Source organism: Eulemur rufifrons, chromosome 23 (genome assembly GCF_041146395.1).
Source record: "Eulemur rufifrons isolate Redbay chromosome 23, OSU_ERuf_1, whole genome shotgun sequence".
NCBI classification, from domain to species: Eukaryota; Metazoa; Chordata; class Mammalia; order Primates; family Lemuridae; genus Eulemur; species Eulemur rufifrons.
The window spans coordinates 305,982-412,445 of record NC_091005.1 but is presented as its reverse complement, the minus strand read 5'-3'; the positions used below and the strand labels follow the sequence as shown (position 1 = coordinate 412,445).

The window sequence follows — 106,464 nt, the reverse complement described above, 5'->3', positions numbered from 1 at the left end:
GGCTGATGTCAGTCCCCTGACCCCCTCCCCCATCACAGGCTCTGATGTCAGCCCCCCGACCTTCTCCCCCATCACAGGCTGATGTCAGCCCCCCAACTCCCTCCCCCCATCACAGGCTCTGATTCTGATGTCAGCCCCCCGACCCCCTCCCCCCATCACAGGCTCTGATGACAGCTCCTCCTCCCCCTCCCCCATCACAGGCTCCGATGTCAGCACCCCCCAGGCCTCCCCCCCAATGCTCAGTCTCTGGACTGGCCTCCTGCCTGCAGTTGTGCCCGACACTGTCCTGCCAACTCCCTCTCCCTGAGCAGGCCCTGAGCAGTGACACCACATCACACACTCACCGCACACGGCACATGGCCGCAGTCACGGCCCACTGTCTCCAATCTTGCTCTCCACTGCATCCTGTGTGTGACCAACACTGGTCACAGAACCCGCACCCGTGAGCACCTCGGACCCCTGCATCTCAAGCCACTCCCACCGCGGTGCCCCAGCCCTGCCTGTGACACTCCTCCCCTCAAGACTGGCCCTCAAGGCGCCTGGTCTGCCCCCAGAGCCCTGTGGGCACGGTGGGCCTCGAAGCCAGAGCCAGGCTGGCGGCATCCCCGCAGGGTCAGCCCACCCACCCGAGTCCCTCATGCCACTGGGACACAAACGTCCATGGTATGGACGCAAGACCACCTCGCTCTGCCGAGAACTGTCCGGCCTCTCGGCCACCCTGCGGGTGGGTCCTGTACCTGCTCCATGTGTGAGGACAGCAGGGTCACCTGGGCCAAGCCAGCTGTCTGCCTGCGTCCAGCCCCGTTCCCACCACTGGCCCCAGCCTGGCTCCCCCAGGCTGAGCAGGAAGACGCCCACCCAAGCTGCCTGGGGGGCAGGGAAGGTGGGGGCCCTGCTGCTGGGCAGTGTGTCTGCCACTCCCAGGACACCAGCATGCAGAACGGAACGTCATTTCTGGTTCTAGGGGGACTGCTCTGAGACCCCCAGCCCGTGCACCCTGCCCCCACCCCCTCCCGCAGACCCCTCAGGAGAGAGCCTGGCTTTGGACTCGCGGCAGGTGGCGCCTCAGGACACCAGGGGGCAGCAGAGGCTCATGTGCGCGGACGCCGTGCCTGCCCACCCGTCGGCACAAGCCTTGGGGGGGTTGGGGAAGGCACCCCCCCCCCGCCCCTTCCCCCCAGCAGCACCAACGCCCTCCTGCTTGGAGCAGTCCTGTCGCTCAGGCAGAACACTCTCTGGGCACCTCGGGGAGTCTGAGCCTCCGGGCGGGAGCAGAGGTGGCCGCCCACGCCGGGGGGGTGGGGTGGGGGGGGAGCTTGACCACCGGGCTTGGGCCTGGGGCGGGGGCCACTGGGGAGAAAGGGCGGCCCCAGGCAGAATCCCAACGCAGAACTGCTCCTGCGAAGTCCCCGGAGGCGCACCCTCTGACAGCTGTCCTCCGGGCAGGGAGCAGGAGGCTCAGAGACCTCCGCTGGGACTAGAGGAGGACACCCGCGTGTGCCACCCCAGCGCCTCCCCATCTGCCGCCAGGGTCCCCTCTGAGCCCCGGCCTCCCGCGCCCCGTCGCAGCCCTGCACTTCCCGCCAGGGCGCTCCCCCTCCACCCGCTGCGGAAGGTCAGGTTCTGGGGACGTGGCTGGCCGAGCACTCTTCTCCGGGGGCTTCCTGGTCACCTGACACCTGACCCAGTGGGGAATACACATTCCAGGGTCCCCCAGACGGACCGAAGCGGGCCAGGACCTGGGAATCTGTGTTACCAAGCTCCCAGCAGGTTCTCCCCGGACCCCGGCACCTGGCCCCCGGCCTCCGCAGGTGCGGACACAGCCCTGCAAGGGAGACCCCTCCGAGATGGGGCCAGGTTGCAGCCCATCACCCAAGGCCACAACCTGACCAAACATTTTGCCACCTCAGACGTAACCGGCCTGTGCCCAGCTACCCCCCGGGGCCCCATTGCTGGGGGGCGTGGAGGGCGGGGATGGTGGGGCCCCAGGCTGTCCCTCCTGCGTGGCCTTCGCTGGCACCACGATCATTCTCCCGCAGTGGCATCCTGCAGGCGTCCCACTGACAAGGTTCTCGCAGGGAGAAGCTACGCTCCTCTGTCTTCCCCAAGTCCTTGAACAAGAAGTCAGCGGGACGCTCGCTCCGGCGCTGTGGTCCACCCTCCTCATTCCTCGGGGATGCGGTTCCATCCCCGGGTCTCGGGTCTCGCGGTGGGGTCAGCGGCTCGCCTTTCCCCTCACCTGCTAACAGAGCTCTGGCTTTAACCCACAATTTAGTGGACTGCTATGTAATTTAATTCAATATTTATTTACATTTTAGTACATTTTAACTAAATGTGGATTTTTAAATTTACCCTCCCTGGTGTTCACTGAGGTTCCTGCACCTGAGAGTTCTTTTCTTTTTTTTTTTTATTTCAGTATATTACAGGGGTACAAATGTTTAGGTTACATATATGGCCTTTGCTCCACCCAGGTCAGAGCTTCAAGCGTGTCCATCCCCCAGCAGGTGCACCACGCCCATTAGTGTGACTATGCCCACCCCCTCCTCCCCCTCCCACCTGCCCGACACCCGATGAATGTTACGACTATATGTGCACTTAAGTGTTGGTCAGTTAATACCAATTTGATGGTGAGCACATGTGGTGTTTGCTTTTCCATTCTTGGGATACTTCACTTAGTAGAATGGGTTCCAGCTCCATCCAGGGTACTACAAGGGGTGCTAGATCACCACTGTTTTTTGTGGCTGAGGAGAACTCCATGGTATACATGTACCACATTTTATTAATCCACTCATGTATTGATGGGCACTTGGGTTGTTTCCACATCTTTGCGATTGTGAATTGTGCTGCTATAAACATTCGAGTGCGGATGCCTTTTTCACAGAATGTCTTTTGTTCCTTTGGGTAGATGCCCAGTAGTGAGATTCTGAGAGTTCTTATCTTTCATCGATTCTGAGAAATCCTCAGTCATCTTGGGTGAATGGGGCCGCTCCCCCATCCCTCCCTCCGGGACTGCTCGGACTCAGCCTCCCGCCTTCTCTGCTCTGTGCCTCTCGGATCCCCTTTCAAACTGTCCCCTTCTCTCTGCTGGGTCACTTCTTCTCTTCTATTTTCTAGTCAACAAACTCCCTCTTCATCTGCGTGTTATCTGTTGTTTGGTCTGTCAGTGGATATTTCTGAGAGAATATTTTTCATTTCTAAAATTGAAAAGGCACATTTTGATGATGTTGCTGATGGTGATGATGATGGTGATAATGAAGGTGATGATGTTGCTGATAGTGATGGTGATGATGGCAGTGATGAGGATGATGGTGATAATGGACACGATGATGGTGATGGTGATCATGTTAGTGATGATGGTGATGATGATGGTGGTCATGGTGATGGTGATGATGGTGATGATGGTGATGACGGTGATGATGATGATGGTGGTGATGATGATGGTGATGTTAGTGATGACAGTGATGATGATGATGCTGATAATGGTGGTGAGGGTGACGATGGTGGTGATGATTAAAAGAATAATTAAAACCACCAAACATTAACCCCCGTGGCCTGCACTTGTGGTTTCATGCAATACGTCTGGCCAGTCTGCTCGTGCCTCGCGATGGTTGGGACTGAGCTCTCAGACTGTGCCCGGCGCAGCCCTCCCTCCCCTTGGGAGTCGAAAGGCCACATCCCAAATCACCAGCGTCTGCTCTTCCCTTAGCGTTTGTGTTGAGTATCCATGTGAGACTGTCATTGTTTTTTTTTTTAAGTTCCACTGTGCTTTTTTATATAAAAAGTGAAATTTGAAACCAGTGAAATTTGAAAATAACTAAGAAAAAGGAAACCTGTTCTCACGATCATAAACAATGCACCGCAAAACACGCCAAATCCACTTTTATGAAATGTCTCTGTGGCGGCCTGAGGGAATCTGGGTTTCCTCTCACAGCACAGGTTTGTGTTTAGGTGGCTTCTATTTCAGGGCTGCTGTCACCATCTGTCACCAAACCTCAGATCTGGAGGCTGCACGGGGTGCAGGTAAACACCACGTGCAGCGACTGGGGAACGTGGGTGCCTGATGTGCACAGTCTAAGTAATTACCGTGTTTAGCGTTTTAAGTGGCATCAAACCATTATGTTTTACATAACATCAGAAATCCTTTCCGTTTGCAGGAGAAACACTGGTCTAAATGAGCAGCCTGCTCCCAGGCTGCCCCTGGAAGTCGGCCCTGGCTGGCCCAAGCCCACACTGACGCTTTGCACAAGGGCAGCTGGTTTCTCCGGCTGCCTAGCAGCTTTAGGAGTTGGTAATGTCAGAAAATGCTAAAACTCTTATCTAAAATGCAACTGTCTGTTGGATTTTGGAACAATTCATTCATCCCCTCCGCTGACATCCTGGGAGGACCCCATGCAGCTGGGAGGGCCTGGGGCTCGGTGACTCAGCGGCTGGTGTGGGGGCGGGGGCTGGGCTGGGAGTTACAGAGTCAGGGAACTGGGGGGGAGCAAGGGCCCCACGGTGTCCACATCATGTTTTCATGTCAGTCTGAATGGACTAATAGGATTTCCTTTACGGTGGGGGTGGGGCCTGGCAGGAGGATGGCAGGAGATGGCAGGGGTGGGGGGTGAGGAGGAGGTGGCCAGGTGGTGGCCCAGGGCCTCCTGGGGGGACATTGGGGTGGACACCTCTGGTCATGGGTGGCAGATCTTGCACCAGCAGGAACCAGTGGCCACCTGCGGAGAAGGGAGAGGGTCCCCAGACCACAGTCTTTCAGACAGAGCTGACATCTATGCTGGACAACAGGCCAGAGGGGCTGCACCCGCAGCCCACGCTGAGGTGCAGCCAGATCTCTGGCTCAGGGCAGATGCGGGAGATGCAGAAGGTGCCCGCCTCCGGGGGGTTAGGTTATTTGCTCCCACTCCTCGTTCACCCACAGGCAGGTAGAGGCCTGTTGACCCCGGTGACAACCAGACAGGTCTAGAGGAGAGAAGAGAGAGGCGTGAGGTGCTCCTTCCCGGACAGGCGTGGAGGCCCCAGCCCACACCTGCGTGGCTCCGAGGAGCCCCGTGCCGTGGGCCCCACAGCCCGGCCTGCCGCTCGGACCCCGAGACGCTCTTCCAGCAGGCAGGAGTCTCGGCACCAGCCCCCACTGGCTTCTGAGTCTAATTCTCAGAACTCTGCCTTTAATGATATGTCAATCAGAACACAGCAGGAAACCAGCTGGCGTCCCCGCCCCGTCCCCTACACTGAGCACGTGGTGTCCCCACAGGACAGATGCACAGGCCAAGGAACGAGGGGGCACTGGCCACTGTGTCACAGTCTCCATCCTGAATCCAGACTGAAAACGTATCCGCCACCACTGCCAGCCGGCCCCAGCCACGCCCCTGCCCCACCGCCCGCCCACCTGCGCCAGGTGTGCTGAGCCTGAGACTTGATTCTGGGCCGGGGACACACTGACCCACACACCCTGCCTGTCATCCCTGGTGGAATACGGCATGGGGCGGGGGTGTGGATGGCTTGTACTGAGGCTGTGGGGGTCCAGGCAGGATCCCAGACCTCCCAGTGAGGCTTCGCAGGTGCCTGGAGCACAGGGGCGGCTCGCTGGTGGCTGGGACTGCACAGCCGTCCGCCGAGTTGCTCTGGAGTTTCCCGGATGTGTCCTTCACTGGCCCAGGGGCCTCTGCAGCGACACAGGCTGGGAGGCAGGTTTCCAACACTTAACCAGGAAGTGAAAGCCCCTGGGGGTCAGGCCCCCAGGCCTGCATGGCAGCCGGACTGCCGCGGTGGGCACGAATGCCGCGCGCCATCCCGGGCGCGAGACGAGGCCCAGGCAGGTCCTGCTTGGAGCAGAGACAACGCCGAGTCCCGCGGCAACTCGGCACAGCGCTGGGCCAGCCCCTGGCTCCGCGAGTCAGCGCGGCGAAACCTCAGCACCGACCCTGCGAGGGAGCTGCCCCGTGCACCCGGGTGGGCACGCCACGGATTCTAGTACACGCAGCAGATGTGGACAGACGTGGTCGGCAGGAGAACGGCTCCAGAGATGTCCACGGGGTTTTTTTGTTTGTTTACTTTTTGCTGTCCTATTAGGTCAAGAGATGTCCCTGTTTTAATCCTCAGGCCCGGGAATGTGTGCCCTCACACAGTGGAGCAGCGCCGGGGGTGCACACGGAGCTGTGGCTGGGATCAGCTGACCGCGAGGTGAGGAGAGTATGCCGGATCACCCAGGTGAGCGCTATGTAACCACGAGGTTCTCATAAGCGGAGGAGGGTGGCGGGGAGAGGGGCGGAGGGACGGGCCATGAGAGGGCCTCGCCGGCTTGTAGCTGTCACACGGAAGGGGACACAGGTGCCAAGGAACGTGGGGGCCGCAGAAGCTGAGCAGGTAGGAGAGGATCCTTCTCTGGAGCCTCCAGAAGGAGCCCGCCCCGGGGACACCCTGGTGCAGCCCTGGGCGGTCCGTGTCGACCTCTGACCCTCCGAGCGGCGGGACTCAGTGTGTTGTTTTAAGCCAAGTGAGTGGATCTGCTCCAGCAGCCGCGGGAACCTCCGCCAGCTGCACCGAACCCGGGACACAGCCCCTGAGGGGTCAGGGCCGTTGGGCGCCTGCGGCCCGGGGTGGGCGGTTCTGCCTCCCGTGGGGCTGGGGTGTGGGGGCATCACCCCACGCCAACAGTCACCGCATCAACCAAGAGTCGTTCGTAGTCCTGGCGAGCGTCCCTCCCACAGCACCGCACCTGACAGGTGAGGGAGCAGGTGGAGCCTGGGCCGTGTCACACACAGGGGCCTCCTGGAGACCCACCTGGAGCTGAACTTCCCCCCACAGCGGCTGGTGTGCCCATCGGGGTCTGGAAACGCCCTGTTCGTGAGCTTTATGGCCCAGGAACGCAGAGCTAAGTCTCGCTCACTTTGCTCCATGGGACTGTTTGAGACGCGCATCCGTGTTGTGCCCAAGGGCAGTTCATCCATGTTTGCTGCTGTGTAATATTGCACGGTCGGGTCAGACTGCAGCATGTCTATCCACGGCCCCGTTGACGAGCGCCGGGCTGCTTCCAGTCTGGGCTGTTGCGACCGAGGCTGCCCTGAGCACACTGGCTGTTGGGTATTTTCATCAGCTTGCCCGAAAGATGTGATTGTTTTAGGACCCACTGAAGTTGGGGCCACAGAGATGAGTGGAGGGGGGCTGAGGGGGAGGGAAAGCGGTGGCAGAGGGGACGGCCACAGCTGGGACTGCCTGAAAGGACAGGGAAGGCTGACTCCATGAGCTGTCCTGGCACGAGAGGCTCAGTTGTGCCCAGGGGACACAGGTCTCCCCCACTCTGGCCATCCCCTCTGCTATCGCCAGCCCACCTCCCACACCCCTGGGCCTCCACCGCCAGGCGGCCCTCCTGCAAGTTCAGCTCCAGGGACAGCTCCCGGCTGCTGTTCTGCCCTCGCGGTGCTCGATTGTCCCCCAGAGAAGCCGAGGCGCCGAGTTGACTTGGAGGAGAACAGGCTCAGGCGGCATGGGATGCAGCTCCATCTACCCCAAAGCCCTCATCACGGGGAGGTGAAAACAGAGGTCTAGAGAGGGGATGTGGTTTGCCAAAGTCACAGAGTTCACAGGAATAACAAGTGACAGCTGGGATTTATTGAGCACTGTCTGCATGCCAGGCACTGCGCTAAGTGTTTACACATGGACTCTCTCAGTCAATCCACACGGCAAGCTTTGGAACAGGACGCTGACATTTGACCCCCGACAGAGGAGAAAACTCTCTGTCAGCAGCAGGGTGGGGACTGGAGCCCCCGCCTTCAGCCCCACCCAGGGCCCTCGCTCTGTGCCACTCCCTTGCCCTCGATCTCGGTGGGTCCGTCGTTTCTCTAGGACAGGACGGCGGTGGTCAGAGTAGCATTAATGTCACCCCCTCCGACAGCGTAGAGTGCATTTGCCACCGCCACGAATTCTGCCCACAGCCACATTTCACAGGCGACACTCTCTGTCTACCCCAGAGTCCTGCAGCAAACAGGCCCGCCACCCGCAGCAGCGGAGAAACCCTCCGTGACATCTCCCTGGGTTGCATAGCTTCTGTCCACGATCAGGACAGCTCACTGGCCACTTAAATGTCCATTTGAAGTGGCAAGGCTTGCTGCTACGTCCCCACGTAGCAGCAAGCCTTGGGACATCTGGCTGTTAAAACTGATGTCGTGGAGAAGTATTTGTTGGCGTGTTTGTGATGGGCTGAGTGAAAAGGCGGACTGTCAATCACAGGAGCATATTCTCTCCTGTTTGCACAATGCACACATTTAATACTAACAGCAACCACTGATCAGGAGTTCGCTGTGTGCCCGGCGCTGGCAAAGCCCCCGGCATCTTACGTGGCCGTAACAGCTATGCTGCGTGGCAAGAACTGCTATTGTCCCCATTTTGCAGAAGAGAAAGCAGAGTCTCAGAAATGAAGTGACGCGTTCAAGGCCACACAGCTGGTAAACGGCAGAGCTGGGGTTGGAAATCTCTCCTTCTGGGAGGTTGGTGTCCTCGGCCCCAGGGTGCAGTGGCCTCTCCTGCTCCCCAGGACTCCAGAAAAGCCCAAAGGCAGGAATATACCCCCCAGGGACTGGTCTGCCTTCTCTTCTTTATCTGCAGTTGTAAATATGGGTGGACACGTGATTAGAAAGATCATGGAAAGTCCGTGTGCAAGGGCCTGCCTGCTCCTGGCATCCTTGCTGTACACGGTCCGAGGACAGGAGCGGGCACAGCAGGAGGGGCAGCTCGGCTGCACTTTCCAGGGGTGGGGTGGGGAGAGCCACAGGGAGACTTCCTAAGGTGTCAGACCCCAGGGCTTGGCAGGTGTGTGAATATCCGGCTGGGGGGCAGGTTTTCCAAATGTGTGTGGCAGATGGCATGTCCCAGGGTGTGCTCTGTGGGCCCCAGGCACCCACACATCAGTGTGGCCACACCAGCCATGAAACTGTCAAACTGCTTCCACGACAGTTTGTCTGAGCTACCTCAGCTACTCCGACCCCCCTTGGAAGCTTCTAGACCTCTCCCGTGGTCCAGGAACCAAAGAGTCATTGTCTGGGCCTACAACTGTGGCCATTCTGGTTGGTCAGTGGCCATGTGTCTGGATGTAATTACTCATCTTGAGTGTCACCTTTGGACATTTGGAGGTGACTGTGCTGATCTCCGGTCAGGGGACATGGGCAGTGCCAGGTTAGAGACAGAAGGGTGGGGAGTGCTCTGCCGACCTCAGGTGACAGGTGCATGACAGACGACGGGTGCGGACATCTAAAGTTGTGAGTGACGATTCGGAGGCAGGCTGGTTGCTTAAAAAGTCATTCCTATGTTCAGGTGGTGAACTTGTTAGCAGAGGCTGGGCCCTTGTGTGGGCGGCGATCTGTGGCCAAAGACACTACGGTCCACTCGCGGCTGCTTTGGTTCTGTCGCCGTGTAACCAGCCACCCCAAGAGGCAATGGTTAGAACAGCCACCCTGTTACTGTCCCTCACGTCTGTCGGGCTGGCTGGGCTCAGCTGTGTGGCTCTTCTCCAGTGCTGAGGGCCGGGCCACCTGGGCCTCTCGCTGTCCACGAGGCTCTGTCTCTGGCAGAGCAGTTTGGGGCTCTCCAGGCACAAGTGAGGAAGCTTCCAGGCCTTGTTAGAGCGTGGCGCCCCTCCCCTGCATTCCATGGGTTCCGGCAGTCACAGGGCCAGCCCTGCCAGAAGGGACACGAATCCCTGGGCTGGTGGCAGGCTGGGCTGGCTGCTGGCCGGGCCACTCTGGTCCACGTGGGCTCTGCGGCCAAAGCAGGGCCAAGCTCCGCACTGTGTCCCTGGGAAGAAACTCCAGGCCCACAGTAAGTCCAGACCACGAGCGGGAGCTAAGGTGACATTCACTCATTCACTCATTCCGTCACTCCCTCGCCCAGGCCAGCCCGCTGAGGCCCGTGGTGCCGAAAACAACAGAAACCCCGGCCTCAGGCCAGCGGGACGTCCCCACCCCAGGGCCTGAGAACGGCGGCAGCCAGGCGGCACCCAGAACCCGGGGCTCCGAGCGCCCCCGTATGGAGGCGGACTCCCGGTTGCGCCCGCCCCGGCCACGCCCCCGGACTGACTCCGCCCCATCTTCCCCAGTCACGCCCTGGCCCCGCCTCAGGCCCGCCCCCACCTGGCACCACCCTGCTCCTGGTCCCAGCCACGCCCTTCCCCGACCCTGCCCTCCCTTCCCCCCCTGGCCCAGCCTTGGCCCCGCCCCCGCCCTGCCTTCTCCCGCCCTGCCTTCCCCCGGCCCCGCCCACGCCCAGGCCACGCCCTATCTTCCCCAGTCCCGCCCCTGGCCGCAAACCGCCCCCAGCTCTGCCTAAGCCCCACCCGCGCCTTCGCCCCGACCCCGCCCTGTCTCCCCCGACCCCGCCCTGTCTCTCCCCCCCGACCCCGCCCCGTCTCCCCCGACCCCGCCCTGCCTCCCTCCCGGCCCCGCCCACTCCCCCGCCCCCGGCCTGGCCACACCCTGTCTTCCCCAGTCCCGCCCCCGGCCGTGACCCGCCCCCAGCCCCGCCTAAGCCCCGCCCACGCCCTGTCCACGCCTTCGCCCCGCCCCAGCCCCGCCCCCGGAGTGTCCCGTCCCGGCCCACCCTGACCCCGGCTCCGCCTTCCCTTCGGCCACGCCCCTGCTCCTGCCACGCCCCCGCTCCGACCCCGCCACGCCTCCTCCGCCACGTCCCCGGCCAGACCTGAGAGCGGCTCGGGCAGGGCTGGCCCCCTCTGGCGGCCGTTGGGGGGAACAACCACCCCCGCAATAATTTATCCACAATATCCAGCATCAGATAGAAATTTACAGGTGTCTTAGTCTGTTTTCTGTTGCTGTAACTCATACCTGTGACTGGGTAATTGATAGGACAGAGCTTCATGTCCTGCAGTTCAGGAAGCTGGGCCGTCCACTATCACAGCGCCGGCAATCGGGCGAGGGCCCCACTGTGTCATTGCGTGGCAGAGGGCGTCACATGTCAAAAGAGCAAGAGAGTGGCAGCTCGGGTCTGTCCTCCTCCCGTTGTAAATCCATCAGTCCCAGCGTGGGGACCCTGCCCTGATCTCCTTAGCTAATCCTGATTATCCCCCAGACTCCACCTCCCAATGCCATTAACATATGTGAATTTGAATATTAAGTTTCTAACACATGAAATCTGGAAGACACATTCAAGCCATAGCACAGTCATGCTTTTGTTTGTTTGTTTTAGAGACAGGGTCTCGCTCTATCACCCAGGCTGGAGTTCAGTTGTGTCACTGCAGCTCACTGCAGCCTCCAACTCCCAGGCTCAAGTGATCCTCCTGCCTTAGCCTCCCAAAGTGCTGAGATTATAGGTGTGAGCCACCACACCCAGACAAGGCTTGCCACTAAAAGGGACCAAATTAGCCAGGTATGGTGGTGCACACCTGCAGTCCCAGCTACTCGGGAGGCTGAGTCGGGAGGATCTCTTGAACCCAGGAGTTCAAGGGCACAGTGCGCCATGATGGCACCTGTGAACAGCCACTGCACTATAGCCTGGGCAACAAGGAAAGACTTCATCTCTACAAAGAAAAAATAGATAGAAAAAGGGACCGAATCACTGGAAACCAAGAGAAAGGCAATGAATAGCAACAGAGCAAAGGTGAGCCAGGTATTGGAGTTATCAGATAGGGCCTTTACAATCACCAACATGCTGCTTTCTTCATGCCACTCTCCTGCTCAAGAGTCTGCCATGGCTACCCCTTGCTCTTCAATGGGGCAGTTGCTGCCCTTTTTGGAAGCGGTTTTGCTCAGTGGAAAGTGCAGAGGAGCTGAGAAACCTGGGCTTCGGTGTGGGCTCTGTGGCTAAGCCAGGGTGTGGCCTCAGCCTCCTCTGCAAATAGGGGAATTGGAAGACATTTCTCCCTCCCACTCTGGAATCCTGGCCTGAGTGGCCAAGGGATGGGTACTTGATACAGGGTCATGGTGGGCGGTGGACTGCATAGCTGTACACTTTGTGAAAACTCGTGTAACTGTACACTTACAAGTACATGTTATCAAATGTAACACAGACCCCATTTCTTCTGGGAGCACACAGAGGAGTAGAACAGGCAGGTTACAGGCTGCATGCGTGTCCGGTGTTAGCGAAGACTCTCACACAGGTTTCTAAAGTGGTCACGCCGTTTACACCCCCAGCAGCAGCCTGTGAGGTCAGTCGAGTTGCGTCCTTGCCAAAAGTGCTCCTGGCCTTAATCTTATGTACGTACCCTGTTCTTCTGCCACTTGACTTTTGTGTTCAACATTATTTATAAACAACCACATGAATATTATATCTATATATGTATATAGTTGGAGTTCAGATATTGTCATTTTAAACAACTACAATATTATAAATATACATTACTATTATAATATTACATCTATTATTAGAATATCATAATATATTACAATCATCTATTGGTAAGTATTTGGGTCAAGTTCAGGTGTTTTTCCTTTGTTACTTCAGTTACTACTAAAAGATCTTCTACGAATAGCCTTGTCTGTGTCTCTTGGTGCCCACGGCAACAGATGCCCAGCCCAGTGGTGCTCACACGCCATCACGCACCGGAACCCCGAGGGGGGGGCTGTTAAACCACAGGGGTTTAACAGGGGCTGTTAAACCACGCCCCTCCCGGAGGTCCCGGAGCATCTTTCTGGGGCAGCCTGGAAACACGCATTCCTGCCGGATGCCCAGGCGATGCTGAAAATGGGGTCCAGGGTCCCACGGTGAGAACTCCTGTCTAGGGTAGAATTTCTGGTCACAGGACACTTTTCTCAACGAAGCCACATTATTTTGCAAAGGGACTGCGACCCAACATAGTCAGCCACATCTTTTGTTACATTCAGATTCAGCGTTTGCTGATTACAGCCATGCAAAATCCGCTGCAGTGGGTGGCGTGGTCTGTGACTGTGGTCGGTAACATCAGTGCAGGCCTGCTGTCCTCAACTGGCCAAAAGGCACCTGCCAGATGGGACCGTGTCTGTTGGCACATGGAATGTGGGGGATGGGCCAGCCAGTGTCCCCATGACCACTAGTAATGCGACCCCCAGTGACTAGGGCTGAATGAAACAGACGTTCACATCTGCCGTGTAACAACAAGCATGATGTGATCTGGACAAACGTTCAGTGCATCACACGACGCTTGGGTTTTGTGGTTCCACTGGCTGGGGTGAACCCCAGCACTGTGACTGCCCAGATTCTATTTCCCCAGCTGTAAACCGGCTTCTCAGGGCTCTTATGGGAGCCCCTGGGCACAGGGCCCACCTTGAGTGACGGCTGCAGAGATGCCGGACAGGCTTTTGTGTCGGTCACCTCACCGCCCCGTTCCTCTCTCGTGGAGGGAGGCAGCAGCGCGAACAGCCCCATTTTGCACAGCAGGAACGCTGAGGGCCGGGAGGACACTCCCTGCACCCTCACCCGGGGGCCTCTGGCTCACAGCTCGGGGGTGTGAGCCCCTGGCATTTGGATTTAGAGAGATCTGGGTTCCTTCTCAGTGCCCCCACCCCCATACACCCTCCACATGTCGCCAACCTCCCTCTAGATCTCAGCCCAGCGGTGGGACCTGCCCTGAGGGGGCACTGTGAGCACACCCAGGTGGCACCAAACCCAGCCTCGCCCCAGTGTGTTGGCAGGGCTCTGGGAGGAGGCTCTGGTGTGAGCCGGGCACAGGAGAAAGGTGGGAAGCGTGTTCCAGGCAGCTGGAATGGCCTGTGCAAAGACCTGGGGCAGAGCAAGCAGAGGGCAGGAGAGCCGGGCTGGCAGGGCCACATCATAAGGAGCACGGTGATCGTGCTCAGCAGTTTGGGTTTTGTCTGGGGGCCAGAGGGAGCTGCCAGAGGGGTCTCAAGCTGAAGTGGGGAGATCAGAACCAACCTGAGGTTTAGGAAGGAGGCTCTCTGGCTGCCTGAGGGGGCGTGGTAGGAGCAGGGAGGTGAGGGGGCTGCAGTGTTGGTCCTGGCAGGTGGCGATGGTGCCTGGGTCCAGGGTGGAGGATGGAGAAGGGGGACAATGGAGATTTATTTGGGAGGCAGACTCCTCCCACCTCTTCTCAGCTCCTGGCCTGCACCTCCCCTCCTCTCCTATCTCCTTTCAGTTTTCTCCTTTTTTTTAAAAAAAGAATATTTTTAAAAATCAGCTTTATTGAGGTAATTTACATACCGTAAAATTTACCCTTTTAAAGTGTACAGTTCAGTGGTTTTTACTGCATTCACGAAGTTGTGCGACCTTTACCTAGTTCCAGAATATGATCATCACCCCTAAAAGAGTCCGTGAACCTCTTAAGCAATCACTCTCGTTTCCTCCCGCCAGGCCGTGGCAACCAGAACCGACCCTGTGAGCCTGAGTTTGCCAACCGGGTATTTCATACAAGTGGGCCGCACGGGCCACGTGGGCAGCCTAACAAAATGCCACGTGGCTCAAACGGACACGACGTCCCCGCTGCTCCGGAGGCTGGAGGTGCCGACCAGGTGCTGACAGCGGGTCTGGCGGGGGCCCGTCCTGGTCTGCAGACGGCACCTGCGGGCCCACCTCCGGCTTCATTTAACCCAATTATCCCCTCAAGGCCCGTCTCCCAAGGCAGCCCGCCGGGCCAGCCCTCGCGTCGCACTGGGGACACGTGACTCGGCAGCTGCGACCAGGCCCCCCGGCGTGACCCCGGTGTGCAGCGCCCAGAACCTTCCCGGCTGGCCGGGGCCCCTCCGTCCTCGTCAGTTCGCGGGTCCGACGTCCCGTCCGGCCCCGGGGCGCGAGGGTCACCCCCTGGAGCGCACCCGTCACGGCCCGCGTGGACGCGAGTCCTGGCCAGGCGTCTACACTCGCAGCCCAAAGCACGGAACTCAGTCGGTCCCGGCGCCGAGCATGTGGCACCAGCACCCCGGAACGCGGCAGGGAGTCGGCCCGACAAAAACGGCTTCAAACCCCTCAGCTTTGAGACCCGCCCCAGCCGTCGCCGAGCGCAGCGCCCCTCGCTGCCTGCCCGACACCCCGCACGTGGTCCGGCGTGAGCGGGGAGCCCAGTGCGCAGGCGCGTACCCGGAGCCCCGCCCACCGAGGAAGGGCGCTCTCTGAGCCTGCGCCGAGGCGTGGCTTGGCGGGCGCGCGCCGCGGGCGCGGGGCCGCGCGGAGGCCGGAAGGAAGCGGAGCGGAGGGCGGGGCGAGCGAGGGAAGCCCGCCGGCCGCAGGACGGCCGTCGCGACCCGATGACGTCGCACAATGGCCGGCCCCCGCGGGTAGTGGAGCCCGTTTGTTCCGCCCGCGTCGCGCTTGGAGCCGGAGCCCGTAAGGAGCGGAAGGGCCGAGGGACGTCTTCTCCGCGCCGCCCCGACTCCAGCGGAGCCGTGGCCCCCTCGCTGCCCCCGCGCTGAGGTGAGCGGGGCCGGGCGGGCGGCGGGAGGCCGGGCGGGCGGCGGCGGGGAGGAGGAGGCCGCCTCGGCGGCGGCGGGAGCGAGGCCCGGGAGCCCGGCGCGCCTCCGGCCGTGCACAGCCGCGGGCCGAAGCGTGGCTCCCGGGCCCGGGAAGGGGGACGCTGAGACAGGCACGGCCCCGCGTTCCGCCCGCGCGATCCCGGCCCCCGGGCCCTCGGGCGCCCTCGGTGGCGGAGCTCCTCGCGCCCCGCGGCGGAGTTTATTTTCCTGAAGCTGTCATTTCTCTTCCGGGCCACTCGTGCGGCACATGTTCGCCGCCCGCAAAGGGGGGTGAGAGGCACGCAGGTTCGCCTCCGAGTAGGCCAGCCCCGACTGTCGATGGGCTCTTCGGGGAACTTTGAGCTCTTTGGGGACTCCTGGAACTCGCTCCCGCCGCTTCAGAGTGTGCGCGGGTTGGTCTTGCTGCCCACCCCCCGACGCGCGCCAGCGTGCTGGGAATATGTAACTTCCTTGCACTCTCTGATTAGAAGCTCAGAGGGTGCCGGGTCCCTGATGTAAGCTAACTGCCGCTCCTGTGCTGGAAGAGCCTAAGACTTAGAATATTGCTTCTACTAAAAATTAAGTTTTCCTGAATATGACCGCTGAGTTTGCTAGGCAGAGTGGTTGATCGTTTTAGATGAGATTTGTTTAGCAAACTCATTAGCAAGAGTAGATCATTCTTCAGACCATTTGAGGAAAAAAAACCGAAGAGGTTGTTTGGCATCGGAAGTACTGTTTGGGGTGTAGCAGGGCTCTCGTCCTTTCTCCTGTGAGACTCACCTCTGTCCTGTTGCTGTGGAGCGGTCCTTTCCCAGGGCTGTAGTTGAGTAACCCAGGGTGAGCCTGGACAGGGGCAGATTCCCACTTCCCAACCCTGGGAGGAGAGTCTCTGCCCGGTCATTTTACTATTTTAGCACAGTGGGAAGCGCAGCCAGGTCTGGAACCAGTCAAATGTGTCCCAAAGCCGGAACTCCTTTCCTGCTTTAGGTGGGAAATGCTCAAACATTGTAAGAAAGCTTTGTGGAATCACTCCAGAAAGCAAACAGGTAAGCTGAGGCCTTGCTCGTGTTAAAAGAGGTTTTGTGTTTTATCACAGCTACGGGTCACCTGAAGGTGAGTACTTTCTCATTGAGCAGGGTTTTTTTTTGGTGGTCCAACTTAGCCAGTTTGCGGGTAGGGTCCGTCACCAACCCTGACATCCTTTAGATACTGTGAGCCCATGAAGTTGTGAACGAGAGTTTTAGCCAGACATATCAAAGCTTAGACATTCAAATAAGGACTGGCCTGTTAAAAGTAATTGACCCAAAACGTTATGCTTGTGTTTCATGGTTGTTCCCTTGCCAAAACCTCTTTAGAACTCCTGTTTTGGTAGTAAAAATATAAACTGTATGAGAAGATCAGTCTCATTCAATAGCCACACCCCATGTTTGGCCAAAAGTTATCTTACCTGGCTTGATAATTCACCTCACTTCCCAGATGAGACTCTGATTAACTTGCAGCAGTTTCTCAAAGTGACCCACCTTGAGAGGAGGAAGATTTGCCACCACTGAGAGCACCAGGAAAGTGTTCTGCAGGCTCTGAAGGGCGCTCAGAAAGAGAAGGTCCCAAAACGCTGTGTGCTTCAGCAGTGCCACTGGAATCGGTGTGCAGCCTCCCAGAGTGACCGCTGGGAAGGGAGACAGCACCTGGTCCGTGTCTGAATTGTGCTGTCGTCTTTTACAAATTAGGCACTTAATTTAAATTCTTTTCTGGTATTGTTCATCAAGGTAGTTCATCAGGTAACAAGATTTTGTCATGTATTCAACAAGCATTTATCAAGGATTGTCTGCCAAATGCAGTAGGCAACAGAATCACAACGATGAACACTTGTTATTTCATTCCCTGGGAAAGTTCCCCATCTTGTGGATCAGAGGATTAAGGATTTAGCTCTGAATCTTGCTGAGAGTCCTCGATTACGGGGTGATTCTGTAAGAAAACCAAACTGAGCAAAATTGTAAACTTGGGAGTCATTTAGGACTTGCCCATAGGACCCTCCATTTCATTGCTAACACTTACTGGGCCACATGTGTCCCTTCCTTGCTCCTGGCGGAGAGCACACACTCAGATATGTGCCAAACTGAGTTAATTTCAAAACAGGACGCTGACGCCCGGAGAGACAGTTAACCTGGCCAGAGCAGGGCCTGGAACTCAAGCTGCCTCCTGATTCCCAGTGGTGTTCCTTCTCTTCTGTGCCACAAGGTGTGACTCAAGTTGCTTCTGATAAACAGGTAGATTCATTGGCATGTTTTTCTCCAAAAGGTGTTCACCTGTGTGTACCCTCTGACAGTAAAAAAAAAATCCCAGGAGGTCCCATGGGAAAAAAGACAATGTGACTCCTTTCCTCAGGAAACGAGCCAGAGCTTCGTAAGTGACTAGTCAGTGACTGTGTCCTAGTGTGCCTAGGGAAGCCCCTGTTCATGCCTGTTGTAATTGACTTTTGTTTATTTAGAGATGGGGTCTCACTCTGTTGTCCAGACTGGAGTGCAGTGGTGCGATCATAGCTTGCTGCAGCCTTGAAATCCTTGGCTCAAGTGACCCTCCCACCTCAGCCTCCTGAGCAGCTGGGACTACATGCACATGTCACCACGCCTAGCTAATTTTAAAAAATTTTTTTTAGAAGCAGGATCTCACTATGTTGCCCAGGCTGGTCTCAAATTCCTGGGCTCAAGTGATCCTCCCAAAGTGCTAGGATTATAGGCATGTACCACTGTGCCCAGCCTGTAATTGTTAATAGTGCCCCCTTTTAGTCTCAGAAATGTCCCAGTTTAGACAATAAATCTGGTAACTGTGCTACTAAGTGCCAGCCCTTCGGTGAGCTCAGGGAACAAAGAAGTGAGTCTGAGCACTCACACTTGGGTGCTCTGTGGGTAGCGGGGGTCTCCCAACATGGTTGTGACCCAGTGTGGTAAGTATGGATATGTAATAGAATCATGTATAATTACTGAGGTCAGAGTTCTTAATGTCAAGACCTTGGGTGGACCTTGAGAGGTTTTGAACTCCCTGAAGTGGAAGATAAGTTGGTATGTCCAGGCTCCTCTAGGGAGAGGAGCCATCCCCTTCCTCAGACTCTCAGAGCAGCCGTGATTCTCAGAAGTCCCCACTGACACGGAGAGTGAGCTGCCTTGGGTGGGCATCAGGTACTCTCGGGCCATTCTCTTGAGGCAGAAAGAGTGATTTTGCAGCCTTGGATGTTGAAGTAATTTCCTAAGTCAAACTGCAGAGGGCGAGCAGGCCCGGTGAGTACTTCTTAAAACTATTTTACATCGCAATACACCAACCTCTCAGGGTTGTAATTTTCGTCAGCATTTCCTGTGGTCTCAGTATAAAGGTGGTGTTTCTTTTGGGGGGGTTTCTTTTATTGGATTCATGTCTAATTTAAGTGTCTAATCTTTGAACGTTAGACAAGTTTAAAATCGTAAAATAAATGACTGATGTCACCAGTTGGATCTTCACATGGTCTGTCATCACTGTTTTTTAACTAGGAGTCTTTATATTAATCGATCAGACAGTAACTTGTCCATCTTTATGAAAACGTGTGTATTTGCTTCTCACAGGGCCGAGATGGGAGTATAGATGGACCAGCACAAAACTTAAAAAGGAAAAAAGAAAGATGGCAAAATCTAGTTAACAGAAATCCCCAATTTATGCATGGGGTATGTTCCAAAAAAGAATTTATAAAATCTGTTTGGAACTTGGGTCCCTGTTTCCTACAGAACAGTGGCTAACGGTAGGGGTTGGCTCCCAGACGCTCCCTCCATTCCTAGTCCAGGGCTGCGCTAGTGCGTGCACCTGGACAGCGGGTCTGCGCTGCAGCCGCCATGTGGCCCCGGTTTCCTTATCTAGAGACGGGGACCAGCACTTACTTTGAAGGCTGATGTGAGAATTCAGAATGACGTGAGGGTGTAAGTTAGGTGCCTGGCGGTAGTCTGTCCTCAGGCGGTGGCTGGCTGTTGGTTTGACTGCATTGCTTTCCTAAGGTAGTCTCATGTTAAGTGGATTCTCAGATGTCTGTGAGTGAAACAACGAATAAATCACTCCCAAGTGCTTCAGGAGTCTGGGACTGACTGTGACAACAGTGACAGGGATGTGGTGGTGATAACTGGGAGATGACGTCTACTCGTCTTCACGGTAATTCAGCGTAAGTTAAAGCGTGTCTCGCATGTTCCAGGCACATTATCAGGGGGTATCTCTTCAAGTCATTGTGACAGTCTCATAAAGTGAATACCACTGTCCCCATGTTTCGGACGAAGAAGCTGAGGTCTGGCGAGTTCACACAATGAGCGAACCCAAGGTCCTAACCCTCGGGAGCAGCAGAGCTGGGATCCAGGCTGTAATGCAGAGCCCAGACTGCTGCCCCTGTATCCCGTGAGGAAGACAGCGCACTAAAAGGCGCCTTCCTGCTGCTAAGTGGCCTGCTTCTTGCATTAGTTCAGATAATTGAAGTCAGGAACTCCTTCGTTTCCTTAGGATTTCACTTGAAGTTTGCCAAAATATAAAAAACAATTTTCTTGGGCATAATCGTGGCAATGAAACCAAAGTGCAAACCGGTTTGCACCTGGGCCCTAGAAAAAGGGCTGATCCCAGGCTCCAAGAGTCTGTGCAAAGCATTGCTTAGTGCAGGATAGTATGTTGCAAAGCAGTGGCGGTCTTGCTGTGTGTTCTGCAGAGTATCAGCAGTGTGATTTTTTAATATTTTAATAGTTTGAAGGGACATTTAGTTTTGTATAAGGGTTGATTTAAGAGATAATTTTGTTTCCAAGGTTGCTATTAGATTATAAAGTATGAGAATCTGAATTTATCAGGTTATAACACTTAGTAACCAGTTCAGCATGACCGCATCCTACTGAGTAACAGATGCTACACTTGGGCAGCTGGGGAGATGGAAAGTCCCTGCCCTTCTGTGGACAAGCTTTTAAGATATACAATGTAATAAAAACTGTACAAAGACAGATTAATATCACTAAGTACAGGTGGGAGGGCATTGCCAGTTTGCCACTCACCGCCTGACTTTGCTGTACACCCCACACACGAGAGGCCTCAGCAGGGGGCCGCTGTCCACTGTGCAGCAAGGCCCCTGCAGCTGCTTGCAGCTCGGGAACCTGTGGGGTAGCCGCCTCCAGTCCTCACTTTGCATTTCGGGACTGACTTCTCAGTGATTCCTTCTAGCGGCCCTTCCTCTGGGTACTGACCGGCAGTGTAGATAGACCGAAAAGTGAACGATTTTCCAAACTGTCTACTTTTAAGTGACTTCGAATGGATTGGTTGGTTTGTAAATGTGTATTATAGCTAATCATTTAGTTTTTATAAAGTAATGAATTTTAAGGGATTTATCCTAATGTATGTGCAATTTTAATTTCCATTAACAGCAAAAAAGAAAGATGTTTAACTGTAGGTTCAGATACCAATGTATGATACTATGCATCTTTAAACAGGTTGTCCTTTTAAAAGTATAAACTTAAAAGATATATACCTTTATCTTTAATATATGTAATTACATGAGTAATTGATATATACAAAAAATGCCAGTGTGCAATGCATGACTTGCTGCCTCTAAGCCCATAGTTATCTTGGGATGAATAAACCGTTTCCAGATCTTGCTGAGATACCAAGTGGTGTGACTGGGACATATGCTATTTGAAATAAAGAATGCTAAACAGCCTCAGAGGATGAAGACTCCAGTGAACACAGACCCCACTGCTGTTCCTGCTGCTCCACGCCCACTGGCAGGGCCCCCTGCTCCGGGCGGGTGCAGTGGGCGGGTCTGCCTCTCGCCACTGGGGTTGGCGCTCGCTCGTGCCCCACCTTGTGTGATCCCCCTTTAGGACAGAGGGGGCAGTGCTCTGTCTTGAGTTTCTGAGGTGCGAAAACAAGAAAATATTCACTGTATAATTAAATCTGGATTAGTAAAAATAGAAATAAAGTCTTCTCCAGCAACACTGTCTTTTACATAAGCACACTACTTGGATGTGTAAAGTTTTCTGCCAATGTTCTTTTCTACAACAAATCCCCGTGCGGGCTTTGGTGTGAGAGTCACTGGACACACGGACGCTGCCGCTGGGCATCGCTGGAGGCCCCGGGTCTGTGTCTGTCGCGAGCACCCGGGGAGCCCTGACGGGTGGCTGGAGGCCCTGCTCTGAGAAGTGTGCTTGGCGTCAGGAAAGGGCTCCTCACCTGGGCCCTGCCGACGGCTGGCCCGGGCATCCTTAGGATGACTCCAGGAGAATGGTCACACGTTGCCTTCAATTTTGCTATCTCCTTCCATAATGCAAATTATCCTGAATTTCAGGAGTAAATATTCTTAAGGATCACACATGTTTTTTGCAATCCATATCTTACTGCTCACTTTCTGTTACCTTGTGTGGGCTGCCCTTGAGAGGGGGAGGGGTATGCCGGGCCCCGTCTCATTCTGCCGGATCACTGAAAACAGGAGGCGCCCAACGCCCAGCTCAGTTGCGCAGAATCCGACCCTGTGCCGTGGAGCTGCGGCCTGGCTTCCCCTGCAGAGCGCTGTGTGCACCCGGAGGTCCTGCTTCTCCGCCAGGTCAGGAAGGAGTGTGGGCCAGGAAGGTCAGGAACGGGTTGACTCGCCATTCTGCTAAATGCTATGACTCTGTGTTCTTTCCTTTCCAGAACTGTGGGTACCGATGGATGTGGCCGAGAGCCCTGAACGGGATCCTCGCTCTCCAGAGGACGAAGAGCAGCCGCAGGGGCTCTCGGATGATGACATTCTGAGGGACAGTGGGTCTGAGCAGGACTTGGACGGAGCTGGGGGGAGGGCTTCTGATTTGGAGGATGAAGAAAATGCGGCCAGGGGGCCGAGCCAGGAGGACGAGGCCAACCGCTCCGACGAGGAGGACCGAGCGAGTGAGCCCAAATCCCAGGACCAGGACTCTGAGGCCAACGAGTTGAGCAGGGGCCCAGCTAGCCCCCCGGGTGAGGATGAAGGGGACGAGGGGGAGGAAGACCGGACGAGCGACCTCAGGGACGAGGCCTCCTCGGTCACGAGGGAGCTGGATGAGCACGAGCTGGACTATGATGAGGAGGTCCCCGAGGAGCCGGCTCCCGCCGCCCAGGAGGACGAGGCCGAGAAGGCTGCAGCCGAGGACGACGAGGACAAGGGTGACGGCGCTCACAGGGAGGAGGGGGCGGCTGGTGCCCAAAGCGTGGGAGAAAAGGAGCCCCTGGAGGCTACCAAGGAGAAAAAGAAGGAGGATGATGATGGAGAAATCGATGACGGGGAGATAGACGTGAGTACGGCGCAGCAGGGCGATCTGTGCCCGCCGCGCGCTGCCCGGACGGGGGAGGGAGGGACTCTGTGGGCGTGACTCAGTGCTTCACGGGTCACTCGGGACAAGGGGGTGGCAGTGCGGGGAGCAGAGGCTGCGGGCCAGTCGCCACAGCAGCTGGAAAGGAGGTGCTGAGCATCAGGAGTGAGGAACGGGCGTCGTTGGCAGCCAGCGACGGCCAGTCCCGCGCTGCCCCGTGCGTCAGGGCTGTTGGTTGGAGTGATTAAAATGCCTGGTCCCCAGTTTTTTTAGGTACCGGGTTTTGTTTTCTTTAAAGAGATAATTTCTTCCTTTGTCTTTGCTGTCTTTAAGTAATATTTGAGTTAGCCCTCAGCGAGGACCCTCATGGATTTTCAGCTCTTGTTAGGTTCTTAAGGCTGAAGAGAATAAGGTTCACTTCCAGTTGTGTCTGCTCTTTGGGCACTTTTGTCTTTTCCCTGTCGCCTGTCCCCTGCAGAGGCACCAGGTGCATCCCTGCAGACCCTGCCGAAGACTGGGGGAGACCGGGCTTCTGATGAAGCCATCACACTCCTTGTAACTTAAATTAACCTGGCCCTCAGCTTGAGGGGAAGTGTGTATGTGTGACCGTAGACCTGAGTAGGTTGGGCTTTTATGGAAGATAGTCCTGTTGAAAGAACTTTAATTATGAGTGTTTTTGGGAAAACAGCCAGAAGTCCTAGTGAGCAGTACTTTGCAGGACGGTTGAGCACAAAGGGATTGGGGGGGACAGAGCAGACCGGAAGGGTCGGGGAAGGAGGTTCTGCCTGTGGGGTGCCACTCATGCCACTCAGTGGCTGGTGTGTGGGACGTGGCAGAAACCTTTCGGCTGGGTGGTGAGATCATGAATCGAAAGTCCAGCCGCAGGTTTCCCTGGAGCACCACAGTCCCAGCGGCATCTTGGTCTGTGTGCGCCCAGTGGTGGTAAGATGTCATCTGCTCTGTCAGCTGTCCCGGCGGCGGTGCTGCTCAGTAATTCACAGGCTTTGAGATGTTGCTCCTCTGACTTTGGTTCTTTAGATCAGAACTTTGGGAGGGGGTGTGGTTACAAGATCTCTTATCTTCTCACAGCCAGATGTAGGAAGTGGGCTCCTACCTTAATAATTTTGACTAATACTATGTTATGTTTTTACGTGCGATAAGGCTGCCGTCATGGGCGCCTTGTGCTTGCTGCCGTGCTTTCGCTCCCCTCCGGAGACCCCTGCACCCCAGGGCTGCAGAGGCAAAGTGGGAGCCGTGAGACTCAGGCTGTCAAGTTCGCGGAGATTTTGGGCAGAAGTTGACATCGTTGGGTTGAGATTGCTTGCGAGTTTGGTTTTAGTGTTCTGTAGATAACAGCCCTGTGTGTGTGTGTGTGTGTGGCGGGCCCTGTGTGAGTCCACGGGGCATTCATGGCAGGGTCAGGGGTCTATGCAGGGGTCTGCAGGGCCTTGGCTGTGGCTCACCACGGGCTTTGCAGTATGGTGGGGGCGGCACCCACGGTCGTGGTCTGCTGGCTGCCCTAGAAACGGTGCACGGAATAAAAACCCGGTTTGACTTTCTTGCACTCTTGGGTGTTTCCGGTTCACCCGCCCTGCGTGTTGAGGAGATCCCCGCACAGCTTCCTCCGGCATCCAGGGAGGCCGGCTTTCTTCCCACACTGCCAGCTGTGCCCCTGACCCCGAGTCCCCTGGGAGGTCTGTGCTCTTGGACGTGGCACTGGCGTGTGACGTTTGGGTTGTGGCTGGGCACAGCAGAGTCTGTGCCTGCTGTGGGGGCAGCAGGCCTCACCAGGGCGGGCGGGCGGGCGGGCGGCCACTGTGAGCCGTGGTCTCAGCCTGCACGCAGGAGCACCTCACCTCCAGGCTGTCGGGCCACGTTCCCGAGGAGCCCCTCCGGTTTCCTCCTGCTGTCCCCTGCAGACTCTGCGTCCCATGCTCTTCTCCGTCCTTTAGCACCTGGCCTGCCATCTTGGCTGTACCCGCCACACTCTGAATTGACAGGCTCATTTGTGGGTGTGTGTCACTCCTCCTACCTGCACCTCCACAGACATGCATCTCAAGACCAGGACCTGCTTGGCTGGGTCACCGCCGCCTCCTGGGGCCTGGCGCGTCGTAGGCAGCCAGTCAGTGACTGTCGTAGCAAACAGGCGAAGCCCACTTGCTGGGGCCCCTCAAGGTGAGAGCCTTTGCGATATGAAGCGGCAGTGGGCGGGAAGGGCGATGCTGGACAGGCCATCGCGTGTAGAGGGCAGCTCAGGTGACCAGCGTCGGCCTGCACCGCGGCTGGGGAGGACCCGGCACAGCGTCAGCTTGTGCTTGCAGCGCGCCAGCTCTTGGCTGGCTTTTCCTGCTCTCGGGCCCAGTTCCAGACTTGTCTCCCTCTCTCTCTCCCTCTCTCTCTCCCTCTCTCTCTCTCTCTCACACGCTCACCCCGTGGGCTCTCCGCTCAGTCTCCACCGGGCCCTCGTCCCGCCTGTCCGTGTCTGAGAGGCCCTGCCGGCCTCCCTATGCTGTGTCCCCTCCCTGCCTCTGGGAACATTTCTCTGGTGGGGAGGGCACCCGCCTGTGGCCAGGTCCCCTTTTCTTTAAATCCTTGGAAAGCAGCGTCTCCTCTTGGTGGAAAGTGCACATTCTGGAAGGTATTTTCTCACTGCTGGCAGGCAGCCCTGGCCTTGGAGGTGAACTACCTGGATGTTTTTATGAGGAGGAAATGTGCAGTTTGGCCTGTATCCTCGAAAATGGGTGTTTGTGCCACTCCGCAGAGAGTTTCGGGTCCCTCTGCCCTGCTGCGGGCACCTCCCCTCCGCCCCGGCCCGCTGAGGGTCTGGAGAGCCGTCGCTTTGCCCTCCGCGTGGCTCGGTAGCGCTTCCTCCTCTCGCAGGGCACATCTTCCTGCTTTCCCCTCTTAGATTTTGGGACGTGGTGACAGGTGACCTGATCCTGGGGCACAGTTTCCTTGATTGGGACATCAATCTGTACAATAAGCCCGTGAAAGTATTTTGTCTAAACCACACCATTTGTGCCCACGGCCTGAGTTACCGGTGCCTGTTTTTGGTGCGCTGCCAGGACGCGCTTCAGATCCAAACGCCGCTCTGGAAGGGCCGCTCCCTGCGGTGGGGAGGAACTGTCTCCCCCGTGCTCGGCACCTGCCTGTGTGGTGGGAAGCAAGGGTGTCCCTGCCAGCCAGCCCTCCGGTCACTGGTCCTGCCTGCCCAGGGAGCCACACAGAAGAGAGCCAGGTGCTGTGTGGCCTTGTTGCCCCTCTGCCACCTCAGGAGAGGGCATGGAACCCGCCTTGCCCCACTGCTGCCTGTGGGGGTCTCTCCTTTCTTCCTCCCGCCCCTCCAGCCCGTCTTCTGTGCTCACATGTCAACTCCTGCGCACAGGTTTCCAAGTGCAGCAGAAAAATTTAAATGTATTCTAACTTTTCAAATGAGTTTTGTTTTTTTCCAAAGGAAACAAAGAAAGAGAGAATGTGTTCTCAAGTTAGATTTAAGCTTACATAAAATATGGCATTAAGATATTAGTGTCGTGAGAATAATAGTGAAGAGAAATACGATCCAAAAGACCAGAGGACAGAGATGTCCTGTCATGTTATCTGTGACCATTTCTTTAAAAAGAAGATTTTCTTGGTTCTCTTAACAATAGAACCCCCAGGGGTCTTTTCATTATAAAATACTTTTTTTTTTTTTTTTTTTTTTTTTTTGAGATAGAGTCTCACTCCGTCGCCCTGGGTAGAGTGCAATGTTGTCATCACAGCTCACTCAGCCTCCAACTCCTGGACTCACGCGATCCTCCTGCCTCAGCCTCCCGAGTAGCTGGGACTGCAGGTGCATGCCACGATGGCCAGCTAATTTTTCTATTTTTAGTAGAGATGGGATCTCGATCTTGCTCAGACTAGTCTCCCTGAGCTCAAGCCATCCTCCTGCCTCAGAGTGCTAGGACTACAGGCTTGAGCTGCCACACCTGGCCCAAAATACTTCTTAATAATCAAATATTTTCAAGGCAAAAATCATGCAAATATTTAAGCTTTAAAAGGTTAAGTCATCATGAATCCAGGGTTTGATTTCAGCATTTCTTCATCCAGCAAATAATTATTGACAGTTTACTACGAGCCAGATGCCGCCTGGTCCCAGAGACTCGGTGGTGAGTAGGCGGACACAGTCTTGCCCCACTGGGCACATGGTGCGCGGGGCAGACGCCAGCAGTGTGGTCAACACCAGCATGTTCAGGTGTAGCCGAAACACAGCGGAGGGGTTGGAGCCAGGAGGACCCGCTGGGCGGGGCATGCGGGGAAGGCCTCCCGAGGGCCTGAAAACTCAGATGAGTTGAACAGTGAGGGCAGAGGCGAGGGAGGAAGGTGCTCAGGTTGGAGTCTGAAAAGGGCACTTGCGCTGTGGAGCACAGGCCGGAGGCGCTCAGGAGGGCGTGTGAGGAGGCCAGGCGGGAGCTGGCTCCAGCAGGCTGGGCGGGACAGGCGACGTCTGGAGGAGGGTGGTGCTGCGGGAGTGGGAGGGGTCAGGCTGGCCCTGCGGGGTCACACCGGGAGAAGCTGGGTCTTCCATCCTGGGCATGCCAACCCAGTCCATGTGCCAGGGATGTCAGGAGGGCAGCTGGGCACCCACGGTGCTGGGGGTGGCTGGAGGAGGGTCCCAGCAGCAGGCTGGTGGGAGGAGGCCCTGGGGCGGTAGGCAGCTTGGGGAGAACACAGAGCAGTGGTCAGGTCTTGGCTGTTTGTTGGAATCTGTGGGTCTTTGGTCTTTGTAAAGCTCCTGGGTTACTCTAAAATTTGATGGCCAAGGTCAGGGCCAATAGTACCGGGCAGGTGGCATTTTTGGCCTGAGTGTCTAACTTTCTCCCCACCCAAGACTAAATTAGAGGAAGTTAACCTGAAGGGTAACTGTTTCCTGCCCAAAGTTGTTAATTAGGAGAAATGTAATAAAATCCTGCGTTGTAAAGTGCTTTATGGAGTACACAGGGTGTTTGTACCTAATGTTCCTCTGTGTGAGTGATGCTTAGAGCGTGTAGGTTAGCTTTGCAATCATCCCTCATTGTAAAGTTGTGGAATCTAAGATTTGGGAAATTGACAGGAATTGGTGAGGGGCCAAGACACAGTCTGAAAATATCTAAGTTCCCCACGCCCAGCTTTTTCTCTTTATGGTTTGGTGGCAGCAGTGCCAATGGGCAGCTCCCCTCCCACCTTTGCTGAGACACTGTCCTCTGTTTCAGGACGATGACCTGGAGGAAGGCGAAGTGAAAGACCCCAGCGACAGGAAGGTGAGGCCTCGTCCCACCTGCCGGTTCTTCATGAAAGGTAACTGTCCGCACCAGGGGCTTCCAGTGGCTGTGTCTGGCCATGGCTTCTCTGGGCACTCTGGTGGTCCACCCCTGCCAGGCCCTGCGCTGCTCCAGGCTGTGCTTGGGGCCAGACTGTGGCAGGTGGTGCTGGCGTTACACAGTGGCCCATTCCTTGGTCTGCCTTGGAGAGGCCAGCCTGGTCACTGTCACTTCTGGGGTTCCAGGTGCCCCCTTGCAACAGAGCCGAAACCGTATATAGACAACGGCCATCGTTTTTCCAAGTGGTCCTTTTCATAAGGCCGAATGTCCAGGCACATTGTTAGCATCCCCCCTGCCCTGGGTGACGAGGTGACCGCTTCTCTGCAAGACGTGTCAGAAGTGTGTCCTTCATTGGGAGTGGACTTCTGAGTGGCCAAGGGACAGCCTCTGGAAGCAGCAGGGCTCTTGCCCCAGTGGAGCGAGTGGTGGGAGTTAAGTAGCTGCAGCAGGCGGCACTTGGGTGCAATGCTGTTTAAAAATCTGGGCTAGCCCATTTTAAAATGCAGTGTAACCCTTAGCATGACAACAGTATGGCTTTTGTTTTGGTTTGGTTTTTTAAGTCTTGGGAGATTTGGAAACGGAAATGGGAATGTCCAATCTGTAAGGGTTTCTTTGATGTGCGGCAATAGTTTTGGCCTATTTCTTGTAATTCAGCATTTTCCTTGGACAGGTAGAAAGATGTTTTTCTTTCTCTTGACTGTGCTCGGTGACCAGCCTGCCTGTGCAGTCAAAGCTCACAAGAGCCTCCTGTACTTCTTTTCCAGATGGGCCACCATTATCCACTCTTCTTCCACCAATACCAAATTCCATACCATTCAGAGGCCAGGTTAAAGGTACAAAATATACTGTATTCACTCTCTTTAGTACCTTAAAGTCCCTGCTCCAGAGGCCAGACTTCTTTCTCCTGGATCCAGACACGGCTGTGAAGCCAGAGGGAAGGGGGGGGTCTTTGAGGGCCAGAGAGCTGTCCCGGACCGTCTTCCTTAGAGACGCAGACCGAGCCGCGGCCGTGTGCTCAGGAGAGGGCAGGCGCAGGGCGGGGAGGCCCATCTTCCGGAGAGGACAGACTCCGCGCCCGGGGTGGCCCTGCCGAGCCTGCAGTAGGGGTGGCTGGGAGAGCCTGCGAGGGCTGCAGAGAAGCCCTTACGTGACGGTTGTCACAGCCACCCTGGGAACGCAGAGAAAGTAAATTGTTACGGTTCCTACTCAAGTGTCAGTATCTGAGAAAACAAGCGTGAGCAGGAGACCTTTCTCATAATGGCATGGGAGTAAGTGACATCGGTCCCTCTCACAAGTCTCTGTATCAGAGTGTTGGAGGAAGGTCTGCACGCATGCACATGTGCATTTGCAGCCATTTCGAGTCACACTGACCCCCGCCCTGCACGGTGCTCTGTCCCTGGGGCAATGCGATTCCAAGTGTGGCTGGCCTGGCGGCACTGGCCTGACGGCTCCCATGGCAGCGGCAGCGGCAGCGGCAGTCACCACCTGTGCACAGAACCCTGGACCAGGAGCCTGAGGCTCGCACGGCTTACTGGCCCTGAGTTAACAACAGAAGCAAGAAGCAAGAAGTGAGGCCGTGGCTGGAACTGCAGATTCACGTCCTGGGAACCGCCTAGATGGCCGAGGACAGGACCACTGTCTGCACGGACGTCACTTGGAAGTGATGTCAGAGTGGGAACCTGGTGCCAGGGAGTGAGCTGGGGTTTCAGGGAGCGAGACGCTGTGGGTGGCTCCTGCAGCTGGGAGTCGGGAGCTAGAGTGAGCAGCGTCTGCAGCTCAGCTGGGCATGAGCAACAGCCGCTCCAGGAGTGCTTGTAGCAGCTTCTTTGGGGGGACAGTCTGGCTGTTCCTCAGAAGGTTAAGGGCAGAGTTACCATGTGACCCAGCAGTTCCACGGCAGGCGTGTGTCCAAGAGGGACGAGAACACGTGTCCACTGAAGAACCTGTGCACACGTGTTCACAGGATCCAAAAGGAGGAGATAACCCAGGCGTCCAAAACGGGTGACGGGTGAGTAGAACATAGTCTCCCCACGCAGCAGAGTGTCCTTCGGCCACAGAGGAGTGAAGTTCTGACACGGGCTGCACACGCAGAGGAGCCTCGACACGACACCGAGTGACGCTAGCCAGATGCGCACTCTGCGTGGTTCCCTTCACGTGTGACGTCCGGCACAGGCACGTCCCCAGCAACAGAGTAGATCAGTCGTTGCCTGGGCTGGGGGTGGGGAGTGAGAGCTGTGGAGTACAGGGTTTCCTTTTTGGGGTGATCAAGTGAATGTTCTAAGGCCGGGCGCAGTGGCTCACGCCTGTGATCCTAGCACTCTGGGAGGCCGAGGCGGGAGGATCGCTCGAGGTCAGGAGTTCAAGACCAGCCTGAGCAAGAGTGAGACCCCCGTCTCTACTAAAAATAGAAAGAAATTATCTGGCCAACTAAAATATATATAGAAAAAATTAGCCGGGCATGGTGGTGCATGCCTGTAGTCCCAGCTACCCGGGAGGCTGAGGCAGGAGGATCGCTTGAGCCCAGGAGTCTGAGGTTGCTGTGAGCTAGGCTGACGCCACGGCACTCACTCTAGCCTGGGCAACAGAGCGAGACTCTGTCTCAAAAAAAAAAAAAGTGAATGTTCTAGAGCTAGATAGTGGGAATGGTTGCACAACTTCATGAATATACTGAAAATCACTGAATTGTACACAGTAAATGGGAGTATTTTATGGTATGTGAATTGTATCTTTTTTTTTTTGTGTGTGCTTTTTGAGGAGTCTTGCTCTGTCGCCCTGGGTAGAGTACAGTGGCCTCAGCGTAGCTCACAGCAACCTCAAACTCCTGGGCTCAAGCAATCCTCCTGCCTCAGCCTCCCAAGTACCCGGGACTACAGGTGCACGCCACCACGCCCAGCTAATTTTTGTGTTTTTAATAGAGACAGGGTCTTGCTCTTGCTCAGGCTGGTCTTGAACTCCTGGCCTCAAGCAATCCTTGGCCTCCCAAAGTGCTGGCATTGCAGCCATGAGCCACTGAGCCCTGCCTGAAAATTCTTCCTTCACAAGTCCATTAGCTTTGTTTCTGTGACCGTTGTGGTCTATAGACTTATCTTCCAATTGCCTGTTAGACACGTTGATGTTTGTGTCCACTGACAGCAAAATGTGCTAGGAACACAACTTGTAAATATTTTAAAGCATCAATACTTTTTTTATGGTATTTTTTTGCCTCTCATATATCTTTTTTGAATCATCAAACACAAAGTTCTATCCACAAAGGAATAAATAGCATTTTTTAAAAATTGTGTCCTACTTTGGGTTTCTGCGTTAGCCCTCTGTGCACAAGGACCCACCTCGTCCTGTGGGCCAGACCTCATTGTCTCTGCTCCCACTTGTTTTTAAGTCGTGGTGAAATACACATACCTTTTTTTTTTTTTCTGAGATAGAGTCTCGCTCTGTTTCCTGGGCTAGAGTGCCGTGGCCTCAACCTAGCTCACAGCAACCTCAAACTCCTGGGCTTAAGTGATCCTCCTGCCTCAGCCTCCCAGGGAGCTGGGACTACAGGCATGTGCCACCATGCCCAGCTCATTTTTCTATATATATATATTTTTAGCTGTCCATATAATTTCTTTCTATTTTTAGTAGAGACGGGGTCTCGCTCTTGCTCAGGCTGGTCTCGAACTCCTGACCTCGAGCCATCCACCCGCCTCGGCCTCCCAGAGTGCTAGGATTACAGGCATGAGCCACCGCGCCCGGCCCACATACCATTTTTAAGTATACGGTTCAGTGTTATTGAATATGTTCATATTGTTGTGTAACCATCTCCAAAACTTTCTCCAACTTGGAAAACTGAACCTCTGTACCCATTAAATAGCAATTTCTCATTCTCTCGGCCCCTGCCCCTACCCCTGGCGCCTGCCATTCTCCTTTCTGTCTCTGTGCATCCTGACTGCTCTAGAGACCTCATGTAAGTGGAATCATACATTTGGCCTTCCGTGACAGCTTCTTTCACTTAGTGTAACGTCGTTGAGATGTGTCCATGCTGTAGCCTGTGTCAGAATGCTCTTCCTTTTTAAGGCCGAGTGACATTCCACTGTGTGGACAGAGTATGTCACCTTTACCTGTCACCCGGCAGTGGGTCCTGGGCTGCAGCGAACACGGGAGTGCACACGTCTCCTCAAGACCCGCTCTCAGGGCTCGCGCACGCACCCAGGAGTGGAGCCGCTGGTCACGTGGTGATTCTGTGTTTGATTTTTTGAGGAATTGCCAAGTTGTTTTCCACAGCAGTGCGCTGCTTACATTCCCGCCACAGTGCACAAGCGTCCCAGTGTCTCTGCGTCCTCACCAACACGTGTTGTTTTCTGTGTTTTTGATAGTAGCGATCCTAATGGCTGTGCGTTGGTATCTCAGTGAGGTTTCGACGTACATTTCCCTAGTGATGAGTGATGTTGAGCATCTCGCCATGTGCTCGTTGGCCATTTGTAGATCTTCTTGCAGAAATGTGTTTTGCTCATTTTTTAGTCCCTGTGTTCTCTTCAGTGTTTAAAGCAGCAGGTCTCACGGTGTGGTCTGTGGACCCCTGGGGATCCTTGAGACTCTGGCAGGGGACCCTGCAGTCTAAACTGTTTCCATAATAGTAGTAAGACTGTCCTACTAGTCGGGTATTCACCACCATGCACTCGCGTTCAAAATGCCAGTTTCGGCTGTGCACAGGGGCTCAGGCCTGTCATCCCAACACTTTGGGGGCCCAGGGGTTTGAGAGCAGCCTGCGCAACATAGTGAGATCCCATCTCTACAAATAATTTTAAAATTAGCCAGGTGTGGTGGTACACGCCTATAGTCCCAGCTACTCGGGAGGCTGAGGCAGGAGGATTACTTGAGTCCAGGAGTTCAAGGTTGCGGTGAGCTGTGATTATGCCACTGCACTCCAGCCTGGGTGACAGAGACCCTATCTCAAAAAATAGAATGCCAGTTTCACCTGATGTCTGTGATACGGTGGTAAGAGTTAGAATTTAATTAAATCTTACACTTGAGTACAGGTCTCTCAAAAAAGCCAACTATGGAAGTATAATTTACGTGCCATAAAATTCACCCATTTTAAGTGTACAATTCAGTGACTTTTAGTAAATTCACGAAATTGTGCAGCCGTCACCACAGTCCATTTGTGGAGCGTTTCCATCACCCCAGCAAGACCCTTCTCTATGGGGGCCCCTCTTATCCACAGAGGTACGTTCCAGGACCCCAGTCAGTGTCTGAAACCCCAGAGCCATGGGGAGTGCCCAGCATGTTTTCTCCTGTGCGCACACCTACGGTAAAGCCTGATTCATACATCAGGCGCAGGAAGAGATTAACAACAACGTAATAACGTACGGCAGTGACAACCGTGTACTGCAATGAAAGTGATGTGGGTGTCTCTCCTCCTTCTTCTGATGGGCGGGGTGATGAGGTGGGAGTGTGAGAGGCGAGGGGTGTGCGGTAGGCATCGTGACGTGGCGTTTGGCTGCTCTTGGCCTCTGAGGACATGTCAGAAGGAGGATCATCTGCTTTGGGTGATCCTGGACCATAGAGCCATGACCAGGAGCACAGGCCGTGCCTTGACAGTCGATCTGGTAACTGAGACGGCTATTGAATGACTAATAGCCAAGTCATACTATGCCAGTGGGTTGCCAGACAAAGGACGATTCTGTCCCAGGCAGGACAGAGTTGGATGGCGCAAGATTTCATTCTGCTGCTCCACACAGCATGTAATTTAAACCTTATGGATTATTTATGTCTGAAATTGTCCATTTAGTATTTTGGACCTCAGGTAACTAAAGCTGTGGAAAGCCCAGCAGTGGACTGGGGGTGTCGCCGTACACACCCTCACGTTCAGCAGGATGGGTGGCCTGCACTGAAGTCTGGTGGTCTTGAGGGGCTGTGCGTGCATGAAGTCTGAGCCGCAGCTGGACCACCACACTCTCTCCGGGAAACGCACGTTCACAGACCGGCAGACATGCTATGGGGATGCCAGCCTGGGCCTTGGCAGGAACGAGGTGAGCCTGCCACTTCAGTGAGAACAGCAGTTAGCAGTGTTAAATGCACACTCTCCCGTGAAGGTTCGACTTTTGGAAAATTTATGTCTGCCACTGTGAGCTCAGCAGCTTCCTACTGTGTAATGACTTTTCCACGTGACCATTGCAGGATGTTACAAAATCACACCTGGGTAAAAGATCCATTCAAAGTTCAAGAAAGACCCGTGGACTTCAGTGGACAGAGTTGAGGGAGCTGGGTGATGAGTTAGCTTCTACGTGCCATCAAAGAAGAACATCCCAGAGTGTCTGGAAAAGCTGAGACGCGCCTCCCCCTTCCAGCTACATCTCTGTGAGGCCAGATCTTCTTCGCCTACTTCCACCAAAACCTCCCATCCCGGCAAAGTGAACGCAGACGCACGTCTGAGAATCCAGCCATCTCGTTCTGTTGTCGGCATTAGATACACAACATTTATGTTTCCGTGTATTGGATTTCTTCTTATTTTCAAATAATGAAGTATCTTTAAATTATTATGAGTAGAAATAACCCATGTAAACAAGGCTCTCTGGGTTGCTAAGGCCAAAATGTTAGAGAACCACTGTTTCAAGTCTACTTTATTTACGAGGAAGCAACCCAGATATTATTTCAGTTCTTTTAGCTACTATAATGGGTATACTCCTCAAGAGTTAAAACGTCTCAGAATCTCGCTAGGTGAAACTGTGGTTTCCTGTGAGTCTCCGTCACGCATGTCTGTGAGGCAGGAGAGGAAATCCCTCGCGGGTTCTCGGTGTGACATCACAGTACAGCAGGGTGCGAGGCTCACTGAGTCTTCAGCCCGTTAGAATACAGATTGGTAGGTAGGTCTTAGGTTTGTCTCTAAGATTTGGTCATTAGATTTTTATATATTCTGCCTTCCTTTCATGAAGTATTTAAAAACCATGAAGCACTTTAAACAACTTTATCTTGACAATCCCTCGGTTTATTACCTGTTTTAAATTATTCTGACTCACATGAAAGGGGACCAAGGAATATTTAAATAAGACCATTTTGTTAGGACGTCTTTGTTTAAAGTTCTGGTGTGAAGCAAATGGTTTGTAAGGAAAATAGAGATCGTAAAATTATTTCGGCTGTTGTAGTAGGATGCATACGCAATGGCCGTGCAGCTGTATAAACATTAGCACTGCACTGCACTGATAACCAAAACAGCCGACAAATCAAATGTTTAAAAATCTGAAAGCAGTGCTGGACCTGACATGCTCACACGAGCTCACACGGGCCCTTGCTCTTGCCGACGTTCCCACGCTCCGAGGGGTGGGTTCTCCCGGGCCCTGTGCGGGATCAGGAGACGCAGCCGTCTCTGTAGCCGTCTCCTGTGTACAGTTTCCCTAGTTGCTGCTGAAGGACCCGCTGTAGCTTTTTCAACATATATTGTATCTGTTTCACTGATACAGTTTCGGTTTATTGGTATTGAGCATGCAGGTTTCCTTGCTGTAGATACATTGTTTTGCAGAAGAAAAGCAAGCTTCAAAACAGCATATAATGTGGTGGCGAGGGGGGGCGGGGAGGGAGAAGATTGATTGAGCCCAATTAAACGGTAAGTGCCTCTGGCAGAGAGCCAGGAGGCCCGGGTGGGAGGCAGGCTCGGCCATGTGCCCTTTAGAGTATGTGGACACTTTGTATTTACATGTATTCCCTTTTTAAGGTTTGTTTTGTTATGAAACATTTTATATACATAAAATAACACAGTGTTTAATCGGCATAAAGATTAATAAAACACTTGCTGACGTGCCGGCCATCTAGTTAGGGAGAAGAACAGTACCCTCCCTTTGCAGCCCTGTGTGCCAGAAAGAGCACTTAGGAATTTCGAAAGTGAAGAAACTTGTCTCGCCCGACTCCTGACAGCGTCCGTCTCTCCTTCTCTGTCCCCTCGTGGCTGGAGTCCAGGTCCGAGTAGAGTCCTCACAAAACCAGCCACGAGCCTTCGTCTCTGTGCTGCTAGAGCCACAGTCCACGCAGGTTCTGTTTGAAGTTCCATTTAGAAGCGAAGGATCAGTCCATTTTAAAACCAGAAAATCTTTATTTTTGCTTCTCTTTCCTGGAGAATTTTTTTCCATTTTTTTAATTAAACAAATGGCTGTTTTGAATTATGAAAGTAGTATGTGCTAACCAGGCAGTCAAGAAAACAAAAGATAAAATTTTTCCAGTCTCCACAATTTGGTGTATATACTTCCAGACTTTTTCTACACAGATGAAAGTTCACCTTTGAAAAGGTGAGTGGGATGCCCGCATGCCTAGCCCTTGCTGGGCCTGCGTCCCAGCCGTGCCCTCTGCAGCGGTGGCCAGGGCAAGATGGCACTCAGCAGGGACACAGCTCAGGGGGCCCAGCACCGGGGCGCGCCCTGCACGTTCCCCGGCTGGCTTGTGTCTGCTCACGTGCCACGTACCTTGCTCCTCTTTCTCCCCCGGCCACTGCCCGTGAGAAAAGATCTTCTTTGACAGTGGGCTCATAGGTGGTGTCTTGAAAATTCTGTAGATACAGAAACAGAATGGAGAATAACAAAGGTCAACTTATCCACCACCCAGATACGTATTTTAGATTTAAAAAAATGACAGAAGAGCTACGGTTTATATTGTTAATGCTTTCTTGTGCTCGCAGATTTTTTGCAGTGAGTTTTGTTACTTTGCACAAGCAGTGCTGAATACTACAGGAGTATTTTTGTGAGAGTCGAGTCGTGAAGTCAGTGGTGTTTGGGACCTTTCTTTAGATGTGCGACTGTGTGTCTTCTCTTCAACCCTCTCTGAGGCCCTGGGGCTTTGAAACCCCCGTAGAATAACATTTCCCACCCTCCTTTGACTCGTATGTGACCTCTTAAACACCTTTAAGAATTTAAAAAATTACTTTGTCACTTTTGCATTCGCAGAGAATCAATTTTGAGTATGTCTTTTTTTATAAGTTTGATCGATAATGCCATCATGTTGTATTGACTTGGTTTTAATGCAAACTCAGGTGTTCATAATGTTTAAAGGTAAAATTTGGCTTTTTCCTAAATACCAAGTGATTATTTCTGTTTAATTTACATTATGTAAGGAAAAACATGATTTTATCGAAAGACAGGCTCAAAAGGAATACCATGTTTAGGACTGAATATATATTTTTAAATGATTTAAAATCTAACTACGTGCTGACCCACTGAAGTTGTTTTTTCAGGCTACCTAGATATGCTCTGTGCGGTGTTTGCTTTTGAGCCGTGTGCACGTATCACCTAGTCCAAAAGTCTTTAAAAAGTGACTCACTCACTAATCGCATTAAAACGTAGATGTCTCACGTCCTGTGCTGAAAAGTCAAGCTGTTTTCCTCTAATAACCCTGATGTTCTGTTGCCAAAGACAGTTTTTGATTGTTACTTGTGAACAAACTGTAGAAGACCAATTTAAGTACCAGAAATGGCTTGAAGTGGCTTGCGAGGATTTTGACGAGCAAAACGCAGACTCGCGGGTGGGGAAGGTTACCCTGGCTGCGGCCCCCTGACTCGGGGCCTCGCCGCGCAGCGAGCGCAGCGACCCGAGACCCCGCAGCTGCGCCGTGGCACATCCCAGATCCCCAGCAAGGGCTGTGGCCCTCACGCAGTTAGCCTCTCGGAGACCCTTTCTGACCTGACTTTTGTTTCCTTAGGGAACTGTACGTGGGGAATGAACTGTAGGTTTATACACCCTGGAGTGAACGACAAGGGGAACTACTCCCTAATCACCAAAGCCGACCCTTTCCCGCCCAACGGTGCCCCGCCTCTCGGACCTCACCCACTGATGCCTGCCAACCCTTGGGTGCGTGAACGCCTCTTCTTCTCTGACTGCTAGCAAACCAGGCGTCTGGGCTCTGTCTGAGCCTCCAGCTGACAACAGACTGACACGCCTCACGGAGAGGGCATTTGTGCCTTGGGGGAGCTACAGAGCCACCTTTTCCAATGCTTTTCTTGTCCCCGTGTGGACGTAGTCCTGGACTGCCCAGGGGACAGGGAGGCTTGGTGAGGGGAGAGCAGGCCGCATGCGGCCAAGTTGTGTTGTAGCGGGTATTTTTACCCCCCCATTTCTTTATAGATTTGAAGTTTTACTTGCATTCTCAACTTTTCCCTTCTCATTTCTTAATAGGGTGGGCCAGTAGTTGATGAAATTTTGCCTCCACCCCCTCCAGAGCCCCCAGCAGAGAGTGCCTGGGAACGAGGACTCCGGCATGCAAAGGAGGTAACGGAATTCTGCAGAAAACCTGAGGAGGAAAGCACTTGTGGTGGTCCCCGCACAGGGCTAGCGTTTCTTGGGTCCCGAGACAGTCGTGGACAATTCAGGAAAGCCTCTGAAGACAGAGGTCTGTTTCTGTGGTTCCTTTTAAGAGGTAAAGAGTGGAGAATGACGTCTACTTGTCCTGGGGGCAGTCTAGGTCGCAGGTGAACCCTAGGAGGCCGGGGAGCCCAGTCTTCATGTGGCTTAGTCAGCATCGGGCCACACCCCGGCTGGTGCTGCCGCTTGGAGCCAGCTCCCCAGAGTCTGGTGCGGCAGCCCGTGCCGTGCCCCAGGCCCACACCCCCACCGCCCAGGCTCAGCTGTCAGGCGCCCTCCCTGCCCGCCGCCTCGCTCCAGGCCCCGTCTGGCCCCTGGTGTCGGGTTTAAGATCTGCGGACTGGAGCCTGCTGCACCTGGCCCTGCTTCCGTGGCCCCAGGTTGGCATCTCTCCTGGGAGGTGACAGTGCTCCCTCCTCGATCCTTGTGCCGCTTGTCCCTGCACTCAGTCCTCCTCAGCGGGTGCCTGTGGGGCTCCCCGTCATCTCCACGAGGGCTGGCAGGAAGGGGCGAGCTCCACCCTCCCCGCTTGAGCGTGGGGGCAGCTCTGTGCGGAGACAGGCGCAGACGCTCCCTCCCCGGAGGCACCTGGGGCCCTGTGTCCGCCCGAGCGCAGCGCTGCCCCTGCCGGTCACCGTCGCCGCAGCGCTGAGTGTTGTGACCCCGTGTTGACTTCTCTCTTCTTACAATGGTAGGTTTTAAAAAAAGCAACCATTCGAAAAGAACAGGAGCCTGACTTTGAAGAGAAAAGATTTACGGTGACCATTGGTGAAGATGAACGGGAGTTTGACAAGGAAAATGAAGTTTTCCGAGATTGGAATTCTCGGGTCCCAAGAGATATCAGAGATACCGCGTAAGGAATGGCCCTGCCTCCCCCCTCCCTCTGAAAGCCAATTAAGGTGTCCCCCGTGTGAGGCCCTGCTGCGGAGGGGGCAGCGACATGTGGGTCCCCAGGCGCACGCCGGGCCTGTGCTGTCCGCTCTCGCTGGAGCAGAAACGGCATTCCTGAGCTAACGCAGGCTTTCTTCTCGCTGTCAGCTTGTCGCGGTGTTTTGCTTCTGTGAAGGAAAGGTTTCAGCTCTGTGCCGTGGCCACGTGCCTGGGGTGTACTCATTGTGGTTCCTGTAAAGTCTGAGGGTCTTTGCAGCTGTCCCTGAGCCCCTAGGGCCCCACAAGTCTGTGTCTCTGGCTCCCCACCCCTTGTTCACTGCGATGCAGGAGCGAGGCAGCTGCGGCCTGTTCATTGCAGACACTTTCTCTGTTGTCTCCCAGACGTTGATTGCTGGTCTGTGAAAAAATTACTGAAGTAGTGCTTGGGGTTGAAGAGCGTCAGTCACATCTGTACAAATTATGTGGCTTAAAAAGGGCTGCTCCCCTCTCCCCGCTCCTGCCCCCGGGGTTCAACAGGGCTTGTGGAACTTGCCCTTGAGAGTCTGCCTGCGGAGCCAGGTGTGGGTGCGGGTCGCAGGAGCTGAATCTGAATCCAGTCGGTGACTGGGGCTGGCTCTAGCGTCATGCTTAGTCTTCTGGCGATAGTTTGTACCGTTACGTTTGCTGTTAGGAGAGTGTGGTCACTGTGCGTTCTGTCTGAAATGACAGCCAAAAGGCACAGAGGAAAGGAAGGCATGCAGCGCTTCAGGACACGGTCTGGCGACTTGGCCCTACAGGCCCCCCCAGGGCAGGCGAGCTCCCCTGGCTTTGTGCCTGCACGGGGTGGGGGAGGGAGGCCCAGCAGGTGACACCTCAGAGGTTGACGGGGTAGGAATTTAAAGATGTAGTTAAAATTTGTATGTTTTCTAATTAAATTCCATGTGGACAGGGTTGCAGTCAGGACAGTCTGGGCTCTGCCATCTGCAGGATCACGGGGACAGGCCCTGGTGCTCCAGGGACGTGGGGTTAGATGTGGACGATACCGTCCTTCCTGCCTTGGGGAGAGCCCACGTCCAGGAGCTAGTGCGTGCAGAGCCCTGTGCAGAGCGCAGGTGCGCCAAGTGTGTGCGGTGGTTTGAGTGGGGAAGGAAAGGTCTTGGAGCTTGGGGTTGGTCCCAGCGCCTACCTCTGGTTTCCCTCGCTGGGGCAGAGCTGGGCAAGTGTCCCTGGTCGGACGTGGTTCAGCGCGGCTCTGAGGTTTTGTGCCCTGGGCGTGCACGCTGTGCGCAGCAGCCGTGGTTGCAGGAACGAGAGTCTGTAGTCCTGCCCTCGTGTTTTGGTCCCAGGTGACAGGAGCTGGCTGCTGGCTCCCCCGCTTCTCTGCCGGGAGCAGGTGTCTACGCTGCAGAGCCCTCAAACTCTAAAGCCTCTGCAGATAGGGCTGAGATTTTTTCTGGTATCCGAGAGCCAGGTTTTTACTTATGTTTTATTTCTTTTTTTAATATCCTCTCTGCAGTAGAGTTAACCTGGGGGCTTTTGTGCCAGGCCCCACCCCAGGCCTGATGCGTCAGGACCTCTGGTGCAGAGTCGGGGTACGTGTGCTGTGGGAAAGCACTGGCTGTTTGTGATGGGCACTGCAGGAAGGGTCCCGCAGGACGTAGAGACCACCTGGCGATCTTAACAGAGAGCCCCTTACAGGTAGATGTGGGGACCAGGTGGCTGCAGAGGTGAGGAGGCGGCGCTGGGTGTGCGGCAGGAGCCGTGCAGGCTGGCACTGTGACAACTTGGCAGCGGGGGTGGGGGAGGGTCGGTGGGGCTGGGGCTCAGAACGGAGCGAGTCCCTGCTCACCCCGGCCTGCGGACATACCCCTTGATTCCCTGATGTTGAGTTTTGAGAGTGGCAACACTGAGTAGTTGTCACGTAGAACCTCCTTCCCGCGGGCAGGCTTCTGCTGTCTCCGGGTGGAGCTGGGAACTTCACGGTGGAATTGTGCGGTCCAAGAGCTCTTGAGGAAATTGCTGAGACACAGTATGCAGGACAAGAAAGCTGGCTTTTCTTTATCCCTCTGTGGGAATCGAGCAGTTCACCCAGCAGGACCACGTAGTGAACATGATGCTTTGCTGGTGCCTTTTCCACCGCCTGGGCACTTTGTTCAGACCCCGTGTGACTCGAGAAGCCTTGTGCGCACAAGACACTGAGAAACGTCTCTACGTAGGGCTGCTGGGGCGCTGTTCCAAGCCCAGCAGGCGTGTGATCCCGAAGCCTGCCCAGGACGTCGTCTGTGAGGAACACCGTCACAGTGGTAGCTTCTGGTTCAGTCGGGGGCAGCCCGTTAGGCAGCACGTCCAGGGCCTGGGACTGCCCTTGCCAACTCCACAGTCACACCCGCAGCCCAGCTAGTGGCCCAGAGCAGCTGTTCTGAAGGCGGGGTGCAGACTTGTTTTCTCTTGGAATGGCACGCCATGGTGGGGCTCAGAGAAACCAGAACAGTGGTTTTCAGAAGGCGCATACCTTTCTTCAGATCCTGGGTCCACCAAATGCTGGCCGAGCGCCTCCTCTGTCCAGATGCTTAACTGAGAAAATGCCAACCCTTCCTGCCACAGCAAGGTGGGGCACAGCCCCCCCACCCACAGATGGCACACGGGCCTGCTTCCCTGCCCTCATACCCCCTGCTGACTGGCACACTGCCCGGCTCGGGTAAGCATTTGCCCACCTGAGTCCCGCCTCACGTGCTATAGGAAAGGAATTGGATGTCGTTTCAGTCTGCTGTCGGATACACACGGTCTCTAAGCCCAGCGAGAACTCGTGCTTGCTGACCCGTGTGTTTATTCCAAGTGGTTTGTACCCTGTACTGGTGCCCTCAGGAAGCCCCAGGGTTTGGAGAGGAGGGTTGGGTTGCCTGGAGAGTTAGGGCCAGCTCTGCATGTGGGTGAAGCCCCCGGCCCCCTCCTCCGCACCGTGGGTCCCTGCAGCAGGCGGGTGGGGAGCACAGCCGCCCTCCACCAGGCTCCGGGTTAGGGTCAGCACGATTCTGACCTCAATCACGCAAAGGCAAGTTTCATTTCATGGACTAACATTTTATAACCCTTAGATAAAAAGTAAATGATAGTAGATGTTTTAGAACTTGCCTAGTGTTATCTTTGAGCCTCAGTTTCCTCATCTCAAATGAGATGGTTAAATGATCTCTAAGCTTCCAGCTCCAAACTTCTCATTCTTCCACGTTCTTTCCTCCTGCCACGCCTCTCCCTGGGGGCTGTGGACAGAAGCCACCTCTACCACACCCGGTGGGCATGTCCTGTGGTTCCTCCTTGGCCAGGACCTTGAGGCTTTCTCTCCAGTGAGGGGCAGGTCCACTCCACGGGCCAGTGCCAAGTGTAACACTGTCCAGATCTCTGGGGACGTGAGGCATCTGCGATGGCACATGGTGTGCACGGGCCACTGTGCCCTGCTGGTTGGGTAGTCAGTGACCGCAGAGCCCCCTGATGGCCAGGAGCCGGCTTCGCCCAGTCTAGCTTGACCACAACCCCTTTCCTAGAAGGCCCATCCACCTAAAACAGTCTGGGAAGCGTTTGTACAGACCTCGATACCATTCCATAGGATTTATTTTAAAATCAAATGAATTAAATGACTACCCTCCAAATTCGTTTTTTGAACGTTTTCCAGAATTTTCGAGGTGGTGCTGAGGAGTCAGTTGTTAGCATGGTTGCATTTCATGATGGCGTGTTGACGTGTTCCCCCAGAGGGCCCTGCTGGGCTGGCGGTTCCCGGGAGCTCTGTCGGCTGCCCATGTCTGACTCACCTGTCCTGCGACTTGGAGAAATCCTTCAGGAAGAGGCCTTTTCCATTTGGCTTAGTCACAGTTTCCCAAAAATGGACGTGCTGGTCCTGCCATCCTGCCAGAGAGCAGGGAACCCTCTGGGAAAGGGTTCTGGAGTCACACCTGATTGTGTGTAGCACCTCGGGCCTCTGCAAATATTTACTGATCGTTACGATTAAATATTACTTGGGAAGTGTGCAAGGGAGGTTGTTTGAACAGCATCGGGCAGTTTGGAATGAGCAAAGGCTGTGCCCTTTGGCAGAGCCAGATTTCGGTCGGTCTCATTGCTGAAGGCGTTGCAGTACTGAGGGCAGGCAGACGGGTGACAAGGTGGCCTGGAGGGTGTCTGCAGCCACCCAGGGCTGGGCCTCAGAATCCCGCCCAGTCCACTCAGTGGGAAAACCTGGTCTGGAGCCAAGAAATCCGCTGGAGGAAGCTCTGGGACCATCTGCCGCCGGCCTGGCATGCCCTCCCTTTCCTCTCTGCCCCCCAGCAAGGCGGAGCGGAGGTGTGGGCTCTGCCAGGGGTTCAGCAGACCCCGCGTCCCCGGGCAGGAGCCGGTGGAGGTGTGTTGCATGAGGTGGGTCCTGGCCTGGCCTTCCTCCCAGCTGATGGTCAGTTGTCCCCCCGTTGCCTTGCAAGGTGCCACCTTGGTTGTACGTGCTTGGCTCTGTATGGGCTCCTGTTGTCCCACACGGGCCGTTTGTTTCTCCCTGGGCTGCAGTGACGTTGTTTAATCATAGAGGCTTCGTAGGATGTTGTGATGTCTCAGAGGGCATTTCTCTTGTGGGGTTTTCTTGGCTGGTCTTGGTGCCCGATTTCCCATGTGAGCTTGGGTGTTGACTTGTCTGGCTCCATGAAGGAGCTCATTGGTGTTTTTACTCGGGATCGCCTTAAATTTATAAACAGTGCAGCAAGAACTCACTCGGTGATGCCGGCCCACCCAGTCCCACAGCGAGGGGCACCCCCTGCATTCACATGGGCTTTGTGCCTTCCGGGATTGGCCCTGCATGTTTCTGGTTCGATGTAATTTATTCCTAAGTACTTTTTCTTCCTTCTTGCCATTGTAAACAAGGTGCCCTCCGCTCTCTGTGTCCTAACTGGCTACTACGCGTGTGCGTGAAGGTGCTGCTTCGGAATGTGAATGTTTTGTCCTTCTGCCCCGTGGGTTACTCATTCGTGTGAATTGGCTGTATTCGCGAGTCTCCAGGGATTCGTTACAGTACCATATAATTTGCAAGTCAAGATGATTTTGTTCCTGTTTTTTCTTGTCCTCGTGCCTCTCGTGGGCCCCTCTTGTCCAGTCGAGCCGAGGTGCCTGCGCACACTGGCGCCAGTGGCCGAGACAGTGGGTCTCGCCGCCTCCTGATCTGAGGGGATGTCCCCCGTTTCTCCACTGAGTGAGATGCTGGCTTTAGTTCTAAAACATATAAATATATTTTTATGTTACGAATGAATCAATTCCTAGCTTCTTGAGTATTTTTTGTCAAGAATGGATATGGAACTTTTGTCAAAGATATTTTTGTCATCTGTGAACAGAATCCTGTGACTTTCTGGTTTATTATTATATGTGGTTTATTAGTGGGTTTCCTAACACTGACTCCCCCTTGCATTCCTGGACTAAATCCCACCCCTGGTGTGTTATTTTCTTAACGTGGCGCTGGCTTGCATCTGCTAACCTTTGACGTGATATTTTTGCATTGGGATTCCTGAGTGATCAGATTTACTGTTTATTGGCTCTTTTTTCAGACTGGAGCCTTACGCGGACCCTTATTATGACTATGAAATAGAGCGGTTTTGGCGTGGTGGACAGTATGAGAATTTCAGGGTACAATACACAGAATCAGAACCGTACCATAATTACCGAGTAAGTATGCCTAAAATGTGCAGATCTTTTCGTTCCAATCTCCCCTTCCGTTCCTGGGACTTCACACGAGCCGGTGCTGTCAGCACGTGTGCTCGCTGCAAACCCAGACAGACTGCATGTGGAGGACTCAGACCCACTGATGGCATCTGTCGTCATCTGAGCAGGGATTTTCCTGCGAGCTTTGTTCTTGCTATGGTTTTTTTGAAATCAGATTTCCCATAAGGTTACTGAGGCAAGTTTCGAGGGAGTGTGTCTTGCTCTCCTCGGCTCTTTTGTTGTGACACTGGTCATCGTCATTCTTGTTCTCACCCTGTAACTCAACTCGGTAAGCCTGACCGCGGGCCTGTCCCGCCCAGTTGGTCCGACGGAAGCCGGCTCTGTGCCGGGTCTCCTCCCTCCGAGTCAGCGAGCCCGAGTGCAGTGTGCTCAGGGACCTGTGCTGCCGACCAGGTCCTTCCTCTCCGCTCCAGGGGTTGGCAAGGCCGCCCCCGGAGCAGACCAGGCAGGAGCAGCTGAGCAGTTTGTGCTGCGGCTGCTGGGACGGGCGCGAGTGCCCAGGAGCCCACATGGGTGAGCACGTGGAGAGTAGAGGGCCCCACAGGGCCAGAACCCCCGGGTCGGTGCTCCCGGGCTCCCCTCCTGTGGAGCCACTTCCTCAGTCGTGTTTGGGCTGCAGGGTCCTGGTCCCAGGTCCTGGGCAGGGCAGCCTTGGAGGAGAAGAAACCCCTGGGAGTCACTCCCTACCACGTCCCCCCTGCTGCACCCGAGGGGCAGCCGCTGGAAGGCCGGGGGTGCACTCGGCGTTTGCCCACAGGGGGCCTGACGTCTGTCAGGTGCACTGTGATTAGACTGTTTCCGTTTCTCATGCTTTGGGTACTAGAGCAAGTGAGTACAGCAGAGCAGAGGGATCGTTCAAGCCGGTGTTGGAGGGTTGTGTTAGAAACAGGAGCGACGCCAAGTGAGCTGCTCTGTGGGCACCTGCCCCTGGGGGACAGCTCGCGCCCCTGGTCCTGCAGACAGGGCCGAGTCCAGGCGGAGGGCTGGCCCAGGCTGCACACGGAGAGCCGCCTGTCCGGTTCACACCGGGCTGTCGTTTGGGGGTTTGGGGGTTTTGCCTATTTTTTAGTGACAGGATCTCGCTCTGTAGACAGGCTGGGGTGCAGTGGTGCCTTCACAGCTCAGCTGCAGCCTCAAACCCCTGGCCTCAAGCGATCCTCTCCTCGGGCCCCCAGAGCGTTGGGATCACGCACGGGCCCACCGTGGGGCCAGAGGTCTTGACTGAGTTAGTCTAGCGGTCGTGGTTGGGAGGACTTCACGTTTAGGTTGTGTCTGGCTCTAATTTGGCACCTGCCTGTTTTTTAACGCTGTGTTTTGAGGAGAATCTCTGGAATCCAGTCAGCACTGAGAGTGCTCCCCGCGCCCTCCTCTCCCTGCCCCCGCCTGCCTCCCCACACGTGCTCCAATCATACTCCTGTGTGTTTGGCTTTTTAACAAGGAAAGGGAGCGGGAGCGCGAGAGAGAAAACAGACAGCGCGAGCGGGAGCGCGAGCGGGAGCGGGACCGAGAGCGGGAGCGCCGGCAGAGGGAGCGTGAGCGCGAGCGAGAGCGGGAGCGCGACAAGGAGCGGCAGCGGAGGAAGGAGGAGTGGGAACGCGAGCGGGCCAAGCGCGACGAGAAGGACCGGCAACACCGCGACCGCGAGCGGGAGAAGGAGCGGGACAAGGACAAGGAGAAGCCCAGGCCCCGCTCGCCACAGCCACCAAGGTAGGCCCGGCTTCCCGGCCAGGGCCCTGCTGCCCAGCGCTCGGGCCAGAGACCGTGCGGCCACGGCCAAGCCCGCGGGCCAGACCCAGAGCTCTCCCACCCTTTCTGTCCTGCACCGCGGGCGGCTCTCGCTCGTGTGGGTGCCCGGTGAGAGGGCTCACCAAACAGACTCCGATGCACTTGGATGAGTGCTGCACCCGTGTGTAGCGCGTGTTAGGTGACGCACACCGTGTGCACCACGTTACTGTCCTAAGTCAGGAGAGTTCTGGATTCCAGAGCACCTCTGGCCCTGACGCTTAGGGAAGGCCTTGGGTCCTGCAGGGGTCTGCGGTGCTGGGCAGCTGGGATGCAGGTGGAGGGGCTGGGGCTTCCTGAGCCTGTCTCTGTGTTCTCCTTCCGTGCTGGGCTCCGCTGACGCGAGGGGTGCTACTGGTGGGCACAGCAGAGACCCCCAGCAAAGGCCCAAAGACGGGCCTAGGACAGCCCTTTTTCTTTCTTCGAAACATACTCGAATGTTAGAGCAGAAGGAAGGTCCTCACTAGAGAGTCAGAGAGCTGGATAAAGGTTGGGGGGGTGTACAGCTTTATTGAGATACAATTTATTTTTGCCGTGTAACCAATTTAAAGTGACAATTCGGTGGTTTTTAGAATATTCACAGAGTTGTGTAGCCAATTGACCCAGGCCAAATTTAGAACACTTTTATCTCCCAAAAAGAAACCTTTTATCAGTTAGCAGTCACTCCCCGTTTTCTCCAGCCTCCCCCTCCCCCACCCCGTCCTCGCAGCCACTGGTCTGCTTTGTGTCACAGATACAAAATCACACGCTACGTGGCCTTTTGTGACCAGCTCCTCTTGTTGAGAGTAACGTTTCTAGGTTTTATCCATGTGGTAGTGTGTGTCAGTACTTCCTTCCTTCCCGTGGCTGCGTGGAAAGTCGCACGGGAGGCCACGTTTTGTTGGCCCATTCGTCCACCGTGGGCATTGGGGCATTCTCTCATTTTGGCTATTGTGAACATGAACGTTTTTGTGGACATAGGTTTTTGTTTTGCTTGGGTGTACACCTAGGAGTGGGGTTACTGGATCCTATGGTCACTGTTTTCACTACTTGAGGAGCTGCCAGGATGAGCCTCCTGCTTGAGGCCAGGAGTTCGAGACCATCCTGAGCAACACAGCAGAAAGACCCGTCTCTACAAACACAGTGAAATCGGCCGGGCGTGGTGGTGCTCCTGTAGTCACATCTACTGGGGAAGCTGAGGCAGGAGGATCGCTTGAGCCCAGGAGTTTGAGGCTGCAGTGATCACACCACTGCACTCCAGCCCACACAGCAGAGCCAGGGTGTCAGAGTCGTTCCTTCTCGGGAGGTTTCCCCAGACTCTCCCGAGGCCCTTGGCTGCGTCCATGTCTTCTTTGACTCGACTCATAAAAATCCAGGTTTTGCCTTCACCTGCCAGTAAAACTGGGCTCCTCGAGACCCATGGTCGTGGACAGCAGTGTGGCCAGAGCCCTGTGGGGCCACCCGGTGGAGAGGCCGCACTCCCCACGCAGCTCGGTGTGGGCCCCCCACCCTAGTCCTTAGCCCAAATGCTTTCTTCTCACACTTTCAGGAGGGCTTTGGGGCTCTGGTCTGGGAGGGCTCGCCACCACCAGAGGGTGGACGCAGGCCCCTCCTCCCCTCATCTTGTCCACGTGACTGGGCGGTGTCCTTTCTCGTGTGCGGGTGCGTTTCTGAGAGCTCTCGCCTGGCGACTGTCTGGGAGCTGCGCGCGGCTCGGTGGTTCTTAGCTGTGCAGGGGCCGGTTGGACTTTCCCTCCCCCAGATCACAGTGAATCGCCTTCTCTAAATACACTGCTGTTTTCATACTTTCCTAACACTGGGCAAAGTAATGTTCTTAAAGAACACCAAACTAAATCGCATATTTTAGGTGTATTGAATCTTTTTATGTACAGGAATCACTCCTTAAGTGATTTTGGAGTTGATGTAGTCATCTGAACAGAGAGGCTGCTGCTGACCTTGGCACTGCTCTGCCTTGTTTGGCCTTTTCAAGCCCTGTTTTGATGGAAGTCCTTCCCCTACAGTGCCCGAGTTCCCAGGTGGACTCAGCCCCGGGGCTGCATCCTCCCTGAAGCCCCCGGGCCTCACCTGGGCAGATCCCTCGGCCTAGAGGGGCCGCCCCACGCCGCCTCCAGGGCTTCGCTCACATCCCCTGCACACAAGGGTCTCTCCTCCCGCCTGTTCTCCTGCCCCCAGCGCATGCTGTCCCTGCGGTCACATCAGCGCGCACTCGCCAGCCTCTGTCCTGCTACCCACTGCAGTGTCGGGTGCCCGTCACAGAGCCCCGCCCTGAGCTGGTGCTCACTGGCATCTGGATGCCGTCGGTACGTTCTGGGTTTGGCAGCAGCCTGCGTTTTTACCTTCTATGACGCAGTCAAGTGGTGTAGGATTGACAAAATTGCAGACTGATCTTTGCAAGCAGAGCTAGCTCAGTCCGCCTTCCAGATTGACAGGGTGGCATTTTCATGCCCGTCCAGATCCTTGGTCTGTGAAGCAGAGACCCGGGCCGTGACGTCCAGGTCAGAGGTCAGTCTGCCGTGTAGCTTGGCAGGTGCGAGTCCCGTTAGTGCGTGTGCTTCAGTGGCTTAGGGGCGTAGCGACACTGGCCACAGATCTCCAGCCCCTGCTGATGTATCCTCCTCCTTTCCAAGAAAGGGGGCGTCTTCCAGGTCAGGTGTTGTGTTTCCAACTCCGGGAGGGTTTCTGTTCAGGAGGGAGTGTGCTTTCAGTGGAGGTGTGGGGGAGGCCTCGCCTGCGGCCAGCTGTGTTTCCCTGCTGTGGCCACACGTTCACGCACGGAGTGAGGCGTGTGCGGCTCCAGTGCTCCTGTGTGATGCCGGCCCTGCTTGGCCTCTCCTGGAGGGGTACGTTACGAATCCAAAACAGTTTTTTAAAGGTGGTGGCATTTATTGGCTCCGCACCAGGCAGCAGATCACAGACGCCCGGCTGTGGACCCTCAGACACTGATGGATTCTGACGTTAGTGACGGGATCAGTGAGCACTCAGACGCTCTGTGGTCTGATCTGAGCTCAGGCACCGTTCAGCAGACTGTGGACTAAATGGGTCTTCCCGAAATCACACCCAGCTTTCATCAGCAACGGCCAGAGCCAGTCTCCCGTCCTGTTTCCTACCTGGTGCACTTCCCTCCTGTTAAGCTCACATCCCCTTTCTCAGCTTCTCAGAGCACTCACTTGTGCTCCTGCGGCCACTACAGGCGCATACACACGCGCACACACGCTGCTGGCGTGCTGGCCGCAGCGCTGGGACTCTCCTGCAGCACTTGATCTGCATTCGGCCTGGCTGCCGGGTGCTCGGGAGTCTCCAGTCTTGTCCTTGATCACCCCGAGGGAGCCCTGCTGGGCCCCCTCCCAGCCCGGAGGGCAAGGGTTTCCCCAGAGCAGAGTTTCCAGCACAGAGCTCCTGCTTCCTTTTCCCTTATCAGCCAGAACTGGTGTGACCGCTCTTTCCAGAGTAGCTGGGCTCCCGGCAGCGACACACACGCGTGTGTATGACCTCCCTTGTGAATGGCCTCACCTTTGACAGGCTGGGAATTTTTAATCATCAGGTGGATACAAAGAACTTTCCTCACCTGAAATAGGAGAGTGACGTAATTCATCTAGGGAGAGGCTTTGCCTTCATGTGCTGGACGGAGCATCAGGGCGGGGTTCTGTGCAGGGCAGCGCGGCGTCTGCACGGGATGGTCGGCCTGAGCCCGGCAGTGCGCTTGCTGGCTCTGCAGCCCCACGAGCTCCTGACGCCCGAGCACTTCCACGTAGCGCACTTGGTCACCCCTCGGCTTCAGGAGGCAGGCGGGAGCCGGCACCGTCGGGTGTCCTGGGCAAGACCGAGGACCTCTCCCGGGACGGGGGGCAGGCGGGGCAGGGCGGGAAGTGCCACTCAGCCCTCATCCCTGTCCTTTGGGGAGCCCCTTCTTTGCCTTGCCCAGCCTAACACCCGTCTTTTCCGAGGCGCTGCCTCGCCCGCTCGGGTGGTCCGTGCTGAGAGGTGGTGGGCGAGCTGTCTCCTGTCGGCGTCCCCTTCAGGACTTTCTGACCAGCCGCTCTCCAGACTGGGTGCGGTTGCCGCGGTGCGGTCTTTCCTCACTCTTTCAGACGAGCACAGAACCTTCCATCCAGTTCTGCAAAATGCATGCACATAGCGAGGGGTAAATCCCTTTTGTGAAACCCCTTCTGGTCTTCACAGCCAGGCCAGTGGTGTGCTCACAGCTGAGGCGGCGAGGGCGATGTCCTCCGGCTGGCGCAGGCAGGGTGTCACTGTGCACACGCGCGTGACTGGGACCTTCCCGTAGGAACTGCCTGACCGCCCGTGAGCTGTTGGCTCAGACGGCCACGGGGACTCGTGCAGCAGGGCTGCCCGCAGGGCTGCAGCGGGAGGCCCTGGCCGGGCAGGGTTGGCCCCGGGGCGCGCCTCGCCTCAGCACTCGCTCCGCCCTGGTTCTCTGCTGTCGCTGCAGCCGCCCTGTTTTCCTGCTGGGTTCGCAGACGTGTGTCAGCACCCCGTGGGAGCCCCCAGTGCCTGCCCAGAGTTGTCTGGGTGAGCCCCTCACCTGCAGCTAGAGGTGCCCCAGGGGTCTTGGGGTCTCAGGCAGGGAATGGGCCGGCTGGCGTAGCCAGTTTCTTCAAAGAGATTTATGACTCCCCCCAAAAGGGTAAGAAACACGGTTTTAGACTCCCCTTCTGGATCAAGGGGCCGGGTAGGGTTAGGGGTGTGGTGTGCAGGAGGAGGCACTTCGGTGTAAATGCTGCTGTTCCTGTTTGTTCCATGCTAGGACTTGTCTTAGAGAGGGGGGGTGTGTCTGTGTGGCCCTCGGCCGAGCTGTGGAGAAGGGTGACAGCCCCTCGGGCCTGCTCTGGCTGATCCGTTGCACTCCACTGTCTTTTCTGCGAGAAGGCAGTGTCGGGTTTCCCTCTGGTGACTCCTGACTTCTCCAGCGCTGCCGTCCTTCCTTCAGCCCCGCGTGGCGCGGCCGCCGTGTCTGAGCAGGTTCCTCACCTCCATTTCAGCGCCGTCCCCTGATGCCTCCCGGGAGTGGGGTCCGTCCACGTCTGGGATCCGAATGTCGGGAGTCGTGATGAATTGTCCTCCACCCCCAGGGCGGGGGCTGCTCTGCTGTCCCTGCGTGTGTCAGACACGCAGCACGTCCGGACGCTCTGGGGCTGGATGTCGGCACTCTGAGGCCCTGGGCGGCAGGTTGCCCTGGGCGGCCCGCTCAGAACTTGCCAAAGTGAGACTGCCCCGGTCCTTGCAGGTCGGCTCTAGTACAGTCAATGAATTTTCTGTTACCACCGGAAAAACTTGACCTTCTGACTTCTCGTCCTGGTCTGTCCTGGGCATTGCTTACTGCCTGGCTCCGAGAAAGCCGTGGTGCCCAGGGCCCTTTCGAGGAAACGTCCAGTTTCCCCGTATCCACAGGTTCGCTTTCTGCCATTTCCGTTACCCGCAGTCAACCATGGTTTAGAAATAAGTGTGTGTAGTCCAGTAAGATACTTTGAGAGTGAGAGAGACCACATTGATGTAATTTTCACTTATACAGTATATTGTTATCAGTGTTCTATTTTATTATTAGTTAATTTCCTACTGTGCCTAATTTATAAATTAAACTTCATCACATGTACGTATGTAAATGAGAAAACATAGCGTGTGAAGGGTTTGGTGCGATCCGCCATCTCAGGCACCCGCGGGGGCTCTTAGAACGGCCCCCCAGGTCAGGGCCGTGGCTGTGCTGGGCTGTCTCTGGACTGCCCGCCCCCGAGTGCTCCAGAGGTTGCCCAACTGCTTGACGCAGCTGGGCGGATAGAAAAATAGTGGTGTTTCATGTCTTATGTTAAAACCTAGTTAGAGGCTGGGCACGGCAGCTCCTGCCTGTAATGCTGGCACTGTGAGTGGCTGAGGCAGGAGTTGGAGGTTGCTGTGAGCTGTGGTGATGCCACGGCACTCTGCCCGGGCGACAGAGTGAGACCCCTTATTTCTCATGGGGTCCTAGGTGGGAGTGGGGGTGACCTAGAGAGCAAGAGCAGTGCTGATGCCTTGGAAAGGTCTGAGAGTGTGTTTCAGCGGCGCCCTCACCACCAAAACGGTAGGAAATGTGAGGGCCGCTCGTCCGCCACTGAGACAGTACAAGTGGTTTTTTCTTCTTTCTTTCTACTCATCCAGAAATTAAAATGCAAGTGGGTGAGAATCGGTGTGTTACATTGTTAGTGGTTACGTTTCTCTGCGTTACTTGCTCAGGATTAAGTTCAAATGCATCGTCCACATCTTTAGGTTGACATGCTGTGTCTGTGACCCGCGGTGCCCTGTCTAGGGCAGGCCAGTCTCGCCCTTGGAAGGGCTGCCGTTGGCAATGGCAGCTCTCAGGGAACCGAGGTTGTCGATCTTCTGGCCCTCAGGAAAGCCCTGCTGCGGTAGAGGACACCCGGGTCAGGATCTGCGGCCCGGGCTCCTGGGGTTGTCGGGAATTCCAAGTAGAGCATGTCGCTGGGAATTGGCTCCATTTTGTCGGTTCACTGCGCTCTTGGCGTGTGCTGCAGGCCTTCTTTTGTGTGCGTAGGGGACACAGAGTTGAGAAGTGGTCCTAGGATGTACAAGTTACGTCACAGTCTGTGTGTGTCATTGTTGGTGTATATCGACAGGTCCCCAAGGGAAGGCCAGCAGCACCTGCAGCAGAGGCCGGCGGGGGAGGGGGGGAGGCTGGGGGGGGCATCACAGACGGCCGGCCGCGGTGGTCCTGGAAGGGCTTCACAGGGAGGGGGTGTCATCAGGCTCAGTGTCTGCAGCCGGCAGGAGTCCCTCCGCGCCTTGCTAGGTGTGTGAACAGGAGGGGATGCTAGGGGGTCGCCCCTGAGGTTGTGATGCTGTCAGGCACAGTGGGCCGGCGGGAAGTCCAGGGGGGCGAGGGGAGCTCACAGGCCATGGACAGGCACTCAGGACCTGCTCCGGCCTTTTCTCTTGTGGCGTGAGGGAGGCACAGACAGGCTGTGGCCCGGTGCTCGCAGGGAGCGGGAGAGAGGTTCTGTGGGGGGTTCTCGGTGCTTCCAGAACTGGGTGTGAGCAGGTGCAGCCAGGGAGACCGTCTGTGTCACCTCCCCTTTCCTCTTTGTCAGATGTTTAGCCCTGTGGATTTCAGAAAAGAACCTTCGTCGCTTTTATCTTTGACCCCAAACTTGGCAGCTGCTCAGGTCGGAGTTTCCGCACACAGATGGCAGCAAGGCCTTGCCTCTCCGGCACGCACGGTCCCCTCGGCTGGCAGCGTGAGGCGCGACCTGTGCTGCCCGGGCCCCGGCCCCGTCTGCCTGCAGAGTGTGCACGGACGGTGCAGCGGCCCTTTGCCCCTCGGAGAGTCCCCCCGGCCTGAACGAAGACGAAGACGCTGCCTGGAAGATAGGAGTGGTGTCCCGTGCTGTAGGGAAGGCCTGCAGGGTTTTCTTCTGTTTGGGCGTATTTATGCAAATCCCAGGGCTGCCCCTGCCCAGCCGTGAGTGGCATTGCTGACTGAGGTCACCTGACCTGCCTTCTTCAGTTCTCACTGGCTTCCTCCCTCCTCCTCCTCCTCCCCCCCCCCTCCGTTGTGAGGAGCCAGGCTGCACACAGCGGGAAGGTGTGGTAAACCTGCGGGTTTGTGTCTTGGTTTAGTTTTTTGTCTGCCTGGTTTTCCCAGGTCTAATTGGACGTCCTCTGGGTGGTTGTCCTTCTCTGAGAAGGGCTCTGCCCTGGGCTTCGTGGGCTGTCTTAGCAAGCCGGGGGGCAGCCCTGCCCTGTGCCGTGGCCCGGGGGCCTGGGGACTCGTGGTCAGAGCGCAGTGGAGGTGGCCGCCCGACGTAGTCTGAGGTGGTGGCCTGTGCCGGGCTCCCAGGGCGCAGCAGCTGTCGCCTGGTCATCGCGCGCAGGCCCTCGGCAACGGCCTTCCTTTCCCTCCCTGTTAGCAGATGAGAACATGTTACTAAAAACAGTTAGTGAAATTCCTGAGAGCACGTAGTAGTCAACACGTTAGAACATTTTCTTTGCAGAAATGGAAAAATTTTAAATAACATTTGAGATATTTTCTGTAATATAAAACACACTGATTTTGGAAATTTTGGAAAACTTTCTAAGGAATTAGAGGGAGCAGTAAGGAAGAGGGTTTGACTGGAGTTGCCCACAGCCGTCACCCGCCATGCCCTGCCAGCACCCCCCCGCCACCCCCAGCTTTGCTCGTTGACAGGTGGCATCTTGCTCAGCCTGTTTCCCTCACTGAATAGCAGGTGAGCATGTTTTCCAAGTGAAATTTTTTTAATGAGCTCTTTGCTGATTGTCCACTTAGTGACTCTTCCCAAGACCTCTGCCACTGAAATCGGTGACTTCAGTTGTGCGTCCACGTCTGTGCCCGCGTTTTCAGGGTGGGGGTCCCAGGTCTGGGAGATGCCACCTGGGCTCAGTGCCTTGACGTTTGGTTTCAGAAGTCTCCAGAGTGACCCAGGACTCCGAGACCTCAGACCGACTTGGTTCTTGTGCCCCCCACATGGTTTGCTGTCTCCAGATCCTAGTAATACCTGCTATTTATATGCGTATTCTAAGTATTTTCACTTTTTAAACTGAAATACATTTTAAGAGGAAACATGATAGCATTATTGTAAAGCAAACACCAGGTGGTTTGCCGCAGTGAGTCATTGTGTAATCAAGTCAGAAATGAAAAGGGTCAGCTGTGCGCAGACGGCAGTCGTGCTCTGGGGAGGCGGGCTTGGTGGCCAGGACTCCTTGTGGGACGCAGCCTGGAGCGGCCCCTTCAGAACCTGGAGGAGCCACTGGGGGCTGAGTGCCCCCTGCCGAGAGCCCACAGGCCCTTCCACAAGAGAGACTAATGACACCGTCCAGGCCTGGGGCTGGGCCTGGTGTTCACAGTGCCAGTTCATTTTGAAATTAAACATTATTAACTCCAGAAGGAGTGAGAGATTCTTGCTGGGGAGGAACGTTGACTGTCAGAGGTTGTGCGGGGCCTGCAGTGGCCCGTCTGCTGGGCGTAGGACCAGCTCAGCCCTCCTTGCTCCTCCCCCGCGCGGCAGCCAGAGCCCTGGCTCCTGCCATGGCCGTCCAGGGGGGAGGTGGCCACTGTCACTGTCTTGCTTCCTGTCTGTTTCTCTTAGGTAGAAGGGCTGCGCCCTCCTGGTGACTGTTGGCTGTTCCTTTTCCTGCTGTGCTTTTAGGATAAGAATACACCGGAAATGTAAAGATGAAAGTAGCTACCTAGTGGCCTGTGACAGGTGGAATCATCAGACAGGTTGTCACTTCCTCCCTGGATTACTTTTCCAGGGACAGCTGGATGTGCCAATAGTTCTTGGGGTTTTGGGCTGAGACAACAGGGACTTAAGCCTCGATATGGTGTGTCCTTGGGGAAGTTTAAAATGTTGGATGTTGCCCCTGTCCTGGCTTCTCAGGAGGTAGGAGGCTTGGTGTTTGCTGGCCGGTTGGTTAATTAAACAGAAGTTCTGAAAATATAAACAAGCAACTGGCCAGACATGGTGGCTTACACGTGTAATCCTAGCACTCTGGGAGGCCAAGGCGGGAGGATCACTTGAGGTCAGGAGCTCGAGACCAGCCTGAGCAAGAGTGAGACCCCATCTCTACCAAAAATAGAAAAATTAGCCGGCCGTGGTGGCCTGTGCCTATAGTCCCAGCTCCTCAGGAGGATCGCTTGAGCCCAGGGGTTGAGGCTGTAGTGAGCTATGATGACACCACTGCACTCCACCTGGGGCAACAAAGTGAGACTCTGTCTTTTAAAAAAAAAACAAAAAACAGGGAACATTGTTTCTGTGTCAGTGTGTGATTGTATGATAAAAGCGGATGTCACAGCAAAGCTCGATGTGAGCAAAATGCTGGTGGCAGAGAATCGCACTCACAGTAACAGCAGTAACTAAGACACTTCAAAAAACAGTTTTTAAAGGCAGAACCTTTTATGCGGAAAACTGTTATCCTTTACTGACATCCATAAAGGAAGACCAGGAATAAATGGCCATGCTGTTGATAAGTTTCATGACGTTGTCCCCCAGAGCCTGGTGGGCGGGGGCAGCTGTGAGCACACAGGCACCCAGGCGTCTGCAAGTCAAGTGCTGGCGACTGGAGAGCTGTGGACCCAGGTGCAGGTGCGAGTGTCGCGTGAGCGCAGCAGGTAGGTGGGAGAGCAGGGCCCGTAGCCCACCGGGCGCTCGGAAGGAATGAGGGGCACGCATTGAGGGTGGCGTCACACGCCCTGAGGGGCAAATGGCCTGGGAAAAACAGAGCAGTGGAGGGTCCAACCGCTGACATGTAAAGAGCTCGTTAGAAAATGGGCAGAGAGCGAGAGCAGAGCGCTCAGGAGATGGAGCGGCCCAGAAATGACACGGAAGCGGCGCCGGTCACAGACGCAGAGTAGAGCCTCGGGGCGCTGGTGGGCGTAGCTTCTCCGCAGCAGCTCGGGAGCCTGCTGGCACCGAGAGTGAGGAGAGTGCGGTGAGACGGGCGCGTGCGGGCAGGTGTCCTGGCTTTGTTTTCATCAGCACTTAGCAAGGACCTGCAGTGTCTGCCTGCTTTGACCCACGGGGTCCATTTCTTAGGAATTTTCCCTAAACTAAATCAGATGTCCATAAAGATTTACATATAAAAGTTCATTTTAAGGTTATGTGTGTTTTTTAAAAGGTAGAAACAACTATAGAAGTGTTTAGATTATGTAACATCGGAGAGTCGGTTACTACGCGGGCAGAAAGACCCCGTCTCGGCAGTGTGTGACGTGGAGGGAGGAACGTGCTCCCGTTGCCCGCGGCAGCCTCCAGGCAGCCCCGCTGCGCTCACGGCTGCGTGTGCGTGTGTGTGTGTGTGTGTGTGTGTGTCCCCGTCCGTCCGTCCGTCCGTCCGTCCGTCACGGAAATGAAGTAGAGCGTAAAGGAAATGCACACAGGTGCTGCACAATTGGCTGTCCTCGGAGAGTGAGGGAGCAAGCGAGTTTTATTTCCTTATTTTTATTTTGTTATGTTTTCCAAATTTTTAAGTGAACTTCCATGGTGGTTTTTTTTTTTTTTTTTTTGAGACAGAGTCTCACTCTGTTGCCCAGGCTAGAGTGAGTGCCGTGGCGTCAGCCTAGCTCACAGCAACCTCAAACTCCTGGGCTCAAGCGATCCTCCTGTCTCAGCCTCCCGAGTAGCTGGGACTACAGGCATGCGCCACCATGCCCAGCTAATTTTTCTATATATATATATATTTTTAGTTGTCCATAATTTTTTTTTTCTATTTTTAGTAGAGACGGGGTCTCGCTCATTGCTCAGGCTGGTCTCGAACTCCTGACCTTGAGCGATCCACCCGCCTCGGCCTCCCAGAGTGCTAGGATTACAGGCGTGAGCCACCGCGCCCAGCCCATGGTGTTTTAATAATTAAAAATATAGATCTTATAGGCTCTGCAGATACTTTCATATTAGGCCTTTACATTTTCAGTTTTTCTCTACTCATAATTGAAATTAAAGTACTTTGTTGTTGGTTCTGGGGCCATGAGTTTTGGGTCTCTTTAAAGGGCGTGTTGGGATTTGTGGACCGATTCAGAGGTGCAGGGTGTTCCTGGCGGGTGCTGAGCCTCCTTCCTCCCAGCCAGGGGTGCCCAGGGCTGTGCGCCCACTTGCTCACTGTCAGTCTCCTCTGCCGCGACCCTCGGGACAGGGCCAGCAGGGGCTGCGCGAGTGGGCCTGGCTTGGCCGCCCTCCCTCACTCCTGTGTCTCTTTAAACATCAGTCAGAGAACAAGGAAGACGTTTAGGGCTTGGATTTGTCAATCACAAACTTTCTTACTGCATTTGAAAACAGAAAGTGATTTTTTTCCCCTTAATTTCTTAAATATTTGTTACGCACCTACTATATGCCAGCACAAAGTAGCAGATGAGGCAGACATCATCCCTGTCCCTGCTAGAGCTGACAGTATCGTTTCTGTCTCCCTGGGAAGATTAAGTAATGACACCCCCAGAAAGTAATTATCATTCTGGTTAAGGGGAGTGAGGGGTATTCCCCTGAAAAAAAGACATTCAGATTGAGGCCGCGTGTGGAGAGAGCTCTGCTCGTCCTGTTGATGAGTCCTGTAAGGGGAACATCTGTTGCCTCTTCTCTGTGACTCCTCACTGTTCAGGTGTCCCCTAGATAAGCCCATTCCGTAATCTCACCTCCTAGCTCCTCTCACCCAGCCAGCCTTGCTGTGGAACGCAGGGTGGCCCCAGAGTTGCTAACACCTCTGTGATTGTAGCCGTCAAGTTGAGCCACCAAAGAAGGAGGCGGCTTCCACGGGGCCGCAGGTGAAGCGGGCAGATGAGTGGAAGGACCCGTGGCGCCGATCCAAGTCTCCCAAGAAGAAGCTCGGGGTGTCCGTCTCCCCTAGCCGAGCACGGAGGCGTCGGAAAGCTTCAGCCTCGTCAGCCTCCGCCTCCAACTCTTCCAGGTAACGAGGCTGGTTGTGTGCGTGGTTGTAAATGCCTCGGGAGCGCGGAGCCACGCTCTGCACCGCCTCACTGACCCCCGGCCACGTGCACCCACTGGGTCATGCGGGGACACCCTGGCCAGACTATTTCTGTTGGAGCCGTTGCCTGAGGAAAGTCAGGACTGAACAGGCACTTGTGCCCTCAGCAAAGAGCATCGCTGCCAGACAGGACTGACGCCTCGAGCCTCGGTGAGGCTTCACGCTCCTCCAGAACAAACGGTTAGCATCAGCCAGGGTGCGGCAACCCAGAGTGGGGCGCAGACACCAGTCCCGAGCCCCGCTGCTCTCGGGGAGTCGCACAGCCACGCTGGAGGGAGGGGCGGTGAGGGCTGGAGACCAGGAGGGCTGTGCAGGACCCTGGGATCCCGCCAGTCGGATTCTCTGGGGTCGGGGCAGCAGCTCGGAAACGCTCAGCGTGTGGTCTGGGTCTGGGCACACAGCAAGGGAGTGGTGGGGCTGGGCGGGACCTCACTCCCCAAAGAGGAGGGGCTGGGGACCCTGCGGTGCCCGGTGGGAGGTCAGGGTTCGTAGTGGATGCCGGTGGCAGGGGCAGCACAGACAACCTGGCTCTGTCCACTCGGCACCCGCGATGCCCAGGTCTTGGTTTCCAAAACCATTCTCCACTGAAGGGGGCTGGACTGCATCGTGTCTGTGTGTGTCAGGGGGAATGGTGTGTGTCCGTGTGTGTGAGCGCGTGCCTCTGAGTGTGTCCGTGCGTGTGAGCATGTGCCTCTGGGCATGTCCGTGCGTGTGAGCACGTGCCTCTGGGTGTGTCCGTGCGTGTGAGCACGTGCCTCTGAGTGTGTCCGTGCGTGTGAGCATGTGCCTCTGGGCATGTCCGTGCGTGTGAGCGCGTGCCTCTGGGCATGTCCGTGCGTGTGAGCACGTGCCTCTGAGTGTGTCCGTGCGTGTGAGCATGTGCCTCTGGGCATGTCCGTGCGTGTGAGCGCGTGCCTCTGGGTGTGTCCGTGCGTGTGAGCGCGTGCAGCTGTGTGGTCCAGGTCTGCGCTGGGGAGCAGCATGTCCCGTGAGGGCGGTGCCAGGTGACAGGTCCCCCTCTCATTCCCACGTCCCTCCCCCTCTGTGCTCTAGGTCGTCTTCGCGGTCTTCGTCCTACTCCGGCTCCGGCTCGTCCCGGTCTCGCTCCCGATCCTCCTCCTACAGCTCCTACTCCAGCCGGTCCTCCAGGCACAGCTCTTTCTCAGGCAGCCGGTCCAGGTACGTCCCGAGGACGGGCAGGGGCCTACGGCAGCGGCGGCGGGTGTGGGCGCCTCCGGACAGCGCTGGGGCTCTGCGCGTTTGTGCTCAGCGGCAGGTCACTGTCTGCCGGGTGCTTGTTTTCAAGACGTGTTCAGTGCGTGGCGTGTCTGATGGCAAATTCTGAAGAATGGCTTGTGGTGAGGGGATGGTGTGGCCGGACGCTCCGTGAGGTCAGAGGCTCGGCCGTGGGTCTCCCAGCTCCGGCCACGTCCTGTGGAGCCTCACCGCGCCCTGGGGGGCCCCTGGCTGAAACATACAGGCGACACACTTGGCTCAGCAGCCGGGTGCAGCTGGTGTCTGTCTTATTCAATAGCACAGATATAGAATATTTGCATCATCACAGAAGGTTCTAAAAGGTTTGAACAATTTTTTGTTATATTTTTCCCACTGAAAAGAGAATTTTAGACAAATTTTGGTTGCCATTTGTGTAGGAAAAAATAGTCACTGGTTAATGCATTCAATGGGAGCTTTTACCAGCAGGCATCTGCGCGCCACACCCGCCCTGCCCTGCACGGGAGCTTCCCGCCGGCGCAGTCCCTGCTGTCACACTCTGCCGTGGGAAGCCCCCTGCTCCCCGCTCCGCCCCCTTCTCGTCCGTCAGGACAGGGAAGGCCCAGGCCAGCGGGAGACTGAGAGGGGAGGCGTCCGTGGGCCATGTCCTGGCTGCCTCCTCTGCGGGCGTCCAGCGCCCGGCTCTGGCCAGCCGGGCCCTGTGCCTGTCCTGCCGCCGCCGCAGGGTGTGGGCGGGAGGCATCTTAACCCCAGCCGTGAACAGAGATGCACACAGACCCCACACACTCTCCCCCTGCTGCTTTCGGAAGCATTAACCCCAGATTCTTGGAGTAAAGCTGGTCACCTTCCTGGCAGGTGGTCTTATTTGGGGCGCAGCGGCGAGGGGCTGGGGCAGCAGTACAAGGCGGCTGCCGCTGCTGAGTCTGTGGAGGGAACGTGGGGCAGAGGTTGAATGGGGACCTGTTTTCCATGGCGCTGGGTCTCGTGCAGAGCAGCAGAGAGCTGTGAGGCGGGCTCAGGGTCAGCTGTGGGCACACTGGGGACAGCCCCGGGCTGTGGGGAAAGGTGAGCTCGGGCACTTAGGAGTGCCGCCTGCCAGGGGAGGAAGGACACGTCACACCCTCTGTGTGGGGCCTCATTTCAGAAACAGGCCCAGGCCGGGCGCGGTGGCCCACACCTGTAACCCCAGCACTCTGGGAGGCCGAGGCAAGAGGATCGCTTGAGGCCGGGAGTTCAAAACTAGCCCAGGCAACATCGCAAGACCTCATCTCTACAAAAAAAATCCAAAGCTTAGCCGGGTGTGGCATCTCACACCCATAGTCCCAGCTACTCGGGAGGCTGAGGCAGGACTGGAAGGTTCTAGTGAACTGTGACAGCGCCACTGCCCTCGTGCCTGGCAGCAGAAACAGGCCCCTGAGGTGTGGGAAGAAGGCTTGAGCCAGGCTGCGAAGTGTGGACATTTGGAAATGTGACGTCACAGTGATGTGGGGAGACAGTTCACTGGGACCTGTGCTCTGTGCCCAGTGGACGGTCTCAGGAGAGAGCCTGAGAAGAAAGCCTTGTGACATCGCTGTCCCCAAGGCCAGGGACGCCGCGCCAGGGCAGCTGTGATGAGCAGGGGCAGGAAACGGCAGCAGAGGCCCTGGGGTCTCGCTCCCTGCGCAGACATAAGGTGGGCACGGCCGAGTGGCCTCCCACAGAAGGCAGGGAGGGCCCAGCGTCGCAGTCGGGCACCACGGGGCCTTTGCCTGCTGTCTCCGGTTCTCAGCAGATCCCACTTGATGTCCCCTGTCCGCGTCACTGTACTCTCACCATCTGAGCACAGACTTCTCAGCCAGGTCCACCTTTCTCCGCTGCGCGGCCTCCCTTGGGTTGGCAGAGCCCAGATGACTGCTGAGCAGGGACCACCAGTGGGTCTGACCCTGTGTCCTCCCTTGAGCACACCTGTGTGGCCACTGAAGCCTGAAGGCCGGGGGTCCTTCCATCGCGGGCCTTGGGTCCTCAGGGCTGGACGGAGGCAGCGGGCCGCTCTGCCCAGAACCTCGTGCCACAGGAAGACCTTGGACCCAGGCCTGGGCTTGTGGCTGTTTGCTCTGGAGCTGAGCTGCAGTGACCCTTCAGGGACGGACGGCAGGAGGCCTGGGCTGGGAGGGGCTGCTGCTGCCGCCTTGTGCCGTTCTGCAGGAGCTGCTTGGACACAGCTTCAGGCTGGGCCTTGCTTCCTGGGCCCCCCAGGGCAGGCAGCCCAGCAGGCGGAGCGCACATGAGGCCGTGAGCAGGTGGCCGTCCCGTGCAGCTCGGGGAGTCTCGGCGTGCCTGGGCAAGAGCCCAGGCCTGTCCCGTTCCACCTGTCGGTGCTGCCTGTCTGGAAATGTTGACAATCCCACGTGACAGTTTTTCGACTGAGGGGAGATAGACCCCTGAGCCTCTCCTCTCTTACCTCACATGCAAGTCGGGAAGCTGAGATGTCAGGGACGGTGGAGCCAGAGCACCTCGGGGCACAGCCAAGCCAGCCTGGGCTCCCCACCAACCCGGCTGCCTCTCCTGGGCGCTCGTCTGCCTGCTGACGCTGGAAACATGTGTCACATCCAGCTGGAGCCCTCCACCCTCCTGCCTGGCCAGTCCTGACCCCACGGCTCCCACCTTCCAACCATTGGGCCCCTCGGGTCCCCGCTCAGCCCAGAGCCTAACCCACCCCATCTGCCCGTGGGCGCGTGAGCCGCGTTCGTGCCCTGGCTGCCAAGAGCAGCATCTCCCCTCCCTCGTGCCCCCCGCCTCCCGGGGCCCCCCCAGGAGTGCTGGCTGCCCCCTCAGCTCTCTGTTCTGTTGTGGGCATGTGTTTTTAGCAAGTGACAGAACAGTCTGAAACCGAGTTAGGCGAGTAGCAGCTCGTGGTGGCGGTGTCTGAGGATCTGGGACGAGTCCTCCCGGGCTCGGGCTGTGCCGGGTAGGGGCAGGCCACACCCCCCTCATGCCTCCGTTTGCTCCCCAGGTCCCGGTCCTTCTCCTCGTCCCCGTCCCCATCCCCAACGCCTTCTCCGCACAGACCTTCCGTCAGAACCAAGGGGGAGCCAGCTCCGCCCCCCGGGAAAGCTGGGTAAGTTCCCCGTGAGAAGCTCCGTGTTCTTGGTTGGCCGGGTCCTCAGAGGTCCCGCCTGCCCCCACCCCCGCCTGTGTCGTGCTGTGGCCACAGAGGTGGAGAAGCCTCCGTGGGCTGTGGATGAGGCGCCTGGAAGGTGGATGGGGCTGGGAGGCTCCCTGGTGTCAGCTGCCCTGGCCGTGGCACCCTCCTCTGTAGGCCGTGGGCGACCTGCTTCCCCTGGGGGCCAGCTCCTCTGCTGCCATTGTCCCCACTGCCGTCGGAGGTCTTGGCTGGCAGACAGGCTGTGGGTGGCTTCCCCCGAGCTCCGAGCAAGGAGGTCCGTGGCTGTCTGAAAGTGGCGAAGGTAGACGGCCAGTGGGTCACCTTCTCCCTCTTACAGCTGGGATGAGTTAGAAAAGTCTGATTTGCTGAAAAATCTGACACATGCTGGTTGGGCGGACATCCCAGCACAACCTGCAGCTCCTGGGCTTCTCCCAGAGTAAAGGTGGCTGCGTCGGCCGTGGCCTTGCCGAGGACTCCGGCGTGGCCGGCGCTGGCTGGCCCCTCCTCCTGGGGTTCTGTCCTTAGCTAACAGGCCTCAGACAAGTGCAGAAAACCCTGAGCAGCTCCCTTTTAAGAATTAGCTGCTGACTTGAAGAACGGTCCCATTCAGCGCCACGTCCACTTAACTGGCCTGGCGATGAGTGTGTGGTGCGGTGAGCTCCGGCGCGTGTGTGCCACAGGGGCCCAGCCGCAGCAGCTCCTGGCTCCCTGTCCCTGTCGCTGTCATCCGGAGCCCCCACGGATGCTCCTTGGGCGAGTGCTCTCACCTGGCGTCGCTCCGCACGCAGCTGCGGGGGTGGCCGTGGTCTGGCGCAGAGCCCCTGCCTTTGCACAGGACTTTCTTTCTGTGTGTCCTGCGGGGTCGCTCTGGGGGCCCTGGCCCAGTGGCTGTCACCGCACAGGGCAGTGCCGCTCACGCTGTGCAGAACGTCTTTCCCGCCGCTGGCCGCAAGGAAGTGTTTGTGGGGCCGTTTTCTCTGCCGCCCCGGCGCCCGGCGAGCGCACCGACGCAGGCGGGGCGGCCCTGCGTGTGCTGTGCCCAGAGGAGCCGCTGCCGGCCGGGCAGACGCAACGTGGCAAAGCAGGAGGCAGGGTCTCGGTGCCTGTGCCACGGGCTGCACCGCTCTGCCTGGCGAGGTGGGGGGGCTCGTCCCCAGCCCACCCGGACCCTGAGCCTTCCTCTGCCCACAGAGAGAAGCCCGTGAAGAAGCCGGCCCCGCCTCCCGCCCCACCTCAGGCCACCAAACCCACCGCCCCTGCCCCTGAGCCCACCAAACCAGGAGACCCTCGAGAAACCAGAAGGAAGGAGCGACAAGCCAGGAGCCCCCCCAGGAGGTGAGCGCCCGGCATTTGGTGCCACCGCGGAGCAGAGGCGCCCCAGGGAGGCAGTGCCCTTGCGCCGAGCCCTGACACAGGTGGCTTGGCCGTCCATCCTCTCCTGGAGCCTCCGTTTCCCTGGAGCAGGATGGGAGAGGCGCCGTGGCCGGCCTGCCGAGTGCGTCTTCCCTGGGGAGGCGATGGCCTGGCTCTGCCCTGCGAGGGTGCAGTCCCCGAGACACTTAGTGTTTAGAGGACAGACGCACCTGAAAGAACATGGAACCACGCCCACTTCCAAGTCAGGAGCGAGTCAGTGACTTGGGAATCTGCCCGGGGCGCGGTTAGCCGCGCTCTGAGCCGTGGTGCGGCTTGTGTTGCAGGCGGACGCGCAGCGGCAGCGGCAGCAGCAGCAGCTACAGCGGCTCCAGCTCTCGATCCAGGTCATTGCGGGGCCCTCGCTGGGTCCCTCCCCCCATCAGCTGGGCCCGTTCTCGCTCCCAGGAAGAGCCCACTGGGGCGGGAGTGTCTCCCCAGGCACTCGGAGTCTGGTCACCGGGCACGTCAGGCTTGGCTTTGACAGAGGAAAGTCAACGATAACTAGTGATGGGGACTTCCTGCGCAGCGTCACTAGCCGGGCTCTGGGCTGTCTGGCGCAGAGGCCCTCAGTCCCCTGGGCGAGTGGAGGGAGCCAGGAGCTCCCCGCCCAATGGGACAAGGGGCTGTGCCGGCCTCAGCGCCTGTTCCCGTGTGGCTGGCAGAGGGAACCAGCCTGGGGGAGTGCGGGGAGCCAATAAGAAATTGACACCGGGCGCGGTGGCTCACACCTGTAATCCTAGCACTCTGGGAGGCCGAGGCGGGAGGATCACTTGAGGTCAGGAATTCGAGACCAGTCTGAGCAAGAGCGAGACCCTGTCTCTACTAAAAATAGAAGGAAATGATCTAGACAACTAAAAATATATAGAAAAAATTAGCTGGGCATGTTGCCTCCTGGCCTATAGTCCCAGCTACTCGGGAGGCTGAGGCAGGAGGATCACTTGAGCCCAGGAGTTTTGAGGTTGCTGTGAGCTAGGCTGACACCAAGGCACTCTAGCCTGGGCAACAGAGTGAGACTCTGTCTCAAAAAAATAAAATTCGGAGAAGAGAGTGAGAAAGATTTCTGCTGCTAGGTTTAAAAACAAGACAGAATCAAATCAGTCCTAGATTCCTTGCATCAAACTTTCTTTCATTTCCAGGCAGCAGGTAATATTTTATACATTTGCCCAGATTTTTCTTAATAGGTCTGAAATGTTTTAAAGACCTAACCTTTAAAAAAAAAATAGAAAAATAAAGTCCAGTGAGGTGGCTTACGCCTGTGATTTTAGCGCTTTGGGAGGCTGAGGCAGGAGGATCGCTTGGGCCCAGGAGTTGGAGGCTGCAGTGAGCTGTGATGAGGCCACGGCACTCCAGCCTGGGCGACGGAGTGAGACCCTATCTCAAAAAGAAAAGATGTTCGGTTCTCTCGTCCTTCCCCCCTTCCCGTACTCCAGCGCCCAGCGACCTTGGGAAATGCTAATTGGTCTTTTCTCGAGTAACAGCCGGGCAGGGGGCACCGAAGTCCCAGTTTTGTGCATTCCGGGTCCTTGTGTGTCGGGCGCTGGTGGAACCACGTGTGGGACAAGGGTCGTCCTCCACACTTGGGCAGGGCACGCCCTGGGGTTGCGGGAGCTCTGTCGTCCGGCTTTTAGTTTTTCCCGTGGGCTAAAGCCGTCTGCCTTTGCTGTGTGTGTAACCAGGGCTCCTCTGTTCGACTCTGTCACCCTGTGGGGTCAGCTCAGTCACGTTCCCTTCCTAGCAGGTGCCTGGCGCTTGCTGGTGAAACGGCCCGTGCAGTGGCACAGGCGCCCCCTGCCCAGAGCCCCCCAGTCTCGCATTCCATAAGAGTGCAGAGTGGTGACAGTGGACTGTGGGGACACCAGCCGGCCCCTCCTTTTGGCCCCCGTCCTGGCCCGGCCTTGGTCAGGGCTGTGGCACAGACGTGCGTGTGTGTGTCCAGGTCCCTGAGTGTGAGCAGCGTCTCCTCAGTGTCCAGCGCCACGTCGAGCAGCAGCTCCGTGCACAGCGTGGACTCAGAGGACATGTATGCAGACCTGGCCAGCCCCGTGTCCTCAGCCAGCTCGAGGTCCCCGACCCCAGCCCAGACCAAGAAGGAGAAAGGTACGTGGGGCCCCTGGTGTCCCGGGGAGTGTGGCTCTGGGAGCACAGGCGCTGCAGGGAGACTCACGGCAGGGGCCCAGGAACCTCGTGCCCGCACCCTGTGACTGTGGGTTGTCACTGGCAGGAAAGTCTAAGAAGGAAGATGGTGTCAAAGAGGAAAAGCGGAAGAGGGACTCGTCCACACAGCCGCCCAGGTCTGCGAAGGGCCCGGCAGGCGGGAAGTCCTCCCAGCAGCCCTCCACGCCCCAGCAGGGCCCCCCGGGGCAGCCCCAGCAGGGCTCATTTGTCCCCCACAAGGAGATCAAGTTGACGCTGTTGAACAAGGTGAGGCTGAGGGCCCTGCTGGCGCTGCCCGACACCCGGGCCGCCGCGCCAGTGCGGACGGGGAGCTCAGGCGCCTGCGCGGTCGGGGCGGTTTCCTCCCGTGGGTGGAGCCCAGTGAGGGCCCGGCTGGCACAGCCTGGGCGTGTCCAGGGCCTCGGTCCCCAGCCCCACCCTCAGTGTCCGCGTCCCCAAGTCTGCTCCGGGGGCTGGAAGGGCGTGAGGCCTGGCTCACTTGTGTCCCCTGCACTCGCGGAGGGACCCGTGGGCAGCATGGCGGTGCCGCAGGTGCCTGCCTGGGAGCCGGAGGGGCCGGACGCACAGGAGTGGAGCCCTCACTGGGGGCCGCAGAGCCACGTGGGCGTGCGGTGGGGGGACCCTGGCCCCAGAGGGGGGCCCGTGGGAGCAGAGAGCAGGTCGCTGGTGAGGACACCACTGCCGCCGCGTCCCCCCTGCTGTGTCTGTGTGTCCTCACTGGCCTCTCCCCTGCTCAGGCAGCTGATAAAAGTAGCAGGAAGCGCTATGAGCCGTCAGACAAGGACCGGCAAAGTCCTCCTCCAGCCAAGCGGGCCAACTTGTCCCCAGACCGAGGTGAGCCGCCCCAGCACCCCGTTTGCTCTTGAAACATAGGAGGACCCCAAAGAACTTGCGGTTTTGTGGTTATGTTGTGTCTGTCGGTCTCTGGGGGGGACAGGGTCTCGCCCTCGTGGCCCAGGCTGGGGTGCGGTGGCACCGTCCCTGCAGCCTCCAACTCCTGGGCTCCAGCGTCGTCCCGCCTCGGCCTCCCAGAGGCTGGGCCCGCAGGTGCGCCACACCCCCTCTCTCAATGTTCATATCAGAAACTAAAACTAAGAAAAATGTTTAAATATTTTATTATTTAAAAATAACAGTAGTAAACCACTATTTCAACATAAATACCATTTTTTTATTAAAAGTAACTATATTTTCTAAAGCAGCGGGAGGCATGGAGATTTTCACAAATCTCCGTACTGTCTGACGGCAGAAGACACCTGCCCTGTCGCCCCTGGGAGGGCACAGCCAGTGGCCTCTGAACCCCGGGCTCCTGGGGACCAAGTGAAAGCAGACAGTGTCCCGTGTCACTGTGGGCTGGGCAGAACCCAGTGTCCTGGGCCGCACCTCGACAGCCCTGCCCGAGTGGACAGACGAGATCTTCCTAGTGGCTTCTGGGTCCTTCCAGCTCGTCTCTGGGCCTGTGTGGCTCAGGGGGGAGCCTGGGGCCTGCCCTTCAGGGCCGTCCTCGCCTGGGGTCAGAGCCGGCCACGGGCTCCCGTGACCCTCGTCCGACTGGAGTCCGCCTCGCGGGTGGCCCCCACACCCCGTCCTGGCGGTGGGGGGTGAAACATAGCTGATCTCTCATTCCGCTTGTGTTTCTCTAACTGCCGTAGCTTTCTTCCATCCTGAAGACCCATGCGGTACGTTTTTCCAAAGCCAGCAGAGAGTTTTGTGTCTTGTTAGATAGTGAGCGCTCAGAGACCTGCAGCTCCAGTCCCACCTCAGCTCAGCAGCGACGCGGGGCTGCCTGACGCTCCCTGTGCCTCCGAGAGCGAAGGAGTGTCGCTGCCTCGTGCTCCGGGCTAGATTCCCGCCGGCCCCCGCGGCCAGCGCCGAGGTCTTAACGTCTGTCCCCGTGTCCAGGTTCTCGTGACCGGAAGTCCGGTGGGAGACTGGGCTCCCCGAAGCCAGAGCGGCAGCGAGGCCAGAACTCCAAAGCCCCCGCGGCCCCCGCCGACAGGTGAGTCCCGCCCAGGCCCTGGCGCTCTGAGGGGCAGGGGCGGCCTGTGCGCACGGCGTCTCCCTGCCCCGCAGCAGGCCCTGGGCCCAGCCAGGCGCTCACTGTGTCGGGGGCACAGGGACGGGATTGCTGCTTTCTGGGTCCTTTCCAAGGGAGGTCTGTGCAGTCCCCGCAGGGCTGCCTGGGGGGGAGGGGCCCCTGGTTCCTGTGCCCTCCCCAAGGAGCCCTGGGCACAGAGAGGCTGGTAAGGAGCGAGAGGAAGGGCTGGGGGCACCGCCAGGGCCCTCCCACCCTCTGCTCCCCAGAGCCGGGGTGGGGAGCCTGACGGCCAGAACAGCCATGGGGGGCCGCGGCCAGAGCGCCCCTTTCCCGCCCTGGGCCCCCTTTCCTGCCCTGGGCGCTGCGGTGCTGGGCAGGGACCCTGCGGGACACTCTGGGGGGGCTGGGGCTGCGCCTTGTCCCTCTCAGGGTCTCCTCCGCCCTTGCAGGAAGCGCCAGGTGTCACCACAGTCGAAGAGCTCCAGCAAGGTCACCAGTGTGCCTGGTAAGGCCTCGGACGCCGGCGCCGCCGCCAGCACCAAATCAGGGAAGGCCAGCACGCTGTCGCGGCGGGAGGAGCTGCTGAAGCAGCTCAAGGCGGTGGAGGACGCCATCGCCCGCAAGCGCGCCAAGATCCCCGGGAAGGTGTAGCGGCCGCCCGGCCCTGGCAGACTTCACGTTTTTATAAATAGGGTGAACACAGCCGTTTTGGATTTTGCAGTTAATGTCTTACTTTGGCTGTGATTCTTTTTAAAAATTAAAAAAAAAAAAAAGTTTCTCAGCCGGAAAAGAAGCCACACACGAAGCGACGCCGCAGCCTCCCGCCAGACAGACAGGTCAGCGAGCGACACACAGCACCGGTTCTGTAAATTATAAGCCCCACCCTCCAGCCGCCTCCTCCCTCGCCAGCCGGGCAGGCGCCACCCGCCGCGCGTCCCTGTCCCCCGCGCAGCGGCTCCGACTCTTCCTCAACTGCTGGCAGCCTCTCCCGTCCCTCACTCGCCCCCAGGATCGAAAATATATATATATTCTTGACTAAAGTCTGATCGGGAAATGTTTCCTGTCTTTTATTTTAAACATCAAATTGTTTTAGTTGATTTAAAAAGAAAAAAAATACAGAAGAAAAGACCAAAAAAAAAAAAAAAAAGGCCAAGGGTATTGTTGGGGCGTCTGTCTAATGTGGAGGGTCTTTTTTTGAGGGGTCTCCTAAAATAAAATATTTTGATAAACAGTTGTCCTTGCGCTGTGGTCTGTGCCTGGCCCTGCCGGCTGGCAGAGGGAGGATGCGGCGGGGACAGGCTGGGCTGTGGTCCGGGTCCCGCAGGGAGGGACAGCTCCTGCCCACTCACCTGCCTGGCCAGCCACCCCCGCGGAGCACTATGCCTTGGTTTCCCAGCCCTGTTCCCTCTGAGTCCTGGTGGGGCTTCCTCGGCGTGAGCTGGTGGGCGCCTTTGCGGCCGTGGGCCTGGCAGGTCTGCAAGGGGGTCTGAGTGCGCAGGGAGGGGTCGCGGCGGGTGCCCTGGGGGCTGCTGGTGACCACTCTGGGCCCCGCCCCCGTGGTGCCGGCTGCCGTCCCTGTCCTGGCTCCGTTCAGGGGAAGGCTCACTCCGCCCAGCACAGCTGCTCCCTGCCTGGCAGGGCCCGGGTGCCCAGCCTCAGGGACCCACAAGGTCACTGCCCCACCCCCTCCCCAAGGTCAGTGGCAACTGGAGCCGGGTGGAGGAGCAGGGGCTGCAGGACCCCGGCCAGGCCAGGTCTTCCCGCTGGGTGTGGACTGGCAGCTGGTGGCAGCAGCCCCCGGCTTTGCTGTCCCTTCCTCCGGGGACCCCTGTGCAGAGGGCCCTGTCCTAGGAGGCTGTGGGCCACCGCCACCCACTGCGCCACAGGTCCAGTGGAGAGAACCCTGCGGGCCCAGGAGCGGGGGTGGGTGGGCCTCCGTGGCAGTGTGGGTGCTCCCCGGCCCCCACCCTCCAGGGGGTGTGCAGCTTCCGGGGTCCAGCAGAGGCGGGACGAGTGCCCTGAGGCAGGAGCACATCATACCAGGGAGACCCCGTGACTGCAGCCCCTGCCCCTCCCTGCCCAGCTCCCCTCCAGCACGCCCCTCCCCTGCCTCCGAGCGCCCACCCACATACCTGTCCCCTGACCACCGGGGCGGGGGCTTGGCGATCGCTGTGCAGCCCCACGGGGACCCCTGCCCTGGGGAGGCACCCTCTCGGCCTGCGAGGACTCCTGCCAGGGAAAACCCGCCAGAGGGGGAGAGCCAGGCACGGCGCCACGCCCACGGGGACGGTTCCCCTCGCCCACCCCCAGCGGCTTCCCGCCGGGCACCGCGGCGTCCTGGTCCAGCCGCCACGGCAGGCACCCTCCCGCTCGCACCTTCGCCGCTGTGACTCGCCCCCCTGTCACCCTGGTCAGCTTTTCAGTTCCTGCCTCCCGCTCCCCGCTGGGAGGGACCTGTCCTGCCACCAGCAACCGCAGAGGGACTCAGGCCGGCGGCAAACCCTCCTCGGGCCGCCCCGGACCCAGGCCCACCCCATCCAGCAGGTGACTGCAGGGCCCCCAGTTGTGGGTCCGTCCCCTTGTGCCTTCCTGCCGGGGCTGTCTCCTTGGGGCCGGGGGCGGGGCCCAAGGATGTGGTCAGAGCGGCAGCCTGTCCCAGCCACCACCTCCAGGATGCCCTCAGGCCCTCCTCCCACTGCCTTTCCAGTCTTGCCCAACCTGGGACTTCTGCGCTTGCCTCAGCGGCCGCAGGAGCAAGACACCACCCGGACCCCCACTGCCGCCTGCCCTCGGGGACGTCTCCCCGGCACTGGCCGTCACGGCCCCCGACCCTGACAGCAGCGGGGGCAGCGGGGGCCGCCATGGGGAAGGGCCTGCGGAGTGGGCTCACAGCCCTCACGGAGGGAGCCCACTCAGCTGCTGTTAAGACGGAAACAGCCTGGACAGCCCAGCAAGACCCGTCTCCACAAAAAACAGAAAAAGTAGCGGGTGGTGCACAGCTGAGGAGGCTGTGGCCGGAGAAGCTCTGGGGCCTGGGGGTCTGCGCCCGACCCCGCCCTGGGGAGGATGACTCAGGGCGGGAGGAAGCAGGAGCTCCCCAGGGCCGCAGGAGCTGGGCTCACCGGCCCCTGCCTCGTGTATGTCCGACCCGGGTCGTCCGGCCGGGTTGGGGTCAGGGTGGGGCTCTGGGAGGACCCTCCTGTCCCTGGGGGGCTCCCTGCTGCCTGGTCACTCACTCCTTGGTCCCTGTCACACTTTCCACTCACCTGTTCCCCTTCTCACCCACTTGGCTGACCTCACTGCCCCAACCAGGTCCCGCCCAGGAGCCTCATGGGGACAGCCCTGGGCCGGGTGCCAGGTGGGGCCACTGGCCTCACCTGGGGGTGAGGGTGGGGCCTTCCTCCCCTTTCCTTGGACTCCTGTTTCCTTTTCCTTATTCCCTCTGGCTCCTCCTTTTCTTCTGCCCTCTTCCCCTCCTCCCCTCACTTTCCAGCGATGCAGGGTATGGTTGAGCAGGTTGTATACTGCACAAGGGCTCCCACCTGAAATCACCTTTTCCTTCCCTTCCCGCACTGCGCCCTAAAGAAGCCACCTTGTGGATCTCGGTGGCTCCAACTCTGTCCTGTGTAATTCTGTCTCCTCACCTGCGCCTTCCGCCTTCCTTGTCCCCTGCTGCTCCTGCCATCCCTAGGAAACTCCCTCGACCCACAGACTCAGGGTGTTGAGGCAAGAAAGTCCCTGAGACGGCAGGTCGGAGCACCCTGCCCCCGGCATGCCCTGTACCCGTCCACAGGTCCTGTCCCAGGGGCTGGTGTCCTGCAGCCGCCGCCGGACAGGCAGGGTGGGAAGCAGTGTGCGCTGGGGGCAGTCGGGCCGTGCCAGGCTGAGGGAGGGGAGCACCCTGCTCTGTGCCAGGCACAGCTCCCGACACTGGAAACACAGGTGGGACCAGCACAGACAGTCCCTGACCCCAGGGAGCTCACATGACCTTTAGGGGACGCACCAGGGGATGGAGTTCAGGGGCGGGGACAGGTCTCAGCTCAGCCTCTGGGGGGCTTCTCAGCCCGAGCTGACCCAAGAGGGGTGTCTCTCCTGTTTGGGGGTGCAGTAGCTTCAATTGTGTCCCCAAAAAAGGTTTGTCCAAGTCCTGATCCCTACCTGTGAACGTGCCCTTACTTGGGAAAAGGGCCTTTGCTTTAGGGTGAGGGTTTCAGGGACCGAGGGACGAGGCCGTCCTGGATTAAGTGGACCCTAATCCCAGGACCCGTGACCTCGTAAGACACAGAAGAGGAGGAAACAGAGAGGCATGGGAGGGACCACGCGGAGATCCGTGTGAGGACGGCGGCAGAGGTTGGAGTGATGCAGCCGCGAGCCCAGAGGGCCGCCAGAGCCCGCGGGAGCAAGAGCGAGGCCTGGGACAGATCCTCTCTCAGAGCCGCCGGGGGGAATTAACCCTGCGGACAGCTGATCTCAGACCGCTGCCCTCCAGAACCGTGTGCAGATAAGTTTGTTTCGTTTTAAGCCACCCAGCGGGTGGTACTTGGTTAGGACAGCCCTAGGAAACACTTATAAAGAGTGAGCTCCCCATCACAGGAGGTATGCAAGCAGAAGTGGAGGGCCACAGGCAGGAGCATTATGGGAAAGGAGACTCGATGCATCAGTCACCCTCGACTCCTCCCAGACTGTGGGCTGGGGGCAGGGGCTCCCTTAGCCACACGGGGAAGACAGAGGCCAGAGCGGACAAGCCCGGAGTCACGGAGCCACCAAGTGGAGGCCCCGGGGAGCCCAGGTGTTCTGGCGCCTCCTCCCGAAGGGGGTTTCCTCTCCAGAGGGACTGAGGTTTTAAGCTTAGAGGACACTTTCTCGGACTCCGTTCTGGCAGCGCCGGCAGGTGAGAAAAGGCCGGAAGGCGGTGACACTCCCCTCCCACCACCGCCCCGACGCCGGACACTGTAGACTCTGACTGGAGAGGACCAGGCTAGACAGACCCCTCAGGCTTGGAGCGTGGCCAGGCCCCGGGAGACCCTCCCCAGGATGACTTCCAGGCCCCAGCACTCAAAACTTCCCACCGTCCGGTCCCCAGCTGTCTCCTTTTCAGCTAAGCAGAGGCCCCCTGCCAGCGCCCACCCCACCCCACCCCACAGCACCGAGGGAGGGGGGAGCTGCAGGTGGGTTCCTGGGGTCTCCTTAAATGAAGGAGCACCCCTTCTCACGGTGCACCGCACTTCACAGTGTCCAGGGCTTTCGTGCCTCCTCCACCTCGGACTTTTTAGTTTTTATTTATTTATTTTTTAGAGACAGGGTTCCGCTCTGTCACCCACGCCGGAGTGCAGTGGTGTCATCACAGTTCACTGCAGCCTCGACCTCCTGGGCTTAAAGGGATCCTCCTGCCTCAGCCTCCCAAGTGGCTGGGACCACAGGCCACCACAGCCAGCTAATTTTTCTATTTTTTGTAGAGATGGGGTCTCACTATGTTGCCCAAGCTGGTCTCGAACTCCTGGGCTCAAGTGATCCTCCCACCTCGGCCTCCTAAACTGCTGGGGTTCCAGGCATGAGCCACCACACCCGGCCTGTCTCAAACTTTTTATCTTCAACTTTTGTGTCAATAAAACTACAGAAGCCAAACAGAGAGACCTGAGGACCCTGGCTGCCCCCCAAGTCGGTTCTGGAACCTCTCCCCACTGTGCAGGAGGAAGGGAATGTGACAGTCACCTGTCCTTGATCATTTTAGATTAAAAAAGGAACCAGCCTGATGTCCGCCCACAGGGGAGGTGAGGACTACACAGGAGGGGCATCGAGCCCGGCCCCCGGTGCCAGAGCCTGGGGAAATCACACAAGTTGGATCAGAGCAGCGCGTTGCTGGTGGGCTCAGCCCGAAACGCTCCCACAGCAGCGGGAGACCCAGCCACCGCAGGGCCACTCGTGGCTCCGTGTGCAGGTGCTCAGGATGGGTGGGGTCCTGGGGGGGGCAACAGGCTGGCACCGCACAGGGGCTCCACGGGTGTCTGTGACGTGATGCACAGCGGGTGGGGACCCACGGGGACAGGAGGAGGAAGTGCCTGCGGCTGGGCACTTCCCAAGGAGGAAGCAGCGCCCGGATTTTCCCCAGGTGTGGCCCCAGTTATAAAGAGTCGGGGCAGCCAGGTCCCTCGCCAGGTGCACCGCTGGGACGGCCGCTAGGTGTGCAGGCTGCTGCAAGCCCATGATGGTGAGCCTGGCACGGCTCCCCGCCCCCCACCCCGGACGGTGCAGCCAGGATTCTCCAAGCCCTGGGACCAGGATGTCGGGAGGGGCCTGGGAAACCGAGTCCAGAGGGAAGGGAGCCAGCCCCACCCAGGCCCTGGGAGCCCTGGCATCTGGGTGCCTTGGGCTAGGGGCTGGCCTCTGGGCCTCAGTTTCCCCATCTCTCCCCTGGGAACAGAGCAAGCTGGGTGGCAGTGAGGTGCCCCTTCACTGGGCACCCCCTGACCACCCGCCTGCCTGTGTCACCAGCTCCTCCCCAGCCTCTTGCTTCTGACCTGGTTTCCCACCAGCCTGGCCCGCCATGACCCCCCACTCTGGGGGGGGCCCCACGCCCATGGGACCCAACGCTGCTACTCTGCCGAGGAACTGCCCCTTGGCCAGCCACCCCCACACCTGCTGGCTCGAGCTGCCAAGTGGGAGCAGGCCCTGCCTGTGGCCCTGGTGTCCAGCCTGGAGGCGGCGGGCCACAGAAGGCAACATGAGGGGCGCCCGGCTGAGACCCAGTGCCCGGTGCTGCGGCGGGAGGAGGTGTTGGAGGCGGACACCCATCAGCGCTCCATCTCGCCCTGGCGATACCGGTGAGGGCTGCGGCTGCCCCGGCAGGGCGTTCTCACCTGCCCCTTGGCACGGTGCTCGCTCCTTGGCACACCCACCCCGGACCTCAGCCCAGACCTTGTCATCAGGGGCGAGGCAGAAATCCGGGCCCCTACACCACCCTCCCTTCCCCTGCCGGCTCCATCCTGGGCGCGAGGGCGCAGGGCCGGGGGCGGGCTGCCGGGAGCGGGGCGGCGCTGGACCGAGCCTCACTGCCCGTCCCGCAGCGTGGACACGGACGAGGACCGCTACCCGCAGAAGCTGGCCTTCGCCGAGTGCCTGTGCCGCGGCTGCATCGACGCCAGGACCGGCCGCGAGACGGCGGCGCTCAACTCCGTGCGGCTGCGCCAGAGCCTGCTGGTGCTGCGCCGCCGGCCCTGCTCCCGCGCCGGGACGGGCGCGCCCACGCCCGGGGCCTTCGCCTTCCACGCCGAGTTCATCCGCGTGCCCGTCGGCTGCACCTGCGTGCTGCCCCGCTCGGCGCGGTGACCGCGGGGCCCGGGGCCCTCCCGGACCCAGCGCCGCCTATTTATGTGTATTTATTGCTATTTATGTCCCCACCCCGCCCTGGGGCTTGGACCAGGCCCCCGAGCTCCCTCTGCGCAGCCTCCCCGGGAGGAAAAAGTGCCCCTGTATTTTATTAAACTATTATTTAAATGTAAACGTGTCAGGAAACTGATAAACACGTCCTAGAGGGGAACAGCAGGGGCACAGTCTCCCTCGCCACTGACGCCAGACTCCAGCGTGTCCTTCCAGAAGGGTCTGTGCGTGGACCAGCAGGTGCCCTAGGGTGGGGTGGGCTTCCACACGGAGGGGAGCACAGGTGTGCTCTGCTCAGCCCGGAGGTTTCCACCGCGACCCCTGGAGACGGCTGCGGACGCGCGGTGGGACAGGGCTCCGCGCCGGAAAGCCAGGGCAGGACCCTGAGCATCTGGGGCAGCCCCCGGAACAGGAGTGTCAGCGCGGGCCCCAGGGGGTCTTGGGTATGGACCCAACCGCCATGGCGAGTCGCCCTCCTCGGAGGGAGCTTTATCCACGCCCCCACCGCGGCCGGCAGGTGCCTGGAGGCCAGAGGATACCCGCCCCGCTGGGGGTGTTCGGTGGGAGGCGGCTGGAGGGGGAGAGCAGGCTCCATTGCGGAGAGGCCGGGCCTCAGCTCCGCCGGCTGACATTGCCCTTGGGCCGCCGCGCAGGTGTCACGCCCCGCCTCCCCCGCTCCAGTCCTTTCACCGCTGATTAGCGCCTACTATGTGCAAGTTGCGGGCGGCTGCGAGGGGAGCAAGGACTCACACCTGGGAGCCTCAGGTGCGGCTTCCTGGGGGAGGCGAATGTTTATTCAGCACGTACTTCGTGAGTTTCCAGTAAGTGCCCGCACGAGGACAGGGCCTCGAACAAAACGGACGCGATCCCCCCTCCCGAGGCCGGGGCTCTGATGAGTCGGGGGCAGAGGGAGGCGGGGGAGGGGCTGCCTCCGCGACGCCGAGCGAGACCTGGAGGACAGGGCGGCGCGCAGCCACCGGAGTTCCCGCCGGGCGCACGGCCGCGTCGGAGAGGTCAGTGAGGCGGCGCGGGGACGGGGACGTGGTGGGGACGGCGCGGGACGCGGCTGGAACCTGGACTCGCGCAGGAGACAGGTGGGGGGGCCGAGGGGCGGGGGCCAGGGTGACCGAGGCTTTGCGGGACACTCGGAGGCAGAGTCGCCGTCTCCCGCGCGGGGCGCACCGAGGGCGTACTGGAGGGGCCGAGTCCCGAGCGGAGATTCGTCTCGAGGGTTGACTGGGGGCGCGGGGCTGAGGCCAGGCCAACCCCGGGGTCCCCGAACGGCGGGGCTGGGACCCGCCCAGGCTTCCGTGGAAGGAGCCCGAGGGCGAGGCTGCCCCCTCCCGCGTCCTGCCCCCGTGGATGCTGCGATCAGCAGGGTGGCCCGGTCGGGACGCGCCGCTGCCCACGAAGCCAAAATGGGCACCGGGACCGCCGGGCAGCGGACGGGCGCGTGGGCCGGGGGGAGTGGTCGCCGCCCCGCCGTTCGCCCCTCCCCCCACCTGTCCCCCTCCCCTCCCCCACCTGCCGCCCCGCCCCAGGAAGAGCCGCGCTCCGACAGTCACAGCCTTTATTGAGGGCGCCCCCCGATGGCCGTGCGCAGGTCCGAGGGGACGTCACACGACCTCGTCGGTCACCGGGATGGGGTTGGCCTGGGGGCCGCCTGCGGAGACCCCAGCTGCCGCCTCCTCCCCCTCGCTCGGCTTCTTGCGGGCCTCGGCCGGGGGCCGGGGCGGGGGGTTGCTGGGTGGCTGCTTGATGGTGGCCCCGACTTGCGGCCGCTCCCTGGGCTTGGGCTCGATGGGCATCCACTGCTCCCCGCGCACGGCCGCCTGCGGGCACGGAGGGCAGGGCTGGGTCACGCCGAGAGCCGCCCCGGGCCCACCCGCCAGGGCCCCGGGCCCACTCACTTGCGAATCCCAGAGGGGCTTTCGGGGAGGTTAGGCCACCTGGGCCGGCCTGACGCCCAGCAAGAGAGAAGCGCCAGGGAACCCCTGGGTCTCTGCAGACGCCCTGGTGGCCAGTTCCAGGCACAAATTCCAAAATCCACCAGGTCCCCAGGCCTCCTCTCAAGGGACCAAGGGCAGGAAGGACAGGGAAGAGCCCAGGAGAGCAGGGTCCTCTTCACTCACTCACCCTGGATCCCCTCCTGGCCCGCACCCTCCCCAGGTCGCCCGGGCATTTCACAGATGCATGGTGGGGGCTGAAGCCTGCAGGGCAGGGAGGGGTGGGGGCTCTAAAAATACAGACTCCTGCCCCATGCCCTGAAGTTCTGTTGCAACAGGTCAGGTAGACCTGGGAATGTGTATTTTTAACTTAATATCCCATAATATTTGATAGAAAAAATATGCAACATCATATACTTATGAAGCGTAAGAATAAACTGGACACTGGCGATCCCACCTCCCAACTTAAACACGGAAACAGCCAGGGGCCGGCGAGGCTTTAACAGGCAAATAAGCGAATACTTCGGGGACAAGGCCAGCAGACACGCGAGAGAAAGGAGGACATTTACAATGGCTAAAACTTACAGAGGATGAATAACTTAAAATGCATGTGATTCCTGCAAGTTCAGAAAAAGACAAAAACCCCAGTAGGAAAATGGGCAAAGGCTGAGAATGGGCGACTTACGGGAGGGAAACCGGGACAGCTAAAGCGCGTGCGGAGGGGCGCAAAGTCGTGGTTAGAGACACGGAAGTCAGAGTCCCGCGCCGTCAGCTTTGCGTGTTAACTGGCAGGAATGGTGGGTGGGGAGGTGGGGGAGGGGCTGCCGCGGGGGCCAAGGGCACAGAGGCTGGCGCCTGACCCCTGGCCCCTGACCCCTGGCGCCTGACCCCTGGTGCCTGACCCGGCAGCTCCCTCTGCGTTTAACCCAAGGAATCCTCACTCAGGTCTGCGGCTGTGTGTGGCAGTGAGGAGCCGGGGGGCGGGCGGGTGGCCCCGGGAGACACACACTCCAAGCACCCAAAGCCACGAGAGCGCTCGGCAGCAGGGAGGATTCTAGGCGTGAGTCGGGCAGAAAAGTACACGGTCGCTGAGATGTGCAACAGGGCTAGCACCACTGGCACACGCTTAGAGCACACAGACACTGCACGGGCCCTGGGGATGAAGGGTGACAAGCCAGGGTCGAGGGCTTCATCCTCCCAGAGACGGCGGGGGACTCGGGAGGCAGCTCTCTGCCCAGGTCCAGGGCAGGCGGGAGGTTTCGCCCAAGGCCTGCGCCCGCCTGCCCCAGAGCCCTGCCCTCCTGGTTGCTTTGTGGCACACACAGCACGTCAGATGTGCACAAGATGGTGGCCGCGGCTGTCGGCCCTGCCGTGACAGGAGCAGACACTCCGGCTTTCGTGGCTCTGGCAGCCACAGAGCCAGCCGGCCGGGGCCGAAGGTGTCAGGGACCGGGGCTGGGGGTGGCCAGGGGGCTGACTGCAGAGGACGTGACTCACCAGCAGGTAGATGCCACTCGCGATGGCCAGGCAGGCGGTCCCCAGGATGGTGGCGAGCAGGAAGCCCGCGGGCACCGACAGCCTGAGTGGAGGCGGGCAGGAGGAAGGGCACAAAGGCAGTCAGAGAGGGGCCTGCAGCCCAGGCCTTGGGGACAAGGCCACAAGGTGTCCCCCAGACAACGGGATATGTGGCTCTGCCAAAGTTTGGCTTAACTTTTGGCCCCTCACGCCGGTGTCTGCCTTGATTTATATGTTAAGACGCTGGGGACACTTCTGTTGGGCTGCCACGTTGAGAGGACGCCCAAGGAGCTGCAGAGTGGCCCCTCCCAGCAGTGGCCCACAGGGCCAGGGGCCATCCGCTCACAGCCTCAGACCCAGGTGGGAGCCTCCTGCTGAGCCCAGAACAGCCAGTGCCGTGGATTCAAGCTCCCAGGGTTCGGGTGAATCGTTACGCACAGCAGACGATGGGAACCTCTGCCAGAGCTGTGGACCTGGGCTGCGGTTTGGAAAATACCCAGGCAAGGCGGGGCTGGGCTCTCCTGTCTGGGGAGCGGGGCCAGTGGGGGCGTCTCCTCCAAGCCTCCTGGTGCCTCGAGTGGGCAGGGCCGGGGCGGGGACTCACATGAGGTGCAGAACAGCCCGGATGTAGTAGTTCCTGGTGAGGGGCCCGAACAGCTTCAGCACGGTGGTCATGTACTTCTGTCCACTGGGGGAGGAGACAGACGCTGGGGTCCCGGCCTGCCCGACTCGGTAACCCACCACTCCCCACGCCCATCCCTGGGCACTCGGGCCTCTTTCTTCCCAGGAGACGATGTCTCAGACGGGGGGGACCAGGCTCCCGCAGGGCCACTAGGCAAGTTCTCGGCCTATGAGTTCCGCCTGGGCCCCAGGCCCTGGGCGGACCCCAGAGCAGGTTGGGGGGCCACTCACCAGCGCTCCATGGTGGTGCCCTTGGCCCGCTTTCCCCGGGGGTACTCCAGCAGGCACACAAACACCCCTGCCGCGCTGAGGCGCTGCGGTTAAGGAGCAGCCCCTTTGCTGATGAGAAAACAGAGTGGTGCAGCCACTGCCGGAGGCCACACAGCTGGGACACAGCCGTGCAGGGCTCCAGCTAGTCCTGGCAGGGAGCGAGGGGCTGGCCGGGGAGGGCACAGAGGCCAGGCGGGGTCCTCAGGGCCGGCCTTCGGGGTGCCCACGCCTCCCACCCCTCATCAGGGCCCAGGCCTGGCCGGTCACCACCACGCAGCCACGGGCAAGTGGCCTGGCTGCCCAGACCACTGGGGTTGCCCGGGGAACGGGAGAGAACGGAGCTCCCCACACTGAAGCACGGTGCTGGCGAGGGGTGGCAGTGGCGCCCCCCTCCCCCCCCACCCCAGCCCCTGCAGTCCTGCCTGGCACCCGGCCCCTCCCGGCCTCTCTAGCGGAAGGATACATGGAGTAGGCGCCGAAGTACCACTGGGTGAAGCGCCCAGCCGTGGCCACGATGCCCCCGGTGATGAGGACTGCAGGAGACAGGCGGGTTAGGAGGGCGCCACAGCCCTGTCCCTGCGGGGACCCCCAGGGCCTTGGCCACCTCCCCTCCTCCACCTGCTGTGGGCGACCAGGCCACCCAGAGCTGGTGACACCGTCCACGCTTGCCCCCAGCCATGGGGTCAGGGGTGCTTCCCCAGGAGGCAGGTCCCGTGACAAGGGGCTGGCAGAGTGGCCGGGGGACACGGCTGGGGCGAGGTCCCTCTGGGTCCCCGGAGCTGCTGAGGGACGGCTGGCTTGGACGCCCCGCTGGGCCTTCCCCTCTGAGCTTTGGGACCCCAGGGGGACTCGGGCGGTTCCCCTTGTCATTCGTGTGTTTGCCTCGTGTGCTCAGACTGTGCTGTTGCTGGGGGTGTCCGCCTTCTCCACACCCGAGTTCCTCTCCACCCTGTTCCTCTTTCGCCTCAGTTTCCGTCATCTGAAACTGCTCTTGCTGCACCTGAACCTGGCCGGCAGCCGCGCAGCCTCGTCCTTCCCGCTCAGCCCCGCGCGGTCTGGCGGACTCCTGTCCTCCGTTTGCTCCAGCTGTGCAGTAACTTTTCCGTTTCCCGCCAGCATTTGTGTGTTGGGGAGGGAAGGGCCGCTCCTCCCACTCTGACCACGCAGCACGTCGTCACTGTCCCCGTCCTGAGCCTGTCTTGCTGCCATCAGCACGGGTGGCAAAGGCACCCCTTGCTCCCCAGGGAGGCCTGAGGACTCATTGAAGATCCAGCAAACGTGTGTGAGCACCTGGGCATGCTGGGACTCCGCACAGGTGCGGGGACGCAGCAGGGGTCAAAACAGACAAGGCGCGGGGCCCCTGGTCTCTCGCGGGGAGGCAGACGCAAACATCAGACAGTGGAGGGCCAGAACCCGGACGCCAGGAAGGGCCAGGCATCTAGGTTAGATGCTCTGAGTAGGTGACATCTGAGTTGAGAAATAAACGCAGCAGCCAGCCAGGAGCTTTGCAGGAGAAATGGCTTCCACTAAGGCCCTGCGGCTTGCTCATCGGGTCCAGGAACAGAAAGGAAGCCGTGGGCTGGAGTGAGGAGGAAGCGGAGGGCTGGGGTGGGCAGGGCTGGAGCAGCCAGCGCTGTCATTGTTCATGGTGGAGCCACCGGAGGGCGTCAAGCAGGGAGGCTGTCTGCACCCAGGGTACCAGAGCCCAGGGCTCCCAACTGGGTGGCCTCTGTCACCCCTGCTTCTTGGAGGGAGTCTGGGGAGGAAGGACCTGAGGCTGGTCTGCAGGGCACAGCCTGTGGCAGGCAGGGTGACAGTCCCATGGGACAGCACTGGGGAGTTCTCAGCCAGTCTGATCTCCCTGGACACAGAAGGGACTGCAGGGCCCAGGCCCCAGAGCCTCCCACCCCTGAATGCTGCTGTGGAGCTCGGGGACATTACTCCATGCTGCTGCCCCGCCTGCTGTCCCAGCCGCAGGGAGGCTGCTAGGAGCCCCCGGGGGGCCTGGTGGCTGGGCTCTCCCCCCACCCACAGGTGCAGGTCCTTCCTGGCGCTGGGGCACCCACACAGCCTGCAGGACTGACCGCCTCCCTGCCCTGTCCTGAGAGGTTTCTGTTTCCAGATACAGCTCAGGGTGAAGCTCCACCCACCGTCCCCTGCACCCCCAAGCAAGGCACAGCTGGGCGAGTGGGGGCGCCGCGCAGTTGGGCTGGGCAGGGCGGCCCCTCGGGGTGGGTTCCAGGCGCGTTGTGAAATCTGGGCCCTAGATGGAGGCGCCGTCCACCCCGGGGATGACCCGTCGTCTCCGCCCCAGGAGCCCGGGGAGGGAGCCCCAGCCCGGCCGGCTCGGGAGGAGGGGAGCCCCCACTCCAGGGCACGAGGGGTGCGGGGGTGGGGTTGGCTCCCCAACGGGCGGGGCGGTGGCTCCCCGGAAACCACCGGGCTGAACCGCCTCTTCCCTGCGCTGCAACTTCCTCCTCCGCGGCGGGGGAGGGGGCGGAGGAGGGGGCGCCAAGCACGACTCCGGCCTGGGGGTCTGCGCGGGGCACCGGTGCAGCCCGGGGTCCCGGAGCCCCCTCCTCCGCACCCGCGGTCTAACTGTCCCGCCCCGAACTCCAGTCTGCTCGGGGTCCCCCACTTCCCCTCCTGTAGCCGAGGTCCCGGCTGGGGTCTGGGGGGACCCCATCCCCAGGCCCGGCCCCGCTGCCCGGCCGCACACTCACTCAGGCCAGACGCCAGCGCCTGCTCGTTGGCCCACATGGCCCACTCGATCTGTCCCATGGTGGCGGCGACACGGCTGGGCGCGCACTGAGCGCCCCTGGTCCCTGCCCGGGGCCCTTGAGCCCGGCCCCGCCCCGCAGCCCCGCCCCCGACCCCAGGTGACCGCCCGGCGGGCGCGGCGCCTGCGCTCTCCCGCTGGATCTGCTGGCCTGGGGCCACCCGCTCCCAGACCCTGGAACCCCCACCGGCCTTAGACCCGGGAGAGGCTCGGCCCCGCGGCCTCCGCAGCTTTCGCGTCCCCTTCCAGCGACTACGGGGGTGGAGTTGTTAACCCAGGACTTCCTCAAGCGTTGAGCGTCCCCACCCAGTCACCCCAGCGCGATGCAGCTTCTGACCCAGAGGGTCCCTAGAAGCCCAGGACTTCCTCAAGCGTTGAGCGTCCGCACCCAGTCACCCCAGCGCGATGCAGCTTCTGACCCAGGGGGTCCCCAGGCTTCTAGGAAAAACGATGAGAAGGCGGCTTCCCAGACAGGGCTAAGCGGCCGGCCCAGGGCCCGGACTGCGCCTCCGCGGGGCCCTGGGGCTGTGCTCGCCCCGCCAAGTGCCTCTGCCTGACACTGTCACCAAGGACGTGGGCGGCTCCCGGACGCCTGGCATGGGGACCAGAGGCCTCGCCCCCTTTCCTCCACCTGGCTCGGGGCTGGCACAGGTGTGGTCAGCCCGGGCCAGAGACTGCGGCCCCCTCCCAATGTGACACGCCCGCCTTGAAGGGAGGAGGACGGGCTTGCAAAGCCGGGAAAGCCCCTTGCCCTCCCCGCCCGGGGCGGAGGCTCAGCCTGTGCGGGAGGCGGCTCTGGGGGCCGGAAGGGCTGTGGGGCCTCCCGGGCGGGCCACAGGACCCCTCAGAGCAGGGACCCCAGAGCGCTGGCTTAGGAAACAAGAGAAACAGCGTGAGGCAGGAGGTGAGCAGTGCTGGGTTTATTCCTGTGGTCGACAGGCTGCGGCCCCCAACGCACCCAGATCCGCGGGCCCCACCCCTGCCCGGCCGGGAGCCGCCTCCCCGCCCCCCCAGGAAACATCACTGGTCATTTATGAAGAAACGGTCCAGCCACACCCTGGCCGGAGTTCAAGGTCTGGCAGAGGCACCATCGCTGCCACCCCTGAAGCACTTGGGGGTTTTCTGAGGCAGCCAGTCTGGTCCCCACACAGTGACCGGGCCCCAGAGGGACGGGAGTCCCGCTGAGCTCCTGTTTGGGGCTCTGAGTGGGCTGGGGTTCAGGGTTAGGTACACGCCACCGCTCCACACCCAGCTGTCACACCAGACCCCAATCCCATCTCAGCAAAGCAGCCCAGGCAGGGGGACAGTTGACACACTTGGGGGTCCCGCTGCTGACGCCTGGACGGCTGCAGGTCTCACGCCACTGCCCACGGCACGGTGCCCACTGCCAGGAGCCCAACAGGGCGGCCTGGCCACCACGCCACTGCCCAGTCCCAGCGAGGCGCCCTGCTCCCGTGGCGTCAGGCAGCCGGCTTCGGCAGGCCGTCGGGGCCCAGGAGGTGAGCGTGGGGGTCGTCCAGGACTTGAGGCCCCGGCCCCACCTGGGGGGAGAGAGAGCAGCGTCAGGTCACTGGGAGATGGCAGCTCGAGCATCGCAGGGGCCCGGGGTCTTCAGGAGGGAAGGGGTGTGGCCCCCTCCCGGCCCCCTTTCCAGCCCAGTCAGAGGTAGGCAGGACTCTTCAGGCAGGGCCACCTCTGCCGGCTGAGCACTCCCTGTCCCGGGCCTGTCCCGGTCACTGCCACAGCACACAGACTTGGGCTGGGGAGCAGCAGCCCTGCGCAGAAGGAGGACTCCTCGGCCCAGGTGGCCGTGACCACGGACTTGGGGCTGCCCCTCGGAGCAGGGTCAGGACGGGAGGAGGGCCTGGGCTGCTCCTGGTGGGGGGAGGACCCCCACGGGTGGAGGCTGCACCCTGAGCACCATCCCAGAAGCCGGCTGCCAAGAGAGGGCACAGTGCCACCTGTCTCCCACCCAGGCCCAAGTGTCACAGGTCACCTGCACGTGTCCACTTTAGAGCAAGTGAGTGAAGCAAACACAGGCCAAATGCCCTGAAAGCTGAAAGTACTATTACTGCTACTTGCGTGCCGTCGGTGTTGTTAGCATTTTGGCTTCCTGCCTGAGACCGACGGGGGGAAGGGGGCTGCCCCGCGGGCCGGAGGAGCCCCCTTGCAGGGAGGAGGCGCTGCAGCGTCCGGGCCTCACCTGAGTGGCGATGACGTATTTGATGCCGCCGGGGGTGGGCTCCGTGGCCAGCGCGGCTTTGAGCTCATCCGAGAGAGGGGCGGGTCTCACCGGCAGCCCCTGCAGGAACCTGGGACAAGGAGGGACGCAGCGTGTGATGACACAGCGTGTGACTCCGTCTCCGTGGAGCGTCCAGCCCGGGCAGCTCCAGAGACAGGAAGTGGACAGTGGCCGCCAGGGCTGGGGAGGGAGGTGGCTGGTGGCTGCTGATGGGGACGGGTTTCTCTTGGGCTGGTGAGAGAGTCATGGGCGTAGACAGAGGTGACAGCTGCACAGCACTGGGGACGCGGGAGACACCACAGCACCGTGCACTTTAAAATGGCTGAAATAGTGAATTTTATTTTATTTTATTTTTTTAACCAAAAGCCAAGGCAGGGATGCTGAGGGCCCAGGCTGGGGTCAGTGAGGGGAGGGCTTCCGGAAACTTCCACCGCCGATTCCAGCTCCCGAGCCCCCCGCGCCCCTCAGACGGGGAGACCTGCCACCCCTGCAGGTGGCCAGAGACCTGGGGGGTCAACACGCTCAGCCCCCAACCACCGCACGCCATTACTGCCCCCGCTGCGGGCAGAGGGACGTCCCCACACCCTTCCAGTCGCCCTCAGCCAGGAGGTGCCTCTCACACAGGAGCCAGAAACCACCAGGACACCCGGGGGGTCAAACACGCTGTCCCCAGCGCAAGGCCCGGCCGTGCTGCGCCCGGGAAGGGGGACGTGCGGTCGGGCCCTGCCCGGGAACACGCACCCGGCACAGACACCGCGGCAGCACCGGCCACTGTGACCAGCTCAGACTGGTCTCGGTAAGAAGGAAGCCGGGGCTTTGTTTTAATCGTTTTCTATAAAACGGCTGACATTTAGCGTACGCCTCGGAACGCGGGGCGCATCTCCTGGCAAAAAGCACGACAAGCAGCTCCCCGAAGGGGCGGGGCCACGGGCTCCCCATGGGGCGGGGCCAAGCAAGGCCTGGTGCTGTCCTCACGCCTGTGCGCGGCCTGACGCTGGGGGGTGGCACGCGGGTGCGGGGTGCCATGACCTCCGTTCCTGGCAGGGTGTTTCCCACAAAGGGGGCGACGGGACCCACACTCACTTGTCTCCGTTCGACTCGGGCGGGAAGCTGTGCCTCACGGCAGCCACAAATTCAGCCACAGTGTCGTCCAGGGTGAAGATCACGGCGTTGGGGCCCGCGTCAAATGTGTACGCCACCTGGAACCTCAGCGGTCACCCTGGCTGTCCACACAGCGCCTGGCCTCATCCCCCATAACCTCTGATCTTCCAGGGGACCTGGGGTTTCCCAGAGCTAAGTCAGGGCCCTCGGGGCCAAACCAAAGTGGCACAGTGTCCCCGAGTGGCCGGTACGCGTGACCTCTGCCTGTGAACTGGGGAAGAGGTGGGTGGGGCTGTGGCCGGAGTGAGCCGAGAAACGAAAGGGAACAGAACAGGCTGGGCTGCGGGCCGCTCCGCACAGGGCAGGCTGCAGCTCCCGGGCACTGGCTCCGCCACAGCACAAGCCTGAGCAACGCCCACGGGTCCCAGGGCTGGGGACTGCCCGCGTCACCTTGGTGAGCCCGTGGTGGGCGTTGAAGCGGTGCACCAGGTGGATGATGCGCCGGGAGGTGTCGTTGAGGTAGGAGATGGGCGGGAAGGTGTCCAGGCAGGTGGCGTGGAACTGGTTGCTGTCCCTCATGGTCAGCTGGGCGAAGCCCTCGAAGTCCCGCTCCCGGATGCAGCGAGTCATCTCTGCCAGGCTCGCCGGCACCAGGGCCTCGGCCCGGAACTGCGAGGACAGGCGAGTTGCAGGGAGGGTTCGAAGCGCAGGCGCCTCCACCCAGGCCTGCCGGGAAGCGCAGGGGGCCAAGCCGGGCGCCTCACCCGGAGCAGGGGGCTGGTCTCCACACTGGTCTGCATGCCGGCCGTGCTGCTCGTCAGCTTCCTCTCTGCGCTCACCTGCTCGAGGACAGACCGTCTGGGCCAGGCCCACAGGGGGTCCCTGGCTGACACCCCCCCAAACACTTGGCCCTCGCTCCGCTGGCACGAGCAGCTGTGGCCTTCTGGCACAGCAGAGGTGACACAGGCCTGGGAACAGCCACTTCTGGAGAGCAGGGGTGTTTCTCCACTCCCCCAAGCCACCCTGGGAGCTGAGCGAAGCCAAGACCAGCACCTTTGTGCCCATCCTCAGCACGGCCCTGAGTGCCAGACAGAAGCCCCCAACGCCCCCTGCCCCCACCCTGCTCACCACGAGGATGAGGACTCGGAGTTCGGGCCAGTGCGTCTCGGGGGCCACCTGCCGGGCGACGCTGTCCTTCCCGTCGGCGCGCTCCCCCATGTGCCACACCACGAAGCCCCCATGCAGGCTGCGGCAGGCGCTGCCCGAGCCCCGTCGAGCCACTTCTGAGAGGTCCCCCTCGACCCCGTAGACCTGGGCCAGGGTGTAGGCTGCAGACACAGGGGACGAACTCAGAGAGCCCAGGCACCCCACCCCCAGGGAGCACCCCCCACCCCACAGGTGACAGAACTAGGCCGTCAGCTTCCAGGGCCAGCACGTGCCGGCCCGCCCCGCGCTCACTCAGCATTCTCAGAGCCCGGCTCTGGCACACGCCCGCGAGGCCAGAGCAGCGAGACACCCTCAGGGGGACATGGAGCTGCCAGGCTGACACCCCAGGGGGCTCTGGGCAGAGGAAGATTTAGCGTTCGGACGTGTGTTCCGGGAAGACTGGCCGGGGAGGCCCCTGTGGCAGGGTACTGGATCGCTGAGCCGGCGCTGGGCTCCCTGGCGCCACAGGAGCATGACACAGCTCTGCTGCTGCAGCTCGGAAGCCCAGGGCCTCTCCGGGGCACCTACCGAGGCAGGCGTAGCCCGCTGCGGAGGACGCCAGGCCCGCGGCGGTGGGGAAGTTGTTCTCCGAGGCCACGTGCACCTTGTAGCCGAGGCTGGGGGAAGGCGGGGCTCCGTCCTGAGCGCTGCTCCTCTCCTGGGCCAGGCGGCGGACTGGGGGAGAGGGGACAGCAGGTGGCACAGCTGCCAGGCACCCCCACCCGACCTGCGCCTGCTCTCCTGCCTGGGGGGCACGGCTGAACACCAGGCCTCTGGGCCTCGGACTTCCACGCAAGCCTCCGTCCCGGGAAGGCCCGGCCCTGGCCCCAGCCCCAGCCCCGCCGGTCCGGGAGGTGTCCCACAGCCCGCCCTGGGAGGACGGTGCCTGGGCGGCCCGACTCACTCTCCGTCAGGCAGGCCTGCAGGCGCGGCTGCCCCGCCTCCTCTTCCCGGCCGTTCAGCCAGACGCGGTCCTCGGTAAAGTCCTTGCTGATGGCGGCCGTCGTGGTGGTTCTCAGCTGGGAGAAAACGGGGCCACCTCAGAGCAGGGCCAAGCCCTGGTGCGGCCAAGCACCCCCTTTCCCCCTGAAACAGCCTCTCCCACCCACAGCGCTTGCAGCTGCCCCCTGAGGCAGGGACAGGGAGGCCAGGCCTGAGGCCAGCCTGGGCAGTGGCGGAGCCCGTGTGGCAGAGACCAGGTCTGGGGAGAACTGCGGGCACAGGGCACGTCCCAATAAGAGGGATTTCCAAAGGGGCCCCTGGGGTGCTGTGAGCGTGTGTGAGCCCATGTGTGTGAGGGGCCTCTGGGCCGTGTGCACGTGCGTGCGCACGTGTGTGCGATGAGACCCTGGTGTGCGTGCTGTGCCAAGCACTCCTCAAACTGGAGACGGAGCAGACACCTGACTGGGCTGGGGGGGTCCCTGCTGCGCAGTCTGGTCCCAGCCTGTAGGTACAGACGTCCTAAGTGTTGAACAAAGCTTTGCACACGCTCACACTCACCTGGTCCTGGTGCAGTGTCACGCTCAGGGAGGAGTTGATGGGCAGGATCAGCTCCTCATTGCGCTTCCCCCCTGGAAGGGACAGCCAGGGCCAGGCCAGTGGGTTTCCTGTCCCCCACTGTGCTCCCCCTTCCACATCCCCCCATCTGCCTCCATCCTGCTCTCTCATTGCACATTCTGAGCCCTTCTGCTGCCGCTGCACCCCCACCTTCAGGAAGCCCTCCTGGATTGCTCCCCACCTTGGCGATCAGGCTCCCAGGGCAGAGCTGGAGGCCAGGGCACCCCTGACTCATTCTCCTACTCTGTCTTCTTTCATGCACTTCACAAACCACCTCTGAGTGCCTGAGCAGTGATCTTCTAGCTCTGCCTGTCTTCCCAAACAAAAGGAGCCCAGTTCCTAAGAGCTGCTAAATGTCACTGCTCACACTCCCTGGGGACACTCAGAACCACCCCCACTCCTGCCCAGCCCTGCCACCGCAGCATGTCACAGCTAATGAAGACGGCCCAAGTGGGAAGTTTGCCCCGGGGAGCACCGCACGGCACTTTATGTAGAGTCTTATTTAAAAACATCTTCGTCAGGCGCAGAGTATGCTTAGCTGTGTGCAGCGAGGTCTTAGGACAGTGGACGTCTCGAGGACGGTCAGTACTAACACCTGGCGGGGAACGCACAGTCCTGCGTAGCTCCCTAGAGCACCGCTCTTGCCAGGCTGGGGGCGGGCAAAGTGGACGCACTTCCCCTGTTCCCTCCACAAGGATGACAGCGGAGCCTGGAGTCACACACAGGACCCCAAGGTGAGAGGGGGCCAGCCATGAGCAGTGCGGGGGAGCCCCAGTCTTTCCATCTCGTGTGCCCCAGACTGCGGCTGGGGAGGCTGGGACTGCCAGGGGGTGCCCGGCCCATGGGAGCCTGCTCACCCCAGTGGGGCCAGGAAGGGCGGCCTGCCAAGACAGCTCTCCACGGCCACTGCTCTGCTCCAGCCACGCACCACCCCATTCACGAGGGCCATGTGGAGCCAGACTCCCCCAGCGGCCAGGCTGGAACGGGCTGCTTCAGCCCTTCCCCTTCCCTGTCAGTGCAGACCACGTGGGGGCCGGTCCTGCATCCCACCCGGAGCACCCGGGGAGGTGCTCCTGCCCCGCCCTGGGGGACAGCCGGGAGCTCCACAGGACCCAAACAGAAGGCTTACATAAGACCCAGAGGCTCAGAACAACTCGAAAACATACAGGTTTCAATCAAAAATCGTTTGTCACAGCAAGAACAAAGAAGATCTCAAACTGAAGGAGAAAGACAGCAGAGGCCAACGTCAAGATGGTTGAGATTACCTGGCAAACACACGCAAGCCGCCGTGATAAAATTGCTGCAAGGAACACACCTCACGTTCTCAAAGGAACAGAAATCCTTGGCAAAGAAACAGACGACATGAAGAACAAGTGGAAATCATAGAAGTGAAGATACAATAACTGAAATAAAAGGCTCAGCGCGTGAGCTCAGCAGCAGGACGGGGAGCGGAACACCACGGGAACTAGCGCGTGAGCCGCCAAAGGAGAAAAATCCCATCATCGTACCAAAAGACAGAAAAAGCATCTGACAAAACTCAACCATTCATGATAAAAACTCAGAAAAATAGGAGTAAAGGGGAACTTCTTCAACTTGATACAAACTTTCCAGACTGAATGCTTTGGCCAGGACCGAGGCCAGGACGTCTGCTCTCACCACCCCCACTGAGCTCCGTGCTAGAAGTCCCAGCCACTGGGATAAGGCAAGAAAGGAAATAAAAGGCACACAGATCGAAAGGAAAAAGTTTTTTAAAATCATCCCTATTTGCAGATGACATGATTGTCTACATAGAAAATCTCAAGGAATCTATGAAAAACTCTTAGAACCGATTAGTGAGTTCAGCAAGGTTGCAGAACACAAGATCAACACATAAAAATCTATTTTTCTCCATCCTAGCAACATGCTGCTGTTGCAATTAAAATACAATGCCACTTACTATCACTCAGAAAACCCTCTCAGGTGTTACTCTAACAAAACATGTACAGACTCGTGTGCTGAAAACTACACATGCTAATGGAAGAAATCAAGGATCCAAATACACGGAGAGACATATCTCGGTCACAGAGGGAAGACTCGGCATCGTAAAGATGTCAATTCTTCCCAAATCCATATGCAGACTTAACCCAATACATATCGAAATCCAAGCAAGACTTTTTGTAGCTATAGAGAAGGTTATTCTAAAACTTACACGGGAATGCAAAGGAGCTAGAGTAGCTAACCGATTTTGAAAAGAAAAAATAAAGTAGAAAATCAGCTCAACCCAATGTCAAGACTTACTATACAGCTAAAGTCATCTGGATTAGCTGTAGTGTTGGCAGAGAGACAGACACAGATTTAAGGAGCAAAACAGAAAACCCAGAAACAGGCCTACACAAATACACAAAAGTACTTTCCCATGGAGGAAGAGAAGCCTTTTCAACAAATGGTTCTGGGATAACCGGACATCTATAGGCCGAAAAAACCCTCAACCCAAGTTTCATACGTGATGCAAACAATAACTCAAAATGGACCAAAGACCTAAGCGTAAAAGTTAACCTCTACAACTCAGAGAAAAACACAAGAGAAAACCCCTAGGATGTAGGGCCAAGCAGAGAGGTCGTGGACCTGGCAGCAAAAGCCTGACCTGTAAAGGACAAAGTGACAGACTGGACTCATAAAGTTCAAAGCTCTGAGGCCTGGCGCCGGGTCCCCTAGGTAAGGGGGCCTTTGGGGCGCCCCGAACAGCGAACGCTCAGACCCCGGCGAACGAGCCACCGATGCGACTGGGACGGGGACGAAGGACATCGGGGCGTTGCACCCGGGGTCCAGCACGTGGCAGGTAAACCTGCGACAAGATGCTGATCACCAGCCGCAGGAGAAACGCGACCTAGACCCACAAAGACCCGGGGCGGTTCGGAGCGGCTGAAACAAACCAGCCTCGGATGCGGGTGAGGACGGCGGAGCCGACCCGCGTAGCTGGTGGGCACGGAACGCGCCGAAATAAACGACCCCGGCGACACGCGCCCCTCCCGCGCTGCGGCCCGGCGCTGTCCGCGCACTCACAGTACTTGATGACCGCGATGTTGACCGGCGCGGTGCAGGTGACGGCCACCAGCGGCTCCTGCGAGGCCATGGCGAGCCGCGCCGCGTCCCCGACCCCACAGCAGCGAGGCGCCTCGGGCCCGACCCGGCCTGCTCCGCCGCCTCACGCGCTGCCACGCGATTGGCCCGCGCGCCCTTGTGCTTGAGTGCCGACCAATCAGCGGTCGGCCAGGCCCACGCTTCACCTCTCAGCCAATGGGCGGGATCGGATGATAGGCTGCAGCCTCTGAGCCCGCCCCCACTCGCCGGGGAGCGCTCGCTGGGCCTGGGGCCGCGCGGGGGCGGGGTCTGGGGGCGCGGGGGGGCGGGGCCTGCGCGGGGGCGGGGCCTGCGCGGGCGGGGTTGTGCGCAGGCGCGTGGCAGCGGCCTTCCGGGAAGCGGGCCTCGCTGGCGCCCCCAGGCGGGCGCGGTGGGCGCGCTTGGACCCGGGGAGACTCCGGAACCGAGAGGGCGCGAGCTGCCCGCCGGGAGGTCCGAGCACTCGGGTGACCGTGTCGGAGGTGCTTGGGGCCGAAGGTCAAGCAGCCCCCAGCGCGGAAGGACGCGGCCCGGGGTCTCGTCCCCGGGATTCCCCCTGGTTCCCCTTTATCCCCCCCCCTTAGTTCTCTCCTGGGTCCTCCCCGCACCCCGGCGTCCCCCCGTTCCCGGGGTCCCCAGTTTCCCTGGCCCCCCAGTCCCTTTTCCCCCCACAGGGCCCGCCCCCACACCCGCAGTCCTTACAGCGCCCGCGCCCACGTCCCGGGGTCCCCGCGGCCCGCCCGCCCCCTTGTGGCTGGCCCCGTAAGGTGACGACGGAGCCGAGACGTCCCCATAGCCAGTGCTGGGGGCCGCTGACGGACGAAGCGCATCCCAGATCGGCATTTTCAAACGACCCCCCCCCCTTTTAAGCTCCACATTCCCAAGGATTTTGTTGTTTTTCACGGTGGAAATGAGTTGACACGTTTATTTGTACATTGGTTTTTATGGCGGTAAAATACACAACTAAAGACTTGCTGCTCAGCTCAGTGGCATTAAGTGCCTTCTCGCTGTGCGACCGCTGTGCGACCTCACCGCTGTCTCCTCCCGGAACTTTCCATCATACCAAACACAAACTGTCCACAGTAACTTCCCCTCCCCCTTCCCTTTTTAAAGTTTTATTTTTACTAAACAATTCATTCATGTAACCAAAAACCACTTGTGACCCTAAATCTACTGAAATATTTTAAAATATTGTAACAAAAATAGAGAAAAAATTCACCTAGTATGATCTTGATAATTTAAAAAAACAAAATTTTATTTTTAGCTTAAATGGTTCAATTTCAGAAAACGCAAGAGAACATGATATGAAGTCTTCCACTCTGGGCCCGGCCACCCGGTTGTTCCCAGCCCGTGCTTATCCATGCTCTGTGTGTCTTTCCATCGACATTGTATGCAGAGTACAAGCAAACAGCTTTTTCCCCACCTTTTTCCACCTGTGTGTTTCTTGGCGATCATCCCAGTTCTGTACAAAAAGAACTTCCTTGTCTGGATGTACCCTAACTTACTCAGCCTGTCCCCTGTTGGTGGACAATGGGTTGTTACCGTTTTTTTGATACTGTAAACAGTGCTTTTCTACACCTTTTGTGCAAGTGTGTTTCTGGGAGAAATTCCTGGAAGTGGAATCGCTGGGCCAAGTAGGATGTGCCGAAGTAGTTCTGATAGCTGTTGGCAAGTTGCTGTCTGGAAGCAGAATCGATCGTGCAGCTCTTTCCGCCGGGGTGTGAGAGGGCGCCTGTGCCAGCGCAGCCGCCGATGTGGGAAACAGTATCTCAGTTGTTTGCATTTGCACTTCAGGTGGTTACAGTTTCAGTGTCTCTTGCAATCACCTTTCTGTTTCATGCAAAGCCACCAAACCTTCTGAGGAGGGGACGTGGAGCAGATGTGGACTGACCACAGCCACAGTGTGTTCACGACCTACCAGGCAAGGATGGAGCCACAGGTCCCCCCAGTAGCGTGTCTCTGCCGTGGCGGTGATGGGTCGTTTATTAAGCATCTGTTTGTGCTGGACGCCGTGCTAGGTGCTTTACCTACACTACTGGTACCTTATCAATTTTATTATTTATTATGTTATCAAAGTATTACACATGCAGATTTAAAAAGTCAGTTAACAGACCCCACCACACCTGTTCACCTCTGGGTTCCAGCTCATCAAAGGCGCCCACTTTCAAATCTCTTTTGTTTTCCTCCATGTTTCTTCTAAGTAACCTGCATGTGTTTGTGTACACATATATGATACACAGCATATATACTGTGTATTATCTGTATGTATATGAAATATAGATTTTTATTTTTTTTATTTTATTTTATTTTTTTTTGAGACAGAGTCTCTCTCTGTTGCCCAGGCTAGAGTGAGTGCCGTGGCGTCAGCCTAGCTCACAGCAACCTCAAACTCCTGGGCTCAAGCGATCCTCCTGCCTCAGCCTCCCGAGTAGCTGGGACTACAGGCATGCACCACCATGCCCGGCTAATTTTTTCTATATATGAAATATAGATTTTTAATGTTAAGATAGCATCTCATTACTAACTGGAAATAAGGGACTCTCTTCCATCTCCCAACCACATACTCACTGTCCCATGCTCTGTATGTGGTGAAATCGGTTTTCCCCTTTTTCATTACTAAGATTACAGAAGTCACATTTGCAGCTGTGCCGTGAGCAGGACACGCTGACGGTGTGCGTGTAGGCAGAGGCGCCCTTGTTCAGAGGACATCCTTGGGTGAACAACCCCCCGAGAGAGGGCTGGACGCAGACCCCCAGGCCGACAGCTTTGGCCCAGGCTGTCCCGAACCGTCGACTGCGTATATGTCGGAAACAGGCTCGTCCTACGGCCTCTCTGTTAAATAATGGTGTGAAACAAGTATCTGTCCCCCATTTCCAGTTTTCTGTGAAGTGGGTTGTGAGTTGTGGTGGGGCGGCAGGGCAGGAATCTCAGCACACGCCCACACGTCACCCTGACTTGTTCGATTGTCGAGTGTTTCACGGGGACGGTGACAGGTGCAGGGAAACGGGGAGCAGAGCTTGAGCTGTGAGGCCAAGTAGCAAAATCGAGGAGCAGACACACCCTCCTGCCCACAGTCCTGACTCAGATTTCCTTCTTTCCGGTGTAATCTCCGTACTTGGATGAGGGGAAGCGTAGGATGGTGTTTCTCAAGTTGTAGCGAGCCCACGAGTCACCAGGGATGCTGTTAAATGCCCCGTCTGGCTGCGTGGGTCTGGGTGGGGCCCGAGAGACCCGCCTTCCCGGCAAGTGTCCAGAGAGCTTAGAAGCTGCAGCCCGAGGGCCTCACCTCGAGCAGCAAAGGAAGATGCCGGGAAGCCTGTGGCTCTGGAGCCAGGAAAAACTGGAGCGTAAATAACTTTCTTAACTGCGGTGAGCCTCGGTTCCCTCATGTGTAGCGGTGTCGAAGGCATTCAGGTCGACGTGTGTGAACTGTTGGCGCAGGGCTTGGGGGTGAAGCATCTAGTAAACGCCTGCTCGGCCCAGCGGGTTGGGGTGAGATAAGAACCTGCTGCCCCTGTACGTGCGTCCTAAGAGCAAAGGGATTTGGCGACATGGCGATTTGGAGCAAAGGACTGTCTACAGGCTGGGAGATTCCTTGAAAGGTTACTGTGATAGCTTGTGGTGGTCTGTAGTCTGTAGGGGTCTACAGTCCACAGCCTGCAGGGCTCTGTGGTCTACCGTGACCAGGCCTGGGGTGAGAAACCATCCGTGCAGGCAAAGCCTCCAGGCAGCGCCCACGGGTGGGAGCGGCCAGGTGTCTGGGCCACAGGGGCCTCACGGCAACATCGTAATCTATCAGGAAGGTCTGCGCCCAGGCAGTGGAGGGGGAGTAAGTGGAAGCTGAGGCCCAAGAAATGTGATGGGGGAGACAGCTGCAGAGACGGGCAGGGCCGGGGAGGGGGCAAAGGGTCTGCAAATCCCATTTGTAAAATTCTAGAAAACGCTAACTAACCTGTAGCGACAGGAAGCAGGCCGGTGCCTGCCAGGGATGGGCTTGGGGAGGGGGAGGGGAGGGGTTCTGAGACACGGGAGGCCTCTGCGGACGGATGTGTCCGATACGTTGATGGGGCGACGGTGTGGCAGGTGCATGGGGGCGTCGCAGCCCATCAGACAGTGCTCTGCACGTGTGCAGGTGGCCGAGTGCCGCTCTGCAGGTGAGGCGAGCAGGTGGTTGTGTGCCGCTCTGCAGGTGAGGTGCCCAGGTGGCTGTGTGCCGCTCTGCAGGTGAGGCGTGCAGGTGGCTGTGTGCCAGTCTGCAGGTGAGGTGCCCAGGTGGCTGTGTGCCAGTCTGCAGGTGAGGTGCCCAGGTGGCTGTGTGCCACTCTGCAGGTGAGGTGCCCAGGTGGCTGTGTGCCACTCTGCAGGTGAGGTGCCCAGGTGGCTGTGTGCCACTCTGCAGGTGAGGTGCCCAGGTGGCTGTGTGCCACTCTGCAGGTGAGGTGCCCAGGTGGCTGTGTGCCACTCTGCAGGTGAGGTGCCCAGGTGGCTGTGTGCCACTCTGCAGGTGAGGTGCCCAGGTGGCTGTGTGCCACTCTGCAGGTGAGGTGCCCAGGTGGCTGTGTGCCACTCTGCAGGTGAGGTGCCCAGGTGGCTGTGTGCCACTCTGCAGGTGAGGTGCCCAGGTGGCTGTGTGCCACTCTGCAGGTGAGGTGCCCAGGTGGCTGTGTGCCACTCTGCAGGTGAGGTGCCCAGGTGGCTGTGTGCCACTCTGCAGGTGAGGCGCGCAGGTGGCTGCGTGCCACTCTGCAGGTGAGGCATGCAGGTGGCTGTGTGCCACTCTGCAGGTGAGGTGCCCAGGTGGCTGTGTGCCACTCTGCAGGTGAGGTGCCCAGGTGGCTGTGTGCCAGTCTGCAGGTGAGGTGCCCAGGTGGCTGTGTGCCACTCTGCAGGTGAGGTGCCCAGGTGGCTGTGTGCCACTCTGCAGGTGAGGTGCCCAGGTGGCTGTGTGCCACTCTGCAGGTGAGGTGCCCAGGTGGCTGTGTGCCGCTCTGCAGGTGAGGTGCCCAGGTGGCTGTGTGCCGCTCTGCAGGTGAGGCATGCAGGTGGCTGTGTGCCACTCTGCAGGTGAGGTGCCCAGGTGGCTGTGTGCCACTCTGCAGGTGAGGCGTGCAGGTGGCTGCGTGCCACTCTGCAGGTGAGGTGCCCAGGTGGCTGCGTGCCACTCTGCAGGTGAGGTGCCCAGGTGGCTGCGTGCCACTCTGCAGGTGAGGTGCCCAGGTGGCTGTGTGCCACTCTGCAGGTGAGGTGCCCAGGTGGCTGTGTGCCACTCTGCAGGTGAGGCGCGCAGGTGGCTGCGTGCCACTCTGCAGGTGAGGCGCCCAGGTGGCTGCGTGCCACTCTGCAGGTGAGGCGCCCAGGTGGCTGCGTGCCACTCTGCAGGTGAGGCGCGCAGGTGGCTGCGTGCCACTCTGCAGGTGAGGCGCCCAGGTGGCTGTGTGCCACTCTGCAGGTGAGGCGCCCAGGTGGCTGTGTGCCACTCTGCAGGTGAGGCGCGCAGGTGGCTGTGTGCCACTCTGCAGGTGAGGTGCCCAGGTGGCTGTGTGCCACTCTGCAGGTGAGGTGCCCAGGTGGCTGTGTGCCACTCTGCAGGTGAGGTGCCCAGGTGGCTGCGTGCCACTCTGCAGGTGAGGTGCCCAGGTGGCTGCGTGCCACTCTGCAGGTGAGGTGCCCAGGTGGCTGCGTGCCACTCTGCAGGTGAGGCGCCCAGGTGGTTGTGTGCCACTCTGCAGGTGAGGCGCCCAGGTGGCTGTGTGCCACTCTGCAGGTGAGGCGCGCAGGTGGCTGTGTGCCACTCTGCAGGTGAGGCGCCCAGGTGGCTGCGTGCCACTCTGCAGGTGAGGCGCGCAGGTGGCTGCGTGCCACTCTGCAGGTGAGGCGCGCAGGTGGCTGCGTGCCACTCTGCAGGTGAGGTGCCCAGGTGGCTGCGTGCCACTCTGCAGGTGAGGTGCCCAGGTGGCTGCGTGCCACTCTGCAGGTGAGGTGCCCAGGTGGCTGCGTGCCACTCTGCAGGTGAGGTGCCCAGGTGGTTGCGTGCCACTCTGCAGGTGAGGTGCCCAGGTGGCTGCGTGCCACTCTGCAGGTGAGATGCCCAGGTGGCTGCGTGCCACTCTGCAGGTGAGATGCCCAGGTGGCTGCGTGCCACTCTGCAGGTGAGATGCCCAGGTGGCTGTGTGCCACTCTGCAGGTGAGGTGCCCAGGTGGCTGCGTGCCACTCTGCAGGTGAGGTGCCCAGGTGGCTGCGTGCCACTCTGCAGGTGAGGTGCCCAGGTGGCTGCGTGCCACTCTGCAGGTGAGATGCCCAGGTGGCTGCGTGCCACTCTGCAGGTGAGATGCCCAGGTGGCTGCGTGCCACTCTGCAGGTGAGATGCCCAGGTGGCTGTGTGCCACTCTGCAGGTGAGATGCCCAGGTGGCTGTGTGCCACTCTGCAGGTGAGGTGCCCAGGTGGCTGTGTGCCACTCTGCAGGTGAGGTGCCCAGGTGGCTGTGTGCCACTCTGCAGGTGAGGTGCCCAGGTGGCTGTGTGCCACTCTGCAGGTGAGGTGCCCAGGTGGCTGTGTGCCACTCTGCAGGTGAGGCATGCAGGTGGCTGTGTGCCACTCTGCAGGTGAGGTGCCCAGGTGGCTGTGTGCCACTCTGCAGGTGAGGCGTGCAGGCGGTTGTGTGCCACTCATTTGATGAAGCTGTTAAGAAGATCATGCCAAGCTTTTGAGTCTGAACTAGCCGTGGTGGCTGTGGACTGAGGTGGGGCTCAGGGGAGGGGGTGCCTGGCGCACAGTTGGCTTCACGTCTGCTGACTCCAATTGCGTCTCCTCCCTGTCGTCCAGAGGACTAGAGCACTTGTCACTCACAGTCAGATACCTTGTCTGTGCTGAACTACTTTCCTAGAGATATTTGCCCTTCAATTTTGGAACCAAAAGTACCCTTCGAGCCAGGAACACACACATTTGAAGTGAAATTTTGAGAAAAGAATCCCATGGCGATGAAGAAGCGCAGGTCAAGTTCTAAGCAAGTGGGGAGTGAAGGTGGGTTTGGAGGCAGGAGAGAGACGTCCCCGAGGACCTGAGCGAGGGTCCTCCCCGGGGGTCTTTGATGACTTGTGACTTTGTTAATCCACATCATTTGCGATTCCCGGTGCAAAATGGAATCACAGAGCCCTGTTCAGAGAGATGAAGAGCCTCCCTCCTGTCTCACCCTCCGGCCGTCTGGGCAGCTGCCCTTGGCTGAGCCGTCCGCACTTTCGGCAGGAAGACGGTGGCCGCAAGGAAGACGAAAAGCCGCTGGAGTCGGTGGACTCTGGGCTCCAGCTCGCTATGCCCAGTGGAGCGTACGCACCAGGACACAAGCAGGCTCTGAGGTCAGACCAGGCAGAGCGAAACGGGTCACCCTCACCAGCAACTGCCCAGCTGTGGGGACAGCTCAGGTGGAGAACGATGCCGCGTGGGCCAAAGCTGGTGCCGTCTCTATGGCAACAATGACAACGACTTGGGCACAGGGCTCAGGGGGTGCACACTGGCATCATCACCAGGGAGTTCTGATACGGTTAGAAGTGTTGCAGAGCACACTGGTGAAAAGTAAACCGTGCAAAATTTTTCTTTAATAAAACTTGCCAGAGCTTACTTTAAAAACAAAAAGAAAAGTTCGAGGGATTTCGGTGCGCTCGGCCCAGCACACGCTATGCTGACGCTGTACCGATCGGATGCCCTATTTCTACCTTCAGAGCATAAAGAAATCTTGGAAGTTCTTACTCAGGGGCATTATAATTTAGGGGTGAAACTGACAGACTCTGGAGCGAAGTTTCCTGGGTGTAAAGACCGGCTCTGCTGCTTATTTGCTGTGTGACTTTGGACAAGCTACTTAACCTCTCTGTGCCTCAGTTTCCTCACCTGGAGGGAGAGAGAGGAATAGTTCTTTCCGCGTAGATGATAAAGCCTTTGGAGGGGGCCTGCCCCTGTCCATCCGCAGTGCGTGTTGGTTATGACTGATCCCAAAGGAAGCTCTCAGATGAACGTACTGAAATCAGCGTGTGGACGCGTCTTTCCCAAACCAGGGCTCCCGACACACGCCGCGTCCTGTGTGCACGTGGCGGGGAAACCTCGCCAGCGGGGGCGGCGCTCGGATGGCCGTGGCGGCTTTGTGCCCGAGCCACTCGCCCAACTCGCGGCGTCAGAGCCCCGCGCCAGCGTCCCGCACGGTGCGGTGCGTCTGGGGCTTGAGTCGCGCTGCCCGGATGCACGCGGGAGGCGGCTCGCCCGCATCTCCTGGGGTGAATAATGTCATTAAATCTGTTGTCAAACAACAAGCAGATCATTTTCCAAGGATGTGGGGGGAAAACAAATCTACGTTTGCCCTTATTAGAAATAAATGTTGCTAAATGTTTTTAGTGTTTGGCTTAACAGGCGTCAACAGCGAGGACTGCCGCGCGCCGCTGCGACAGGTTCTGGTTGGCGCCTGCGCAGATCTGTGCCGCGCAGACGTCCCGCTGGCGAGCGCTTCAGTGTCCCCTCCAGGTAACCGTGGTTGTCCGTCTCTGACGGTAGCACCAAAACTCGGCCGGCGGGCCGCCAGGTGAGCTGCAGAGCGGCATCTGAAACCCGCTGTTGGCAAACGCAGCTTGTCCCGTGAGACAAGGGGGAGACCGCACCGAGGTGCCCAGAGCCCCGGGTGGGGACCCGCCGCGGAGCCTGCGGGGTTGAGCCACAGGCTGATCCTTACACGGAGAACGAGGGACAGAGGGTGGGACAGGAGAGAGCTGCCGGGAGAAGGGCGTGTCGGGGGTGCCTGCCCCAGACTTGGCCTTGAACCAGGGTCCCTGGGGAGGGCTGGGGGCTGCTCGCTGGTCGACACCCCACGGGAAGGCGCCCCAGCTTGAGGACTCCCAGAGGCAGGACGCTCCCTGCTCCCTCCGCCCTCCCACCTCTCCCACCGCACTGTGCCAGGGACGCGGCCTCACCCAGAGCCCGCACTGTGCCCGGGACTCAGCCTCACCCAGAGCCCGCACTGTGCCCGGGACTCAGCCTCACCCAGAGCCCGCACTGTGCCAGGGACGCGGCCTCACCCAGAGCCCGCACTGTGCGTGGGGACCCGGCCTCACCCAGAGCCCACACTGTGCCCGGGACTCGGCCTCACCCAGAGCCCGCACTGTGCCAGGGACCCGGCCTCACCCAGAGCCCACACTGTGCCCGGGACTCAGCCTCACCCAGAGCCCGCACTGTGCCCGGGACTCAGCCTCACCCAGAGCCCGCACTGTGCGTGGGGACCCTGCCTCACCCAGAGCCCGCACTGTGCCCGGGACTCAGCCTCACCCAGAGCCCACACTGTGCCCGGGACCCAGCCTCACCCAGAGCCCACACTGTGCCCGGGACCCGGCCTCACCCAGAGCCCGCACTGTGCCCGGGACCCCGCCTCACCCAGAGCCCCGCACTGTGCCCGGGACGCGGCCTCACCCAGAGCCCGCACTGTGCGTGGGGACCCCACCTCACCAAGAGCCCGGAGCCGGCGTCAGAGCAGCCCCAGCAGCCCTGTGGGCCGGGCGGGAGGTGACACTGCGGTCGGAGCTCAGCCGTCCAGACATGGACAGAGATTCTAAGAGGAGTCAAAGGTTGATTGAGGGTTTCCTGAAGTTGGCAATTCTAATTTATCGTAGGTGTCCCAAGGATCTTTCCTTTTTCTGTGACGTTTACTTGGTGTTCCCTTGAATTCTGACATGGAGGTGAGCAAGATTCAGCTTTTACAGTCGAAGAAACCGAGGCTCCGTCATTAATGTGGCCCCGTGAACAGCAGGCCGGGCGCCTTCCTCCTCGACCTGCGAGACACCCCTCATTTGCCAGGAGTCCCACAGACCCGTCGGCTCTCGGGGAGGGGGAGGGAGAGGAAGGGGCCGCCGCGTCAGTCTCGCCTCTCCCTGAGCCCCTCTGGCAGCCGAGGTGCTCTCCCTGGAATGTTCTGCCGGCCGCAAGGTGATGCAGGCCTGGAAACTTCTGTTCCATTGAGCTCTGCCAGCAGCTATACTTAGCCACGCAAGTGGAGGCCGGGAGTGGGTCCTCGGGTATAGATAGTAACAAGTGGGCTATTTTCAAACACCTAGAGAACCCCGGAACATTCTGGGCCAACACGATATTTATAGATCCTCTGAGCTCTGGGAGCGAAGGCAATAGCTTTAGCACCTCTTCTGCTTTCAGGAGAGAGGTTCCTTCCACAGGGGCCGGCAGAGGGACTGGGTCACCCCGAGGCCCGCTGTCCCCCACACCTGTCTCCAGGAGGGCAGGTGCTCTCTTTGCTTTGCCCCGTGAGTCAGAACAGCCAGTGGCTCTCGGGGCCCCTCGAAGTCCCCTTCCTACGTAGCCTGCAGAGTGCCAGCCCGGGAGACATGTCCGAGGACTTTCCCTGCTATGGAGAAGACGCAGACCCCACTGTACGCAGCTTGTGACATTATTTTTCTCCTGTCCAGAGACCTTGTTGATTTCTTAGGCTTCTGCAGTCACCCAGACACAAACACCTGCTTCCGACTCACTCAGGTCCTGGGGCCCCTGGTCCCTCCCTGTCCCTGCTCCTGCCAGGGAGAGGGGCTCCGGCAGCGTGCCAGGAATGTGTGCCGGAAAGGCCTTCCGTAGGGAGGAGAGTGGAGACCTGGTGAGTCGAGGTTTTGGTAGGAAAAAGAAGGCCACACAGCTGTCCCCAGAGAAAGAGCCGGCCAGGCCACCTCGCCCAGGCACGGCTGTAATCGGTTCTCGTCCTGTGGGTATCAGGAAAGGACCCTAGAAATCCAAGTTTTGAGCGCGTGTCCCAGGGCAGTTTGCTGACAGGAAAAGCCGGGCGGGAGGCAAAGCCGACGTCGGGGCGTCCCGCCCGCGCGGGAGCTGGCGGCCTCAGCTCGGCCTGACTGAAGCCTTTTCGACGCCAATGAAAGTGTCCCCTCCTCGTCACACGCCCGTCCCCGGCAGGTGTCCCTTTCCTCTACGGTCCCTGCCAGTCCTCCCTCCGCCACCCAGATATAAATACAAGTGCATTTTCCATGGGCCGGGACACGGGGAAAACATTCGGCTTTATTTTCGGCCTGTGAAATTCCCTCCCTTCATGCCCGACAGGTGCACTTGCCTCATTTAGATTCGGGGGCCCAGGAATAGAACAGAATTTACAATATAGCTCCCTTTAGGCATCTGGATGCTATTTTAAAAAGAAAAGAAAGAAAGCCCTCCTGCGAGACACCCAGACTCAAAGTGTGAGTGTTGGCTGGACTCCTGCCCCCTGCCGGGCTCCAGAGACCCTCGGCCCAGGGTGCCCACCCGCCTGGCGAGGAGGCCGGGCACCTGTGGAGACTCGAGGGTCCCCTGGAAGGGCAGGGGCTGTTCTCACGGCCACCAAGGCCCAGGCGCTGGCCCGACAGGGAAGGGAGGGGACAGGGGGTTGGGGAACCGGGCGTGGCTCCTGCCGTAGGTGACTCTGAAGGGGACGTTCCTAGGGAATCATTAGAATCGACCGTCCCCACCGTCCAATGTCGACTGAGGGGAAAGATTAGACTCCGCTCCTGAGCTCCGAGCGTGAGGGCCGGCGCCGTAGCTCTCGGTACATCCGGTGTCCTCGCTGGCTCTTTAGGTTGAATTGCGTCCCCCCCCCCCCCCCACATCCTAACTCCAGGACCTGAGTGTGACCTCACCTGGAAACAGGGTCTTTGCAGATGTAGTGAAGATGAGGCCACACTGGAATAGGGTGGGCTCCGTCCAACATGACTGATGTCCCCGTCGGAAGAGGGACAGAGACACACGCAGGGAGAACGCCACGTGAGCACGGGGACAGAGGTCGGGTGATGCTTCCTCACGCTGAGGAGCGCCGAGGATCCCCAGCAACTCCGGAGCCACCGGGGCAGGAGCCGGTTCTCCCGCACAGCCGCGGAAGGAGCCAGCCCCGCCTGGCCGTGCGCTGGGACTTCTGACGCCGGGACTGCGGGAGGAGAACTCCCTGTTGCTTAGGCTGCCCGGGCTGGGGTCCTTAGTGACCGTGGCCCCAGCAAACTCACACCCTGCCACGTGGGCCCCCAGCCTGGTTCACACCTCCCTCGAGGGACGGCCACGGGGCAGGGATCGTGAGCATGGCTGTCTCAGAGGGCGTCTTCACTCCGCCAGCTCACGTGGGGTCTCCTGGGTGGTCTCCTTTTAAAGGTCACCCTTGGTCCGGCGGAGCCCAAGGTCACGTTTCCTCTGGACGCCCCGAGGTCCCTCGAGCGGGCATTGCCAGTGTTGGCCAGGCTGAGCCTGCAGGTAGGGCGCCCGGCCAGGACTGTGTCGTGAGGGGCTGGGAACAGGAGCCTCTGTGTGTTCCCAAATATTCTCCTCCACAGACAGAAGCGCAGCAGGCTCCAGGCAGCTCAGGGGGCGAGGGGAGCCCTTGCCACTGCTGGGCGGCTCCGTGCCAGGCCCAGGGCGAAGGTCCTAACTCACATCCCTTGGCCGGGGCCACAAGTGCAGCTGCTGACAGGCCAACCCTCCCGGGAGGAGCAGGTATCCCCCCTGCTGGAAGCCTCCCTCCGGCCGCCGTCCCATCAGTGGAGGTGTCAGGGGCTGCGTCTGCCTCTGTCACGCTCCAACACGCTCCGACAGGCCTCCCCGCTCCATCCGTGTCGCCTTCCAGGGTCCAGCTGGACACGGGGGAAGGAGGCCCAGCCCAGCGTGTGGGCAGAGGAGAGGACACCGCCCGGAGGGACAAGGGGGGCAGGACGCCAGGTGGGGGTCAAGTGCGGCAGCTAAGGTGGCTCAGGCAGAGCGTCCTGGCAGACGGGCGCAGGGCTGGGCACGTGCTCCGGTGTGCGGTGCTGCGGCCTGAGAAGGATGCAGGGGGGACGGCGCAGAGCAAGCTGGGTCCTGTGTCCTCAGGGCGAGGGGAGGCGCCGCCTGCCGCCGGCTGTGCAGCCCACCTCCCCGTCTCAGCCCGGCCCCTCTGCAAGCCCCTTGGGGGCTGCGGCTCTCCGGCCCCACGCTGCTCCCCTCCAGGCCTCGCTCCTCCCAGAGGCCCCTGCTCGCCCAACCGCGGCGTCCCCAAGCCCAGAAGAGTTTCCCACAGTGCCAGGCCCGGGCCGTATCTCAGACCTACTCTGGCTGGGACCCAGACCATCCTAGACGGCTGCCTCTGGGCGGTCTCTCAGAGTTCAGCCTCCTCTGCAGACCCCAGGGATGGAGCAGCACTCAGAACATCCAAGGACACGACAGGCAGGAGCGTGGGGACACTTTATCACCCCACGCGTTTCCCAGGGAGCCAGCCGAGTGCCCACCCCTGGGTCTGGGGGGACGAGGCCCTGCTGCAGGGGGGCAGGGGTGGGCCTCTCACCACGGGAGGCACGGAGCCGGCGGGGCCTGCCTCATCCCCCAGCTGCTGGCTCTCCCGTCCTGTTCCTTGGTAGGGACAGCCCAGTGAGTGGTGCACACGTGTGACACAGGACAGTGTGTCCCAGACCCCGCACCCAGGGCAGGTGCAGCTGGCCGAC

General features: G+C 59.0%; 3 protein-coding genes across 5 annotated transcripts; 1 reads left to right on the top strand and 2 right to left on the bottom strand.

The window, feature by feature from the left end:
• The first annotated feature begins 15,175 nt into the window (after positions 1–15,175).
• Positions 15,176–70,448, top strand: ZC3H18 (zinc finger CCCH-type containing 18). 3 transcript variants are annotated; one of them, XM_069497889.1, is made up of 19 exons: positions 15,176–15,339; positions 22,047–22,663; positions 27,910–27,994; positions 28,782–28,850; positions 37,672–37,820; positions 38,145–38,237; positions 39,026–39,183; positions 44,768–44,885; positions 46,381–46,649; positions 58,947–59,138; positions 60,270–60,395; positions 63,442–63,546; positions 64,786–64,929; positions 65,292–65,351; positions 66,944–67,104; positions 67,229–67,428; positions 67,920–68,016; positions 69,082–69,178; positions 69,667–70,448. In XM_069497889.1, exons 2-19 carry the CDS (start codon positions 22,061–22,063, stop codon positions 69,866–69,868), a joined length of 2,928 nt encoding a protein of 975 aa, XP_069353990.1. In that variant the 5' UTR covers positions 15,176–15,339; positions 22,047–22,060; the 3' UTR covers positions 69,869–70,448. The 3 variants fall into 3 exon arrangements, with proteins under 3 accessions (XP_069353990.1, XP_069353991.1, XP_069353992.1); XM_069497890.1 differs by lacking the exon at positions 28,782–28,850; XM_069497891.1 differs by lacking the exons at positions 44,768–44,885; positions 46,381–46,649 and having other exon boundaries at positions 15,198–15,339; positions 69,667–70,320.
• A 7,708-nt stretch (positions 70,449–78,156) lies between these two features.
• CYBA (cytochrome b-245 alpha chain) lies at positions 78,157–83,849 on the bottom strand. The gene is made up of 6 exons (XM_069456289.1): positions 83,730–83,849; positions 81,470–81,539; positions 80,968–81,042; positions 80,660–80,743; positions 80,038–80,119; positions 78,157–78,426 (listed from the first exon to the last, which is right to left on the bottom strand). Exons 1-6 carry the CDS (start codon positions 83,785–83,787, stop codon positions 78,211–78,213), a joined length of 585 nt encoding a protein of 194 aa, XP_069312390.1. The 5' UTR covers positions 83,788–83,849; the 3' UTR covers positions 78,157–78,210.
• An 847-nt stretch (positions 83,850–84,696) lies between these two features.
• On the bottom strand, positions 84,697–93,052 carry MVD (mevalonate diphosphate decarboxylase). The gene is made up of 10 exons (XM_069456386.1): positions 92,934–93,052; positions 89,835–89,905; positions 89,239–89,353; positions 88,863–89,009; positions 88,257–88,456; positions 87,893–87,967; positions 87,579–87,797; positions 87,111–87,226; positions 85,989–86,097; positions 84,697–85,326 (listed from the first exon to the last, which is right to left on the bottom strand). The coding sequence occupies exons 1-10, from the start codon at positions 93,001–93,003 to the stop codon at positions 85,246–85,248; spliced, it is 1,203 nt and encodes a 400-aa protein (XP_069312487.1). The 5' UTR covers positions 93,004–93,052; the 3' UTR covers positions 84,697–85,245.
• Between the last annotated feature and the right edge of the window lie 13,412 nt (positions 93,053–106,464).

Bases quoted from the DNA above. Each gene is read 5' to 3' on its own strand.
- ZC3H18 (XM_069497889.1), top strand. From the start codon at position 22,061: ATGGATGTGGCCGAGAGCCCTGAACGGGATCCTCGCTCTCCAGAGGAC. The intron at 59,139-60,269 runs GTAACGAGGCTG...TCTGTGCTCTAG, and splicing joins TCCGCCTCCAACTCTTCCAG to GTCGTCTTCGCGGTCTTCGT. The intron at 67,105-67,228 runs GTACGTGGGGCC...TGTCACTGGCAG, and splicing joins CCAGACCAAGAAGGAGAAAG to GAAAGTCTAAGAAGGAAGAT.
- CYBA (XM_069456289.1), bottom strand. From the start codon at position 83,787: ATGGGACAGATCGAGTGGGCCATGTGGGCCAACGAGCAGGCGCTGGCG. The intron at 80,744-80,967 runs GTGAGTGGCCCC...CTCCTCCCCCAG, and splicing joins GGCACCACCATGGAGCGCTG to TGGACAGAAGTACATGACCA. The intron at 80,120-80,659 runs GTGAGTCCCCGC...GCCTCCACTCAG, and splicing joins CGGGCTGTTCTGCACCTCAT to GCTGTCGGTGCCCGCGGGCT.
- MVD (XM_069456386.1), bottom strand. From the start codon at position 93,003: ATGGCCTCGCAGGAGCCGCTGGTGGCCGTCACCTGCACCGCGCCGGTC. The intron at 88,457-88,862 runs GTAGGTGCCCCG...CTGTGTCTGCAG, and splicing joins AGCGGGCTACGCCTGCCTCG to CCTACACCCTGGCCCAGGTC. The intron at 87,798-87,892 runs GTGAGGCGCCCG...CTGTCCTCGCAG, and splicing joins AGACCAGCCCCCTGCTCCGG to TTCCGGGCCGAGGCCCTGGT.